General features: G+C 38.9%; 2 protein-coding genes across 5 annotated transcripts; one reads left to right on the forward strand and one right to left on the reverse strand.

The window, feature by feature from the left end:
• Positions 1 to 40,905: 40,905 nt before the first annotated feature.
• On the forward strand, positions 40,906 to 58,599 carry LOC132106701 (bromodomain-containing protein 7-like). Its single transcript, XM_059512626.1, has 17 exons — positions 40,906 to 41,067; positions 41,766 to 41,953; positions 42,041 to 42,164; positions 42,270 to 42,327; positions 43,003 to 43,147; positions 43,322 to 43,432; positions 43,606 to 43,790; positions 45,742 to 45,856; positions 46,003 to 46,078; positions 46,162 to 46,269; positions 49,510 to 49,645; positions 49,837 to 49,948; positions 50,107 to 50,163; positions 57,344 to 57,440; positions 57,732 to 57,875; positions 58,153 to 58,296; positions 58,457 to 58,599. Exons 1-17 carry the CDS (start codon positions 41,019 to 41,021, stop codon positions 58,492 to 58,494), a joined length of 1,887 nt encoding a protein of 628 aa, XP_059368609.1. The 5' UTR covers positions 40,906 to 41,018; the 3' UTR covers positions 58,495 to 58,599.
• Positions 58,600 to 60,497: 1,898 nt separating this feature from the next.
• LOC132106705 (adenylate cyclase type 2-like) lies at positions 60,498 to 108,414 on the reverse strand. 4 transcript variants are annotated; one of them, XM_059512641.1, is made up of 27 exons: positions 108,255 to 108,414; positions 86,280 to 86,806; positions 81,262 to 81,462; positions 80,058 to 80,240; positions 79,819 to 79,968; positions 78,522 to 78,679; positions 77,680 to 77,791; positions 76,911 to 77,038; positions 76,630 to 76,788; positions 76,389 to 76,521; positions 76,105 to 76,293; positions 75,185 to 75,225; positions 75,013 to 75,072; positions 74,415 to 74,495; positions 74,213 to 74,282; positions 73,983 to 74,080; positions 73,763 to 73,847; positions 73,226 to 73,363; positions 73,015 to 73,098; positions 72,593 to 72,771; positions 72,107 to 72,218; positions 71,850 to 72,008; positions 66,843 to 66,989; positions 66,127 to 66,231; positions 62,197 to 62,311; positions 61,165 to 61,289; positions 60,498 to 61,034 (listed from the first exon to the last, which is right to left on the reverse strand). In XM_059512641.1, the coding sequence occupies exons 2-27, from the start codon at positions 86,442 to 86,444 to the stop codon at positions 60,888 to 60,890; spliced, it is 3,324 nt and encodes a 1,107-aa protein (XP_059368624.1). In that variant the 5' UTR covers positions 86,445 to 86,806; positions 108,255 to 108,414; the 3' UTR covers positions 60,498 to 60,887. The 4 variants fall into 4 exon arrangements, with proteins under 4 accessions (XP_059368624.1, XP_059368635.1, XP_059368644.1 ...); XM_059512652.1 differs by lacking the exon at positions 108,255 to 108,414 and adding an exon at positions 107,525 to 107,721; XM_059512661.1 differs by lacking the exon at positions 75,013 to 75,072.
• Between the last annotated feature and the right edge of the window lie 2,484 nt (positions 108,415 to 110,898).

The raw sequence follows: 110,898 nt of genomic DNA on the forward strand, positions 1-110,898 counted from the left end.
TTTCTCTCTCCGTTTTCACAATGAGAAGCACTCTTCTTTCCCACATAAAACCTCTACTTCCTTACAGTTGTCTTTTGTTTTGCTCTAAAGCTGCTAAAAACAGTTATGAATAATCTAGTGTCATTAAAGGGCACTTTTACTGCAGCTTACCAGCCTCTGTTACACTGCTCTGGTAAAGTGCTTTAATCTGCCATGGTAGAGTAGTCTAAGTCTGAACAGGTGCATGGCGGACATACACACAAACCTCTATGCACACACACACAGAACTAAACACTCTATCTGTATGCACTTCAGAGAGGACAAAATGGACATAGTGAGACACGAGTGGCCATTGAATTTTGTGTTGCGTCAACATGGGGATGACATTTACAGTGCCTTCCAAAAGTCTCCCTCTCTCTTTCTTGAACTCTCTCTTTCAAGCTCTCTGTCTCTCTCTCTCTCTCTCTCTCTCTCTCTCTCTCCTGCAACATGCCTACAGGGTTCTGAGGACAATGGCGCTCTTCTACTTCAAGAAGCTTCAAAGGCTTAGCTACAGCAAGCAGGCATCTGTGACTTCCTCTGAAGTGCTTCGCTATAATATATTGTATCTAGATGTCCCCAAAGTGCCGCCCAGGCCTGCTGTCTGGACCAGAACCATACCGGGGTCTTTGCCCTTCTTCATAAAGTCTATAATCATTCCACTGCCATCATGATACATTTGAGATGACATAAGATATGAGGAACAATTGAGAAACTCAAAATGGTGAAAACAGAAATGGCATCTTTGTTAAGCCAACAAAGACTTCTTAGATGTGACTTTAGAGAGTCAGTGGGTACACAACAATGATGCAAAGGGAATACCAGATGAAAGCATTAGAGATGTAAATAACTCTTCTCTTAGGGAGAGAGAGAGAGAGAGAGAGAGAGAGAGAGAGAGAGAGAAACAGACAAAGAGAAAATGTGAATGTGAAGAGATGGAATGAGAGCTATAGAAACAGAAGGAATGTGAAATTAACCAAATCCATAAGCCTATATGAAATCTATGTGCACTGAACTGATGATTTCTACAGAACTGAATTGCCTGTCATTCACAAAGTTCTCCACCTCTTGCAAATTAGTTACTAAACATTGTTTAACTGGCTAGTTTCAGCATGTTCATATCTATTCTACAGATGGCCAACTAAAATAAACTCAGAAAAGCAAATGTCTGGGAATTTATTAGATTTTTTGATTAATTTTTAAACAGTTGCTATGCTAAGTCTATACCATATAGCATATTATTATGAATATAGAATAATAATAATAATAAAATCGGTAACACTTTCTATGAAGCCTGTATTTATAATACATTATAAGGGTATTCTTAAAGCATTATAATGACTGCATAATGCATTACAATAAAACATATAATATGTTGTATCATCTCATTAATATTCATAAGAACAGTTTTAATATTTACTTATTTGTGGTTATAGCTTTTAAGAGTATGATGATTTATAACACAGTGAACGCGTTGCATCCACTTTTACAATGGATTATATTTCTCATAGTTATAATGTATTTGTGGCAGGGGGGAGTGGTTTAGCGAAGTCTGCAGCGGGAGAGAGATAATCAGGAGACGAGCGGTAAGTGAGTGGTTTGGGCAAAAACTATCAACACCTGTTTCTTGTTTCAGTAATTGGCGCGGAGAGAGTATAAAACGCCAGGAGAGACAGAAGCAGTCGAGAGAGAGACGGATTGCTGACGTGAACCGGAAACGGAACCGGAATGAGTAAACCGGAAGTGTTGTGCGATCGTGTCTGTGTTGATGTCAGAGTAAAAGTCACCATTGGTGTTTGTAAAGTTTAAGTTTTATTTTGAGTTAATAAATTTGTCAGCAGTCCAGACGACCCCTTTGGCCTCTTCCTTTCCTCCCACGAACTTACTACACTGGTGCCGAAACCCGGGAAAGGAAGAAGGAGTGCCGCCTCTATGCAGAGTCCTTCCTCTATGCCATTTGTGGACCTTATTTCATCCCTCGCGGCCCTACATCAGGAGCAACACCAGGCCCTGCTGGACTTGAGAACGGATCAGGAGCGGCGATTCCACGCCATCCTTCAAGCCCAGCAGGAGGACCGCGAGAGGTTCCGGAGCTGGATCGACCGGGAGGTTCACGCCGAGGCCACGGGACCGCACGCACTTCCCACTCCCTTACCCCTCCTCAAGATGGGACTACAAGACGACCCAGAAGTATTCCTAGAACTGTTCGAGAAATCAGCGGAAGCGTGCGGCTGGCCCCACGACCAATGGCCAGTCCGTCTCATCCCCCTGCTCTCGGGCGAGTCCCAAGTGGCCGCACAATAGCTACCGTTGGCGAACCTCCTAGTCTTCGACAACCTAAAGAGGGCCATCATTCAGCGGGTCGGCCGGACACCAGAGCAGCACCACCAGCGCTTCCGTTCCCTGGACCTGGGGGAATCCGGTCGGCCCTTCGCAATGGCCCAGCAGCTCCGGGACTCCTGCCGCAAGTTGCTACTGGCCGAGGGGAGTGACGTGGAACACATCATCGACCTCGTGGTGCTGACCTCTGCTCTCTCCGCGCTAATTCTCCAAACCACTCCCTGCCACTGGGGCGGCGGGGAGGTCTGGGCTGGCTTGTTGGCGTTGTGGGGACCCGGAGCATTTCGTGGACAGGTGTCCAGTGATGGAGGTGGGGACGATGATCCGGGTCCCGGATGTCCCACAGGCCACCCCCGGTCAGGCTAGCGAGTACCAAATACCTGTGAGTATCAAGGGGGGTACATATCCGGCCTTGGTGGATTCAGGATGTAACCAAACCTCAATATATCAAAGCCTGATTCAACCGGGGGCATTGGATACAAGCCGTGTGGTTAAGGTGCGGTGCGTACACGGGGATGTGGTGGAGTATCCGGTAGTCCCAATTGTTATTCAATTACGGAGACAAAAGCATAGTGTGGAGGTGGCGGTTAGTCCCCACCTCCGGCATCCGATAATTTTGGGAACGAATTGGCCCGCGGATGAATCGCCTCATGACCCGTTTCTTTTGGCCGGGCATTCATGACAACGTGCGCAGGTGATGCGCGTCTTGTCCGGAATGTCAGTTGGTGAACCCACCGGCCGCCCCAAAAGCGCCTTTGCGCCCTCTTCCCTTAATGCAGGTCCCCTTCGAGAGAATTGGTATGGACCTCATCGGGCCATTAGAGCGATCTGCACGAGGACATCGCTTTGCATTAGTCATAGTTGACTATGCAACATGATATCCTGAAGCAGTGGCCCTCCGCAACATTTCCGCTAAGAGTGTTGCGGATCCCCTGTTTCGTCTTATCTCTCGGGTGGGGGTTCCAAAAGAAATCCTCACCGATCAGGGCACGGCGTTTATGTCACGTACGCTACGCGAACTGTACGGATTATTGGGCATTAAATCGATTCGAACTAGCGTCTATCACCCACAAACCGACAACCTGGTCGAACGGTTTAATCGCACACTTAAATCCATGATCCGTAAGTTCGTTCATTACACCGTTGTTACACTCTCCTGATTTTTCTCTCCCTTTTCTGTTGCAGACAGACGCGTCTGACAGGGGGCTGGGTGCAGTCCTGTCCCAGGAGATAGAGGGGGAGGAGGGGAGGAACGGCCGGTGCTGTACATTAGCCAGAAGCTCTCAAAGAGAGAGGCTAAGTACAGCACCATAGAGAAAGAGTTATTATCTCCTGGGATGGGAGTTCACCCTCTGTTCAGACCACGCTCCGCTGCAGTGGCTCCACCGCATGAAGGATACCAATGCGCGGATCATTCGTTGGTATCTGGCTCTTCAGCCTTTTAAGTTCAAGGTGATCCACAGGCCGGGTGTTCAGATGGCGGTGGCTGACTTCCTCCGGCTGCAGGCCGGATGGCTCCCCGGCCTGAGATGGGCGGTGGGGGTATGTGGCGGGGGGGCGTGGTTTAGCGAAGTCTGCAGCGGGAGAGAGAATCAGGAGACGAGCAGTAAGTGAGTGGTTATGGCAAAAACTATCAACACCTGTTTCTTGTTTTATGATGTATTATAATTGTTGTTATGATTATTCATGAGTTGATATAACATATTATAAGGTTTTTATAATGCATTATGCATTCATTATAATGCCTTAAGAATACCCTTATAATGCATTATAAATACGGGCTTCATAGAAAGTGTTACCATAAAATCTACTAACTATTAACAGCCATCTCAGGTGATCTGATCACAGGTGTTCAGTTACATAAACCATTCAAAATGCCAGAGGCATGTAAAAATTGACAAAAAAAATAAAACATGGTGGCTGCTAAGTGGTGTATTTTATAAGGAATTGGATCATTCGATTGAAATAGTCAGCAAACTTCCATGGGGGCAGCACAAAATGAATCATGGTTTATAAAATGTATATATCAATACTTTTAAGGTTTTAAAGAGAGGAGTGTTTGGAATGAAACAAAAAGGTTGAGACGCACTGATCTAGATGGTCATTTAGGATGGAATAATTAAGATGTCTCAATGTTTTGAAAAAGGCCTCTTAGGATCACGTGACACTGAAAACTGAAATAAGGTCTGATGAAAATTCAGCTTTGTCATCACACATATTAATTACATTTGGAAATATAACAAAATAGAAAAGTAATGTTAAATTGTAATAGCATTTACAAAAAAAAATTTTTTACTCTATTTTTGATTAAATAAATGCAGACTTGTTGAGCATAAGAGACATCTTTTATCGACCAGTTGTGGAATTATACTCACATTCAGCTTCTAAATCTAAAATATAAGATACAAAATCATGACGCTCGAGGATATAAAGCTAAATTGACAGGGTCAAAAATAGTATACATTTAATTAAGAAAATATACGTTTCATGACTGGAGAGACCTATTGATGATTGGTACATTTTCTTAATTCACCCACCAGTGGCAGGCTACTTTTATTGTCTGGATACATATAATAGATTAAATATAGATCAAATTTATTTTGCATTGTGTGGAATGCTCATCCTGAATCGCATAGTAATCTTATCGATCAGGAAAGCTGAAGGCTTTGAAATCAGGACACAAACAAACACAAGATGTGAGCGTGAAACCGAGCAGGAAGCAGAGCTCATTCTTTCTTTCTAAAAGAATCCCACGTCCTGTTCCTTCCTTCATCTTTTTCTCACTCTGTCTAGTTCTTCCATTTTTAAACATTGCTCATTTGAAAGGGAGATTCATCAAAGATGGAATTTCAGTCCAATTTGTCATCAAAAGAAGGTAAAGTCTCTCATTATGTGGGCTGTTCCCCTTCATTCCTATTAGAAGGGCTGAGAGAGAGAGAGAGAGATGTGTTAGTCATGGCCACTAATCTAGCAACCTTATGAGTGCAGGATTAAAAGATGAAAGAAGAGAGAAGAGTTAGTGTTATAGAGAATGTAAGCCGTTTGTGAGCTCTACAGACTTAGCCTTTAACTCTTTCAAAACATATTCAAACCTCTCACTGTCCCTTTCAGTGTCACCCAAATGAAGAATAAGTGAAAGCATCAACTAGATTTTTCCAGGAGAAGGTTGTTTCAGACAGCAGGGTGACAGCGATACTCTGCTTTTAACATGCATAAACATATTCATAAAACAAGTGGTATATGACATGCAATACTTCATCTAATTCTTTTGTAATAAAATCAACTTTACTGACCTTTGACCTTTCAGTGATCTTTTACCTTTCAGTGAAAACTGTCTCACCATAGAACTATTGTCGAAGAAACAAAAGAGTTCAATAGTGGCTTTACAAACTCTAAAGACATGGTATTTGGAGACTTCAGCTACACATAAATATGGATGTATTTGCATTATGTAACAAAATATCAAACAATGTGCCATTTATTTTAAATATAGAAATAGAATAGTACGTGGGGCTTTAAGACTCTTGGTGGGGGGTGGCCTGGGGAGAAAGTGCTAGAAGTTTTCCTTTTTTAATTTTATTTATTATTTTGGTTAAAAAAAAGCTGCAGCATCAGCTACAGGGGTGCTCACATAATAAAAACCACCAAGTGCCTCTTAGTGTTATTCTGGTCATTACTATAGCATATACCTTTCAGTAAGATAATTTCTGGTTTCAAAAAATTAGAAGAAAAACGACAACTATTGGGCATTTTTTGGTGGTCAAAAGTTAGTGAAACATATTCATAGGGAATTTGCTGAAAGCCATCCAAGATGTAAATTATTTCATTAGAACAGATTTGGAGAAATCTGGCATTCTATCACTTACTCAGCAATGAATCCTCTGCAGTGAATGGGTGCCATCAGAATGAGAGTCCAAACAGCTGATACAAACATCACAATAATCCACAAGTATTCCACACATATTAATTCCATCAATTAGCATTATCATGAAACCATCATTATAGATTATGGAAAGAAGTGAAACCGGCTTAATGATGGATTTGTTTCTTACAAACATGCAGCTTTTCATTTCACAAGACGTTAATTGATGTGATGGATTATTGTAGTTTTGCAAGGTTTTTATCAGCTGTTTAGACTCTCATTCCAGCGGCACCCATTCATTGCAGAGGATCCACTGCACTCTAAAAAATGTTGGGTTATTTAATCTACCCAACCGCTGGGTTATGAAATGCTTTACCCATTATGGGTTATTTATATGGAATTTGGGTTATTTTGTGCAACTCATGCGTTGGGTCAAAATCCATCAACCCAACTTATTTCAGTTGACCCAGCACATGGGTTGTTTGTGCTTCGAACCTCATCACATCATCACCAGAGTCCACACACCGAGAGCTCGACACTGCAGAGAACCTGAATGCTCATCCAGCGAGGAGAAGAAGTAATAAAAGGTATGTGTACACTACACGTCTAATTCACTTTGTCTGTGTTAAGTTACCTATTAAAGTAGTATATTGTCGAGGCAAGTTGGTTGGTTTGGCAAACATTGTAGCTAATGTTAGCCATTATCATGGAAGCACTGGTAGCCTACAGCTTATCCGTTTGGTCTGAATTATATTAATTAATTAACTTTAATTAAACAAGTTCATAATGCCCATGAGCATATATAGTCATGTTTATTGAATTCGCCAGGCTAATTTGAAAGCTAGTTTAAAGCTAACCAGGTGATTCGCCAGTTAACTAGTTTACTAGCCAACAGGCTGTCAGTTGCTTTGCCTTATTTTCTGGCTATAATGAGCGCTTGTTTTTTCCTGAAGCTTTTAATGTGAAGTGAAGGCATAACACCGTGTTTGACTGATTTAAATAGGTAAAAACAGTGAGATAATCTGATTTTGTGAAAGAGATAATTTTATTTTTATTCATGTGAATTGTGAATTGTAGAGATGCGGGGCTTGAAAGTAAATCAGCACAGGGTTAGTATAGTCTGCAGTGGTGAGAAACCAGGACTCTTATTTTGAAAACTAAAAGGAGGAGCTGTGTGCGCGCCTGCGCCCTTACATCTGCAGAGCATTTGGTGAGACGATACACGGATGTTTCCTCGTCAAATTTTCCTTTTATTTTGCAGGTATTATTGTTACAAAAACTTGATAATATGCACACGAGATCTGTAATGTATATGTTCATACCGCTGATATTTCACTGCGGTCAACCCAGCTGCCAAGTAGAAAAGCACGGTCAATCTAGCCGCCACGTTATCGGGATTGTGAATATGTTGATATGCAGACTGTCCGCCATTTTTTGAACGCTGTAACACGAGGTGATTGTGAAACGCGTTTAATTCTATTCAAATTGACTCCAGTTACAAAGTTATTGTGTTCATTATGAGTTTACTTCAAATTTGTGTTTGGTTTATTTAGTTATATATACGTATGAAGATCGGATGCACTTATTTTGCAGAACTGTCTTATCGGTCTAACCTTACTTGGCCTTCTGCGCGGGGTCTGTAACATCAAGAAATATACAATATCTTTTATGTGCACTGAAGGATATGCTGTGAGCAGCCACAAATATTCTTGTGCTGTAAGAACATAGACAATTTACATGTATGCAATTTGTTATGAATTATATAGAGAGAGGGAGGATTGTTTTCTCTATTTTGTGATGCTAAATAAAATTGCTGGTATCTTCACATCGTTTTACATTTCTGCTGCTGTAGTCTGCATTGCTTTTGCATGGTGACGTATGAATAGTTAATACAATAGTAATTGTATTTTTGCTTAAGCTCTTTTTGTGTTTGTTTCAGATCAATGGACAACTTTGTCATTAACACTTTGACAGACTGGCAGCTGACAGACCTTGTGACTTGTCTAAAGATTTAACATTAGAGGTAAGAAATTAGTTTTCCCATCTAGCGCATATCAAGTCTGCATTGCTACTCAAGCCCTTTTCAGACATGAATTCTTATGAAATATCATTTTTCAGCAGTACTTTAAAGTGGTACTTTGAATTATAGGAAATAAAGATGTATGAAATGCTTACCGTCAATATGGCCAATGCAAAGGTTTTAATTAATAACCCAAGTCCTGTGTCTTGAATTTTGATTTGGTTATTTTACGTTTACTCCACAAAATTCATTGCAATTATATTGTTGACTTGTTCTTTTAAAAAATGCTGTCACTGGGTAAAAATGTTCTGTATGTGCTATGCAACATACCAATGCACCTCTGTTGTTCAATGCCTGCAAGTGACCGCAGCACAACGTGTCCTTATGCAAGCTTTTGCATGAACATGCACATTGATAAAAGGTTGCACAGCAAATACAGAAAATAGTGCCTAGTTGAACGGACACAGCCTTTTATAGAAGAAAAAAGTCAGCAATACAACTGCAATGAGTGGTGTAAGGTTTTTTACATTTATTTGTTTTAGCCAACTCACTGGAAGTACTTGTTCTGGATAATAACCAAATTAAAACTTGAAATGAAAAAGAGACTCTGGTTATAAATTAATCCCTTCACATTGCCTATATTAACTATTTCATACTTTATGTCCTACAATCCAAAAAATCCATTTAAATCTAGTTTTCTAATCGAGATTTGACCTGTGTGTGTGTTTCTGATTAACAGTCCTACATCAGATATCAAAAAGGCACTGGCTTCGGGTTTGGTTCAGTCATTTACCTGTTTGAAAGACTCAAGCAGTGGCAACGTGAGTTTTTTTATTTTTTAATGTCATTGAGATTTATTTGGGTTGTCATGATCCTCAAACCGATTTAGTTTGATTTTTAAGGTTGCAATCCAATTCGATTTTCAATTGAAACTTTTCTTAGGGGGCTCTACCAGGCCCCCTTCTGTTTTTGCTAGATTTCCTATGTACTGTAGATCTCCTATTTCTGGTGAATCCTCACCAAAGAATACACACTAGGGTTTGTACATGTGAAAATTTTCCCGCAGGTCCTTTAAAAAGTTTTAAATAAATAATTGGGAATTTGAGGCCTTAAATTAGAAAAACTTCCATATTTCAGTTTCTGACAACTTTGTTCTTTTTTTTACAGAATGTACCATATCAGACGAACACAGTTTGCGTCACAGTTTAACGAATGGTTGAGAAACAATTCTCAGCCCCTCAGCCAGATAGAGACCTACAAAGGACCAAGTGGATTAGGGACAACGATTGGACCATCGATCAGATCCTCGAAGAGTTCCCTCGCTTAATGACCAAAGGCACGGTAGGTATAGGGAAATATGATCTTACTTATAAGGAAACATTGTTTATAATGTCTTATTAGTGTGCCACATTAAATTGGTTTTAAAAATGTGTTTTCCGTTTTATAGATTGCAAGGGACTTTCTTGTCCTACATGGGGATGCTGCATCAAAGTTGTCTGAAACTTGGCTACCCATTTATGCTGAGAAGATCCTGTACCTGTAAGACAGGAGGGGAAGCTGACATTGCCCCGGATGGATTAACACCAGGTAATATATTCTTGTCAGCAGATCTTGTAAATGCAGGGAATGCAATGGAAGATGCGGGGTATTTCTGCAATTCTATACGATGAGATGGCAGGTATTGTGAAATCACAGGTATGCTATTTCACATCGTATTGACACCTATGTCTTCCTACAGATGGTGTTGGGGAACTCACCCTGATGCAGTTGCCAGCCTTGCTTCTACCTACAATTTACAAAGTTGGCCGTGGCCACGGTGTGAAAGTAGTTGGCCTCACCATACAGGAATGCAGCTTGGCCTTCATCAACCATAAGCCTGTAAGTCCTCAAGCACATCTAAAGGGGAAACTTTATTCATTTTATCAACATATCTGAGCTCAAGACTGTGCACGCACACATGCAAATCCAGGTTTGTTTTACTATACTTTTGGGGACAGGCATCAAATATAGCCTGAAAATATTAGCTGTTCTACAAGCTTACAGCTCGTTGGTCACTACCAAAGCATCTTAGAACACCTCAGCAATGCTACAGGTTGATTACCTCTGTACCACACTGATGCAGTAATTTGTTCTAAAACGGGCACCAACAAAGTATTGAGTGCAGAAATTAACTTTTATCAGAAGGTTGACACTTTTGTATTTTAACCCATTTTGACCTGACTCCATGAGGTTGACTCTAAAGAAGTCTCCTAAATCTACAAAGCATTTGCGGCCCAACTATCTGACCACCTAACCCTGCTGCCTATCGGCCAGATAGGATAGTCAGATAAGTGGGCCGCACGCATTTTCTCAGCATGTTTGTAATGTTAGATCAATCAATTTATGACTTTTTAGGTCAATTGAGGTCTGTTAAATTGTTTTCTGTAATGTGAGCTATATGCTCTAAGACTTAGTCAAAAGGTTTGGAATATTGGTTATTTGCAATGAAATGTGAACTATTAGTTCAACTTTTTAAATTAGAAATGTTTCCAAGAAAGAAATAGAAATCTTTAGAAATCTTTTCCAAATTGTAAAGCTAACTAGACTTTATCATAAAACAGTAATTTCTCTAGTGAGGACCAGGAAAATGGTCCTCACAATGTCTGTTTCAATTCTACTATAGTAATGGATTGACATTTGGTCCTTACTCACTCGTACTCTCGCTCTCTTGTATTTTCTTTTTTAGCCTGGAATAAACATGGTGGAGTACCTCCATGAGGCCAAGGCATGCAAGCCATACCCCCACATCCTGACGCTGGGAAATGATCAGAGTGCATTTCAGGCCTTCATCTAAAATGGTTAAGTTTATTCAAACTAGAATTCTTGCTTGCAAGTAGAGCTAATGGTTCTTAAAAGCAGCAATTAGGAATTTGAATTTATTCACTATAGAGCTGCTGTTGGTCTGTTGAATGTTCAGGCAGTTCAATCGAAATTGTTGTTTTGCTCTGAATGTTTGAACTGAATCATTTCTACTATATTGTTGATATTAATGTAATAAATGGGTAAAACATTCCATTGCTTTGTTTTTGTATTTAATTGTTTATTGCATAATATGCATAAATCTAGCATGTATTCGGTTCTAGGTTTGTAGTTTCACAGTTTTATATGGGTAGTCTATTGCAGTTTATTTTCCTATTGTAATGTTAGAATTAATCTGGTTTATGGGTTAATTTTACCCATCTTAATATGTAGTTGAATCAACCCAGAATTGTAATTTGACCCAGAATTTGGGTACGCTACATAACAAATATGTAGTTAAATCAACCAATAATTGTATTTAATTTGACCCAACGTTTGGGTAGAATATTTAACAAATATGTAGTTAAATCAACCCATAATTGTATTTAATTTGACCCAACGTTTGGGTAGAATATTTAACCAATATGTAGTTAAATCAACCCATAATTGTATTTAATTTGACCCAACGTTTGGGTAGAATATTTAACCAATATGTAGTTAAATCAACCCATAATTGTATTTAATTTGACCCAACGTTTGGGTAGAATATTTAACTCATCTGTTGGGTTAAAAATGATCAACCCATCTTGCTGGGTCAAATTAACTACTGTTGGTCTGGTGCAATAGTGACCCAGTGGTTGGGTTATAGAACAACCCAACTTGGGTTATTTTTAACCCATCATTTAAGCAAGTAACATAATGCTGAATTTCACAAAATCTGTTCCAATGAAGAAACAAACTCATCTACATACTGGATGGTCTGAGGGCTAGCAAACTTTCAGCAAATGTACATTCTTGGTCGAACTATTCCTTTAATAATATGACAAATTATACCTGTGGCTAATCTAAATTTGAGTGGAACTGACTTCATATATATATATATATATATATATATATATCTGTGTGTGTGTCTGTGTAAAAACATGTAGGGGCCAGTTGATTAAAAGCAATTTTGTAAATAATAAGCATAAATTTACATCTGATGCATTAGTACTGTATGTGTTGTCTGCCCATATTCAGTTCTAATTGCTTGATATGGTCTTTGACTTTGAAAGTGACTGTGAATTGTTCAACACTAATTTTGTATAGATGCAGTTCAATTACACACTGAAGAAGAGAGAAGCATTGAGATCAGAGTAATCTGTGAGGTGTTAATTTCACAGTCATTATAGTAAGGTGCTCTACAGTATATACATTATAACTGTGAAAAATGATCAGAAAACAAAAAGTAAAGATAACCGGAGAAAATAAAAAAGCCTGCAAAAAACAATAGAACAAGAAAAGCAATGTCGGAGGAAGGAACATGCTTGTTATTTTTGCAATAAATAAATAAATTACAACTTTAAAGGTCCAGCTGACCTTAGCAGCAGAAGGATTATTTCCGTGGCAAAGTCAGCTCCAGAGGGATTGCTGTACCGCTCTGTGTTCTTGAATGTGGTGTGGGGGCTTCTCTAAACAATGCTGAAGCTTTGAAGTGCTTCAACCTTCATATTTGTTTTGTATTTAAACACAGCTCTGAAAAGTGAGAATTAGGGGGAAAGAGCGCTTGTGAGGTAGAGAGAGAGAGAGACTGTGGAATACGTGAACTATATTGAAATAATCCATCTCTTATGTTCAGAAACTGTCATCTTAAACTATTCACATGTTCATAATGGTAAATATATTTGGCTTGGTGTCTATGTTGGAGCATTTGAGCTCAACTCTGTCAACCTGAACATATAATTAGATAAATCATCTGCTATATCATAAAAAAGTCATAGAAATAAGTTGAAAGCATGATAAATGAAAACAGACATTCGTTTTCTGACTGATAAGCAGGGCCGTAGCTGGGGTCAGCGGGGCCCCGGTGCAGGCTGTACCAATGGGCCCTGTTTGAAATTGTATAATTTATATGTTCATTCAATTTATTTGTTTGTGCTAATTCCACAATGTTTAAGTTGTTTCATGTTTGTAGGTGTCCAGGTGCAGAAAACAAATAATTAAATATAAAATAGCAATGCATAGTCTTCACTGTAAAAATTTAATTAACAGTCAAACCAAAATGTATTCAGACACCTTCAACATTTCTTACATTATCACAGTTTATTTGCTCTAGTTTATAAAATGGTAATAAAATATGACAAGAACTCAGAGTTGAACTATCATCTTGATAATGTCAGATAACTTTGATAGAAAGATATGTAATGGATTACAATCAGCCAAAACTTCAGACAACTGTTAGTATGACAATATTTGCACAACTATCAATACTTTGTTGAACAATTACCAAGCAATGCTTAATTTTGTTCAGTCTGTTGTGTGAAAAGGTTGCATTAGCAATTAAAGAAGAAAAAACACATAAGCAAAACATGAGGTCAAAGTGTCTGAATAATTTTTGGTCCCATTTTTTTTCTATCAATTTCACTAGTAGTCCAATGTATGAAGATTTTTTGGGTATAATATGTCACAGCTCGCTTTATTTTGCTATACTATCTTACCTAAATTAATTATAGTGTCCTGCACCTACTATTAAAACTTAAAAAAATATATATTTTTTTTAATTTTCTTGGATTAACATTACAGCAGCCAGTAGCTAAATTAGGCGCGGTCACTTTAAGAAACGATGAAGCATCCAATATAATACACATCCAATATTTTTCTTAACGGTTTACTTTCACTTAAGACATAACCGACAGTTTTTTCAAGCATACTTTCCAAGACGGGTATTTTGACATGTTTTGTATGTTTTTGTCGGTACAAGAGCGAAAAGAGGCAAATTCTGTGTTAAAAAAGTGTTTTGAGACGCCTCTCTCTGCGTGAGCCCTGAACACCAGAACACCGTGGTGCTGAAATGTGCCTTTTCACATCCTTTTCGGTTTGTTTAAACTATGTTTTGTGTTTGTTCGTTCAGGTGCAGGAGGAAGTTTGAGGGCAACTTCGCAAAGGAGAGCTGGGTTGAGTGTCGCTGTGTCTGTGAGACGCGGCTCTGAGACTGTGAGATGCGTGCGCACCGAACACAGCGCGCAAGTTCAGAATGTTTAAATTGAAAAGTGGTCAGGCTTAAAAACACATGAAAATGATAAGCTTTCGTGACGACACGCAGCAGTGGCCTGCCAACTGTCCTGATCGTCTTTTTAGGCTGGCCTCAGCCAGACGGTTGAGATCGCCGGGACCCCTATAATCGTCACCACCTTTCACCCCACTTGCGACGGCCCGACTGATAAGAGTAGATTTCTTGTAAATAAATACAAAATATTTATTTTATTTTTTTCGCAAAAACTGTATATTACTGAAAGTTTACGTATAAAAATATGAGTATGAGGCAGACTTGCTGTGTCTGAAATTTCACTTAACAAAAAAGTATGTTCTGTGTGTCATGAATGTATTTAGTATATTTGTATAATATTCATATTCCTACATCTATCATGTTGTCACTGTAATGTGACTTAGTTCATTCACAACTTCATACAACTTTGAATACTATGAATTCAGACATTCTGTTCGTCTGTATAATGGTTTAAAATTAGGAATAAGCATTTAGGAAGCATGGATTACTTTCTTTAATAGCTCATAGCTATATAGTCTATCACTACATCGACCTTGCTCAAAAAATGAATGGGTCAGCAATCACATGAAAGGTGTGTAATTCACTCTAATGAGACCAAATGAAAACTCTCATGTGATTGATTTGGCTGTCTAGTTATTAATATTTAAATGTATAACTAGTCAGGTTACAAAGATATTGCTGGAGCGGAGCAGTCATCTTTGACTGTTGATGTGTGTTAATATGCTTACACATCCAAGTCCAAAGCATGTTACTTGCACAGTGCAGTCTGAACTTAAAGTCCTATACCAAAGCTTCAGATAAATGTTCACTTTGACTGTGGCATCTGCTAAAAGACTTGGTTCATGATTTAATTCTGGTGAGATCAGGTGAGGTAAAAAAGTGCAAAAAATTAAAAGTAACATTAAAATATAAAAGTGATAATTAAAAATAATTAAATAAATATTAAATATAAAATAAACACTCAAGGACCTAATGCATATTAAGAATATATACAGAAAACTTTGTAAATATTACGATCAAAGCAGTGACTGGTTGCAAGATAGTGTGCATCCCAAATGGTATGAGCTGCCTCAGATGCATGAGTGACCTCCTCTCATGTTCCATCGCAATCATCTCAATATCATTATACTTCCTTCATTCATTTTCCATCCATACCTCACCTCTGTCGTTGGGGTCCCGTGGGGTTGTGAGGGATTAAAACAAACAGGGCGCAGCACAGAAGTAGCCCTCTCCAGGAGAGCAGCCTGCAATCAAAGACTGCTGCACCCCTCTTCCAGATCCCTATCACAACAACACAACCAGCAGAAACAATTATTTATTCCCTTTGATGTGGGGTTTTGAAGTTATCCCTCCATCCTTTTTCAGCAACCCCCCCCCCCCCCCCCAATAAAACCCTCTCCCTCACTTGCTCTTTCTCTCATCCCCCCCCCCCCTCTTTCCCTCTGTGTCTGCTTTTTTAAACACTAAGGAAACGGTTATGCTAGTTTATTTCGGAGAGGGGATTTCTGTTTGAGTGTGCCGAAATCTGGGCTTTGTTTCCCGCAGTGTTGGATCTGTTAGGAAAGATAGACTCTCCTATTCATTCAGCACCAATTAGAGTGAACATGCCTCACTATCAGCTCCTCCGAGCCGTGATCAGAAGTGTGCAGCGTATCGGATCGGTTAACTCAAAGAAAGTGGAATAAAGACCTGTGAAAGTGTATAGCTGTGATATATGACTGTTTAGACAAAAACTAAATGGTTCAGGTGAATCAGACACATTTATTCTCTGTAGAATTCAGTTCTATAGAATACAGTGTGATCTGTGGCTCCAGTAGATCAGTTCAGTTGCCTGTAGGTCTCTTGGCCTTGACTGTGACATTTTGTCTTGAAGCTAATATAAATCTCAGCAAGTCCCTCAGTTAAATAAATAAAATGTTGTCAATAATTTACAATAGAAGTAAATGAGACTAGACTAAAATACTAAATGTTATACAAAGAGATTATCACTTATTGACCTTGTCTTTGTAAAGGTACATTTAATCTTTCAACTTCACTGTCATGATGATGTACTTGTCTCTTTCCCATTGTCTCCATAATGTCTGATAATGAAATCAAGTCTAAACAAAAGCCATTTGCTTCGTCTTTATTAGACTCCGGGTTCATAACAATTCTCCTCTTCTGATACCGTTGAAACCCACAGATACTGCATCAGTGACAACAACTTCACCGCTCAAATAATACCCATTGATGAGAGAATTTATGTAAATTCTTTAACAAAAATATGAACTTCATATTTTAGCACTGAGACTTTTCTTCCATTGTAAGTATCCCACTCTAACCCTGATTTTTACTTTTCAAACAAAAGTAAATTGAAAATGGTTGATTTAATTTCAAAATTTTCCTTTAAAATGGTTTGCAAAACTAACATTCAGCAATGATTATTTGAAAGCATTGTTTTCAGGCACATTCATGAGAACTGCCACTGGTCATTATCTCTCAAACTGTAGCCATACTGTTCACCTGTTAACACTTAACAACAATTTTCAATCCCAGAACAATTGGTAAATGGGGATGAAAGGCAGTTCAAAGTCGGTTCTGTTACAGAGCTTTTTAAGATCATGTGGTGAACATCCTCTTTACAAAGAAAATTTAAATCAGTGAACAAACAGCATGATTTTTTATTCTATTTCAACATTCAAGTGGCCATGTCTTTCACGGGAAGGTGAAGCAACATTGAATACTCAACAAAACTTAATTTTATTTTTTTACTCAATTTACTGAATGTATCACTTCTTAAATCATCAAGTCTACATCTGTAATAACAATAAAAGCAGTGAAATATTTAATAGCAACAAAAAAATAGCCTTTTTATTACTTTTACAACTCTCAGTCCAAAACATCTGCTTAAGCCATTAAAGTTCTCAGCCCTTCTCCAACAAAAGGCTTAAAAGCAAATCCCTTGAGACAGATACCATTAATCATGTTTTAATAGCTATTTGTTGGGCTTTGAACATTTCTAGTCATTTAATTAGTCTTGATGCAATTCTTCATTAACACTCATGCCCAACAGACTCTGTCTGTCTGGTGACTTGTCCTGGTAAACATAAGGCAGAACGTGATGTTGATCATCTTTCATTGGGGATCTGTTTCACAAATTCACTCCTTATTTAAGAAAATGACTTAACAGATCTAAAAAACTAATGACAACATCATCCCTGTTTAAGCGGCAACTGAATACTGTATATTTTATTTTTCCCCTGATCACCTGTGTCTAACGGTGGCTTTTCATAATGCCATAAACACATTAAAAAATCTGTTTTGTATCTTGCCTTCCATTCTCAAATTTTGGCAAGTTACTGAGCAGAGAACACATTTGATAATGCAATGTAATGGGGTTATGTAGCAGAAACTGATCTTTTGGCTGTAGGTTGTGTAGGTTTAACCACTACCCATGTCTGTGAGTCCGAAATAAATCATACAATATGAGGCTATCCATCATGAAATTATATTTCAGCTGGCACCAGCATTAGCCGCACTTCATAGGCAGCGATCCATTCCAAAAAAAAGTAAACTTGTTGGCATTGGAGTGAGACAGCCCTTAAAATATAGCCTAACCCCAGTGTTTCTGTGAGTCGTGTGATGTGCTGTGGATGCAGCGATGACATGAGCACTTCATCTGACAGGAAACAGACAGACTGCAGCCAACTGTTTTTCACGCCATGCATTTACAGCTGAGAAAAATTTTCCTCAACATGTGAAAACTCCCGCTTGCATTGATTTTGAGTCACTTTTTCAATTTAAGCATCATGGGAAATACAGGTTTGTGTAAAGTTGTCCTAATAATACTCAGTAATATAGGCTGTATATGATGGATTAATACAATTACATGCATTTAATGCATTTACAATGCATTTACATAGTCCCTTTGTTTCTGAATCTGTTATGATTCCTGAAGCCATGGAATATGACACTGCACGGGAAGTGAGAAAGACAGAAACCACAGATTCTATTATTCAATAAATAAATAATTGCAAAGCTCTTGTGCAACTGAATTCAAAAGCTAAAATATTAATTGCCTTGCTCAAATTGTCTTAGTATAATGGCAAACATTTTAAATGATTAAATCACTTGTTTAATTAGCAGTAGTGAGTCTCGGTTAATTGTTTATTTAACTTCAATATCAAATTTACTGGCTTCTATGGTAATATTTTACATCTGTTGCGTGTTATCAATAAAGTCTATTTTCTGTTTAATAGCAAATATTGGAGAGACGTGAAGGTCGCAGAACATTAAACATGAAGCCTTAGTTTCTGCGATTTCAATACAGCCTTGAAGGACAACACAGAGCTTGTAAAGCATTTAATTTCTGTTTTATAAGCAGCTTTGTTGTGCCTCTCAGCCTCCCTGCTTCAAATCTCTCTTTAATTAAACATCAACTAATTACACAACTCTGGAATGGCTGTTGTTGCTCCTCAGGAATGAGGGGAGTTCCAAGAGCGGCTTTTTCTTTAAGTGAATGTCAGCTGACACCCAGAGACTCACTGCTTTCTCTGAATTACAGCCAGTGACTGGCTAGTGGCCAGTAACACACAGATTTAGATCAACAGGAGTCGAGTGAATTCACCCAACTATAATTATGTTAGATGAATTTGCTGTAGAGAGTCAATCACTGTGTAATTAACATAAAAAACACACAGTCTGCAAACTAGTAAAGGCCTAAACACTTTTGGACTCCTTCATCTTCACTTCTAATTTAAAACTGAGGTAAAGTCAGGTGAGGTTAAAGGCTGTCTCATAGATTCAAGATTCAATGTAAGACCACTACAGAAGATCGGCAGAAGAAGGGACTGCATCAGATATCAAGAAAAGAAAGAAAGAAAGAGAGAAAGTAAACCTTTATTATTTTTATATCATTAAAGCTAAAACCATAAAACAGTTATTTACCACAGTTGTAAGAGAACATTAAGTTAGTGAGATGCACTTAAATTATATAAATGAATAAAACATATAAATAGAGAAAATAAATTACACTAACATTTAACTGCTGTGTTACAATCACTTGTCAGCTTTGCCTGCAAAATAAACATTGTATTATTTTTAAATGAATATTTTTTACAAAAACAAACTTTCCCATCTGTTCTTTTAAACTCTCCAATACATTTGGCCAATAGACTACACAGGCTGTATAGTTTTTCCCTTTCATTACGCCAATTCAGTCACAGTAAATAATTTTATATTATTTTCTTATTTTCTTAAATAATACCTAATTTCTAGTGTTAATTCACAGCATTCCACAAAGACTATTGCTAGATCTTAAATGTGTCATTTAATCTGTTCTCAGTTTAAAGGGGTCATATGATGTTGCTAAAAAAGGACATTATTTTGTGTATTTGGTGTGATGAAATGTGTTTATACAAAAAAAAAACATTATTTTCCACATAATGTACATTATTGTTTCTCCTCTATGCCCCGCCTGTCTGAAATGTATCATGTTTTACAAAGCTCATCGGTCTGAAAAACGAGGTGTACTTTGATTGGCCAGCTATCCAGTGCTCTGTGATTGGCTGAACGCCTCCACCGTGTGACGGAAATGTTAAATCCCTTGCCACACTGTGATGTGTGTTTTGGTCAGAACACCGGTGTGACAAAACAAAACAATAAAACCCATTATAAATGAGCCACTTGTTGCATCCAGTGGGGACATAATTACAGATTATAATGTCTTACACTGTGTTTTTACGCATTGTGTTGCATCACGCCATGTAAACATAAAACCATGTCTGCATTTTTGATCGGAGAAACGACAAACAATAAGCGCTAATTTACAGTCAGCAGTTCTCATTTCCAGTCCTCACGCCTCCCCACATCGTGATGTAGACATGTGGGGGCATGTTTACACGAGACGTTTTAGGATAGCATGGACGAGCCTTACATTTTATAAAGAATATCTCTTTGGGTTTAAAGGTCCCGTTTTTCATGCTTTTTTGAAGCTTTGATTGTGTTTACAGTGTGCAATATAACATGTGTTCATGTTTCACGTGTAAAAAAACACAGTATTTTCACCTATCTGTATACCGCTGTTTTCACTGTCATAAAAACGGGCTGATGACTTCCTTGTTCTATAAAGTCCCTCCTTCAGAAATACGTAACGAGTTCTGATTGGGCCAGCGGTTCCTGTGTTGTGATTCGATAGCAGCTTAGCGCGCGCTGCCCTCCTGAAAATGCGTTTGGACTAGTTTTGAGAAGCAAGTGGGCAGGAGCATGTGCTGGAGATGTACTTATAATCACAGGAGCGTTTTTACTGACGAGATGCGCATGAAAATCGCATTAGATTTTTTTGCACAGCCCTAACATCTAGTTAACAAAGCTAAAAAGCGTTGCCCTTTGTGTAATAAGTTACAGAAACTGTTAAACGCACCAACTTAAATAATAAAATACACTTACCGGTTGTGGACAATAAACAACGCCTTCTCCAGACAAAGAGAAAACTGCTCCATCTTTCAGGAATAATCTTTGTGCGAATCCGGCATTAAACTGATTCAGAAAGCTGTCCTCAGCAAAATGTGCTGCATATAGTTTTACGTGTGGATTATAATTTTCGGGAACCGAGTTAAACATAAATTGTAACCATTAATCTCCAAGTACAGCGTCCCTGGGAAGCCCAAACAAAGGTGATTGGACTCCGAGATGAAAATAACAGCGTTTCGACGACATGGCGACAAACGCAGCTCTTCCTCTTCTCCGTCGGAGCGCAACAAGGCCACGCCCCCTTTTTTGTGTATTAATGTGGGCGGAGGTTAGTCAAAAAACTGTTTTAGTGATGTCAGTACTGCAGGAAACAGAGGGATGTAGTCCAAACGGGTCATTTTTTGTAGGCGAATTCTGTTAAATAAAATATCTCGCTTGGCATTGAACTTTGAGCTTTAGAATTTTACAGATATTATTTATACTCTAACAACAACATTACACACTAACTAAAGTTTAAAACATGGGATCAAAAAGAACGGGACCTTTAAGACTTAAATCTTTGCAACTTTACAGATCTTTTTTATTCACCAAGAGCTTGTAACACTCCAAAGAGAAAGGAAAAATGTGCCTTTTTGGAGTTGTAAAGTCATAATCTGTTAAATTCTATATTTCAAATGTTCATAAGCATTAAAACTTTAAAAGATATATTACAGAGACTTTGTTTGATCAAGTTATATAGTTATATAGTAGTTATATATATAACTGCCATCATAAAGTTCAAATATAACTGCCATCTTAAATGAAAGCCATTTGTATGAGATGTGTAAGTTGCGGGAGACTCACCAGCAGCATGTCACTGTGGTCTACTGGTTTGTGTGTATTAATCATGGTCATCAATAGTGTCTGGAATGCTTTTTCCTGTATTCTAGTCTCTGACAGTCCTCTTGTCCTATGCCCAGGACAAGAAATATGCAGTTTAGTGATACCTAATGTGATACCTAGTTTAGTAATAACTTATTTTGATATGCAGTAACAATTTTAGAGATTCTCCAGGCACCTGGTGATATGTGGTGTTCTCTTATTTAAATAAGTAGGCCTACCTGTTCCCTTTTAAGGGAACTGGCTTTTAAAATGTAGCTACGTTCAAAACCCTTAAACCTTGAAAGTGGAAGAATTGAAGGTGTTTGACGGGCTGCTGTGGGTCCATTCATCTGTCAGATGCTCAGGGGAAATCAGCCCCCATGTACGCTTCCTGTAGAACGTGGTCTACTTGCTGTTAACAAGTCCCCTGACTCCAGTTGACAGGCAGCCACAAGGAAAGGTTTAGTAAAGTCAGACAAGTCTATGCTCTCCTGTAGTATTGCTCACTAATGTTCTATCTGAAGAGGAATCAGAGAGAATGGATAGTTGGTTTTACACTCATTAAATGTAATGCAACGATGAACTAAAAAGAGTGGTTTAAACTTTTATATATGTAAAAAAAAATAAGATTAGACATTTTTATAAACTTAAATTTGTATCTTAATGGATAAATAGGGCATATCATCCATTAACATCAACAACCACCAGATTACGGTTGTCACTTTTCAGACCCAACTCCATGACCCGACAAACACAAGTTTTTTTTTTATTTTGATAAAAAAAAACTGTTCTTTTTAGCCTTTTATTTATCAAAGGATGCTGAAAAAGTATCACAGCTTCCAAAAGAAGAACAAAAATATTAATTAAATTAAGCAGCACAACTGTTTCCAACATTGATAATTAATCAGCACATTACAGTGACTTCTGAAGGATCTTGTGACACCGATGACTGGAGTAATGGATGTTGAAAATTCAGCTGTACCCTCACTGGAATAAATTATATTTTAATGTAAAAAATAAAATAGAAACCTATTATTTTAAATTGTAATAATATTTCACAATATTACTGTTTTAAATAATTGCTGTTTTTTCTGTATTTTTTATCAAATCAATGCAGCCTTGATCAGCATGAGAGACTTAAAACACATTCATTAAAACCTATTAAAAATCTTACTGAACCCAAATATTTGAAGTTTTTGTGTAAATATAATTTCATTATAAATTGAGAATACATTCAAGCCAAAATATATTATTTGGTTTTTTTTTTTTTTTTTTTTGCATGAAAACATTCCTACACATATTTTAAACACATGTATGTACGTACGTACACGTACTTAGCAAATGAGACTTACATTATCCCTGAAAAAAAATCACTTTTATGTAACAACATCTTCCACCGCACACATATTAACACAAATTTAATCCTGGATACTTTGTTTATCTGCTAGTGAATTCTTGAAGAAACATCCTGTAAGACCATGAAATAATGAAAAAAAAACAATCCTACTGATTTTCATTTTACCTCTGTTTTCATCAGAATAGCCAGTGCTTGCTGTGAGAATGATCCCTTTATCTCAGTTTCATTAGTGTTTGTGTGTGTGTGTGTGTGTGTGTGTGTGTGTGTGTGTGTGTGTGTGTGTGTGTGTGTGTGCCGCTCTTGGCTGGGACGGCGTGTCTGTAAGACAGTTACTTCCTGGTGTCTGTGATGTTCAGGCAGATTACAGAGATGCTTTGAAGCTTTGGATCCTCATGTCTCTGGTGACAGAACGAACAGACCCCTGCCTTCTTCTGCCGTACACAGAACCGAGCGGAACATTGACGAAAGGTGCCATGCTGAACCTAAGCTTCTCATCTGCTTTATATGTTCCTTTAGTTCCTGTGAACAATAAAGCCACACCTATTAAATCTCAATCCAGGGGCTTTAGAAAGTGGGAAATTACATGCATAATTCTGGACGTCCAACAGAGCTTAAACGGAAATAATGGCTGGTCAGTAATCGGCCTTAACTGCAGCCATCTGGACTTTGGTGTAGACATTTATCAGAATCTTCCACATTGTAGCATGGTTTCTCAGCAAGAAACTTAAAAGAAAGTCAGAATGACAGAAGAGACTCTGTAGGCTGACTCAGACCTGGACTATAAGATGATATTTGATAATCAAGGGTTTGATCATCTGCCCCCTGGGAATTAAAGCGGCACTTTGAGCTATAAGAACTGTTAAATGTCAGTCTGAAAGGTGGTGATAACAGCTCAGGGATGAACAGATCTGTCCATAATGGTAAAAATTCATGAAGCAAGCCTTGTGTCTTATTTCACAGTTACTCCACTACTGGGGTAAGATAGCCTTGAGCCTTTCCCCGGGTAAACCTATCCCAACTGGCATCTGTTTTTGTTGAATATATATTAAATTCAATTAAATTCAAGTTTATTTGTATAGCGCCTTTTACAATACAAATCATTGCAAAGCAACTTTACAGAAAATTAAGTTTCTACAATATTTAGTAGTAGCTTATAAGTGGTGACTTTCAGTTTGTGTGCATATGACAGAAATCTTCAGAAAAATAAATACAAGATGTAGTCGACCAGATGATGAACACTATTAACAGCAATTATTATATGATGCAATCACACTTTTAGCAATATTTGTTAGCTCTGTATGTTGTTTCAGGGTTAGCATCATCTGAGGTCCTCTGAGTGTCAGCATTATCTCTTCTCATGTATTCTGGTTCCAGACTGGAGCTTGTGTAAATCCTAGTTTCCACGGGATGTACAGAGAAACAAATAAAGACATTATTAGCATAGCTGCTGTTCCAACAAAGTAAAACTAATTAGTTTAACCCAAGTTAAAGAATAATAACGTGCATTTGATCAGATACAACTGCAATCACAAATTATGAGATGCATTATTTTAATTCTTGGCGAAAGGGATGTGTTTTTAATCTAGATTTAAACAGAGAGTGTGTCTGAACCCCAAACATTATCAGGAAGGCTATTCCAGAGTTTGGGAGCCAAATGCGAAAAAGCTCTACCTCCTTTAGTGGACTTTGCTATCCTAGAAACTACCAAAAGTCCAGCGTTTTGTGACCTTAGGGAGCATGATGGATTGTAGCGTGGTAGAAGGCTAGTTAGGTACGCAGGAGCTAAACCATTTAGGGCCTTATAGGTAAGATATAATACTTTGTAACTGATACGGAACTGAATAGGTAGCCAGTGCAGAGACTGTAAAATTTGGATAATATGATCATATTTTCTTGACCTGGTAAGGACTCTAGCCGCTGCATCTTGGACTACCTGTAGCTTGTTTATTGAAGATACAGGACAACCACCTAGAAGTACATTACAGTAGTCCAGTCTAGAGTTCATGAATGAATGAACTAGATATCTGCATCAGAAACAGTTAACATGTTTTGTAGCTTGACAATGTTTCTAAGATTGAAGAATTATGTCTTTGTAACATGGGAAATATGGTTTTCAAAGTTGCTGTCTAATATAACACCCAGATTTTTGACTGTAGAGAAAGTAACATTATATCAGTGTAGTTGCAAACTGTAGTCTACGACATTCTGTGTACTGCTTTTTGGTCCAATAAGTAATATCTCTGTCTTATTCGAATTTAATAGGAGAAAATTATTGGTCATCCAATCTTATACATTTTTAACACACTCTGTTAGCTTAGAGAATTTAGAAGTTTCATCTGGTCTTGTTGAGATATATAGTTGAGTATCATCAGCATAACAGTGGAAACTAAACCTGTATTTTCTAAAAATATTACCAAGGGGCAACATGTATATTGAAAACAGAAGGGGACCTAGGACGGATCCTTGTGGCACTCCTTATTTTACTGGTGATAAATGAGATGACTCCCCATTTAAATAAACAAAATGGTAGCGATCGGATAGGTAGGATCTAAACCATCTTAGAGCCAGGCCTTGAATACCTAGGTTTGTATTCGATCTATGAGTAGGTCATGATTGATGGTGTCGAACGCAGCACTAAGATCAAGTAAAACTAGCAATGAGATGCAACCTTGATCTGATGCAAGAAGCAAGTAATTTGTCATTTTAACAAGTGCAGTTTCTGTGCTATGGTGAGGCCTGAAACCTGACTGAAATTCTTCATAAAGATCTTTTTTTTTTTGCAGGAAGGAGCTCAATTGAGCAGACACAATTTTTTCTAAAATTTTAGACATAAATGGAAGATTTGAAATGGGCCTATAATTTGCCAGTTCATTCGGATCTAGTTGTGGTTTCTTAATAAGAGGCTTAATAAAAGCCAGCTTGAATGGTTTTGGGACTTGACCTTAATAATATTGAGTTAATAATATTGAGAAGTGGTACTTCGGCTACAGGTAACAACTCTTTCAATAATTTAGTGAGTACAGGATCTAAAAAACTTGTTGTTAGTTTAGATGCAATGATAAGTTTATTTAGCTCTTTCTGTCCTATAGTTGTAAAGCACTACAGTTTATCTTTGGGTGCGATGGATGAAACTGAAGTATTAGACACTGTAGAATCTACATTTGTTAGTGTATTTCTGATGTTATCTATTTTATCAGTGAAGAAATTCATAAAGTCATTATTATTAAAGGTTGAAGGAATATTTGAATCGGGTGGCGTCTGGTAATTTGTTAATTTAGCCACTGTGCTAAATAAAAACCATGGATTGTTTTGGTTATTTTCAATGAATTTGTGGATATGCTCGGCCCTGACAGTTTTTAGGGCCTGTGGACATACTGTTTTTCCATGCAATTCTAAAAACTTCCAAGTTAGTTTTTCTCCATTTGCACTCAAGTCTACGAGTTTCTTTCTTGAGAAAGTGGGTATTACTGTTATACCAGTGATACTCCAAAAGAGTTTATTAGGTCAGTAAACACAAGTCCTAATGCATCATTTATATTATCAACGTGAATATTAAAATGTCCAACAATTAGCACTTTATCAACTGTAACCAAAATGTCTGAGAGGAAATCTGCTAATTCTTTTAGGAATTCTGTATACGGCCCTGGTGGTCTATACAGAGTAGCCAGAGCAAGAGACACAATAGATTTCTTTGCATATCTGACAGTGTAACATTAAGCAGAAGTATTTCGAATGAGTTAAACCTGTATCCTGTTTTCTTGGTAACATTAAGAATGTCACTATATATTGTTGCAACACCTCCCACATGACCAGTCTGATGTTGCTCATGCTTATAACAGTAGTTTGGTGGAGTGGACTCATTTAGACCAAAATAATCATTTGGTTTTAGCCAGGTTTCAGTCAAGCAGAGTACATCAAAATCTGTGATCATTTGATTTACAATAACTACTTTGGGTGTGAGTGATCTAATTTTTATGAGCCCAAACTTAAAAAAATGTTTTTGTTAATTTATTTAAAATTTTTCTGGTTTAATCACAAAAAGATTTTTTCTAGATTCTACATTAAATTTATATTTTGACCCCACTATTCGGAGAACAGACACAATCTTAATAGATTGCACAGCGTAAGTACTTCTATCATTTAAGTGGGTAGAACAAAAGTCATCATAGTAGTTATTTGAGATTTGGCTGACTAGTCATATGGAGCGAAGTGTCCTGAAGATGTTGTTTGGGAGGAGTTCCTCTCCAACTCTGTTGGGGTGCAGGCCATCAGCACAAAAAAAATATGACGTGTGGCATTACATACTCGGAATTTGTGCTCTGCATTTAACCCATCCAAGTGCACACACAGCAGTGAACACACAAACACACTGTGAACACACACCCAGAGCAGTGGGCAGCCATGTTTGCAGTAGCGCCCATGGAGCAGTTCAATACCTTGCTCAAGGGCACCTCATTAATGAGCTGTGTCCCAAATTGAAGAGTGCACACTTCGTAAGCTCATTTGGCTCATTTACAAATAAATTACATTACAAAAAATGAATAACATATCACAAAAATAAACTACAGAAATTGTTGTTTCATTGGCCATTTCCCACTGTTTTCTCTTCTTGAGAGAATGCTTAATAATTAATTTGTTAACCAAAAATAAAAAAATAAATAGACTCTGCATTCCCTGTCTTAAAATATTAAGACAGGGCTGCAATCTTAAAGGAGTTATATTACGTTGCTAAAAAAAATCTTGTGTATTTGGTGTAATGCAAGGTTAAAAAACACATTATTTTCCATATAATGTACATTATTGTTTATCCTCTGTGCCCCGCCTTTCTGAAACTGGTTGATTTTTACAAAGCTCATCATTCTAAAAAAGCGAGGTGTACTTTGATGGGCCAGCTGTCCCATGCATTGTGATTTGCTGAATGCCTAAAGCATGAGACGGAAATGTTACGCCCCTTAACACTGTTATGCCGTCTCCCAGCAGGACGAGACTCAATCCAGCTGCTCTGCTTGTGCACGTCCCATCATCGGTTCTCTTTTTGTAGTTTAGTCTATTTACTGTTAGGAGTAACTGAATAACTCGGGATATTGGTTTATTTCGCATCAGAGGGAGTGTAAGGCATGTTTATAAACCAAATGCCTTAAGTAATTTGTGGATTAGTCTGTACTGTAGATGCAAACTGTTTCAAATGATTCAGATTAAATAAAAAGATTCGTTCTTGATCTGGACATCACTAGACAAGACAAAACCAATAAAACCCATTACAAACATGGCATTTGTTGCATCCAGTGGGGACATAATTACTGATTATAATGACTTATACTGTCATTGCATATCGCGCTGCGTAAACATAAAACCATGTCTGCATTTGTGATTGGAGAAACAACAAACAACAAGCCAAATCTATGTACACTGCTCAAAACTCGCTTTTAAATCATCATTGGCAAATTATTTAAATACAAAAAATTTACTTACAGTCTGTAAGTTGGAATTGCCCAACTTTATAGAAACAGCCTTTGTGCCACAGACACATTATAAGCTACTGGTTCAGGAAACACTCCTCGTCCTCCATAAAATGTGCTGCACACATCTGAATAATTGGGTTGAAATGTTCTGGAACAGTGTTGTAAAAACAACTTAACCACTGATTTCTAGCCTTGTCCTCTTTTGGAAGGCCAAACTAAGTAGGTTCGCTTTCACAAGCAAGCACACAGCATCTCCACAACATGGCAGCGGTGGCAACAGCGAGAATGAGACTTTAGTCTTTGCAAAATTGCATACCTTCTTTATGCACCAAGAGCTTGTAACACTCCAAAGAGAAAGAAAAAATTGAAATCGCATCATATGACCCATTCAACATTAGAAAATATGACACAACAGAACATGCCTACAAAATAATTATGTTTGGTTAAATCATTTGTAGACATATCTTGCTAGACCGCACTACAACCCACAGCAAAGTGAAAGAATATTGCCTTACTGGTTGTCTTATTCTTTGTGGGCTTTGTGTAGAGTGACAGCTGTCTGCTCGTTGCTCCCTAAAACAATTGTAATATTAGAAGTTTTGTCTCAGACCATCTAACAAATGAAGCTGCGCAGTGGTAACATTTTTAGTTTAAGTTCACGTTTAAAAAAAATAACATCCTGGCTTTGTTACGCTAAGTATTTCAATAAATTGAAACATAATACTTAAATTTTAATGTGAATTCCTTGGGCAACCACAGAAATCTCACCCGCCATGTTCTTTGAATATAAATTCCATCATCATGTGCTTGCAACTGATTCTGAACAGGGGTCTATAGACATATGATATACACTCCATTTTCCTGCGAAACTGTAGGAACATTTGAATTCACTTTCATATTACATAGCCTTCTTTATGCCATTGGCCTTCAAATGAAATCTTCAAGGTGTGCACCCTTCACATATAAAGCTATAGTATTGAGTCAGTCATGGTATTGCACTGTACATTCACTCCCCCCACTTCCAATCCCTGCCGGTACCAAGACTCAAACCCACAACCTTTGGGTTACAAGGCTGACTCTCTTACCATTAGGCCACGGCTGCCCCATATAAGATCGGTAGACCAATCAAATAACAGAATTCCAATCAGCGAGATTCAGAGGTGGAAAGTAACGAATTACATTTACTCGCGTTACTGTAATTGAGTAGCTTTTTTGTGTACTAATACTTTTTAAAGTAATTTTTTAAATCTGTAATTTTACTTTTACTTAAGTATATTTTGTTTGAAGTATTGTACTTCGCTACATTATATTCTGAAGTTGAACTCGAAGGAAATGAAGTGATCCCCTGGCCATATGTATGCTCTATTATGCAGTGTAAGCTGTACTTTCCTAGGAAGACCAAACTAGCAGCTTATAAAATCTCGACAAGACATCAACCCTTCGCAAGAATGTAGAGGTAAGCTAAACAATTGCATCGTTGCATTGGTGGTTAAAATGAAGCTTTGACATTTTAGCAAGAGGTTTTGCACAAATTAGCCAAAAAGACCGTGGTGAGGAGTGTGCTATTTTTGTTTTAATGATGTGCGCGCGCATTTATAGTGCGTTCTTTCACTGTGTGATTCAGTCTCCTAAAATGCATTTAGAATGATCACAAAATTGAAGATATAGGGGCAGAAAATTCACATATTTATATAATTTCATATATTAAATCAAAATCACACAAAGAATGCCATCTTTTCCTCCAAAAATCATCATGAATATATACATACATATATATATATATAACAGTTCAGTAAACAAGTTAATTAAGATACTTGCGTTTTAGACACCATATTGCCTTTTTAGCTCTATTTCTACAACAGAAAATAATTTCAAACACAGCCACCAAAGCACAGTTTTGCGTCTCTGAGCAACGTGACAGTGTTTCGTTCCTGAATGAATCAACCGTTTAAATGATTCGGTTCAATCGCAATGACTCACTTATTAACAGTGACTTGCTGACACATACTGGCCATTTTAATTTCACATTTAAAGTATCTTTTGATTTTTTTAAATAATTAATTTCTTATCATTTCAAATGAGTATTCAACATTTTATGTCTTGTATATCAAAACATTATTCATGCATTTGTAACTGCAGGTTAAATGCATTCTTGTCCTGCACTAAACAGTGTAATACATCTAAATGCCACTTCCAATGAATCTTCTGCATTAAAAGATGAGTTTGTTGATACTGATTTGCCTGGTAACAGCCCAAATATTTTATTTATTATTCAGTTTATTATTCTAAATAACTGATTCCTTTAATTAAAAACAACTAGTTTGAGATTAATAGACCTATCACAGGGGTGTCAAACTCAGTTCCTGGAGGGCCGTAGCCCTGCAGAGTTTAGTTCTAACCCTGCTCCAGCACACATATCATGTAGTTTTCAAATAAACCTAAATGATTAGATTAGCTGGATCAGGTGTGTTTAATTAGGGTTATATCTAAACTGTGCAGGACTGTGGCCCTCCAGGAACTGAGGTTGAAACCCTTGGCCTGTACCATTTTGACTCCCTCCCACTGTTAAAATGTAACTAAGTAATTTTTACTCTGAGTAAAGTTTAAATGAGCTACTTTTTACTTTTACTTGAGTAGATTTTTAGACTGGTACTTTTACTTGTACTTAAGTAAAATTTCATTAATGTAATGGTACTTTTACTTGAGTAGAATATTTTTGTACTCTTTCCACCTCTGGCGAGATTCATATGAATACATTATCACTATTGATTCTATCGAATCAATCAAGCAAGCAAATCTTTATCATAATTTATTGTGCAGAATGAAATTATGTAAAAAAAAAAAAAAAATTAAAGATTACATTTACTCATCAAAACAAAATCAATAAGTTCAACTCAACAAAGCTAAATATTTAGTAATCCCCTATACCCTCTCCCTCTTTAAAACAGACAAAAGGAATTAAACCTTAACACTTTAGACGGAATAAATTTCACAAATATTGATGTTTAGGGGAAAAGTCACAATAAGAGAATAATTCATGAGATGTATTTACATCTGTGGTCAACCAGTTTTTTTCCTGAAAAAACATAAAAAAAATTGATTTTGTGGCATATTTTGTTCACACTAAGCAGACTTGCGTTATTATAAATTTTTATTAGCAATGGTTCAGTCAGTCAACCTCAGGCATATTTACATTTATTTTGGACTTTTAACCAAATGATTAATGTGTGCGAGGCACTATATTGCTTTTGTGCCATATTTTGATGCAAATAAGTACATATGTCTAGGCAGAGAGACTTGGATGTTGAAGGGAATCACGTGGTATGCAACTTTTCCCTTTGAGGGTACTGATTATTTGAGTTAAAAGAGATTTCAAAGAGAATGACAGTGAGCAGCCTTTATAGTAAGAGCTGCTGGGGTCACAGCTTGCCTTTTCTTCTAATCTGTCTTTTTCTGCTTTTCCGTTCTCTTTATTACTCTCTGTCCGTCTCTCCATTTCGCCCTCTACCTCTCTGCTGCTTTTTCCACTCTGCTGCCCTCGTTTTTATGATAAACACAGCGAGTCGCAGACTGAAGCACACCAGAGCGTCGTGTGTGTTAAAAATGTTTCCCAATGGCAGCATCACAGTTTGTGTGAACTTTTTAAATGTCTCTGAATCTGGTGGAAGACCATCGTGGCGCTTCTTGGCTTTGAACAGATATTCTCCTGTGAATTCTCCTCTCCAAAGGGCCTCTGCCTTCAGAGGTTCACAGAGAAGAAAGGCCTCGAGCGACAGATATCAGTACCCCCCACCCTCCTTTTCTTCATCACACACACACACACACACACACACACACACACACACACACACACACACACACACACAGATAGAGTGTGCCTCCCCCACAGTGTCTCTAATCAGAACAGGCTGTTAAAAAGCCCACTACTTCCATTAAATAGACCTTAAAAAACTGAATAATACATTAAATAAGCTTAAACATCAGATATAGCCTGCTACAAAAACAATAAGTAAGCCAAATGAAATAATCATTAGAGTAATTGGATCAAAGAGCAGTGGCATGTTATTGAGTTACTGGAAATGGATGATGCTGATGATGACAGTGTATCAGATCCAAGTTCCTTTTGATTTTAGCTTTCATCCTAAATGAAAAACTTCACTGGAATTTCAGAGTAAATGAGATGATGCTTGCAGTTATAGGCATTTATGATCTGTACTGATCTAACAATATACACCAATCTGCAAACTGTAACTTTAGTATAAATAGAGGGTGGGTAAATGACAGCATTTTCATTTTTGGGTGAACTCATATATGATTAGAAGTCATAAACTTTGTATTTGTTCTGTATGTTTAACGAAGAGCCATTTAGCAAGCACATACACCGAACAAAGTTATAAATGCAACACTTTTATTTTTGCCCCATTTTTCATGGGCTGAACTCAAAGATCTAAGACTTTTTCTATGTACAAAAAAGCCCTTTTTCTCTCAAATATTGATCACAAATCTGTCTAAATCTGTGTTAGTGAGCACTTCTCCTTTGCAGAGATAATCCATCCACCTCACAGGTGTGGCATATCAAGATGCTGGTTTAGACAGCATGAATAATGCACACGTGTGCCTTAGGCTGGACACAATAAAAGGCCACCCTAAAATGTGCAGTTTTATCACACAGCACAATGCCACAGATGGCACAAGTTTTGAGGGAGTGTGCAATTGGCATGCTGACTACAGGAATGTCCACCAGAGCTGTTGCCCATAAATTGAATGTTCATTTCTCTACCATAAGCCGTCTCAAAAAGTGTTTCAGAGAATTTGGCAGTACATCCAACCAGCCTCACAACCGCAGACCACGTGTAACAACACCAGCCCAGGACCTCCACATCCAGCATCTTCACCTTCAAGATCGTCTGAGACCAGCCACCCGGACAGCTGCTGCAACAATAGTTTGGCATAACCATAGAATTTCTGCAGAAACCGTCTCAGGGAAGCTCATCTGCATGCTCGTCGTCCTCATCGGGGTCTCCACCTGACCGCAGTTCGCCATCATAACCGACTTGAGCGGGCAAATGCTCACATTCGATGGCATCTAGTACTTTGGAGAGGTATTCTCTTCATGGATGAATCCCAGTTTTCACTGTACGGGGCAGATGGCAGACATCATCGTGTGGGTGAGCGGTTTGCTGATGTCAACGTTGTGGATCGAGTGGACAATGGTGGCTGTGGGGTTATGGTATGGGCAGGTGTATGTTATGGACAACAAACACAGGTGCATTTATTGATGGCATTTTGAATGCACAGAGATACCGTGATGAGATCCTGAGGCCCAATGTTGTGCCATGAACATCACCTCATGTTCAGCATGATAATGCACGGCCCCATGTTGCAAGGATCTGTACACAATTCCTGGAAGCTGAAAACATCTCAGTTCTTGCATGACCAGCATGCACTCACCGGACCTGTCACCCATTGAGCATGTTTGAGGTGCTCTGGATACGACAGCGTATAACCTGTATAAACAACCTGATCATCTCTATGTGAAGGAGATGGGTTTGCACTGCATGAGCCAAATGGTGGTCACACCAGATACTGCCCCCCCTTCCCCCCACCCAGTCCCCCAATACAGTAAAATTGCCCATTTTAGAGTGGCCTTTTATTTACACAGCTGTGCAATAATCATGCTGTCTAATCAGCATATTGATATGCCAAACCTGTGAGGTGGATGGATTATCTCGGCAAAGGAGAAGTGCTCACTAACACAGATTTAGACAGATTTGTGAACAATATTTGAGAGAAATAGGCCTTTTGTGTACATAGAAAAAGTCTTAGATCTTTGAGTTCAGCTCATTAAAAAATGGTGGCATTATCATCAGTATATCAGAACAACGTACACAGAACTCATTAAGATCCAGAAATGGAATACCCTACTGTTGGTTTCTACTGTGTCAGTGTGCCTCATGTGAAAATAAATGTGAAAATAAATTAGTCTGGGAGAGAGAGTACCCAAACCTTTACACTGGAAAATAGCAGGTGGTCTCCGTTCATCCCTAATGATTTTGCTGATTAAAACATTATGCAGATTGTATGAGACCAAATTTCAATTTAGCCCCTGCTGCAGCAAGAGTAAGATGTTACTCGTGTTGTTCCATTAGAATGGGACTTTTATGTGGTGCATGTGTGTTTTTTGATTGTATGTTCCTATGTGAATATCTCAGTCTTTTTATCCTGGCTGAATTAGGTCAAATCTGCCACGAGTTTTCAGTAAACCTAAATGGGTAGTTTACAGAAAATTTGAAATTTTCTCTCTTATGGAAGTGTGAATTTGATGAAAGTGAATGTGGGCTGAGGCTGTCAAGCTCTGAAAAAGCACCTTAAAAGTTGTCCATATGAGTTGTGTGTTATCTCTTCTGAAGTCAAATTATTGCATTGTGTGAAGAACAGAGTGATGTTCAAGTCATTCTTCACTGAAAATTTTCACTGTATCCCACTCTAGCTCTCAAATAAATTACTGCAGCAGCACGGCATCAAACATCAGACCAGTGGCTCTTAACCTGTTTGATTGCAAAGAAATCTTTTTGATTCCATTGTCTACAATATTGAAAAGGGTGTTTGTTATTCCCTGAATCACAATTTCTGGAGAAGGGGAGAAGATTAGTCAAAGGAAAGAGTGATTTAAATTTTAGTGTTATTGTTTGGCTTCAGAAGACATAGCACATGTGTCTTGAAAAGGCTTTCCTATAGCTCCAACAATACAACATGGCACTAACAATACCAAAGTCATGGGTTCGATTTCCAGTAAATGCATTAACTCATGATACCAAATGTGTCAAACTGAACTCCCCTTCACTTTCATTTAATGGAAAAATATGCCTTTTTTTTCTTCAAAGAGAGAAAAAAAGTCATACTGATTTAAGTAAATGATTAAATGTATTAAAAAATGTATTAAAAAATAAGGGTTAGGGTATTCAAACCTTCTGTATCTCATTACTATAATGTAATGTAACATCATGGCTACTATAGATAATACAAATAGAATATACTATATTGTTACAGTAATATAATTTGAAGTAATCAATAGTTATTAGAAATACAACAGAAAAGATTTGCGGAAGAATACTATTCTTTAGTGGAATTTAGTGGAAATATGAAGGCATTTGACGTGGATACAAGTGCATTACAATAAATTAATACTGTATTAACATTATCCACTACGACAGCCTGATGAAGGAGAGGAAATACATTTTTTTGTTCACAGCTTAGGTACGGAATGTAGCGTTGTTGTAATGAAACTTTCTGAAAGTTTAATCCACTATCATTTGATTGGGAACGAGTTAAAGACAGCTTCTTTTTCTGGAGCAAAATCCCATGTTTGGGAGCCAAGTTAAACTAAAGACTTCACAGAGCAGCGTTCTAAGATTTCATGTCAGCAGAGACAGATAATGCACCATGGGTGCGCCTGATGAAGGAGTCTGTCTCTACCAGAGACAGTACCAGACACAGACAATTACCGTCCTAAGCAGAACCAGGACCCTAAAGCTTTAACCTGCCATGCTAAAACAAATCGCTATAAATCTAAAGCCAAGCCCCAGTTACCTCAGGCTGGACTTCCAAGACTTCAAAGAACACCTGACCAAGAATCCTAGACATCCATCTGAAGCAAATCAAGATTTTATTCCATTCACTTATGAAACATGTCCAACATACAAAATTAGTTCTAGTGTCATCCCCGATCACAAATAAATAAATAAATAAAAACTATTATCATATATATAAAGCAAATACTGAACCATACAAATATATTTAAGCAAGTCAAATAAGTCACAGAACCAGCTGAGTAAACAGTACAAATGGGTTTCACAGTTTAGGGATTTTTGAGAGATGATTGTGTATATTCTAGTGCATGAGTGTAAATGATACATAATTGTGCCGTGTCATCCTTCAGGGTGCCTTTCATGTCCAGAGCTGAGTGAAAATCAAGACCTGCCCTGTATTAGATATTAATGGTAAAATGAATCACCAGAACAAATGTGATGATTGTCCCCAAGTGTTTGTGGCCGCTTTGATGAGAAATGCATCCAATGGACTGTTTTCAAAAGACACTGAATGGCATTGTCTTGTTGAAGTAAATGAAACTGACTCATAGTGCTCTTTTGCTTTTGGATCCAGCTCTTCAGAGTATAGCCAATATAGTGGTCAGATTCCATTAGATTTTAAGCCATAAATGTATCATAAGAGAGCAGGGCTCCATGGTATCACTGCACTGCCTGCATTATAATTAAAAGAATGAATACCATTTTTGTTTTTATATAACAAACTGTATTCGAGAGGATGACTTCATCATTGGATGTTGTGGGAGAAAATTTTATTTTACTATTTTGTTTAATGTTTTTGTCATTTTATTATTTTGTAATTCTATCCATATTTAGGTTTCATATTTAGAGTTTTATTATTAACTAATTATGGTACTTCAACTTATTTTATTTCAACTGGCGAGGCAACATTTCTAATTTTCATTTAAGTTTTTGTAGGTTTCATTTTCTTTTACATTAAATATTTATATTTTATTTGAACTTTATTTCAATTTATTTAACTTGCTGTTAATAAAAACTATTTTTTATAGTTTTATATTAAAATAACAACACTGGTCGGAGAGAGTCATTTCGTCACACTGATATTTAAGTCTTTTGTTTTGCACAGTTACACAATGCACACTTTATAAGATGAGCGAATAACATCAGTGTCATGGCTTAAAAAAATAGGTCTGATTAGAATGACAGGATTTATTTCTAACATTGATTGCTGTAGTATTCCTTACAGTAATAGTTATTCAAAAGATTCAAAGCAAGCATAGAACCAGTGTGAAACATTGATAGCTTCGCTCAGGTTTAAGGCCTGTTGCAAACAGATACAGTATAGCTTAGATATGGCCATTAAGGCTGTGTGGCTTTACTGTATATGAGCAATAAGAGCAAAGGCAACAGTACATGGGACGGGCTGAGATGAGTTAAATCACATCACAGACTGCCTGAAGAACAGCCTGAGGGACTTCGCGTGTAGAGATAATAACAGCTTTTGAAAAGCCTAAGCCATACCAGAGAAGGACAAATTGAGGGTCATGGGTCATTTTATACAAAAAATGCAGATCTGAATCAAGTAAGTGTTTAATTTGTCAGCTAAAAGTTGATGGCTTTATTAATCAAAATTATGTAATTAATAACTCACCCTCATGTCGTTCCAAACCCGTAAGACATCCGTTCAATCTTAGTTTTTGCTATTTTTGGACCAAAATTTATTTTCGATGCTTCAAAAAATTCTAACTGACCCTCTGATGTCACATGGACTACTTTGATGATGTTTTTCTTACCTTTCTGGACATGGACAGTATACCGTACACACAGCTTCAATGGAGGGACTGAGAGCTCTCGGACTAAATCTAAAATATCTTAAACTGTGTTCCGAAGATGAACTGAGGTCTTACGGGTTTGAAACAACATGAGGTTGAGTTATTAATGACATAATTTTGATTATTGGGTGAACTTACCCTTTAAGTAAACTAAAAATCATATGACATCATTGTAATCCTGATAAATACTTTGCACTGTTTAGATGAATTATGTCTAAACTATATCATATACTTCCACTTAACAAAGACCATGGTAGGTATTTGTTGTTGTCCTTGATGGATTTATGTTTACTTTCTTATCACTATAAACGTAATTCAAGCTTCAACACCCAGTACTGGCTTTAGAAATTGAAACGATGTACACATTAAATGAAAGCCTGTATAATATAAGTGGAAATGAGTAGTGCAGTGTAGTTCATGTACAGTTTCCACATTATCTGTATGTGATTAATATGGGGGAAAAGGAGTAAGATTTATTTATGAGTCCTAAGGTTTTGGTATTGGGACTTTCCAGAAATCCATGCATAATCTGAAACATAAAAGACATGACTAACAAACAGGATTAGGCCATAGTTCAGTTAGGACATTTAAGTATCTTTTTTAAACGTGGCTTAGAAAAAAACATTACGGGTGTGCATCTTGAGACAAATCAATAGTACTAACATATTTTAAGATATGTGAGTGTAAGTTTTACTGTTAAAACAGAACATAAAGGCATTTTAGTCTGGGACTTAAGCCTCGTCTGTGAAACCAGTGAATTGTCAACACCAGGGGCCATATTCACAAAACATTTAAGGCTAAAAGTAGCTCATAACTTTAATTGGAAATTTAGGAGAAAATCTGAAAAATAATGGGCTTGTCAGTACTAAATATAACACTCCTTCATTTACATACTTAAATCTGTGAAACGTTAGGAGAAGTGAAGATGACGCCCAAGTCACTAAGATCCAGTCACAAACTATCCTGAAATGACTGTTGAAACATTTTAGAAACGTTTGGTGATAATGAGTTTTTTAAAAGGTGTCGTCTTAATCGTCTTAGTGTTTTTGCGACTTTCAAAAAAAAAGAGAAAAAAAAGAAAATAAATAATTGAGAGAGACTGATAACAGTAGTCAGAAGAGAGAAAGATGTCAAATTTACCATCCCTCCCATAGACAATGCATTAAAAATACCCTCGCAGTAGCTTTAACTGTTTTTTGTAATTTGATGCAAAGGTGATCTATACAAAGAATAGTGCTAGTAATGTACATACATTTAAAAAAATAAATACAAATATGAAAAACTTTCGAGGATTTATGATGCTGATGACCATTAAACGTGTCATCACAGTCTTGTGAAAAGGGTCTATTTAGAAGAACTCTTAGTGGTAAGAAAAGTTTTTGTGAATACCGGCCCTGGGCTGCGTTCAGCCCCGACAAAACTGTGCAAAACGCTTTTTAAATGGAAACGGTGGTGCATTCTTTTTGTTCATTTTGAAGAATTTTCGTAGCCTGATGAAACCGGTATAAATACATCCCAATCGGGATTTGTGGAAACTGTGGTTCCTAATTATTGTGATCCAACTTTTGCCTCGCATTTCAGGATAAAAAGACAGACATTTCAGGTGAAGGATAATGCACTTCTTACCTCCGAGACTTGTGTTATGCTCTATGCCCTCATTATTTTATTATATGTATTAGGCTTATCATTATCACTGTTGTTGTGCTGCTATTGTAATATTTACCATTATAAAATCAGAGGAGTACAGAAAAGTTTATGAAAGTGTCACTCCACAATACAATAGCAAATTATATAAATATGTGTAGTATTTTTGTTACATTATTAATCAGTGTCTAGCACGCCTTCCTAAGGAAAGGATATGAGCCAGAAGACAATGCAATTACTAAATGATATTTAGACAGACTTAAAGAAGTTCCAGATCTATAGGGGAGCGCGGGGCACAAAGTAACACTTTTTGACTTTCATAGTTTGTGTACATCCACATGGGGTTCAGAATATATATATATATATATATATATATATATATATATATATATATATATATATATATATATATATATATATATATATATATATATATATATCCACAGTAATTTTACACTTGTCTAGTATGTTACTTTGTTTCATAATTAGAGTGTATACGTTTTTCTTTATCTACCCTCAAATAAATGTAAGTGAAATGTGACAACATGCCCCGTTGGTGGGGTACAATGTAACATCTGAGGGGCACGTTGTAATATGACTATATGACAGGTTAAAATGTTATCTGATCGAATGAAAAAAATATGCATGGCAAACTAAAATATTATTTATTAATAAAATACCCCCCCCCCCCCCCCCCAAATAAGAAAATGGCGTTTTTTGAGAATTAAAAATTATCTGATACATTTACACATTGCAATCGATGTTTGGAGGACCAACATAAATTAGAAAAAAATGCTTTACATGTCTTGAAATAATAATTTCTAAACATTAAATTGACTAAACATTGACTGTGAGTCTTTATTCACCTGTTTCTAGTTGTTTCTCATTAAATTCATTAAAGTAAATAGTGTAAATTACATCGCTAATGTCACAGAATAGCACATTGTAACGCAGTGTTAAAACGTCATCTGCGCAAGTGGAATTTAAAACTGGTTCTTCTGCTAGTTATGAAAGCATTAAAAAACGATCTGAACTGATGAATAACAGATTGGATACTTTTGTTTTGTATTTTTGCACACAATTTATTCTATATAATATTGATATGGTAACTAATAAATATTGTAAATTTTGTTATACTAGCATGTGTGGAAATATTCAAGTCTATGGTTTCAACCAGAGCCGTTAAATGTGTTTTTCAACGGCTCTGGTTTCAACTAACCCCACTTTACTTTGTGCCCCGCGCTCCCCTAACGTTACTTGTGCTCTTATTATTTTTGTTATTTTGCTTTTTATGTAAATGAACTTGTCCAAACAATATATTTGCTCTTGTGTACTTATTTTGATGTTAATTACATTGTGCGCGACCTGTCTAATACCGCGTGGTGTGTGTGCGTGTGTTAGTGTCATGGCACATTAACTGTAATTCACCCGCCGAGCATCAGGCGCCGCTGTTTGAATCCTGCGGCTTCACGAGAGTCGCTCTGAGGACTTTACCGACACAAAACAAAGAGCGGACTGGTCAAGCACTGAGCTGACTGAACCATCAGCTTTACTTTAAATTATGGGCAAAAAGCACAAGAAACACAAATCGGAGAAGCACACATACAACGGTAGGTCACTCACGATTTATTCCCTATGTAGGAGAATATTTCACTATAGACTGAAATCCTGCGTTAAGTTACGTCATGAACTCAGTTGAGCTATGAAGCAGCACTCAGACTCTAATGCTGTCAGATATTACATGTGCACAACGTGATGTCAATACAGAAAATGTTCTGGTTTATATAGAATAATAGGCTTAAGTTATGTGTTTTCTCATTCGCTTGCTAGCAGCTGTTTTGCTCCGGAAAACTAGCAGCTGTTCATCAAAACATCCATAATTTCCGCAAATTGCTTAAATCTAAATGCAGATTAAAGTGCATTGGGCATCACCAGTTGTAATAAACGATATTAATAAAAAAAGTCATTTTGACTTCTGTTTGTAATTCGCTTTGGATAAAAGCGTCTGCTAAACGCCTAAATGTAAATGTTCTGTGGGTTTATAAGAGAGGATATTTCAGACTCTGACACATGCAGTAGTGTATGAGAAGAATGGATCTTCTCAAATGAGGGAACTAATTGTTAGGTCTAAAAACGATGACAAAAATAATATATTAATGTTCTCCTAGTTTGAAAAGCAAGACAAATAGAAACGGGATATAAGTTACTATGTGTACAAACCAGATCCAGTGTATAGCCATGGTAATGAATGGGACGGTATTTCAATATTATATTATATTTGTGTCCTAAATTGTGTCTGGCCTTTCAGAGCGTCCACTGAAGCTGGTGTTGAAAGTGGCTGGGAATGAAGTCACCACGGGCAGCCCTAGCCTCCAGAGTGTTTACAACGACTCCGTAGATTACGACAAACACAAAGACAAGAAAAAGAAGAAGAAAAAGAAGGATGAGAAGGACAGAGCCAGTCCTCCAGTGTCACCAGTTGACAAAAAGAAAAAGGTGGGATATCAATACGGTGTTTTTGTGCTTTACTTTTGATGTTTACTTGCCAGCTACATCCTAATCAATGTTATGTGTGTCTTACAGATGACCAAAAAAAGGAAGGGCCCAGACTCTGTGGATCCAGACTGGGATAAGCAGAGCAGAACTCCTGCTCGCTCCAGTGTGTCCCAGGACAAGCCCCTCACTCCATCACTTGCCAAAATGGAAGGTAGAGCTGCGCACCCTTTCATGGTTTAGAACTGATCTGTTTTAATGATGTTGTTTTGAGGGATTGAGTGCTGATTATTTGTCGTTTATGGCTTTTGTAACTCAGAAAAAGAGCAGACGCCTCTACAGGAAGCTCTGAGTCAGCTCATCCGACAACTCCAGAGGTACGATTAAACATTGCTGACCTGTGGACAGTTTGTGTTTAGACAGATTGTGGATTTATACATAACTACTGTGCACTTACAATCAATGGTTTTAGGGTTGGTCATTTTTAGTATTTTTGAAATGAGTCTCTTTGATCAAAAACTGAGTAAAAACAGCAATATTGTGAAATAATATTACATTGTAAAGTAACTCACAAGATCCTTCAGAAATCATTCTAATATACTGATTTGGTGCTCAATAAACATTTATTATTATTATCAATGTGGAAAAATTTTGTGCTCCCTTTTTTGCGGAGAAAATTATATAAATTTTATTGAGGATTCTTTGGTGAACAGAAATTTTATAGCTCATAGCTTTACAACTATAAATCATTTGTACCATTACTTTTTGATCAATTTATTGCATCCTTGGTGAAAAGAAGCATTCATTTCTTAAAAAAAAAAACTTAAAAAAAAAAAAACTTTCCTAAACTTTTGAATGTTAGTGTATAATTTTGAAACCGTTCTCTTGCACAATTTACACAACACCTCTGATTCTGGATCAATTGTTTTTATATGTGCATCTTATTGGACCTGTGTTGTGGGGTCATATTCCTTTAGTGTATGTATGATCATAATCCTGTCTATAATTTCTGTGAATGAAAGCCGAACGCTGCTGTTTGCTGTGTATTTCAGGAAGGACCCAAGTGCATTCTTCTCATTTCCTGTGACTGACCTGATCGCTCCAGGATACTCTCTCATTATAAAGAGACCCATGGACTTCAGCACTATGAAGGAGAAAGTGAAGAAGGAGCAATACCAGTCACTTGAGGAGCTCAAGGTAATATAATCATCACAACTGTTAACAGGACACGGACAGTAGCTGAATGATTGAATATGCCAGCTGCCTTAATTTGCCTTAGAACATTTGAATATTGATGAAGGTAATTTAGACGAAAATACAGCTTGTTTATTTTGACAAATGGATGACACTGCTGTACTGTTCTCCCAACAGCTGGATTTCAAACTGATGTGTGAGAATGCTATGATCTACAACAAACCAGAGTCGATTTATTACAAAGCCGCAAAGAAACTCCTTCACTCTGGCATGAAGATCTTGAGCAAGGTGAGTTGGAAAAAACCTGAACTTGTATTTCATTTAGAAAGTGTCTGTAGGTATGGTTTGTGAAACTAAACTTGTTTTAACACCAGAGGGCAGTGGTGTGCTGTGTGTGATATGACGTAGGTTATACCCATTCAGATCCATCAACTGGAAGATGACTATGTGTGTGCTCTTAGGAGAGACTGGAGAGTTTAAAACAGAGCATAGAGTTTATGGCTGGCCTGCAGACGTCCAGCAGTCATTCAGCAGAGGACGGAGAGGATGAGGGCGGGACGCCAGACCCTGCCAAAGAGAACTCCTCTGTTATGGACACAAGTGACAACTCCCAATCACCCCGTGTAGGCAGCAAAGATACACCAAGGTATGAATCATATGTGTCCGTTTTTTACTTATTATCTAGGACTAGTTTGTCTAGAACAGGGGTGACCAAACATGTTTATGGAGGGCCTCTAAGGCCCTGTCCACATGAATGCGGTTATTTTTAAAACCACAGCTTTTTCTACGCTGCTTGGCCGTTCGTCCATACGCAAATGCAGTGCCGGGTCACTGAAACCGAACATTTTTGAAAACTCCTGCCATGGTGAGGATTTTCAGAAACTCCGGTTGCAGTGTTTATCGCCACCTGTTGGTTTGGCATGCACTTGACACTCCATCATAGTGTGCATTTGTGTTTTCATGTGGACGGAGATTTATTTAAAAACGGAAGAAGGAAAAACTCTGTTTATTAAAAATACCTGCGTATGTGTGAACATGGCCTAACCTGCAGAGTTTAACTCCAAGTCTAATTGAACACACCTGCACCAGCTGAACAAGAGCTTCAGACTCACTAGAAACTTCCAGGCAGATGTGTGTTGGAGCTAAACCCTGTCAAATAAATTGCTAATTATTTTTTTTTATTCAATGTTCTTGGTGTGAATCACTTATCAAAGGTAATTTGAGTTGAGGGTTTAGAAATTTGTATTTTTTTCTGAGGAAGATTTCCTTAAATAATTAAATCATTAAAATATTAATCACAGGCAGGATATAAAACACTTGCCAATTGCCTAATGGGAATAAAATTGGCTTTTGTCAGTTGTTACTTGTGTAACTTCAACATAATACACTATTTTAAGACAGAAATTCTGTTGATCTAAGTGACGTGAGCAAAATGTAAAAACATCTGTCTCAACGTGTGTCTTACGACACCGTTTACTTCAGAGGAAAATGTAGACATTCTCAAGAAAACATTCAAGAGTACATTCTCTTTTTCTCCTGAACTCAATGTGGAAACACATTTCTGAAACAGTCCCTGCGTTAGGACACTGAAACAAATGTTTTATATTTTGATGTGTGCAGTGGAGACTGGATCAGAATCTGATGCTGCAAGAAACTATGATCTGTCCCGTTTGTCACAACTAAAGAAAAACAAATCATCATATTAGAACGATTTCTTAAGGATCATGTGACACTGAAGACTGGAGTAATAGCTGCTGAAAATTCAGCTCTTTCACAGGAATAAACTATTGAAGACATTATAATAATTCATTTTAATCATTTAAATGCTGCAGTGGTGAAAAATAGAAAGTTCTTTCAAAAAAAAAAAAAAATTCAGTCCCTAATCATAGATATTAATTGTCCGCCATTAAAGTGAGTTGATTCCAGTCATTATTTATCCTGGTAGCCTATCATATCTGCCTGGAAAAAGGAGCGTGACTGTACATAAAAGAGTGATCCAGTCAGTAAAATGATTCAAATTAATAATCGAATGGTTCCTTTCACCATTTGTTGAGGTGTTCTAACTGTGCAGCAATTCACAATAGCTTTGTAGCTGCATTCAGGGCTTCTGCTGCTGTACTCGAGCCAGTGAGACATTGCAGGATGTTGCCGGGGTGTTCATGGGCTTTCTTGTTTTACTCTCTGTTTTTGTTGCTTGCCTAATGCCTAAGTAAATCAGCTTGGCTGTTGCTGTGACCAAGAGTCTTGGAATTCTTAAACATGTTGTTACTTGTAGGCCATCTGTAGCGCACGAGCTACACACTCTTTAAACACACACACTTTGTCGCTTTTCAAGGAGGATGTATCCTCTTCCTGCACACTACTCCACTGGGTCAGGTAGCGGCTGGAGAACAGGCCCTTAAGGACCACACATTGACCTATTATCACATTATTTTATCATTTATCCAATCACTGCTCTGAATTTAGAGTTTATTAGGCCTGGAATCATTTCAGAAATTATGTGGCTCATATGTGGGGGATTTAATCACTTTGAAGGGGGTACTACTGATGACACGAATATATCCAGAATTGCATCATAGTTTGCAATGTTTGTGTAGAAGGGACAGTAAGGATGATGCTCAGAAGAGCCAAGCGGAGAAGGACCTGGAGGAGATCAAGAAGATCGTTGAGGAGTCTGGAGGGAAACTCTCAAACAGAAGCCTGCAGTGTAAGGTAAGTGTACAAGACCAGATAGGATGAATTGTGTTCTTGTACATCCCTCAAATGTGAGATCGTTCACTGAGGATGTCAGATAACAGTTGATGAAAGGACACTTTTCTTTGGGCTTCTTTTTTTTTTCATTTTATTTTTATGAGCAGCTGGAGTTTGAGAGAAGGAAGACTGATGGTTCAACTACTCTGGGCATTCTGAACCCCGCTGACTTGAGCGCTGGAGGTTTGTGACGATGGGAGTTGAAGAAAACAAGCAAATGTATGTTGTACAGTACATGTGTACAGTTCATCATGTTTCCATGTTAGACCCAGGATACTGCCCAGTTAAATTGGGCATGATGGGAGGTAGACTGCAGACTGGAATCAACACCCTTCAGGGTTTCAAAGAGGACAAGAGAAACATGGTCACTCCAGGTATAGCGTGTGTGTGTATGTGTATGTATGTATATATATATGTGTATGTATGTATATATATATATATATATATATATATATATATATATTAACTCTCCATTCGTTTTCCAACCAGTTGAATCTCACTTCTGTGTATCAGTCTCAACCGTTCTATTAAAACCAGTACTCATATTCGTTTTCCTGGAAAAGAAACCTCATGCAAAAACTGTCTCTCTCTTCTGTGGCCTTACAGTCATTCATGTGGACAAGATCATGGGAAGGGTGCGATACTATCTCTGTTTGAATACCCAGTGTTCAACTGCCAGAGGAATGTAATATTATCTAATTGTTCCAAGGAAAATAGAAATGGGATAGGTCAAAATCACTGCTGAATCATCGGACTTTAGTTTCTACTCATCTGTATCTTTTATCTGTCAGTTTCAAGTTCGTTTTATTTATATAGCACATTTAAAAGCAGCAAGCACAGCTGAGAAAAGTGCTGAACAAACAAAGACATAGAACACATGATTCATGTCATAAACTCAGAATAAATTAAAAGTTTTAAATAAGTTAAGCCAAAGTTTTGAACTTAATTCTCAGATGCACAGGTTACCAATGCAGTGATTTCAAAATTGGAGTAACGTGATATTTATATATACATATTTATTATACATATTATATTATTATATTTACATATTTATGTTGTCCTTTGACAAATTTACTAGGGGTGTTTTGTACTAATTGGAGACGAGCGATGGAGGATTTAGAAATGCCAAGATAAAGAGAGTTTCAGTAGTCCAAGGGAGATGTAATGCGTGCATGGATCGCAATCTCCAAAGTTTTCACAGAGAGAAAAGATTTCATTTTGGAGTGAAGGTGTAGCTGAAAAAAAAAACACATTTATTTGTTTATCAGATTTAAGACTCTGATCCCAGAAGACACCTAGGTTCTTAACACAGGAAGAAGTAAAAGGAGCAATGAAGTCCAGGTCGATACTTCTGCTCCCTGAATTTTCACTAGGGCCAAAGACTATAACCTCAGTTTTTGATTCATCCAGTCATGCAAAAAGAGATTCCAGAGCAGCATGTTTATTTCATTTCAAAGATAGATAAATTTGGGTATCATAGATGAAGATGAAGAAGTGCTGCAAGACAGTTCTGGTGGGGAGAGTATGCTCTTATGTGTGTTTACCATGGCATACTGACAATGGCACTGTGCAGAAGATGGATGAGGTATAAAGAAAGAGAAGGTGAAACAGCGCGCACAGGAAAGCGATTGCAGGCTTTCGCAAGTGTCAGCTAACTGCGTGATTGCCCGCAAACAACCCTCCCCCCTAATCTCGCTCAACGTGATATGTGTGAGATTGCTCAAATCCCCTCTCCTTCATCCTTTCGCTGAACTTGCATTTTTAATGCGTCTTCTCCAGACTGTTAACTCAAAAGGTGCAGTGCTTTCCGCAGAGTCGGATCGAGGTCGGGTCATATTCACACCTTTAACGAACCATACCAGAATTTGTTTGGATCTGAACTGAGACCACCTTTCCAGCTGGGTCCTGGTTCGGTTGTTTGATATGCGCCAGAGTGCGATTGCTGTATTCACACCTGCCAAAAACATCCGCACCAAAGGGGGAAACAAACCAGAGTTAATTTCAGTCAAACAAAAAAAGACAGGTGTGAATACACCTTTATTTATAAAATTTTTGGTTCGAATGGCAGCCATGGTTTGTTGGTCCTTGGTACTTGTAATCTTTTTGTTTGTTTATCCTGTCTTAAGCAATATTTTTTCGATCAGCTTTACTAGGAACGAACTACTGGACATCAGAAATAGCACACCAAATAACTTTCTGCCATCATTTGAGCAATCAGATGTTTTTCTGGACATTTTAGTCAGAGGATCTGCGTTCCTATACAAGCTCTCCAGGCGACGCAAGGGAGGGAAGCGTTCAATTCAGACAATGCGGATTTAGGACAGCGCTGCAGAGCATTCATCCGGCGGATCTCTGCTCCCTAGCAAATAAATCAGAGGAACTACTACTCCTTAACTCCTGAACTTAGCCGAGGAAAAGGCATAAAAAATAATACAGGCTTATGATCTGAGAGCAAAGTATCAAGAACCTGAGTATCAGTAAAAGAAAAACTGTAAGAAAGAACCAAGTCCAAAGTATGTCCGTGAGTATGTGTAGGATCTTTTAACCCACAGAATCATACTGAATGAATCAATAATACTGAGAAACTCCATTTCCAGAGGTTTAGACTGACAGTACACATGTATATTAAAATCATCTAGCAGAAGAATATTGTTGTATTTTGTCATACAATCACCCATAAAAGCATTATCCTTTTTTTATCAGCTGTCAGTGGTTTCTTATTTTTCATATTTTTACTCTGATTATTAGACTTCTGTGTGCCAATTTTTTCAGACCATGCTACTGATACGAATAATACCTCAAAACATTAAGTAATAGGCAGACAAATATCACAGCCTTTCATTTAAGGAGTAAGAACATTTAGATTTGAGGTGGGTTTCATTTTTGGGGGACTAGTCAAAAACTGCACTGCTCTGGTAACCTCTCATCCTGCTGAGTTTTCCATTTTTCATCCTTTCACATTCTCAAAATGTAAAACTCTTGTTGTTTGAAAAAAAAATATGATAAAAAACGAAGGTTTGAGTCTTTTTAAAGAATTGTACAATGCAGCTTCAGAAGTGGAGTGGGCAGAGCATTAGCTTGACACTACTTTACTACTTCTTTTATAGTTCTTAAAGCGGGAACTGGGATTTTGAGACCAGGAAATTTAATTTAGAAAAATCTTAAAAAGCCATTTTTTTTAAATGAATATAATTCATGCCAAGCTCTAAATTATTTTATCAGGTAGAAATATTTTTTTTTAATCTTTATTCCTTATCCAGTACATTGTGAACAGTTATGAAGAAGAGTGGGAACCCTGAAGAACATTCCACTCCTAAAACGTTTGAACTTATGCATTTCAGTTTCATAATTTTAATTAGAATTATTTTAACTAAGAGTGCCCATAAAATTAAAACACATTTTAGAAACAAAACTAGGGCTAAGGAGCCTCGTGTGGACTTTAGGGGGACTTGAAGTCAATAGTTTTAGACTGTGTTCAGTCCTTCCTCTCAGTCTTAACTGCTTGCTTTGGAAGTTACTTGACAGAAATGTTCTTAAAAATATAACTGCTATTTCAGTCTGAAGCTCATTGGATCTGTAAAAATCTCCTCATGCCCCTCTCTCTCTCATTGCAGTTGCTTATATGAATTATGGCCCATTCAGCTCATATGCACCTACATATGACTCCAGTTTTGCCAATATCAGCAAAGAGGACTCTGATCTCATTTACTCCTTCTATGGAGAGGACAACAGTCAACCAGAATCTGAAAGGTGCGTGCATAGAATCAGACATATGATGAAATAAATCCATTGATCAGTTTTAGATGACTAAGTGGTTTTTGCACTAAGCCACACGCATTTGTGCGGCCATGTGAACCTCTCAATCAATAAAGCCCTGATTCACACCCTTCCACTGTTCCCCTTGGGTTCCACAAATGTAATCTGGATGTGTTTCTGTGTAGCATTGCAGATTACCTGGCTAAATCCAAGGAACACATGAGCAGGTTGGCAGATAATGTCTTGGATGCTTTGACCAGTGGAGAGCACTCAAGACAACTGAAAGAGACCGAAACCGTAAGAAACCTCGCTACACTCATTCATCAAATACCAATAAATCCATGGCAAAATAAATGCATGATGATATACCACTAAAATGATATACTGTATAATATCCATTTTGAATTTCTTTTCAACTGGGCAGCTTACTCTTTGATTGTTTTTGTTCTTCTCAGAATAGTCTAACCATGGAGGAGCCTGCGGAGAAAGTAGACACAACTGATGATGCTGAGGTAAAATGCTCTTATGTCCTCAGAAAATAACATTTCAAATGCCTATAAGTGCATACTAGTGTGTATAGCTCACTTGAGTGGAAGCGAAGACAAAAACCTGCTATTTAAAGGCAGCGTAAGGACTGCAAGCTCTCTGCTCTGCAGCAGCTGTGTCAACAACACCAACCACACTAATGGAAAGAGTATTTGCCCAGACACACACAAATACCGCCTCCCCTTACCCTTGGAGTTTTTGACTTCCTCCTTCACTCACAATAATCTGTGTGAGGGTGCTGATGACATAGAGGGAAAGGTAAGCACGAGTAGTCTATGAACATACATTAGTCTTTGTGTAGAAAGCCGTCTTTGACTGTGGTTCTGCTAACATGCTTGGTCAGGGTGCTGCTACTGTTCAACACTGTGTTTAGCAGTCCAGATTTCAGATATAGCATAGGTTATAACTATGTATCATCCACTAGCGAAGTCCGTTGGGTTGAAGGAGAACAACAAGCATTTTATAGAGTGATTCTCAACCAGATGTACTTGTATCTAAGCTGGTTCCTTGGGGTACCTGGAAGGATGTTTGTGCTTTGGAAAAGCTGAAAGAGAATATCTATGAAAATAATAAAGTCAGTACAATTACAATAACCAATAACTCACAATAATATAAGCACCTTCCATGCACTTGATGGACTTCTTTGTCCAACAGTAAACCGTACTCGGTTACTAAACGTAACCTCGGTTCTCTCTAGAAGAGCGAACGAGTACTGCGTCTTAGCTTAAGACGCTACGGGAAAAGTCTCTTTTCACGAAATACTGAAGCAAAAAATTATCCTTAATTTTGTGTTTTTGTAAAGCGCATTTGCAGCAGTACACAGCCATAGGCGAGACGGCTCGTTCACTCATTGGCTTGTTCTGCGGCAACTGCACAGCCTATCGAACGCAGGTTGATGCAACTTCTTGCCACTTCCCGCCGAAACGGGTGTGGCCCAACCTATAAAAGGAGCTCAAAGGCTGACTCCCCTGATTTATTTCATCGCCGAAGCGAACCAGAGTGAATCGTATGCGAGGCAGAGAACGCAGTACTCGTTCGCTCTTCTAGAGAGAACCGAGGTTACGTTTAGTAACCGAGTACGTTCTCTTACGAGAGCTCTCTCGTACTGCGTCTTAGCTTAAGACGCTACGGGAACCCAATGTAAAACGCCGTGTGCGCAGGGATCACACCAATAAACCTGAAGCAACGCCCAGGATTTACAGTGCACAGTCACCTGAGGGACTCACAGAGAGTCCAGGACAGAAAGGGGGAAAGCTCTCCGTCCCATATCTAGCAGCATCCATAGATGCGGCAATACGACATCACACAGCCGAGGCAAGGCCTGACCAATGTGGCAATGCGGGTCTTACGCAATACTATCCATATAACAGTCGGCAGCGCATAGCGCTCGTGAACTCAGAATTCCCCTCAGGGCCCTGATTCGACTATACCGACAGCAGCCTTGCTTGCAAGGCGGGAACCTCCAGGTTATAGAACCTGATAAATGTAGACGGCGAGGCCCAACCTGCCGCCATACATATTTCCTGCAAGGAGATCCCAGTAGACCACGACCATGACGAGGCGACGCCTCTTGTGGAGTGTGCTCTGACGCCCAACGGGCACTGAAGGCCCCTGGAAGCGTAAGCTAACGCTATGGCGTCAACTATCCATCTGGATAGAGTCTATCTTGAAACAGCCATTCCCTTGGAACGTCCACCGAACGAGACAAACAGCTGCTCCATCTGCCGAAAGGCAACAGAGCGAGACACATAAGCTCTTAAAACCCTGACAGGGCAAAGAAGACTCGAGTCTCTATCCTCTCCTGACACCGGCAGGGCAGACAGGGCAATAACCTGAGCCCGAAATGGTGTGTTGAGGGATTTCGGCACATAACCGTGCCTAGGTTTGAGTATGACCCTTGAGTCATTGGGCCCAAACTCCAAGCACGACTGGCTCACCGAGAGTGCGTGCAAATCACCCACACGCTTCACCGAAGCGAGAGCCAACAAGAATACTGTCTTGAACGACAGATGCTGAAGGCTAACCGATTGGATAGGCTCAAAAGGGGGACCCTTCAAGGCCTCCAAAACCGCCGCGAGGTCCCACATAGGGACTGACGGAGGTCTGGGAGGATTCAGCCTCCTAGCTCCTCTGAGGAACCGGATGACTAAATCATTCCTTCCTATTAACTGACCGAGCGCCGTTTCAGAAAACGCCGCGATGGCCGCCACATAAACTTTGAGCGTGGATGGGGCTCCACCCTTATCCAACAGCTCCTGTAGGAAGGAGAGGACCTCCGTCACCTCACAACTAAGGGGTGAATAACCTCGAGCTGTGCACCAGCTGGAGAACACCGACCACTTCGAGGCATACAGACGTCGTGTCGACGGAGCTCTAGCCTGAGTGATGGTATTTAGCACTCCCACTGCGAGATCAGCGGGTAACCGTTGAGCGCCCACACATGGAGGGACCACAACTCCGGTTGAGGGTGCCAAATCGAGCCCCTGGCCTGCGAGAGGAGGTCCCTCCTCAATGGTACCGGCCACGGGGCGATATCTGCTAACTTCATCAAATCTGGGAACCATGGTTGGTTCATCCAAAGAGGTGCTACAAGCAGTATTGAACATCTCGTTTCTCTCACCCGTTCCATCACCTGCGGAAGGAGGGAGACGGGAGGGAAAGCATAAAGCGGGCAGCACGGCCATTCCCGTGACAGCGCGCTTTCGTTCTTGGAAAAGAACGCAGGGCAGTGAGCGTTTTCGTGGGACGCGAAGAGGTCCACCTCCGCCCTGCCAAATCTCTCCCACAACAGCCGGACTGTTTGCGGGTGTAGAGACCATTCGCCCGTAGGAACATTGCCTCTGGACAGCCTGTCTGGACCCAGATTCTGTAGCCCAGGCACATGCACTGCCCTCAGCGAACGCACGTTGCGCTGAGCCCAAACCAGGAGGCGTTCCGCTAGCCTGTACAGGTTTCAGGACCCGAGGCCGCCCATTTATGTAGGACACCACAGACATGTTGTCCGAACGGACTAAGACGTGGTGATCCTTGATTTGGGGACAAAAGCGCATCAGCGCGTTCTCCACTGCCAGCATTTCTAGACAGTTGATATGATGGAGCTTTTCCCGTTCTGACCATAGGCCAAAGGACGGTCTGCCCTCGAGCAGCGCTCCCCATCCCGAAGTGGAGGCGTCCGTCGACACCATCTTCACATTCGGGGAAGTCCCCAGGCTTACACCTGATCGGTACCAGCCGTTCGCTGTCCAAGGTGCCAGAGCTGTGACACAGCTCTGATTGACCTTGAGATGCCGCCGGCCAGACGCCCACACTTTGCGCGGCACCCGCGTCTTCAGCCAGAACTGCAGGGGGCGCATGCGGAGCAGGCCCAGCTGCAGAGCCGGAGATGCTGAGGCCATGAGGCCCAGCATCTTCTGACAGTGTTTGAGCGACACGGTCGCGCCGCAGCGGAAAGAACTCGCTGTGCGCTGAATGCCCATCACGCGCTGTGGTGACAGCCGTGCCGTCATGGAACACGAGTTCAGAACTATACCCAGAAACAGAATCCTCTGACTGGGGTTCAGCGAACTCTTCGCCCAATTGACACTGAGGCCGAGCTTCTCGATGTGATCGAGTAAAACGGCCCTGTGGTCCACGAGCTCCGCTCGTGATCGGGCCAGAACCAGCCAGTCATCCAAATAATCCAGCACTCGCATGCCTCTGAGTCTGAGAGGAGCGAGAGCTGCATCCATGCACCTCGTAAACTTACGAGGAGCCACGGAGGACTGTAAACTGGTATGCCTGGCCCTCGAAGGCGAATCTCAAATATCGCCTGTGGTTTGACGCTATCTGTATTTGAAAATACGCGTCCCTCAGATCTATTGACATGAACCAGTCCCCTCTGCGAATCTGCGCGAGGAGTTTCCTGGTCGTAAGCATTTTGAAACTGCGTTTCATCAATGCCTTGTTCAGCTGTCTTAGATCCAGTATGGGCCTGAGACCCCCGTCTCTCTTGGGCACCAGAAAGTATCTGCTGTACAGCCCCCCCTCGCTTTGAGCTTGAGACACAGGCTCTACAGCCCCTTTGCTCAACAGTTTTGATATTTCGGCCCGAAGTATGTGTGCTACTTCTGTTTTGACCGTAGTTTCGACGCGCGCTGAAAAGCGCGGAGGGCGTCGAAATAAACTGTAGCGAGTAGCCTCTCTTTATAATGCCTAGCACCCAATCCGAAACCCCTGGAAGCGCTGACCATGCATCTGCATGAATGGCTAAGGGCTGGATGCGAAGTGCGCTCTGGGCAACGACTGGGCAACGGCGGCGCTCGGGTGTGCTGCGCATTTGAGGCGGGGACCGCGCTGATCACAGCGGGCAGATCGCTCCTCCTCGACCCCGTCCCGGCGCTTAACCGAATGGGGGAAGGCTGAGCAGGCCCCGTGGGACTCGATATGTCTGCGAGTAACTGTGGGCTGCATATGTGCACATTAACCACTTTCAACTCGCTGTCTGCCTGTGCAGAGCGTACGTGCACGGGCCTCGTTTTTACAGAAGCCACGTGCCGTATGTGACATAGTGTATGTGGGCACTGGGGAGTGGGCACGTTTACTATGCGGCGCGCTCGACCGATCTGTGTCGATCTTATGTGTGCGAGCCCTGTGTGCAGGGCTGTGCTTACATGTGGAGATGGGCACTAAGGAGTGGGCATCGTCACTGCATTTATAGCACCATCGGCCGTGGCCGGATGAGCGTGCACGGGTTTTGTTTTTACAGAAACCACATGACGCGTGTGACATAGTAATTGTGGGCACTGAGGGATGGGCACGCTTACTATGCAGTGTGCGCGATCGACTTGAGTCACTTTTATGTGCGCAGGCCCTGTGTGTAGTGATTGTGGGCACTGAGGAGTGGGCACGTCTACTATGCTTTTATGGGCGCGAGCCCTGTGTGAAGGGCTGTGCTTATATGTGGAGATGGGCACTGAGCAGTGGGCATCGTCACTACATTTACAGCACCATCGGCCGTGGCCGGGACACCAGAAATTACACCTTTTTCGGGAAATATCTGGGTAGCCGTGATAACGGTCTTTGTGTGCAGGCAAGCGGGCAACCGTACAGGCTTGCGCATTGCAAAATACGCTGAAACAGTCACAATCTCTGGAACTGAAACAGCGGCGCGCTTAGGTGAGAGCCCGGCCACAGCGGAACTCGTACACCGGCGCTTCGATGAAGCAGCCATCGTGTGTAGTGCAGACGCAGCGTCATGCAGCATGCATAGATGGCTTCCCTAGGATGGCTTCGGGGCTCCCGGCCTCACCGTAATCCTCTGCCGCGGTCCCCGTGGCGCGGGGCGACGGCCGGTAGAGCGAGAAGCGAGAGCGGCTTGGGTGAGAGCTCGGCCACAGCGGAACTCGTACACCTGCGCTTCGATGAAGCAGCCATCGCGAGTAGTGCAGCCGCAGCGTCACACAGCAGGCTTTAGATGGCAACACCGCTTTTGCCGCCGTCCAGCAGAGGGCAGACAAAGGTGCGTCGCTATCGCCTGTTCCACCGGCGGAAGTGACTGGTAGTTCCTGTTTTTTTTTTTTTTTAGCATCATCAGTGTGGAGAATGCTAGTGAGACAGACGAACGAGTTCGTGCTGAATATGGAGCGTTCCAAGCCTTCGCCACCTCTTCGTGAAGCTCAGGAAGAAATGAGGCGGGCTTTGAGAAGTACGCTCATCCGAAAGGGAAATACCATCCAGCCGGGAACGAGAGGGGGGGCGCTGGTGCAAACTACTCGCGGCCGAGACTTGTCGCGGCCAACGCGAGCATTCGCCCCGGCTCCTTCTCGATGTCAGCTCATCTGCTGGGCTTCTGAGCAGAAGGCGCGAGATCCTCGGAGCTCGCCCAGCCCTCACTGCCCGAAGCTAGCAGAGAGCGCGTTTCCTCTTCCCCCGACGCGGCCCTGAGATCGACTTCCTCGGACGACGCGCCGGCAAACAGCGGGCGCTGCCCACCGGGAAGCGATGCAGGGGGGGCCGGTGAAGCAGGGCGAACCGGCGAGCTCGGTTGAGCTGAAGACGGTTCCGGAATCCGCTGGAAGTGATGCTTTTACGGCGCCTCAGCGCAGCGGAGAATGCAGGCTCAGAGAAAAAGGCCAGGCGAGTCCTCAGAGTCACCATGGCAACAGCTCGCAGTGGGGGCATCTGCCGTCAGCGAGCGCTGCATGATCTTCACCCAGGCAGGAGACACAGATGACGTACCGGTCTCCCTCGCTGAGTGGGGCTCTGACGAGCCTTAGGAAAGCATCTTAAAAAAGACGCGAGCTCTTTTACGAGTGTGTGTCGCAGGGCGAACACACACACACATAAAGAACAGCCGGATATAACAGAATTGAAAGGATATAGGCGCCGGATAGCGCAGCAGGAACGGTAGTGGAAGGCGGCGATGCCAGCAGCTTCAGAATGGCTCGTCCTGCTGATGTGCTTTCTCAGACGGCGCTTGCTTCCTCCGTGATCCAGCGATGCGTGAGCTTCGCTGAAGAGATGAAAAATCAGGTGAGTCAGCCTTTTCGAGCTCCTTTTATAGGTTGGGCCACACCCGTTTCGGCGGGAAGTGGCAAGAAGGGCGCGAAGCGCCCTTATTGGTCTGATGTTGCATCAACCTGCGCTCGATAGGCTGTGCAGTTGCCGCAGAACAAGCCAATGAGCGAACGAGCCGTCTCGCCTATGGCTGTGTACTGCTGCAAATGCGCTTTACAAAAATACAAAATTAAGGATAATTTTTTGCTTCAGTATTTCGTGAAAAGAGACTTTTCCCGTAGCGTCTTAAGCTAAGACGCAGTACGAGAGAGCTCTCGTAAGAGAACTACAGATATACTACCCTTCAAAAGTTTAGGGTGATTTTTTTTTTCTCCTAAGAAATTGGAACATTGGTCATAAAAGCCACTAATAGCATTTCTAATGTTATAAAAGATTTCTATTTCAAATAAATGCTGTTCTTTTGAGCTTTCTATAAAATGCATTATGGTTTCCACAAAACTATTAATCTGCTCTTTTCAGCATTGAGAATAAAAGGACATGTTTCTTAAGCATAAAATCAGCATATTAGTCAGTGGCATGATTTGACTTGAGGTGTTTACACTGAAGTCTTCTCACAAGTGTTTTGGACACATTTCTGTTTTGGCCATGCAGGTTGTTGTGTCAGAGCCCAGCAGCGCTGATAGTGTGATGGCTCTTGGTGCTTTGGGTTTAAATCCTGACCTGCTTCCTGAGAGCTTTGACTCAGAAGGTAAAAAAAAAATCCCATTATTTATATGTTTAGTTTAAAATATGGATCATAAATCTCTCTTAGTCATTTTACATATGATCAAACCCTATGGAAATCAAGGCCCCACGTGTTTTTTTTTCTGAAGTTTATTAATGAACCGTTTTCTAGAGACACATCTTTCATGTCTGTTATGCTGAATGAATTCATAATGATCCTCCTCCCTCAGCTGTTGAATGGAAAGCATCACATCAAAAACACATGTGAGTCCTTTTCCACCTATTAAACAGACTGATTAATCTCTTCCTCCATTAGAAGCAGAGCATTTCCAGCAGAAGCTGGATGAGACGACAGTGTTGCTGAAGGAGCTGCAGAGGGTTCAGAAAGAGAGACTGAGCGCTAAACAGCCGCCAAACATCATCTGCCTACTGGCTCCTACTGCTAAAGAGCTGCAGCTTGGTACACACACACACACACACACACACACACACACACACACACACAAAAAACACCGGTTTACTGCTCTCACTCTTCCAGATACTAGAGATACTAGATCTTCCAAACACTGGAAGAGATGTTTTTTTTCCTGCCTCATGAGCTTTTAATTTTTTCTTACTCAAGATGTTTTAGTCAGTATTGTTGTACATTAACGGACCTGTGGGTTTCAGCAGCTTTCAAAAGCAGATATATTTTGTACAGTTTAGATTACTTCTAACCCCCACCTTCCTTCTTGCAGCGGAGAAAGTTACGGGTAACCTGACCCAGCTGACCAGTCAGGTGACTCCTGGTGACGTGTGCAGTGTGTACGGTATCAGAAAGGCCATGGGGATCTCGCTACCTAACCACACTGCACAGGATTCGTTCATACGTCTGACCACAGGTAACATTAAGCACATGAAATATTTAACACCTTCAGCTTACTGTTTCACAAGTTTTGTTTGCGAAATAACTTTAAATGGCAGTGCATATAAAACTTTAAAAAACGTATCTTCTCATGAATTGACAGTATAATGAGTGTAAATGTGTTTTGTGTGTTTCAGTGGGAGATATAACTGAACCCATGGAGGGAGTGTGTTGAGATCCTCCATCACTGCAGTCGATCAGTTCTGCTTTTCCCATGTCATCCCAAATGGTGCTGTTTCTAATTGACTTGTTTCATTAAATAAACATCTTTTTTTTTTAAGCATTTTGTGTTTCCATTCTTAAGTTTAAGAAAATTAATATTAGAAAGTAATACAGAAATAAAACGTTCGTTTAAAGGAATAGTTCAATCAAAACTGAAAATTTACTCATCCTTATGTTTCGGCACACAAATAAAGATATTTTCTCATCGTTTTCGTCTTTAGTCCACACAGCCAAAACGTTAATACGTTCGAAAAAAGATGCTGTTAAATTTAAGAATCTATGAATCGAGCGGTCCACTCAAGTCTTCTGAAGAGCACATTTAATTTAGGATTTTAATCACATCGAAGCACATACATAAAGCTTTTCAGGTAGTAAATGGAAGCTGAAATATGCTTGTGACATGTCAGAACAAACCTCATTGGGTCTCGTGCATCAAAAATGTTTCGTTTCCATATACCATATCTGATGTGCTCTATGTATGTGTGTTTATCAATGTTTATACTTTGTTGAAGATGGGTGTTGGACTTCTGGCTTTGTTATGAGGGTGAGTAAATGACAGTCAGAGAGTAGCATTTGTAAAGGTCTGAATAAAATACTAAACGGTTGAAAAATTCTAGATTTAACATGAGAACAGTTTGCAGCGCTTTGTGCTATCTGCTAGATTCACAAATCCCATCATGCTTTGGAATAATTATGTGTAAACCTTGCAGCACTGGGAAATGATGATTCATGTTTCATAATGACCTGTTGAGATTTGCTACCATTTTAAGGCAACAAGTTATAAATCTGTGCTAAATGAACTTGCTATTTGAACAATACAGTCTCATTCTACAGAAGGTCCAGTGTGAGTGAGTGAAGTGACATTCGGCCAAGTATGGTGACCCATACTCAGAATTTGTGCTCTGCATTTAACCCATCCAAAGTGCACACACACAGAGCAGTGAACACACACACACACACACTGTGAGCACACACCCGGAGCAGTGGGCAGCCATTTATGCTGCGGCGCCCGGGGAGCAGTTGGGGGTTCGATGCCTTGCTCAAGGGCACCTAAGTCGTGGTATTGAGGGTGGTGAGAGAACTGTACATGCACTCCCCCCACCCACAATTCCTGCCGGCCCGGGACTCGAACCCACAACCCTTCGATTGGGAGCCCGATTCTCTAACCACCAGGCCACGACTTCCCCCTAGTGTGTGTGACCTCTGACATACAGGACATACAGTTTCTCTCATCAATTTGGCAAAATTCTAGACAGGAAGCATATAAAGTGTGTGATTTATTCTGTAACTGCATACAAAACAGAGAGACGGCAGGTGTTCAACTATGTGAATTCAGTCACTGTCACACACACTAGAGATGCATAGGTTTTTCAGTCTGAATTGAACATTTATATCTATGGCTATGGCATTTATACCTATTCATCAGGCACAAATAAGATGCATGAATACATCCAGTATCAAATTTACAACTTCAGATGGCAGAAGCCACAGAGCCATTTGGTCAACATCTAAGATGGATACATTTAAGAAGTACAAGTGATGAAAGAAAGCAAGTGATGAAAGTACACTTTGACTTGACGTTAACTGAATTTCAGTCATTGACATGTTTTTCCCAGCATATGTAAACATTCCTAGTTTTCATCTGTAGCATATTATGAAGCTAAGAAAGGCTCATCTCCAACATCCACAATCTCAACTCAAAGGCAATAGCAAATCAACACTTTTTGTTGATATTTGGCAGTTCTTTTTAAAATGAAAACAAACCAAATAAAAAACATCCCCAGCAGTGTATATTCAAGCAACAATAGGCATCCACCATTTTGTTGGTCCAAATGTTGACAGAATGGTTTCTAATAAGATACATGCTATTTTAAATGACTGAACACATTCTAGATATTTAAACGTCTGCTCATCTGTCACGATGGGTTTGTGTGGGTCACGTGTTCCCTCTGTGTGAGTCCGGCCGACCAGCTCAGTCATCCCAAATTAGTCTATATCCAACAGGATCAAGGCCACTATGACAGCAGCACACAGAAAGTCTGAGAGCAGTATTTTCCTTCACTGAACTCAGTTACCCGCTGGATCGCAAAGTTCAGCTTGTGTTTGTGTGAGATGCGTGAATTTATGTAGCTTTATCTCTGAAAGTTTCAGATCTCCAAACGCTACCAAAACAGTTCTTCAGACATGCTCTAAGGAAAGAAATCCAGTAGCAACAAAACATTCTTAAATAAAGGAAAAAAAAAAAAACAGATCACATATAGCCCCGGAGTCTGTGTGTGTGTGTGTGTGTGTGTGTGTGTGTGTGTGTGTGTGTGTATGAGGCTGGCAGCGGCAGAGGCTTCAATCTCAGCTCAGACCGATGCCCTGCTGTTTGCTGGAATCTGTGCACACAAAGAAGGTTTTGAGCTCTCCTTTGCCCTTCACATTGATCAGGCCACGACACTCACATGAATAGCCCAGCTTCTGCAGGACATCTGATGTCTCCTCTGTCACCTGCAGCACAAAACTTGTCATTTGTTTTTTTAAATGACTTGGCTACTTTGAAAAACCAAAACTGAGAAGAGAAACATCATCATAGTGGATTTAGAGAGCTGAAGTACTATACGAGAGATTCAGTGCATACCTGTATTTTACCCAGCTCTCCAGTGCTTTCCATCCGGCTGGCCACATTCACAGTGTTTCCCCAGATATCATACTGCGGTTTCCTGGCTCCAATCACCCCAGCAATCACCGGGCCATGGTTTATACCTGCACAAACAATCATACACAGATCATTAAACAAACTCTGCAAATATGACATATACATGATTTCTGCATACATACACACACACACATATATATATATATATATGTATATATGTATGTATGTGTGGTCTTAGGCCATTAATATTTTCACAAAAAAAGAGTAAAAAAAGAGTATAAGTAGGAAACATCTGTTTACATTTCCAAACAGTGACAACAGCCAGTGTATAAGCACTAATCATTTTTGGAAGATGAATGCACAATATTCATTTCTATTTGCACGTCATGAATGACCCAAGCTCAGGGCACATGCACAGATGTCTTGCGTTTTCTGCAATCCGTGCTGCTCTGAAAACACCAGATCATGAGCTTCTTGAATGTAAAACAACACAGTGCCGCGACTCACTCTAAAAGAGACAGCGGCAGTGCATATATTTATTTCAAAGAAATCACAGCCTTCACAACTTAAAAGCTTTCAGATGATGTATAAATCTCAAGACTGGTTGACACTTAAGGACACTTAAGACTGGTTGTGTTGTCCAGGGTAACAAATTTATATATATATATATATATAAAACAGATCTCTGCCACAGATGGGCAATATGTACTCAGACTCTTTAATGGAGCATTTATGAAGCATTTCACGCCAGTTCCTAAGTGCATCTGTTACCCTGAGCTGCTGAATATCTCTCTTATGAGCTGCCTCTGTTTTCAGTGAGATTTTCAGCTACATTTTTAACCCTTAATGCAGAAGTAGAAGTTGCAAAGTTTAAAAAGAAATATCTATGCAATACCTGGAGGTAAAATGTTTTTCATCCTGAGTCTGAATAAATGCAAGTATTAATTCTGACTCCAAGTAATAACTGAGTAATTAACAACAGTGTAGAATTGAGGTTTCTGTAATCATACTTACCGACACGAAGCTTGAACGAGTTGAAGGAGTGTCTGTTGATGCCGTCCAGCTTGCCGATCAGAGCGATGGCGAACTCCACCATGTTTCCTATCTGAGCATTCTGCCTCTCACGGTCCTGAGGGCACACACAACAGAGCTCAGTCAACCAGGGACACGTACATTATATAGCTTGAAGGACACTTTTGGAAAATGCTGGAATAAAATGAACTGCAAAGAAGAAACTTCTCTTTTAGTTGGTTTTTATATGTGCTGCCTCCTATTTTTATCAGCTTATTCATCAAGTGCTCCTCAGTCACAAGTGCTGGTCAGCCGTTTCATTTTTCATAACAATACAGTTAAGGTGAATTGAAATCTTAAAGCACAAATGTGTTATTAAAATTCATCAATTATTTCAGCATGTTCACTTCTCAGGAATGTTCACTTCTCGAGCAAATCTCATATGTAAATGATATTCAAGAAAAGAAATTCACTATAATTTCTGTTAAGTCAAGGACATGGGATTGTAAAAGTATCTAAAGTATTCAGATCGACATTTCTTACCCATTTTCCTTGATGGGAAAATGCTAAAGCAACACTGCTCAAAAACAGTTGCCCCGTGTATCATCAGCCTTAGCTTGATATCAGAAATGTATCAGTCCATGTTGTGTTAAATTGTCGTAGATCTTTTTCTATCAATCTTTTGAAATTCGCTGTCACTTAAGATTTAACATTTAATTTTCACATTTTGAGGTTTAAATATGCTGCAAATGGCTTGGTGCGATGCGGTGCGTATCCTGATGCTATACGTTTATTAATACAGAACTAACTTAATTAATCTTTTGATTAGAATTAGTAAGTAATCATACTTATCAACCACTTAACTGTTATTTACAAAAATGTTTAACACCCTGTCTGCACTCAGAAAATGAGGTGTGTAAAACATACTTTAAGTTTCAGTGTAATAGAAATAGATATTTTCTTCCATTTTGTGATTATTGGGGGGTAAAATGAAGGACAGGGACTAGGTTCTATCCATCGTTGTAAATTATGATGGAGGCAGATCTGAATGTGAGCTTGCAGGGGCAGGGTTTAAGTTGAATAAATGATAAATGATTTCCAGCATGCTTCACATGAGCATCAATGAATATTTACAATAAGATCAATAACATGCATTTAGAAAATTGAGGTGAAGTTTCATTTGAAACATTACATTTAATGTGTGAATTGATCAATTCAATTGAGCAATTCAGCTCAATTTCCGTTTTAGTCATCCTGACGCTAAGCCTCAGGATATGCAAATGCCGCCATGACTGACTGGCTTTCAATTAAGTAGCTACCAAATGTCAAAAGTATGATGGCAAAAGCTGACAATTTAAAGGGGTCATATGATGCGATTTCTATATTTCCATTTCTTTCACGAGTTCACACTTACAAATAATTAGCTGAGGTATGATATGCATATTTGGCGTGCTGTCCGGGGAAGGGCTCCGAGCTTGGGAATGGCCCGAACCTAGAGTACCCCCCCTTCCCCGTCTATTTATAAAGTGAACTCAAAGTGAGGAGATGGGGTGGAGGAGGGATGCTGATAAACCGTCAACGGATAGAGGTAAGTCAGCGATATTTATACTATGGGATTGATTACTTGATTATGGTCCACCTGTGTTGATTAGGCTAAGTATCTGACGCGCTCCTCCCGAATCTTGTTAATAAAACATCATTTCACGAGTTCACGCTTACATATAATTAGCTAAGGTATGGTATGCATGTTTGGTGTGCTGTCCGGGTCTCCAGAGCGGATAAATTTGGAATGCTGTTTTCACGTTGTAGTATGGACTGTGGAAACGGAGGCTTTTGGAAACGATGAAGCAGGTTTAGTCTTGTAAGACGTTGTACCGAAAGACATGATTATAGCAGTAACGTTAACCCCTTACCAGTCACCCCACATTTTTGGCATGGAGACAGAAATTACATACCCAAAATAAAAATGTTTCTGCTCATGATTCTTTCTGACTAGATACGTGATCAACATTTTACCACGAGCTGACACTTCGACGTTTACCGTTCAGGAATCGGAATCGGAATCGTTTTCCTGACATAAATTACTAAATAACTGTCACTGAAACGATGTTTTATCGAAACATTGGTCAAATATCGAAGCTAGAGTCTTTAGACTTTCAATTGATGCATGGTTTGTCCAGATCAAGTAAGAGAGTGATGTTTAACGTGCTGTGAAAGTGAAACGATAATAAAATGGGGCTGTTGACGATGCTTGCAAGTAAATGGGTTAATAGCAGATATGTGCTATTCGCTTCCAAGTGGTTTCTAAAGATATTTACTTGCCTGTTTTTCGTATTACGGTCCTAAAAAGGCAACAGAAATTTTACTCACACTTGCTGTCCTGTGTCAGAACATGAGGGCAGTTGCGTTTTAGATGAATTTTGAGTGATCACGCCAGTGAATGGTGAAATAGTCTTGGACATTTCAGTGTGGATGAAGACTCTGGAAATAATGCCTTGGCTTCCGACGGAACTACGTTTGTGTCTGTCTTCCAAATCTATGCGTACTCCACACTCCAGATCAGCAGGTGGTGGTAATGCACCTTTACGCTGGTTTGCCAAAATCGCCATAAAACACTAGTAAAAGAAGAAGAAGACGTAACTGCGTCATGACGTCATTTAACAAATTTTAGCCGCGAACCTGCTTTTAGCGTCTTCGCCTGAAAATGTATTGGTTTACGTCACGCGGTCTTCGCCGCTAGAGGAAGCGGCCTCAAACTTAGCCTCGGCCGGAAAAGCCGCGGTGAAAGGCTGAGCCGCGGCGGGAAGTGAGAGAGGCTTGCTGCGGTGAGAACTGGGGTGCAGCCCAGGCTGGTTGAATGCCTGCTGCTGCAATCCAGCGCTCGAGGAGAGCTCGGTCTTGGGCGGCACGATCGTAGTGTCGAGCGAGGCGAGCTCGGAGCTTGCACGGCCTATTGGCCACGACGTGTGGCTTGGCGAGGAGAGCAGCTGTCCCTATGACGCTTAATGGTGCTCAACGGCCGTGTTTGGCTGGGTAGGAATGATCGCGGGTCCGGCAAAAGCAGCAGATCTGATAAATCCCCAGTATAGCTCTCTTCGTTGGTAGGAAAATTGGGTCTGTGATAAGGTGACAGACGAAGCGAACCAGCATGCTGATAAACCGTCAACGGATAGAGGTAAGTCAGCGATATTGATTACTTGATTATGGTCCACCTGTGTTGATTAGGCTAAGTATCTGACGCGCTCCTCCATCTTGTTAATAAAACATCATTTAGTGTTATGTAGCTATTTTTGCATGTATACAATCTGCAAAGACACAAAGCTCAAAGTCTCCCACAAAAGGATTTTATGTCACGATATGGAAACATTTGCGAAATGCCATCCAAATGTTCATGCATGACCAAGAAAGAAGGCAGTAGTGTTGATGCAGCCATGTCAGGGAGACACAGCGTGTTTCTGTGCAAAAGCAAAAGCACTTTATTTGCTCTTCGGCAGTAGATGCAATGAGGAATGATTGGTTAAGATTTATTCACAACAGAACAGCACAATGTAAATGTTCGAATTTGTGCAACACATTTAATGGACAACAGTTTTGTGAACCTAGGAGAGTATGAGTATTTGAAAAATAATGTGTTTTTTGAACATTAAAACATGTCAACATATTCTGTTACACCAAATACACAAAATAATGATTACACCAAATACAGAAAATAATGATACTAAAATAGTATCATATGACCCCTTTAACACAAAATGAAATGGTTTCTAAACCTACAATTAGCATGAGAGAGCATCCTCCTACACTTTTTTCTTAAATATAATATACACAAGACATCCGAGAGGTAAAGACTTTAAGAATGCATTTATTGAGTCTTATGTCTTTGAATTCCCTTTGCTCTAGATGTTTGTGTAGGGGTATGGGGTAGTGCAGTACCTGGCTGCTCTGTTCTGGAGGTCCACTCAGTCCCGCAGCAGACATGTACGTGCTGCCGATGGTTTTAATCTTCTCCACACCACTGAACTTGGGCTTAGACAGCAACTGCAGGTAAAGAGAGGAGGGAAGGGCCAAGTGGATATCAGTGTTTCAGAGCAGCAGAAATCCATGCCATGATATTATCTCACATTAAATGACAGAGAGAGAATGAGAGGATAATAAGAACGGAAAGAAATAGAGGAACAGCAGCCATACCACAGTGAAACTCAGCACTATCAATATGTGAAGCCTGTATTTAGATCCCTCTGGGTGAAGCAAATTGCTGCCAGAACTGTTGGCCTAAACACTTGTGTGGTCAGTCAACACAGGGCTTTGTTGTGATGGTGATCACCAACAAGTCCTGGCCCTTTCCTTGCAGATTCCTCAATCCAAATGCAGCTCACATAAGTAAGCAGTTGAAGTGATATGACTGTCCATTTACACAACGGCTGCCTCGTTTCATCAAATTACCAAAGTGATAGCTGAGGTGAAGTCCTTAGAACTGAAAGCATTTTGGATGTTGGCAGAGCACTATTCATATTCAATGATTGATCCATCCATTCATTCATTCATTCATTCATTCAGGGAATGACAGGAGAAGAGTGGAAGAGTGGAATAAGGAAATCAGAGAAAAGCAGCACAAATGCATATGCTTTGAGACATGACATCACTCTGACCTCATCAAAGTCGGCGATGATCTCATTGAGGAGCCTCAAACACTCCAGTCCTTCTTTATTTATGTCACACTCAGTGTAGAACTCTTTGAAGTCTGGCACTGAGGCAAACATCACGCATACACAGTCATATGACTTATAGTACAGGTCCTGAAGAAGAGGATCAGAAACACACATGCAGCAAGAGCTCAATTCTTCTGTCTCGCAATCATTCACATGGTACAACAGACAAAAAACAACAACAAAATATGTTTTATGACAGGACATTCACAGACTAATGTAAATATACATGCAAAGGTATGAGGCATGATTGGTTCATGACATATGATGTTGGGTGTTTTGAGTAACAGAAAGAACATTTTCTCTAAATGCACTCAAAAATCAGAGAGGCACATGCCTAAATGTAATGAGAAATAGATTTATTCAGGAAGGACATTAAATTGATCAAAGGTGACAGTGAAGACTTAAAATGGTCCAAAAGAAAAAAAAAGAAAGATGTTCTTTTGAACGTTCTATTCAACGATTTGAATTGGGCACCAAATCTGCATATAAGAATGATTTCTGAAGGATTCTGTGACACTGAAGACTTCTTCCAAAAACATTGAAAAAAAAATCTTACAGACCAAAAGGGACCAGAAGTGTGTTAAATTAACATAAAATTATTTCTGGACAGTGAGAAAAAGGAAATAAGACAAAACCATTACACTTTTAGAATGCTGCAATAATACGCTAACAGTTCTTGTCATAAAGACAAGAAACCATTGTAAATAAAAATACTCATAAGTCACAATAATTATTTCAGGTCTATTTTCAGACCTAAGTTCTTAATTATGGTATGGTATAGGATAGACTGTGGTAGAAAATGATTGAGAGGTTACTATAAGATACAGAGTGGAATGCTCTGTATAGTGCACATTGTAATCTCACTCTAACTCACTCTCTCCATCTAGCCTATCTTCTGTGGTTTCATCCTCGCTTTCTGCACTCTCTCAGTTTTCAGCTCTGGACACGAACAGCGCTACGGACACTCTTTGCTCCACTTTAACATCTTGCTTGGACAACTTTTGCCCACTGTTGTCTAGACCAGCACGCACTGCCCCATCTTCCCACTGGCTGTCCGAGGTTCTCCGTGAACATCGCTCTAAACTCAGGGCTGCAGAGAGGAAATGGCAGAAATCAAGAAACTCTACCGACCTCTGTGTGTAACAGTTTCTCCTCTCTTCCTTCTCTGCAAATGTCTTCACGGCTAAAACATCCTACTACCACAACAAAATTAACAGCTGTTGTGACGCTCGGACACTCTTCAAGACTTTCTCTTCTCTTTTTAATCTTCCTCCACCACCTCCTTCATCGACTCTTACAGCGGACAACTTTGCAGTTTTCTTCACAAATAAGACAAGAACCATCAGTGACCAATTCTCCACACCGCAGACTGAGGACAACTTCACAATGACCGACGCACACTCTTTCTCCTCCTTCTCCCCACTCTCAGAGATGGACTAGGGGTGTGCACGGATAGTCGAAAATTCGAATATTCGTTCTGCTCTAATTATTCGATAAATAAAAATGATATTCGAATTTCGCAAAAAAAAAAAGTTCACAATAAAACCTAATTTGGTCACTTTCTTGTGATTCTCCACGGCATATTTGAAGGTGTATGCAAGCAAAAAATAATTAATGAATGAATAAGGGGCCATTCACATATCGCGCCTAATAACGCGTGGAAAAGGCTATGCGCGCCGCTTTCTCCTTCTTTCCAAAGCGCTCGGGCAGAAGCTCTCCTGAGGCTAAGCAACAATGACGCGCTCTCTCCATGAAGACGCGGAAATTTCAGCAAAGGATAAATGGATTTGCAGCACAAAAAAAATCGCTTTCAGTAGCTCTGCTACTAAATTTATTTCAAAATGGCAATCCATATACAGCTATGATCAGCAGTTCCTTCATCTTGGCTGAGCTTTCAATGTTGTTACGGGAAAGGATGAAGCTGAATGTTTAGTTCTTGTCACATGACCTGCGGTGTGCTTGCGGCATTCTGAAAGTTGAGATGTTTTTAACTCGATGCAGTGCGGACGCGCCTGGAAAAAACGGGACCGCGTCGCATCGCGTGCGCATCGCGACCGCGTCGCTTCCATTATGAGCGCGCATACCGCGCGCCTACATTGGAAATAACGAACTTGAGCGCGCAAAAGACGCGATATGTGAACGCCCCCTAAGAACTGCGGTCTTCTACTTCAAATATGCCGTGGAGAATCACAGAAAGTGACCGAATTCAAGAACATTATTGTTGCGGCATCTCTCAAGCAACGAATAAACACCGCTAACTTAGAGAATGCAGTGAAAACTCCTCTACTCGCGTCTGCCCTAGACCCTCGGCACAAACATCTCAGGTTTCTCGATGAAAACATGAGAGAAGTAAGAAAAAAAAAAACTTTGAACATTATCAGAACATTTTCCTTGATGCGAGTGGTGCGGATGCAGCCGCTACGATGAAGAAGATGCAATGCCCACTCGTCGGAAAAGGCTGAGCCAGTTCTCCAGCGATGATTACAGAGAGTCCAGCCGAGACGAGTGGGAACAGTTCTTGCTGGAGCCATGTATTCCTCCAGATGAGGATCCCATTCAGTGGTGAAACCAAAACACGAAGCGCTTCACAAAACTTATTCGCTCAGTACACCGTTATTTGTGAGTCCCGCCAACGTCTGTGTCGTCAGAGCGTGTTTTCTCCGCGGTCGGCCTTATTCTTAACAGACTAAGGAGCCGACTTTCCCCCGATCATGTTTACATGCCCGTGTTTCTTAACAAGAACATTTGAAACAATAGAAAAAAAAGCAAAAAAGATTTGCTGACAGTTTAAGAGTTAAGTGTACGCTACATTCTGTACAATAGCCTAATTGCTGCAGGCTGCTTTACGTTTTTTCTTTGTTCACTTTTTTTTTTTGCTTTTAATCTGTACTTTTGTTTGTTTGCACGCATTGTTAAAGGTTTTCAGCTACAAAACACGATGTGTAATGTTCAAGCTTATTGTGTGTAAGCTTGTTCAAAATGACGAAAACAAATGTTGCTGAAAAATAACGTCTGACTCATTAAACTTAATTTAAATAAACTAATATTCGAATATTCGTTTTTTGTGAGCTCAAATATTCGAATGTGATATTTGTGGAAAATGCCCATCCCTAAGATGGACGTTTCCAAACTTCTCCTGTCCAATCATCCTACTACTTGTCTACTTGATCCGATCCCCACTCACCTCCTTCAAGCGATCTCTTCTTCAGTCATACCTTCGCTTACTCACGTTATCAACTCCTCTCTTCACTCTGGAACATTTCCCTCAGTATTCAAGCAGGCTTGGGTAAGCCCACTGCTCAAGAAACCATCTCTAAATCCAGCGCTTCTTGAAAACTACAGACCAGTATCCCTTCTTCCATTCATTGCAAAGACACTTGAGCGAGCTGTGTTCAACCAGCTTTCTATGTTCCTTGTACAGAACAACCTCCTGGACTGCAACCAATCTGGCTTCAAAAGTGGCCACTCAACTGAGACTGCCCTGCTCTCGGTTACTGAAGCCCTGCGACTAGCAAGAGCAGCTTCAAAATTGTCAGTACTCATCTTACTGGACCTGTCTGCTGCTTTTGACACGGTTAATCACCAGATTCTCCTGTCCACCCTCAGAAAGATGGGCATCTCTGGAACCGCACTCCTGTGGGTTAAGTCCTACCTCTCTGACAGATCCTTCAGTGTGTCTTGGAGGGGTGATGTTTCTAAGTCACAACACCTTGCTACTGGGGTTCCTGAAGGCTCAGTACTTGGACCACTTCTCTTCTCCATCTACATGATGTCATTAGGATCTGTCATTCAGAAGCATGGCTTTTCTTATCACTGCTACGCTGATGACATCCAACTCTACTTCTCATTCCAACCAGATGACCCGACGGTAGCTGCACACATTTCAGCCTGTCTGAGTGACATTTCTAGCTGGATGAATGACCATCACCTTCAGCTTAACCTTACGAAGACAGAACTCCTGGTGATTCCAGCTAACCCATTGCTTCATCACAACTTCTCTATACAGCTGGATTCGTCAACCATTACTCCTTCGAGGACAGCCAGAAACCTAGGAGTTGTGATGGATCATCAGTTAAGCTTCACAGACCACATTAGTACAACGACCCGGTCCTGCAGATTTGCCTTATACAACATTAGGAAGATTAAGACCCTTCCTGTCATAGCAAGCCACCCAATGGACCTTTTCCTGGACTGTGCCCGGCTGGTGGAATGACCTTCCAATCTCAATTCGTATGAGTCTTTACTCATTTTCAAGAAACATCTAAAGACTCATTTTTTTCACCAGCACTTAACCAACTAATACTAGCACTTTTCCTTCTTTTCATTTATTAAAAAAAATAAATAAATAAATAAAAAAACCTGGCTATGCATTCTGTACTAGACTAACTGAGACTTGTCATGGCACTTGTATACTGTTGTTGTTCTCTTGTTGACCTGACTGCTTCTATTGTTCTCATTTGTAAGTCACTTTGGATAAAAGCGTCTGCTAAATGATTAAATGTAAATGATCTTAGAGTATGATATTGGAATGGTATGGTGGAGTATCGCATGATATTATCTTGTGTGGTATATGGAAGTGTTTCCCAACCTTTTTTATCTTAAGTTCTGCCACAGCCCAATCTATAAGGCTCTTACAAACATTCATCTTTCACACATTATTTTGTTTCCTTAAAAAGATCTGCAAAACCATTCAATTATTCAACATTAGTAATTTTGAATTGAATTAACATTTTTTTTCTGTTTTAAATATTCAACAAAGCTAAGTCAAAATCTTTCCAAGTGCCCTTTGGAACCGGCTTCGGAACCCCTGATTGGGAATCACTGGTATATGTCTGGTTTTGTATGTGAGACATGAGGGGGTGATATACAGGCTCATCCCACCCATTCGAAGCCGGTTCCTACCTTGTATTTCCTGTTTAGTAAAGAGATAGTGGACAGCAGCCCCACCTCATTCTTTTGGTTCTCGCCCACGAAGAGAGCGGCCACGTGCGCAGGGAGAACATTCTCCAAAAGAAGACGGTTCAGGTTTTCGCACAGCTCAACTTCTTCCCTATCGGCCATGTTCTTGTTCTTCAACAGGAAGTCCTGACGACAGCAGTACTCATTCTGAGAGGAAGAGCGAGAGAGGACAGAGCAAGGATGGGCGTAACTCTCTGCCCTGCCAGTATGGCGTGTTTGAGTTGTGTGTGGTATGAGTTGTGTACCTGGCGGGATATGAGCAGCATGGTAAAGAGGAAGAGTGTGATGTAGATGCAGCTCATGAGTTGTGGGTCCTTCATAAGTCCATCTTTGAACCGCATCGATCCGCTCTCCTCACTACAAAAGACAAACACTGGACATGATTATACTAGAGATGCTCCAATGGTAAAATACTGGCCAATACTGATAATTATTGCCATGTTAGGACTGACAAATTGCCAGTATTAAAAGTTTATTTTATCTAAATAAATGTAAAATAAAACACTATTAATCAATTGTTTTAAAAGTCCTGTATGAATTTTTTTTTTAAAATGTGCTGAAGATCGCCATCAGTGTTATTTAGCAATGTTAACAGTGTTATTAACTTTGAGTGTGAAAAGATGCGAAAGCTAATATAAATGGAGGGGAAGGGAAAATGGGGGATATAAGCATCTACAATTTAATAAAAAATGATTTGACATTTAAATGCATGTGTGTTTGTTAGAGTGTACCAGCTGTGGTTGGAGCGGAGCAGGTAGCCGTAGCTAATGAAGAGATTTTCCTGAGAGTAGAAGATGATGATGTAGGAAATGCTAGAGACGATGAGGAGGAAGGCCATTTTCAGCTCCAAACTCACCCTCAAAAACACGCCACAGGCGATCAATGCCAATATACAATTATATACTGAGTACTGGAAAGACAAAATCATACAAAAACAAACAAACAAATATTTGTACAGTAACATCCTCATTCACAAAAATTATACAAAAATAATAATAATAATAATGCAAATTATTTGTTAGGGTTACAATCTGGATTTAGAGTATTCATGATAAGCTACATCTAAAATCAACAGAAGTTTAGAGAATGTCTCCATGTAGCTATCCGAGTAATAGTGTGTGTGTGTGTGTGTGTGTGTGTGCTTGCTACTCACAGGCAAATATCGAAGGTCAGTTTCAAAAGATGGATCAGGAACGGTGCTGTTATTTTCACATAAATTCCCTGAGGTTTTAAAATACTGTGGAGTGAAAAAGTTAGATGAGCAACAATGTTTAGAAGTGGACCTACTTTTGTAGTGCTTAAAAAAACAAACAAAAAAACAAACATACACCAACAATACTGTCTAATTATTAAAAAAGCATTACAAAGTTGAACATGGCGATGATGACTATGACTGCAGTGGCCACGGTTGCCAATGGGAGGCGCAGAAAAGGTTTCTTAACCACTGTTTCTGAAAGCGCCGAGAGCCACGTACATGACTTTAACTTCTCCGGAAACATCCTCTGAGAAATAAAAAGGGAAAAAAAGGAAAAAAAACAGCTGTTTAAAAAAGACAGAACTGGATTTGATGGAAGTAACGGAAGTCAGAATGTGTTGGAAGATGCTACGGTGTATTTATATGGGGCAGAGAGGAGACTGGGAGGAACACTGTATGCATGGGCGACTCACGTGTCATGGTGTGTTTATGTTTATGTTTGTTACACTGTAGCAAAATGTCAGTCTGTTTTTAGTTATTTCACATTCACACATAAGTGGACACAGCATATGACAATCTCCATGCTGCAGCATTTTTAAAACCATGGGGTAGACCTTTACTGTGCTAGACACACAAACATAACTCAGAACCCATCAGACCAAGTGCATGTCTGTGCTAAGGCAAAGGAAGGCAGTGGCAGTCTAACCTGTATATGACTTGCAAAACAGATGCACAGAATCAAAAGCAGAACACACGCCAACACCGCAAATGCCAGCCCCAGCTTTTTACGCCTTAGAGAGAGAGAGAGAGAGACAAAGAAAGAGTCATACTCTGTCAGGGCAAATGGTTGTAACATATGAAGACACGTTCAGCACCAAAGTGTTAAATTGAGTCTGTGTTGTTTAGCTTGTATTCATGACACTTACTGATTTGTAACAAGCATTTGGATGATGAAGATGCATAAAAAGATGACAGTGGCACAACCAATGTAGTATTTAAAGCTTGGCATCTCTATAGTCCTGTACTGAGAGAACCACACACAGATATTTTAATACTTATTTATTTGTGTTATTTGTTATTTTCAAAAAATACACAGTCTATGAAACCGAAATGAAGTTTTAGGACATTTAAGTTAAGCCCATAGTGAAATAGCTACCTGCTTTTCCAGATCTCTTTTAGTAAACCACAGTGTGAGGCCAGAGTTTTCTTCAGACTTCATCCACTGCCTGCACACACACACACACACACACACACAAAACCCTCTTCACTCGTTTTCATGCATATACTAACTGTACAACTTTAACCAGACTGGACTTAATTCAGTCCAAAAAGATTTTATGTGCTTGTTCAAGACTAACTTGCTGGAGCTCAAATCATTGATGGTGGTGGTCATCTTGTCGTAAAGATCTTCATCAAATTTAGTCTTCTGTGATTTATTCCTACAAAAACAGCATACACAGATCATAGAGACAGTAACACACTTTGCAACCATGAAGTAACACACACACACACACACACACACACACACACACACACACACACACACACACACACACACACACAATGCACGTCTATATGTGCATGAGCACTGTTGGACAGGAAAAATGTTCATAGCTGTTGTCATGCTGTTATTGAGTTATATTTGACTGCAGACAGTTCAGGGGAAGCTCAGGTGAATATGTGTGAAGTCTGTGAAGATTGCAAGTGTCCCCTTGCAATATGCCTCAACACAGCTCAGGAAAGAAAATTATGTTTCCTTTCTCTCTCTCTTTGCAAGCAGAAAACACACACACTTTTCTAAGCCCAAAGTGCACTATAATCTGGAAACACACCACAGGTGTACTGCGGGAGTGCAGCTATGGTCTTGCTAACCGTATGACTAGTTAGCAGTGGCTCACTGAGCGTTTGCATTGTTAGTGTTGATACTACAGGCCCCATAGAGCTGGCTCCACTCACTTATATGTGCTCAAGGGAGGGACAGGTAAAGAGAAGGACTCCTCAAGAGACTCATCAAAGCTGTCAGAGAGCAACAGTGAGAAAGATAACTTCAACATCGCTGCTTCATTCAGCAAGACCGGGCAATAGACACACACAAAACAGACACACAGATGACACAAACACAACTCACCTCTCTGCAATTTTGTTATGTACTGATCTAAGAGGGATGTCCTAAAGAGAGAGACAAACTTAGAGAGTTGCTTTCATCATCAACACATGATCTGCATACAAATATTAATTTTTGACCAAAAAACACCTTGAGTAGTCCAAATAATTATGTGTTCTGGCTCCATTTGATAATTTTTTTTATAAATTAAAACTGGCATTTTGCACTGTTCAATCCATCACACAAAAGTCATTTATGGTTTGATGAGACTTGCAAAAAAAAAAAAATGAAGTATGGAAAAGATTCTCCTTTTATGTTCAACAAAAATAACAGCACACAGGTTTGGAACATCATAACTTCGAGTAAATATAATAATGAAGATATTAACCCTATGACAGCATTATTTAAACACTGTCACCACTTTAGAAGCATTGGTACTCTATCTACTGTATGTCTGTCAAAGACCTGATGAATAAATTACGGTACTTCAAATGCAAAAAAAACAAAAGCACACAAAGGTTGTTATGATGAAACAATATAATGGTTGAATATAATGGTATTCTTTCTGCTGATGCAAACATATGTTGGCGGCATGTAATTAGTAATAAATGGGCAAAATAACTATAAAACGAAAGAAAATCCCTTTACAAAATATATCAACTGTCATTTTGTTCAACAATTTTTCTCATTTTAAAACTTCACCGTTTAATTTTTAACGAGATCTTGCATTTTTTCACTGTATGCAACCCGTTTTACTTTTTAATGTTGGTAATTTGCCTAAAAGGAGCATTATCACACACAGTTTGACGGTCAAAATAGATGGCATCATCGAGGCTTATCAGCACAGTGATTTGATTGGCTATTATTTGGGCTGTCTGTCATTTGTCTGTCATGAGGTCAATTCTCATTGTTGAGCATTCACTCCTTTAACATGTGTTTCTGACCTTGCAGCGACCCTTCCCATTGACCATAGCATCTGTGCTGAATTCCTCTCGGCTCTGCAGATGGGCAAAAGGTTTAACAGCCCCCCATGACTCCAGGAAGCGTGTCATACGCACAGATGCTCGCATCTTCAAACCATCACTCACACGAGGCTTAGTGACACTGGGAGCCATCAGTGATGAGTCTTTTGACTAAACATGAACACCACATCAACATGTTGAGATTCACACACACTTACATATATGTGAAAGGCACACACTACTAATATATGTTTTAAAGTTCCTACCCTCGGGTCTATGACCAGGAATGTCTTGACGTTAAGCTCTTTAAGGTAGGAGTCTCTCAGATGACCATTCCCCTCCTCCACCTCATAGGCTTTGTTCAAGTGCTTCAGAGTTGCCTCTGTGATGTGAACGCGGCTAATGGAGGAAACACAAATGTAGCATCTTATGGAGAAGACATGACATTAATGATACTGTATGCAGCTTAAAAAGTTCTTGTTTGATAAGCGATTTTATTGTTCATACCCTGGTAATCCACCTGACTCCATATGATTGGCTAAGGTGACATCATGTGACCACACATCAAACTGCCATTTCTGTAAGCCAATCACACCACAGAGGACATTTCCTGAGTGCACACCTACACGCATGTTTATATCCACACCTGTCGCCTCACGCACCTGCCTGCAAATGATGATTAGAAAAATATTCAGTTATCTGCCACATACACACACAAGGAACATTGGCCAGTGCTAGGAAAAACACAATAAGGAGAAATGCTGTGCTAATAATGATTACAGACTTACATGATGGCTTCACACATGTCCAGGCCCATTTTAACACAGTTTTTGGCATGATTTGGCAGGGAAACAGGGAGGCCAGACACACAGTAATAACAGTCACCAAGAATTTTTATCCGCATACACTCATTCTCCTACAGGGGAACACACACAAGCAGATACTAGTCATCTTCAGGGACATCTAATATGTTAAATTCAGAGCACAAGTATCTAATTTACTAAATCATCAATGGTTTTTTTGTTTAGGAGCCAAACTGACTGATAATAAGATTGGATTTAATACATTTAATAACATAATAATAATTAAATTACATCCAGTGCCATTGAAAAAGTTCGGGGTCAGTTTAAAATAGCTTTATTCAGCAAGGATACACTGAACTGATCCAAAGTTAGAGTGAAGACCATTATAACTTTACAAAAGAATTCTATTTGAAATAAATGCTCTTATTTTTAGATGCTCATGTTTCCACAAACATAAGCAGCACATTGAGCAGCACAACTGTTTTCATCATTGATAATAAAATGTTTCTTGAGCACCATACGGCATATTATTTCTGAAGGGTCATGTGACACTGAAGACTGGAATAATGGCTGTTGAAAATTCAGCTTTGCCATCATATGAATAAATCATATTTTAAAACATATTAATGGAAATAAGTTCTTTTAAATTGTAATATTATTTGTCACTATTACTTTTTTTTTTACAGTATTTTTTGTGCATAAGAGCATAATTATATTGTATTATAAACATTTAGTCCTATATAGTTATACTTACTTTTGCAATCTGGTCAAATTTCCCAAAAAGTTCATTCAGCATGATCACAAGCTCCTTAGGAGAACAGTCACTGGCCAGACGGGTGAAACCCACTATATCAGCATACAGGATGCTAGCAGAAAGCAGACAAAAAGAGACACTCTGGAACTGTAATTCTGGAACTGAAACAAAGGGGAAAAACATGCTTGCTAGTTTGAAGAGGAGGCATTTAGAAGTTGATATGATTGTGCTGAGTATTTTTTAATGAGGAGAACAGAAGCAGCTCAGTGTCAGCTGCCTGAACGCCCAGAAAAGTATAAAAACTTCATAAACACGGCTCATGGAAATTAACCTTGAAGACCAAGCTGTTCTCACTGCGGACTACAGGACCAAACACACACACATACACACAATCCATGTCATCACACTCCTAATGAACCAGTTCAAAAAGAGAGCAGACCCCATGAATTTCGGCAGGTGACCAGCTACCTCTATTGTTTGCTCACATACACAGGTGAGTGAATCTGTGTTCTATCTGAGCATCTGTAATGAGAGACAAACAAGCCGTCTATCTAAATATAAACAGCTGCCTGAGAACCAAGCATTGTGGGCATGGGACAAAGAATAATAATAGATGCGCCCCATCCCCCATATTCACTCTTGGGGTTGATGGGAAACTAATCAAATGAGTGGCCTCATGATGAGCACTCTGAGAATCAGGGCTAACAGACTGACCATTAATTCCCTGTCATGACCTGATTAATGAGGAAGGGCCAAATTAGAGCATGGAAACGTGGAACAACACACAAACAACTAGATATGAATGAGGGTGTATATGTGTGTGTGAGCACATAATGTGTTACCTGACGTTCTCATGTCTCTTCACGTAAAGACTGTGGAAGTTGTTGTCACAAACCATACGCTGCTGTTCCTCTTTATCTTTACACTTACAGCGCTCCATTATGGCCAACTTCATCTTCATGGATATGTACACAGGAAGCACTGACTGTAAGAGGTTTTCCTACAGCACATTGAACACATACACACATTAAGATAATACCCGTGAAATCATACATCCAGTTTGCTGTTAAAGTCTGTCTTGGAAATTAAACATATTCTTTTCTTTAAATTAAATACAATTTTTGTCTAATCTTGGGTGTCCTATTCTTTATCAGTTTCAAGTGTTGTTTGACTGTAACATCTTAAGTGTCAACAGAGATCTGGGGATCTGGAGTAAGAGAGGGTAATGGGAAACAGATCATACGGTTTCATTCAGAAGAAGGTCATTTCACTGTGTCTTGTAAGGATACTATTGTCCCGTGTGTATAAATGTTTGTTTTAAGGATTCACCATTGTTTCTGAGATTTATTATTCTGAACATATGCCGTCAGGGAGGTTAACAGCCAGTCATTAAACTGCTTCTCACTGTTTTCCTTACAAGATGTCACTTCCTTGACAACACTCATAACAAACCAAGAAACAAAAACAAGCTTAAAAAGGATACAAGTAGTTAAGCCTATTTCAGTAGAAACCTCCTTGATTCACTTTTCAATGTCTAATTTAACGGTAATCGTACAATATGCATGGTGCAAATTTTAATTAGTGCATAGTGCATATTTTACATGAGTAGCGATTTTTATAACCACGTGAATCCTGTATGTTCAGCTCACTTATGCGCTTTTAATATTTTTGCAATAATTAGTTCATCCAAAAGGTGACAACACTGGCCCTGGACATTGTTTCACAGTTGAAAAAGAAACATGAGACAGAAAAACCAACATGACAACAACTATACGTTAACGAACCACTCTATTTTAAATAAGTATAAAGAAATCAGTCATGACTTCTGGAGAGAAATAGCGCAGACACTGAACGAACTTTCTAGTGCTACTGTATCTATTTCTAGTCTGTTCTAGTCTAGTTCTGTATGTGCTGTCTGTGACCAACTGTGTTCGTGTACACTCTCAAATGGAGGATACTTTAAAAAACCCATGTTTGTACAATAACAAATTTGAAGTCACAAAAATTCTATAAAATTTGATACTCTTGCATTACAGACATAAGCATGTATATTTACACAGAGCATTATTTGCATTTGTTTCTCCTATATGTTTGCTTTGGCTGTGTCTGTGATTTGCTGGAGTGAAGCTGTATGAGCACCTGCTGTCTCTTCTCAGTCTCCAGTATCATGCGAATGCGAAGGCAGCGAAGAGTATCCTGAAATGTCTGCCTCAGAGCTTTCTCCATCAGAACTTTATGAAATGCACCAACCACATTTCCACAAAGAAACACCATAGCATTTGACAGCAACTAAAGAGAGAGAGGGAAACTGACTTTTAACATTGAGATGTTACATCCTTTTCAGCATCTTTTCATATAGGTTTGCTGAAGCTGTAAACCTGCTTTTCTTTCAACCAATCAGGAACAGGATTTTTTTGAGTTTTGAGGTGTAACTTAACCACTGTGACCGAAAGAACAATGATGTGAGAAAGAGAGGAGATGATACTCAGGGCTACAGCATAGCTCATCTGGAATGGCAGCATTGTGTAGACTATAATGATGATGAAGAGAAAGAAGGGCACCTGGAGAGAATAAGATGAAGGGTGCAACATTAACATTTATTAAGACTGACCAGTATCAATTACCAGTTACTGCCAATATTGAATGTTTCAATGCATGACAGAGAACACATAAGAATGCTCCTTTTTTAAAGGGCACCTATTATGCCCCTTTTTGCAACAAGTAATATAATTCTCATATGTCCCCAGAATGTGTCTGTGAAGTTTCAGCTTCAAATAGCCCACATATCTTTTATAATATCATTTTGAAAATGTCAATTTTAATTGGAAGCAGAAACACTGTTTTAATGCATGTATCTTTAAATGCAAATGAGATGCTGCTCCCCGCCCACTTTTCCAGAAAAGGGCTGTGCATTTACAGTTCACACCTTAGATATTCTGCCAAAACAAAACATCTGTTTAGTTTTGATTATCATGTATATCGTGCTGAAATCATGTGTTTTAAAGTCACATCAGTGTAAACTAATTTCTCTTTCTAATAAAACTAATGTCTAATTGCATTTTAACTTTCAAATACACAAGGTTATGTCAAAAACACACATGTTACATAAACACAGTCGGTTATGTCTGTCAAGGTAAACAGCTGGGAAAGTAATTTCAAAGTAAGATCTGTGACAGCAGCATAATATGCAGTACCTACTGCTGTCTGTGCTGTTAATATGACCCAAACAATAAAATAAAAACAGAAAATCACTTTGGACCCAATAGCTTTAATAAGATGACATTTCTTACTTGAATGCTGTTTTTAAATGCTCTAGCTTGATGATAAACATGGTAAACATGACATTACATTGTACAGATTCTGCGAACAGCTTGTTCTGAGACACTGCTTATGATTTATGGGGATTGAAAAAATGGAGTGGGTGGATTTTTATCTTTATAGTATGGTTGTGTTCACACACTGACAACACACATTTATGTCCAAACAACATTTAAAAATGAATTTTGCATAATAGGTGCCCTTCAAAAACTACTCTTGTCATGTGAAATCTAAAATAAAATATTGAAGCTAGGTGTGTGTTACCTGGTCCCATGGTTGTATATTTTGTACTGGGCTGAAAATAAAGGTGAAGCCCATTGTGAGGTGTGTGGCCCACACGGCGAGGCCAAGTAAAGTTCTCCAACTCTGAGAGAGGGTCTCTGTACAAACTAATATAAACACGGCCAGGAACAAGCACAACGCTCCTCCCACAACTCCCACAAATACACCATGGACATTTGCATCCTGAAAGACACACACACACACACACACACATGGAGAGAGCAAGGTGTTAGGGGCAAACATACATATCATATAAGCCAGCTCATTCAAGGGGTACGGAAAAAGCAGTATGTGTGTGTGTGGAAGCGGGTGTACGTGAAGCTTTGAAAAAATAAAGAGCACTGTTCAAAAGAAATTTGTTAATGCTTTATCTAGAAAAACTTTGTGAATGTGTGTGCGTTTACGTGTTTGCATTTGCAGTCTATCTTGGAAACATTAGTTTTGTACATTAGTTTAATGGAGCCATTAAAGGGATAGTTCACCCAAAAATGAAAATGTGATTTTATCTGCTTACCCCCAGGGCATCCGAGATGTAGGTGACTTTGTTTCTTCAGTAGAACACAAACTGAGATTTTTAACTCAAACTGTGGCAGTCGGTCAGTCTTATAATGAAGGTAAATGGGAATCATGGCTAAAACATACAATACAAAAAAAAAAAAAAAAAAAAAAAAAAATTAAACCCTGTGGCTCGTGATGATACATTGATGTGTAAAATGATCGGTCTGTGCAAGAAACTGAACAGTGTTTATATTGTTTATATGTTAGAACTCTCCTGAGCACATTTTCAGCAGCAGGTGCATGAGGCTTCTTCTTCTTTTTTTTCTTCTTCTTTACATACGTATAAGTGCATTACTGCTCAGGACACTTCTAACAGTTTGGACATTGAGTGAATCAGAGGTAAAAGACTATATAAATACTGTTCAATTTCTTAAACAGACTGATCGTTTTGTGTCTTTACACATGCTCTAGCTTGATGATAAACATGGTAAACATGACAGAATCTGTGAACAGATTGTTCTGAGACACTGCTTATTATTTATGGGGATAAAAAAAGGTAATATTTAGGCAATAATTCAATTATAAGTCTCTGATTAAATATCATGTTAAAATTATATGTTAAAAATATCAGTTTGTGTTCTACTGAAGAAACAAAGTCAACTACATCTTGGATGCCCTGGGGGTAAGCAGATAAACATCACATTTTCATTTTTGGGTGAACTATCTCTTTAAGGGAATATTGCTTCCCACATAATTTTTCCCCCTAAAGGCAGAAAACCTCAAACATAAAAACACAGAAGCCAAAAATCCTTAAAAAGCTCTAGAGATCACTTCATGCCATCTGTCACAAAGCTAACACTATTGTAGTTTAAAACCAGACATCATCTGAGTGAGCTTTTTTTCTCCAAGATTTACTTTTTGGTATTTTTGCCTTTATTATGATAGGACAGTGTGATGACAGGAAGCAAAGTGGAAGAGGGATGGGGAACAGGATCAGGAATGGTTCGCAAGCTAAGACTCAAACTCAGTACACCCAAAGCACAACAGCACTATATGTCGGCGTGCTGCCAATGAGGCTATTGGCACCCATCTGAGTAAGCATTAGGGGTTGCACCGACTAATCGACTAGTCGACTATAGAGTCCTGCACGGGTTCGGGTACCCGATGGGTGACCCGCAAATTTGGCTGAAACGGGTGAAAAATATCCAACTGTGTCCGATACGGGTGTGGGTCGGATCAGACACAGGGGAAACACGGGTCTAAACACGGGTTCAAAACAGTCACGTGCAAACGTAAAAATAGGCCTACGTTCCACTTTAAAAAAATCACAACCGCGCGAATGACTGCATGAGTCATTAGTTAACAGACGTAAAAGATCAGCCAGCTGTTTTTTTTCCTTTGTTTTTGTTTTCCGTTTATATATATGTATATATATATATATATATTAGGGCACCCCTGCCTTCGTCTTCAGGCAGGAAATGCTGGTCCGCTACCCTCGGATTACAAACTACGGAGGGGGCCTTCCGCCAAAGAAATTTATAATAATGCTTGCTGAGTTGTCAATAACATTTTATCTCCCGAGTCTTTCTGGTAGAAGTATAGATATTGTTGTCGTGAAGACAAGATCCTGGTCTGTCGGCGGCCTTCCTCGATGTCACTTACAGAAGCAGCAGCGCGCCAGTGCCGCGTCAGGCACGATTCTGGTGTGTAAAGACACAGAAAACATGAAGCAGCCATCATGCAACTGACACGCAGCAGAAACGCACGCTCACGCCACGCAGCCAGTGTGTCACCGGCCTTAGAATCAGCTGCAGGGCGGGATTTGCTCTGAACGCGGAGACTTCCGCCACTTAATATGTTCGTTTGGAAACACGAAAATGTACCTATGTTCCCCACACAAAATATTGCATTCGGTCATTCGGTACACACGTGCACCGTACCGAAAGCCCTGTACCGAAACGGTCCAGTATGAATACACGTACCGTTACACCCCTAATATATATATATTAGAGGTGGGCATAGATTAATTTTTTTAATCTAGATTAATCTCACTGTGATCTTGAAATTAATCTAGATTAATCTAGATTAATCTAGATTAAAATGGCTCATTCGAATTCTGCCGACGGCATTCAGAATATGTGTGTTACCCAAATAAAGTTGACAAATAGTAAGTCTTTGAGACAACCTTACGCCTGTTTCTTACTGACAAATGGGCAAAACCTAGGATAGTGGCAAATGTTAAAAATGTAAAATAACAACTCATTAGTATTTGGGGTGAAAGTAATTTCAACAATTCTTTTAATATGTCATAAATTGATTTTTTTAGTAAATATGCCTGACAAGATTGTTACACTGAATGACATTTTACTGGGTGTCTTCTGTAAATCAGGGGAAAATGTATGATATTTATTTTTTGCTCAGAAAAACAAATAAATGTATACTCCGAAAGGTCCAAAAGACATGTGTAATTATAATACTGGATGCTCGAAATTGAACGGGAGAATGCATATTTCTAAACAGCTTATTGTACAGTTAATCGCTGTTCTAATCTAATGCTGTAACGCACACACACACATACAGCTCGTACGTCAAGCGCAGATAGCTTACGCACAGAATCATTCAGCGCAGAAATGTACTGTCAACCCTGTTCTGTGATTTCTCAATAAAATAGCTTAGAAGCTGAAAAGTTTAAGCATATATTTGTTAATAACTAAATCCCACAGCATCACTACTACTAGAGAGACGCTTCCATGTAGAAACAATTCACACACACAATCGCTCTCACTAATGCATTCATATAAATGTAATCTTTAATGATCTACTTTATCTGTATCTGATTTAGAATGAGCTGAAACCTTTGAGAAATAAAACAACCCAAAGGCAAAAGAACTGATAAAAATGAGCTGTTATAGGAGCCATGTACGCAGTGCTGTCATATGCCATAGCTGTGCACAAGGTGTTTTTCCACAGCTCCAGACTTATTTGTTTATTAATGACGTCATCAGCGACTAGTCGACTTCGACTCGACTTTCATCACATAAAAGTCGACTTTAAAAAATCAGTAGTCGTTCAACCCCTAGTAAGCATTAATAGTTGCAACACAAAGTGGCAACAAGGGAAATATATACCTAAAAAAGTCTGACGGGCATATATATATATATATATATATATATATATATATATATATACAAATGTTATTTCTGGTCCTCGGATTTGATTAAGGGTGGGGATTTAGTGAGTATTTTGGCAGGTTGTATCAATATACCAGTACATGACAACAACTGCCTGTCTTTATGAGTGAGTCATTTGAATCATCTACTCAACCGATACATTAAAACACACCAATTCACTCAGGAATGAAACAAGTGACTTATGAGTGCGTCATCGAATCATCTTCTAAAACACTACAGTGTGTTTGCTCGGAGAGGTGCCATGGTTTATTGTGCTGTGGTTTCATTCGGAACTACTTGTTTGGTGGAGAATTCTATTAAAGTACTATATTAAAGGGTTCATATGATGCGATTTCAATGTTTCCTTTCTCTTTGGATGGAAGCATCATATGACCCCTTTAACTAGATTTTGATCAAATTAAATGACACTATCAGACAAAAAGTTCCTACCTAAGTGGGAAAATCACAGCACTAGTTCGACCCCACCACTCCAATGTGCATCCATTCATGTTCACCCAGTTAAGTCAACCACTCCGAATTACCACTGAGCTACAACCTTCAAACATATCAGAAATACATACCTCAGTCCACAGGCACACACAAGAAACACACACACGCCTACACACTCCCATCATCCTATGGGCTTTTTGAAAGTTCAAAGAAATAGTAAAACACAACACACACACATTCATGCCCACACACAGAGAGCCACACTGGTTGTAATTCTGTTCTTCCCACAGCCGGTTGGTGTTGAGAGAGAAGGTTACAGAACTTCATACAGATGGTATAGTACTTAACTGCTAAAGAGACATGGAAGGAGCGTTCACGGCTCTCTTCACATCCAACTGACTCCAGAGAACATTTATGTGCGAGTTTATGTGAGAATGTAACAGAGGAACCAAGGAGAGATAGTGAGAGAGATTATTATACAATGTGCTACATATTCCCAAAGGAAAAAAAAAACATTCTGATGGACCTGGCTTGAACTGCCAATTATCACATTTAAGAAACTCAATTTCCTGACACCGATAATGCCAGTTCACATCAGAATTGTAATCATCGACTTCAAATTACGCAACTGCAGAGGATCAGCACCTTAGTAACTGCAGGACTATTTAAGAGAGACAGCTTCAATCTTTAGAAACCATCTGAACAGCAAAGACAAAACAGATCCGGCACTTGTAAAAAATCGACTTTTTCTGTGACAGTTAATGTATTTCCTAATTTTAAGTGACTTGCGTGGGTTGATGTTTGACCTCTGATTGGGGGCGTGTGTAAGCATGCATATTGTATGAGTGCATTTGCATGAATGGCATCTCAGTGGCATCTCACCAGTTTCAGGCTGAAGAAGAGCACTAGCAGTGTGACACAGGTGAGCATGCTAAGTCCCAGCAGCAGAACAAATGGCTGGTATTGGCTAATGCCAGAAAATTTCCTGTACAGTGCTTTCTGTCTCATCTGCTGCTCGTTCAGCAAGTACTTCCTGCTTGGTGGCATTCTGACCACAGCAGTGTGACAACTGAATAGTACTGGCCAATCAGAGCAGAGCAATCAGATGCTACAGAAATTCACCACCTCCCATCCAACAGAGTGCGGCTACGCTGAAATCCCCATAGAAACCACGTGAGAGTGTGTGGGAGGTCATTCCAGGGAAGAAAACTTCTGCTCTCCCCTCCAGGGCACCGTTCTGTGCATGTCCTCCGTGATCCTTCTTTGTTCTGTATTCACTCTTTCAGCACTTTTTGCCTCACTCTGGTGATTCCTGGTCCTGTTAGAGAAGGCTTCAGGATACCCCAGCGTGTGTACGTTGGATGAAAGGGAATGCAATGAAATTAGATTCTTCCGCAGTCCAAGAATTCCTGTCACACACACAAAAAATAGAGAGAGTAATTTATTAGATGTGCTAAAATGAATATAATAATATGACACCTCCTATAGTCAATCTGACCCACTCAATAGCATTAAAAACTCAAATTAGGAGCTTTTGTTTAGAAACTAATTCGGTTTGTTTCAAAAGCTGATGAATCATGTAAGTTTTACGAGTATATTTTCAGGTCAACTCCTTAGATCTTTATAAGCACTGCTCTGTTCAGTCATTCCCACACTGGAAGCTCTCTGTGTCTGTAAAAAGGCTTTTGAGTAGAGTTCAACATTTGTGTGGATTCAGTCCTCTCTTCATTACAGAGCCTAATACTGATGGCTGCTGTCCATGGCATCCTCAGCCAAACCTCAGCTACAACTCACACTGAGTCGAGCAGAGTTCTCCAAAGAGAAAGCTGAGTGAACACTGGACACAGAGTATCATGCGGAACACACAGAGACCTCGGTGCAGCGAGTGGTTAATGGTCTCACTGTGCTTGATGTGGTCACACTGCAAACATGCAGACTATACAGGAAAGGACAACAGTTAAAAATGTAGGGTCATTAAGATTTTTAAAGAAATTAATTCTTCTATTCAGCTAGGATGCATTCAATTTAAGCAGAAGTTACAGTAAAGACCTTTATAGTGTTACAAAAGCTTTCTATTTCAAATGAATGCTGTTATTTTGAACTTTCTATTCATCAAAGAATCCAGGTAAAGATGCATTCTGCCCTATTTTCAACATTGTAACAATCAGAAAGGTTTCTTGAGCTTCAGATCAGCATAAAAAAGTAATGGCTGCTGAAAATTCAGCTGTTTGTAATATTACTCCACAATAAAACTGTTTTATCAGATTTGGTGAACATAAAAAACTACATCTAATCTCTTTTTTCAACTAGGTGATTAGTTCATTATAATCATCATGACCCATCCATGATCTAAATGCATTAGTGCATCCCATGCATCCTCATCCTCGGGTGGAGGAAACGGTCCACAGAGGAAAAATAAATAAGCTTCGTCCAAAGGTCATGATTTCTCAACGGAGGTTATTAATCTTTGAGGAGCGCAACCAGATGATCATAGAAGCGTAAGCAACGGCTTCACATCTGAATGCACACACACCATGAAACACACCTATGAGTAACCATCCAGAGTGTTTCAAGTGATACTAAACTTGGCTATGCTGACGCATTGCTGAAAACATGACTCAAACTCAAAAGCAAATATTATAATACAATATCTTTGTGTTCTCATTTCCTGTTAATTCATTGGATTACCATATAAGTATTCAAAGATCCTCTAATACTATTGCAAAAGCTAAAAAAAGTGAAGGACTGTAAACTACAGCAGAGAGAAAGAACAAACTCCAAAACTCCATTGAAGTGCCCCTGAAAAGAAGCACAAAAACAGGACAGAGAGAGAGAGAGAGAGAGAGAGAGAGACGGAGAGTGATAGAGAACTGGGATGTTCCGAGATTTTCTCTTTGTTTAGGGTCATTAAAGACTGAAAGACAGCACCATGTCACTCTCTCACTCTCCCAAACCAATGCACCCAAGCCAACAAGTGGCCTTTATATTCCCAAACTAAAGTTACCATGGCGAAGGAACAATCCAACAGTGCAATAACAGAAGGAAAGAAAGAGAAAAGGGAGGGAGAGAGAGAAGGAATGAGAGTGAATAGTCTCCATGTGGAAACCGACAGGTCAAATCCTCCTGACTGCTGTTGTATTTCCTGGAAGTGCATGGCACAAGAGTGGTAAAGCTCTGAATCTTCACAATGATCTGACACTTAACATGACACAAGCACAGCACTATAATCAGGCCGCCTCCTCAGAGTCAAACTCTATGTAGCTGCACATGAACAGCACAGCAGTCTGCAGCTCCACACTATCAATAAAGGAATTTATTTCTCAAGGGAACAGTAAAATCACCTACTAGAGCTGTGAATCTTTGGGTAGGCAGCGATTCAAATCGATTCACGATTCATAGGTTTTCAATTCGATTCATAGGTTTTCAATTCGATTCAAGAACGATTTTTGCAAATTTAGAATGATTCAATTCGATTCGATTCACAATGAAATTTGATTCGATTCGATTATAACGATTCAATTCTACACTCTTTAAGTGCATTCACAGGATTATTTAAATGCTTCCCCTAAATTATTTAAATGCTTAGTCAGGGGGCAAATTACACCAGCATTTATGGCCATAGGTTAGAGAGAAAAAAACCAAAAAAAAATAAATTAGCCTTCGACTGCACAGGTAAAGGCGTCAGTAAGATGCAGAGAGCCACTGAAAACTACAGAAAAGTAAAACTACTTCACTTTAGTATTACTGGCCACAAGTCCTGAGGAGAGATCAGACATCAACTACTTCAGAGACGAACGGAGCACGAGTGCAATCCAGTGACAGTCACAGGTGGTAATAGTGGAGCGCGTGAAGGATAGATGGAGGCACGAACACTGTTCAAGGTCTCCATTCATTTGTGCGTGTAGTAATTTAATGTGTATATATTTTGAAAGCACTGAATCGCTATAGAAATTGTGATCCATTCGATTCTTAGCGCATCTACTCTGCTTTTCTTCTCCCTTTTGTTGTCCATTACATAACATTGACCTGCACCATCTAATGAATTTTTAAAAATGCTGAATTATTGGCTAATCTTTAGGGTTGCAATATTGTGATATGTTTTAATGCATTCATCTGTAAAGTAAATGAAAACACAGAGAGCAAAGACTAGGCATGTGATTATCTTCCGGTAGGGTGTGTGCACTAATGACATCATACGCATAAGATAAGCAAGCAAGCAAGACAAGGTCCCTGTTTAGATTTCCATTCGATTTCCATTGATTCTGGAAAATACAAAGTCATTTAAATAAAATAAATGTTCACTTTGAATAACTGGAGTGATGTTTACCCAGTAAGAGAAAGACACAGACTGGTCACATGTCATATGTTCAAGCATGTTCAGTATAATCAAGAATATAGGGATCCTTAAAATATGCTCAACTGATGAGTGCACAAATGTGTCTAAATTAATTTATACACGTACATATATGTTTCCTGAAATATTGTTACAAAATATTTGCTTTCTATTTGAAGATATTTTACTCCTGTGAAGCCAAAGCTGAATTTTGTACATATATCCATGTGTATAAAAAGAAGAGTAATCATAGAATGCTGACTATATCACTCTTATTATAGTAATCAACAAAGCTACACAGCACTAGTACAATCTGAACAGTCTAGTTTTGTTGTGAGGAATCGTACACTATGTCGATTGCAACAGACTGATTAAATGTTTACTGCATATTATTTATACTTCATAGATAATTATCTGCCATGTTTACACATGATAAATGTTTTAGCAGCTGGGTTGATTAGATTAGTCAGATGCTATCCGAGGCTAGTTTGGCTAATCACTGCTGTTTGCAGTGCACACAGGAAGCAGAGAATGTCAAAGGCACATGCCCAACTTTGGCATTGTAAATGAATTTTGTTTTAATCTGTTGTTGAAATTCCTCATCCTACACTATGAAAGTCCAGTCTTCTGAAACAAAGAGGGGCTGAGCGGTATAACAACTTTGTAAGGTACATTCATTGATATATTTTCAAATAGCTAAACATTAGGGTTGTAACAGTACACAAACATGATGGCTCTGTATGTACCTTATATACAGTGGCTTATATACAATGGCTGTCATAACATGTTTCCTAACATATTTATTTAAACACATTAAATAATTGAGACATCATTGTAAAGTAAAGTGAAATATCGTGAGTATATATTCTAATATTCTGTGAAATGCTCTTCTCTGCACTTCATTTCTCTGTAGCAAACTAGCGCGCTGTGGACACTGATGCCTTGCCTGAGGTAAACGAATTACAAAGTATTTATTGACGTGTTTCCATGGTTGAAACACTGACTGAGAGATTACATGAGGCACGAGATGTTCATTCATATTTATTTTGTGTTAAAACTAGTAAATAGGAAGGGATGATCGCGCTGCCGTTTGAACTGAAGCGTTTATACAGTGATCTGTCACGCCACATCAAGTGTCAACGGCATTTCTATTGTTTCAATTACATGGAAAAAAAACTGAAATGATTTGAAAGATTAGACTTTGTTTCTTATCAAAGTAACAATGTATAAATGTGGAAGTTTCCAATGAAGTTACATTCATGCAGCGGTTAAACCAACACTGTGTTTGTTTGGTACCCATGTGTACTGAACCGAAATACCCGTACCGAATACATGTACCATTACAACCCTAGTGAACATTGATATATTATGATGCTGCAAACATATCTAAAAAAAAAATAAAATAATGGATAACAGTAAGTGAGCTTCTGCATGAGCAATGCAAGATCCAAGCTGCTCTAAACATGAGACTGGGCCATGACGCTCAAAACTAACGCCAAAATTCTTCCTGCCTTGCAGGTCTGATCTGCAATCAAAGTGAATTTCTGCTGTGGGTTATATAAGAGTCAGTTAAGTTATTCAATTCAATGGTCTACACACTTTTTCCACCCTGCAATGTGAATGTTTAAACAGTGTGTTCAATAAAGACATGAAAACGTATCAATGTTTATGTTATTTGTTTCAGCAGACTGTGTTTGTCTATAACATCACAAAAGCCAAGCAATATTCATCTTATGACAGTCCTAACTCACATAAATGCACTGGTCTGACACATAAACATTATAAAAACATAAACTGTCTGTGAAACTGCAGGTTCCTTTATTACTGTTTACACAATAACAAATGTGTGTCACATGAACCACACAATGAGCAGCTGGGGCCTCCATCATTTATGGTGACTATTTTTTATCAAGAGATCAACTCTGCCTCATCTGTCTTTGCATACTCTCTCTCTGATGAATCACAGATGCGGTCTAGTTAATGGCTAAATGCACACAGAAACGGTCTCTTTGAAGGAAACATATTCTAGCATCACTATCATAAAGAGACATAACTGTTATCCTTTGGAAACACAGACAATAGCAACCCTGCTGTGTGAGGGAAAGGTCAAGCTACAAAAGAATCCTGGTAGTGTTGCTCTGGGTGGAGATGTACTGTGTTTGAATATGACTGCACCCTTCCTTTCACCTACACTATGATGAAGTCGCCACAATACTGGCAAATATTAGATCTCCTCTTATTTATAGGTGTAGTTTAACCAAGAAGATATTTTCAAAAATATAGAATGGAATAGAATGGAAGACAGAATTTTTATTTGGGGTAATTAACTCTTTCTAATTCTGGACCTCAGCAAACCTCCAATAGATCATTTTCTCATAAACAGAAATCTTGTCTTAGTGCATAGAAAAGCAAATTAGTCCCAGCTTGTTTTAGACTTGAATTTGTACCTAACCCATGTCCAGTGCTACGGCCTACAAATCTGTACAAGTCTCAATAAACGTATTAATTTCAATGATTCATTCTCCTGACTGCATTTGCTGGTAGCACACAATGATTAAATGTTTGATTTTGCAGTAGGTGACACATAGTCGATTTCAGCATATTGCCTTATCAGGATGGAGTGTTATAACACTCATATTACGTGTTGCGGATCTGTTCACACCATCACATTTCATCCCATGAGGTAAATTAGTTTTGCAATACAGACACAGTAGAGCAGCCATAAACACTATAACCGTAGAAACATATGAAACTGAACATAAAAGGGAAACATACTGTAACAATTATAATGACCTCATGTGGCTCCACCCTAAACAGCCTCCTCAAGCAGATCTTTTCATTCTGCTATAGCAGCGGTTCTCAGTTCCAGTCCTCACACCCCCAGCTCTGTATGTTGCATGTCTCTCTTTGTTACACCTGATTCAGATAATCAGCTCATTAGAAGTGAGCTCCGTTCATTAACTTCGTTCCCTACACAGTGTTCATTGCTCCCTACTTCACTTCCGAACATTAATTTAACGATTTGCGCTGCACATGTGTGACATGATCATATACCTCTATGAATAAATAGATTTAAATTCACGTCTTGCACACTTCAATGCACTTCAAATGGAACATATATGTTTGCTTCGATCAGGAATCATGGCGGGATATCCAGTCATGTCCACTTCGCAGGGCACTTACATTCGAATACAAACATCTGAAGCATAAGAGAAACATACAAAACTGGACTGGAATTGAGAACCGCTGTGTTATAGGGTTCACACAAACAATTTTCCCTGTTTCTACAATAATGTTATCAGAAAAAAAGATACAAATCTTTCACTGGGGTGGTATCTTAAGGTACAAAAACTAAAAGGAACATCTTTGTTACTTAAACATATAAAGGTAATGGTTTTTCATACTGCACATTATAATGTAGTAATGCCTAAATTTACTTGTAGCATTTAAAATGATTGAGTTTAAGCATTTACATTTTTATTTACATAATGCGTACAGCATTTTAATATTGGCCATTTATCAGTTATCAGGCATAAGGGTAAAATATTTACTGGCTTATTAATATCAGCCAGAATTGTAATATCGGTGCATCACTTTTGGAAAATTTGGAAATATTTCCCAGCGAGCTGTTTGTGACGTCATAGCTCAGGATAGTCACCAGTGAAGGGCTCAGGACTGTCCTTTCAGATCCTTGCATCTTTGTGCTAACATCAACCAATCAAAAAAATAAAAGTTAAAAATTTTAAAATTCTTAATCAAAGGAGCAAAAATCAAGCCCCTTCATTCTAAGGTCATACTGTCGTAATTATCCTAAATACAAGTTTTCCAGGTGGATATTGCAAATGAATGGCATCTTAAGTCATATTCATGAGTGGGGAATAATACACAATATATGTATATAATATACAAGTTGCCCATTTGTGGAAGGGTGTGTGTCAGTGTGAAATATGGTGGAAACACTGATCTAAAATATAGTTCATATCATATCATCTATAATCTTTACAGCGATCAGAGAGCGGAAAGCAAGTCTGTAGCGGACGTGAAGTTTGCTTCACATTTAGTTGTGACACCATGTATAAATAGGTGATAGAAATACTAATTTATTATAATTTTAAATTTAGCTGTATTTATTTGGGTTTGCTGTTCAGAATATAATTCTTTTCTTTTGTTTGCGTCTTAGACTCTGAATGCATGACATGTTGTAATAATGAACACTCAACGAATGCCTGAAGGAATATGTTTCCCAGGTGCACTTGAAAGGTGCCATTATGACTGATGGCTGAAAGTATCTGCACACCCAACCAGATCAGACTAGTAAATTACAAATAAACATTCACACTCTCTGCAGAATATCATTAGCTGGGGCGATGTGATGTGTAGTTGATGTGTAGTATTGCACAGGAGGGCATTATTATCCTCCATCTCAGGTTAGAGTCAGGACACCCAACCATTCCACACCTCCAATATCTGATTACTGCTCATGTAATTATATGTAATGTTACTACCGGCAATCTGGTCTTTCTCTTTCATTAGGAGTCACCATCAGGACTAAATGGCTGACTCATCCGACTGTCTGTCTTTCTGCATGTGCACTGATTTTCATTTCTGCCTCCTGAAAATCCCCAGCTAGTTTCTCAAGGTCTAAGCCTAATGTTTTTCTATGTTAACAGGGTTCCGAATACTAGGGATATGCAAAAATATATATTCTCTTTCAAAATCAATGACTAGACATTTAATATAATTTAGTTGGATTAAAATACATTATTTCTAGAACGCAAAGTAACAGAGTCAATTTCAGGGGTCTCAATACTCATTTTATCATTTTAATTATAAAGACTCAGCTCAAGTTGGACTCTTTTAACTTAACACACTTTAAAAAACAATGTGAGGCACAACAGAATGCCAAAGACATCCATATTGGTGTATATGTAGCGGTGTGCTGCCCTCCTGTTTTTCTTCCAGTCAATGAAAGCAGGTGTGTGTCAGAAAGTGGTGCCCCGGTGTTACATTACACTGTTTCAACTAAATGTGCGTGTGCGTGCGGAATCAACATTGTTTTTGCAGGTGTGTGTGTCTGTTTGGAGCTATGCAGGAACATTCATGCAGAAAGTATGTCTGTGTGTTTCCCTGCACGATATCAGGATTCACTCCCTTTTTTTGTGATGGATAGATACTGGAACACACACAAAAGTCAGATTGTAACCAGGAATATGTAGTTTATACTGCATCAGTTTAGCCAGTGAGTGTGTGTGTGTGTGTGTGTGTGTGTGTGTGTGTGTGTGTGTGTGTGAAGGAAGCTGAAAACGTGATTATTAGCTTAATGGAAATGGCAATCTTGTACATTAATCACTTCTTTAACACCCTTTTTCTGGTCACTCTCTAATTCCCACACACAAATTAAAATGAAAATTTCTTCCCTTAAAGTAGAAGGAAGAACCTTTCACAAGAATTGCTTTAAAACTGCAGAGAAGCGACAGCATGACATCATCTCCAAGCTCACGTTACAAAAAACTCACTGAACATGTTCAGATCATACACTTTTGCAAAGAAACACACTTCATCATTTAAACCTCAAGCTACACACATGCGCGGTAGGCGATGATGTGAAAGACGCCGTGTTAACATAGAGCTGATTTTTGTATTGTTGTGGTGATAAAGGCAGTCGGAGTGAGTGGGCACTAGAATAATACGTCGATGAAATACAAAGCACACACAAATGCAGAAGACAGAATCCACCATTTTCTGAGCAGAGAAACTCTCATCAAGGACAACCTTAGAAGTCCACTCAATCTAACCACACACCAACCAATTTCCTTAGCAACCGTGACTCATTTCCCTAACTACAGGGCTGAAGGCAGTGCAGTACAGGCAGCAGAGCAGTGAGGTACATCGCTTCAAACAACAATGAACCTTTTCTGAGGGATTTCAATGGAGGAGGACTGTCGTTTCTCCAGCTCTGCAATTCACATGTCACAGTACAGAGATAAGTGTGTCTCGGAGGGGTCATGTGACAAAAGAGCGGAGAGCACAAACACACAGACTCTATTCTGACCTTCAGGTGCATTCAGACATAAACAGGCTCCTCACCATTTAAGAAATGTTATTCTAGAGAGAAAAACCATCAACAGGATCAACACGCTAAACAGAGAAGGATGATTTAAAGGGATAAATCACCAAAATTAAAAAATGGACCTTAGTCCATATTGACTTTTATATAGATTAAAACAAGGCTGTGAGAGAGTCTTTACAAAGGTACATACTGTATAAAGGTACTGGATCAAATAACTGTTTTATGGAGTTTTTGTCAAATTAAAGTTTTTGGCAAGATTTTTCGTCAGCCAAACAATCAGTATGTTGTTAAACAACAGTGCATTCCATTTCTACCCTCACAGCCTCGTTTTCATTCCTGACAAACAGTAAATATGGCACCGACCTGAATAAAGTCAATTTGTTGGAGCCATTTAGCATGTATTTCATTTTACACAACCTCATTTTGTTACCAAAAGTAACAAATTTTCTTTCTTCTGTGGAGCTCAAGAGAAGATATTTAAAGAACGTTTTAACAATTCTGCCCATACAATGCAAGTCAAAGGGGTCCAAAACAAGAAGTGAATAAATTATCACAGGATTTTCATTTTTAAATGCATTGTGGACAACAGGAAAGGTTTTTTTTCAATGTCTCTTCATAATCCGCACCATTCAGGAGCATGCAACAACTGCCGTTTAACACGGGCTGAAGACGAACAAAACCGATACAAAAAGCAATGCGTGACACACCCTCTAAACAACGCTTTACATCAGCAACTGAAATACCTCTTTAACAGCAAATGATCTTTTTAGGACAAAGAAACAAGAGCGTCAAAAGGGTCAAGAGCAGGAGAACTTCCACACAGTGCACACTGCACAGGGATAACGTCCACACCTCTGAGTCTCAGGATGAGAGCGCATGTGAAGGAGAGACGGTGAAAAACTGAGAAGACAAGACTAGACAAAACATTACATCAGTGCCACGAGCAAACACACACTGCGAAAGAATGTTCTGAATGATTGTGACACACAGACACTAATCCTCCACTATATACTATAATCATAATATTTTTGACATCATGGTCTACTGTTTGTTTATATGCAAGCCTTTGTGCCTATGGGAGAAAAAGAGGGTTTTTGGGGGGGTTGTGTGTGAGAGGGGATGGGCAGAGGATATGCAACAATTAAACAGACTGGGAACAAAATGAGAAAATAAGAGGGATTATAGGAAAGACACCATAACAAAGACAACAGATATGTTTTTTTCTATCAGCTCAAGTGTGCTTCATATGAGAGGATCAGATGGTAAGACGTGGCAAATGAAATCACCTCTTCATCTCTAACAGGCCAAAGATCTGACATGACCTTGTATGATCTCAAAACCTGATGAACACTTTGAAGTATTTAGCTTCATATTAAAGTCTCTTACATGGTATATCATGACCTCAGATTTTCAAGACGATAGTAGTACATAAATGCCATATACCTTTTATGTAGTAAACTGCTTCAGAGAATTTCAAGCTCCTAAAAAAAAAAAAGGACACTAGCAAGGGACATTACCCCAGAGAAAATATACTAGTATGCAACATGTTTTGCATACTCTTTTCTAGAGAAGGTTTACCACAACATGAATTCTACAATAACACTTCTGTTATGGTAAATCTAGCGCAGCACTCTTGTTTGGAGTACAGATTAACAAATGGGAGATCAGTACATGATCTAGCCCTTTCTCTTCTGTCGTCTTACTGGAATCCAGTCCTCTTTCTTCGTCAGACATTTCTGAAGGTTAAAACACAGACCCTCCCTGGATCAGGACGTCACTCCAAACTGGATGAAAGAGCCTCTGCTCAGAGAAGCGACCAAGAGGCCTACAGCAACTCTGAAGCAGCTGCGGGAATTTATGACAAAGAGTGGTCATTGTGTGCACGTGACAACAATATCACAAATTCTCTACAGATGTGGCTTGTATATGAGAGGGTTGCAAGGAAATAGCCCCTCCTCAAGAAAGGCCTCAATATTTGGCCTCAACACAAAACTATATATCTGTATAATCCAATACAGCTCACCATCCAAATAACAGCGTTCCTCCAGTAAAGCATGGAGGTGGTAATGTCCTGTTATGAGGGTGTTTCTTTGAAGCAGGGACTGGAGAACTTGCCAGGGTAAAAGGAAAAATGGATGGAGCAAAATATCATTAACTTTTTGAGGAAAATCTGCTGCCATCTGCCAGAAAGTTGTCAATGGGAAGAAGGTTTACCTTCCACACAGAGATAAATCCCAACAGACTAAAGTCTGTAATTAAAGCAAAAGGTGGTTCAACAAAATACTGACGCAGGGGGGTGATCCTTTTTCCAACTCAGTGATTCTGTTTTTTGTGTGTGTTTTTTCTGACATGTTGGTGTTTTATCTTTCACTTGGATGTTATAAGTTGCACTGAGTAAATACAGCTGGATAAAACAAAAATGGTGTCTGTCTTCCTTTCAGACTGCAAAGCAACAAAATGTGATTATTTTAAAGTGGGGTGATTCTTATCTATACCCACTGTAGGCTATATGAAATGTCATAGTCAGATATGACTGAAGCCAATGTGCAAAATGAAAGAAAGTTGCTGTTCAACACACAATCATCTTCATTAAACTAAAAGTAGTGAGACTAACTTGTCTTTCCAGTGCTAGAGCTACTCTCTCTCTTATTCTAGTCTTTGATCTTGAAATTAGCTGATGATAAATAAAATTCAGCACATATCTGTTGCTTTTGTTCATGTGAATTCACATAGGAATTTAAGATCGGATTTATATCCATTTTGCAGAGACACATACATGTGGACAAAGTAAAAACTGAACAATTTTAACAAATAAGATTCGATCAAAGAAAAAGTGACCAAGTGTAAACAAGCACTTACAGTAGTTTCTGAAAGCATCTCCACAAATTTAAATATCAAACAGCACAATTGTTTTGAACACTGATAATAATAAATATTTCTTAAGCACTATATCAGCATATTAGAATGATTTCTGAAGGATCATGTGACACTGAAAAAAACATTTTAAAATATATTCAAATAGTAAACAATTATTATAAATTGTAAAAAAAAAAAATCTATAAGTTACATTACTGTTGTATCGTATTACTGTTTTTTTTTAAACAAATTAATACAGCTTTTTTTATTAAGTCTTTATTAAGTCTTTTAAAAAATCTGTAACACTTTACAATATGGTTCATTAGTTAATATGAACTAAGCATAAACACTTCTACAGCATTCATTAATCTCACTTAATGTTAATTTCAACATTTATTAATGCATTATTAAAATCAAAAGATGTGCTCGTTAATATTAGTTAATACACATTGAATTAACATGAACTTACAATGAACGACAGTATTTTCATTGTAATAAATGCTTTGTTCATTGTTTGATCATGTTAGATAATACATAAAAAACATTAACGAATGGATCCTTATTGTAAAGTGTTTCCAAAAAATCATACCGGCCACAACCTTTTGAACATATGTGTACTAAGCTATCATGACATCTAAAACAAACCCTAAAAGGAATATAATTTTTTTTTTATATTAAAAACAATATATATGTTTTATATAGCCAATAACTCAATATATATAAACACACACACACACACACACACAGGAAACCCTATCAATCACCTGATGACACTGAAGTGTTTTAAATTTGACTCCTGCTGAGCTGAATGCCTTTTCAAGAGATGGCTGCTAACTCTTCAACTCCTACACACATTTTGAGCACACAAGCGTGAGATCTTGTTTTAACACAGAGCTGTTAAGCAACTTAAATAGACCAAATCTATTTTGAGATCATTCAGCACATGCTTCACTGCCCACAAAGCTCGAACAGCAACACACTGCACTGAGGGGGAGCAGGTTTGATCTTCTGAGTGACTATCGGTAACCTTTTGTGGCAGATTTGATCAAATTACATGAACTGTTTTTCTTAAGATTTAATACGACAGATGTCTATGATGCAGTCACTAAACCTCAATCGACTGGCCTGGCTCCCTCTACCTCTCTAAATGCTCTGTGTTTGTCATGTGTGGGTCAGTCAAACAGCACGGCAGACCACAGCACTTGAAACTGAACTATAATAATGATCTGCCATATCAAATACCTCACTAAAGCCTCTAAAGAGCAGCTTGGCACCACTCCGTCTGTTATTGGGTTGATTATTACATTACTGGACAGATTGATTTTGAGTTATTGGCCATATAAATTAAAAACATGAATGAGAAGAAGGGATTCAACAGTCATCAACTCATAATGTACAAAGCATCTTCATATGAGGGACTGTAGTTCTGTCCAGCACTGAACCTCTTGTAGGGCAAGAGAATATTTAGCATTTTCCTTATATTATTTCTGAACATATATGATGTGTTTAAGACAAGTATGTACAATATTTGCCTCCATATTTAATCTTTTCTACAAAGATATTTAACAAGCGAATTTGTTGTACTTTTACCCAATGTTGTCCACTTCATGTGTGGTGCACTTGGAATAGAACTTTATTTATCCGCTGGAACGCCACTCTCTCGTGAACACGTGTACGACAGAGTCAGAGAGTCAGAGTCAGAGTAGCTTTATTGTCCTTCCAGCTCTATACAGTTAGTATACAGTGAAACGAGACAGCATTTCTCCAGGACCAGGGTGCTACATAGACAAAAAAACACAGAACACAGGACTGCAAAGAACTAAACTCGGCATAATTAATCTATATTTATAAAATAAGCTAAGTAAAGGTTAAATATATACTAAGAAGACTATTTGAAAATAGAACTGTAAACGTTTAACACACACTATGCAGGAGTCAGGACTACATAAAGTACATGTGTGCATACTGACTGTTAGCGGACGCTAGAGATTACGGTTTATAAAGTTTTAAAATATAGATATTTTTCTTACAAAAATGCATCAATTCACTTCAGGAGGCCTTTTTTAACCACCTGGAGCCATGTGGAGCACTTTTTATTAATGGATGGATGCACTTTATTGGACTTCTATTGGATTATTGAATCTTAACCCCCATTCACTGCCATTCTAAAGCTTGGAAGAGCCAAGACATTTTTAACATAACTCAGATTGTATTCGTCTGAAAGAAGAAAGTCATATACACCTAGGATTGCTTGAGGATGAGTAAATCATGGGGTAATTTTCTTTTTTGGGTGAACTATCCTTGTAAATCATGATATAGTTACATTTTCAAATGAAATAAGGAATTTTTTATTTTTGTTTGCCATATGACTTGTTAGGAAACATGTTAGGAAAAGAAAATTGTCTTAATGCAACAGTAAACCTTTAAGTCAAAAATGGAATCATTCATTATTTAATATTATTTTTAACAATTTAGTCATTTAAAAAATAAGAAAAAAAAAAAAGCAAAAGTAAGCTGAGGAAGTCACTCCGTGAAAGTGCACCATGGATGGTTAACTCCATACAGTTTTTTTCGATTGCTAAACGACATTGAGCACAACTGGACCTACATGTGCAAAACTCTAACTACAGTCTACACTAGCAACAGTCACCTGAGCTAAACAGTTCACATCACCTGCAAAACTCATTCCAAGCAACACAACTCTTAACACATGGCTCAAAACAGGCTACACACAACCCTCACTGAGATAACACACACTGTCACTCAGAACACACTGAGAGGAAAAACACTAGCATCAAACACCAATACAGAAAATACTCACTTTTCATCTTTACAGTTTGATCTATTTCAGTGACTTCATACAAAGTCATATTTTCTTCAAAGAAAAGAGGGACATTCTTTCACATGATCTATTTACATTTTTAGAACATAACAATTCTTTAAGGTAAATGAAAATTAGCAGTTTGCTTCAATAGTCTGTAGTAATTTACCGAATAACAGTAATGAGAAGGTAGAAAAAAAGGTAGAAACTAAAAGTACATACTGTAATTCGAACAAATAATTGCCAGGGCTAATCCTGAAATTGCAATCAGCAGTGTTTGAAAGGCACAAGGCTGAAATCTATTCTGTTTTGAATGTGTGCTTCACAGTTTTGACAGCAGTGTGTTAGCATTTGAACAAAGTGCTGTAAATCCACAGTGTTGTGCAGGTTGTGGTTAAAGTTGTGGAATAAGTGTGTAGAGTTCAAAGGTCAGAGGGGGTCCATCCATGTGCTTCTCAAATTAAAGAGAAGTAATCTAGCAGTTCTCTATTGTCTTGGGGAGCGACTGTGTGTGTCGTTTAAAATAAGAAACAATACGTTTACCTCAGAATAACCATTTGGCATCCACAAGCTCATTAGTCAGCTAGGAAAAAATAAATAAAGAGTATTTTGCTACAACCCGAATTCCGGAAAAGTTGGGACGTTTTTTACATTTTAATAAAATGAAAACTAAAGGAATTTCAAATCACATGAGCCAATATTTTATTCACAATAGAACATAGATAACGTAGCAAATGTTTAAACTGAGAAATTTTACACTTTTATCCACTTAATTAGCTCATTTAAAATTTAATGCCTGCTACAGGTCTCAAAAAAGTTGGCACGGGGGCAACAAATGGCTAAAAAAGCAAGCAGTTTTGAAAAGATTCAGCTGGGAGAACATCTAGTGATTAATTAAGTTAATTGATATCAGGTCTGTAACATGATTAGCTATAAAAGCTTTGTCTTAGAGAAGCAGAGTCTCTCAGAAGTAAAGATGGGCAGAGGCTCTCCAATCTGTGAAAGACTGCGTAAAAAAATTGTGGAAAACTTTAAAAACAATGTTCCTCAACGTCAAATTGCAAAGGCTTTGCAAATCTCATCATCTACAGTGCATAAGATCATCAAAAGATTCAGAGAAACTGGAGAAATCTCTGTGCGTAAGGGACAAGGCCGGAGACCTTTATTGGATGCCCGTGGTCTTCGGGCTCTCAGACGACACTGCATCACTCATCGGCATGATTGTGTCAATGACATTACTAAATGGGCCCAGGAATACTTTCAGAAACCACTGTCGGTAAACACAATCCACCGTGCCATCAGCAGATGCCAACTAAAGCTCTATCATGCAAAAAGGAAGCCATATGTGAACATGGTCCAGAAGCGCCGTCGTGTCCTGTGGGCCAAGGCTCATTTAAAATGGACTATTTCAAAGTGGAATAGTGTTTTATGGTCATACGAGTCCAAATTTGACATTCTTGTTGGAAATCACGGACGCCGTGTCCTCCGGGCTAAAGAGGAGGAAGACCTTCCAGCATGTTATCAGCGTTCAGTTCAAAAGCCAACATCTCTGATGGTATGGGGGTGCATAAGTGCATACGGTATGGGCAGCTTGCATGTTTTGGAAGGCTCTGTGAATGCTGAAAGGTATATAAAGGTTTTAGAGCAACATATGCTTCCCTCCAAACAACGTCTATTTCAGGGAAGGCCTTGTTTATTTCAGCAGGACAATGCAAAACCACATACTGCAGCTATAACAACAGCATTGCTTCGTCGTAGAAGAGTCCGGGTGCTAACCTGGCCTGCCTGCAGTCCAGATCTTTCACCTATAGAGAACATTTGGCGCATCATTAAACGAAAAATACGTCAAAGACGACCACGAACTCTTCAGCAGCTGGAAATCTATATAAGGCAAGAATGGGACCAAATTCCAACAGCAAAACTCCAGCAACTCATAGCCTCAATGCCCAGACGTCTTCAAACTGTTTTGAAAAGAAAAGGAGATGCTACACCATGGTAAACATGCCCCGTCCCAACTATTATGAGACCTGTAGCAGAAATCAAAATTGAAATGAGCTCATTTTGTGCATAAAATTGTAAACTTTCTCAGTTTAAACATTTGCTATGTTATCTATGTTCTATTGTGAATAAAATATTGGCTCATGTGATTTGAAAGTCTTTTAGTTTTCATTTTATTAAAATTTAAAAAACGTCCCAACTTTTCCGGAATTCGGGTTGTACATAAATGCGCTATTTTGCATATTAATATTTTTACTTAACCTGTTGTCTACCTGATAAGAAAGAAATCAGTCTTGAGAAAAATGATTTTCACAGAAATAAACTAATTTAGGTTTATTCGGTGGCCCATTACCATCACAAACAAAACTAATTCACTGCGTCCTCAGTGGGTCTGATATCGGGAGAAAATGAAGACTCTTATGTTCTTCTACATCCAACTATAAAACACCTGCACTGCTTATGAGACATTGCTGCTACAGCTGCTCGAGTGCAGAGAAAATGACAAACAGTGTACAACTGGTGGTGGAAATATGCTAATACGAGACAGTCCATCAGTGACTGTGGGCGGGGCTTGAGCAATATGACGTCATATTGCTCGGAAAATCAAAATGGCTTGATAACTGAGACTCTTTAGGTTTTATGGGAGTTAAAAAAAAGAAAAGTGAATGCATTTTTATCATGTAGGCAGGTTGTGTCCACACACTGCTAAGGCACATTTATAAGCAAACACCATGTAAAAGTGAATTTTGCATCTGATGTCACTTTTAATCATTAAATCAATAGCTCAATCAATCAACTTTTTTTTTTTCTTTTAAATATGACGGAAAGAGTTTACTACTTCAAATTGCTATTAGACAATACTATACCAGAAGGTTCCATAGTACTAAGATTTCAGAGGAAATAGGCAGTCAGTGAGCACAGAGTCTTTTATGCAGTTAAAAAGTTCTTATTGTAGATTAAAAATTATCATTCAATAATCAATTAAATTGAATGGCAACATTCTAAGACAGTGTAAGGTCCAATTTGGAAAAGCTCACTAATGTTTACACATACATTTGAACTCATGCGTGTAAACATTACCAATAGTCTGACCATAATGCATCAGCATTATGTTCTCAGTGCACTCAATAAACTCTCTGTTCAACACTGCACAGATGCCCAGAACAAACAACTCCTGCAGAAAACCCAACACAACAATGCACCTTTGGGTGGTGTACCAATCTATTTGCTTCATGTACATGCTACATGCAGCATTGTGTACTGTATATACATTTAAGGCTCAAAGCGTGCATTTTTCAAAAGTGACTAGAAAGAAGTCCAAAAACTCAATTTGACAGACATTAGAAATGCTGACAGAACATCACACATATGAAACACTTGAGTTTACAGTTTTAGTTCTAAGAATGCCAATATGAATTAACAACCAAAACCAAATAAATAAACAATCCCTTTTTCTTGTTCCAATGTAAAAAATATTATTTTTAAATACTGGTAAACGGTTGACAACATTAATGTTCCCTTCCAGTAGCTGACTGCTCACGAGACCAAAGATCAAAAGAGCTATGAAAAAGATTTTTGTCATAGAAAATGTTCAGAATCACTTCCTGCTGACTCAATCCTTTCATCGCCCTCAAACCTTTTTGAGTGGAAGAGTTCATCTTTACAGTGCTGACTATGGCAGCCAAGCCACAATGACTGTGCTATGGTAAGATCAGATGTGTGACCTATTAAACATCATTCAATGTCAAGATACAACATGTTTAGTTGACAACATTATCTGTTTCTGAATAAATGAAGCAATGATTGATTTAATGTCAATATTATATAACCCCTACTTTCATACGAACCACTTACTATGTTTAAAGTAGACAGTGAAATCCTGCAGCCAGACCATAAAAATGCCACTTCTGCTTTAAACTTACCAAAATGAAAGACAGAGCTAAACTGCAGCTCTGACATGACAGCAAAACCTTTATTTATGCAGTCCTTTTAACAATTTTATATGAACTGTAACAGTGACAACTTGGAAACTACTGAAAACACTAATATTTAATAACATTTATACTTAGATATTATATTATTTTTTATATTTATTTGCAACAATTAACAGAAAATTAGAGAGTGTTAGTTAAAGTTATTAGTTAAAGTGTCTTCTTTAGTCATGGCTTTTTTAAGGGTTCCCATATGACCATGACTTTTCCAGTTATTCATGCTTATGGTTTTCTTCTTCTTATTATTATTTATTTATTTTTAACAATCTTAAAGGGTTAGTTCACCCAGATAGCAAAATTATGTAATTAATAACTTACCCTGATGTTGTTTCAAATGCGTAAGACCTCCGTTTATCTTTAAAACACAGTTTAAGATATTTTAGATTTAGTCCGAGAGCTCTCAGTCCCTCCATTGAAGCTGTGTGTACTGTATACTGTCCATGTCCAGAAAGGTAAGAAAAACATCATCAAAGTAGTCCATGTGACATCAGAGGGTCAGTTAGAAATTTTTGAAGCATCGAAAATACATTTTGGTCCAAAAATAGCAAAAACAACGACTTTATTCAGCATTGTCTTCTCTTCCGTGTCTGTTGTGTGAGAGAGTTCAAAACAAAGCAGCTGGATATCTGGTTCCCGAACGAATCATTCAGTTTTTAATGTGGCTGACACTCCCTCTGAGTTCAAACAAACCAATATCCCGGAGTAATGCATGCACTCAAACAGTACACTGACTGAACTGATGTGAAGAGAGAACTGAAGATGAACACTGAGCCGAGCCAGATAACGAACAAAAGACTGACTCGTTCACGAGTCAAGAACCGGTTGCATCGGTTTTCGGATCACCAGTAGTTCTTTCGGACAGTTCGATTCAATAAACCGGTTGAAGAAAACGGTTAACCGGTTCTTTTGCGCTCGACCTAAAGGCCTCATTTGCGATGATTGCCCTTGATTCAAGCCTTCGGTTTACCCGCGCTCATAACACTAGCACAGAATCAGTTCAGAATCAATCACCAAAAGAATCAGTTCGGTTCAGACGCTCTGTGTGTCGGTTTGCTTCACGCTGAATCACACATGCGCAGTATCATCAGCTCCTTGATTCTTCTTAACTGGCTCGGCTCGGTTCATCTTCAGTTCTCTCTTCACAGCAGTTCAGTCAGTGTACTGTTTGAGCCTCATTAAAAAAGTTAACAGCTTAAGTCATTTGTGGATTAATGCGTATTGGAGACGCGAACCGTTTAAAACGATTCAGTTCGATTTGGTGAACTGAATGATTCGTTCGCGAACCGGATATCCAGCTGCTTTGTTTTGAACTCTCTCACAACAGACACGGAAGAGAAGACAATGCTGAATAAAGTCGTAGTTTTTGCTATTTTTGGACCAAAATGTATTTTCGGTGCTTCAAAAAATTCTAACTGACCCTCTGATGTCACATGGACTACTTTGATGATGTTTTTCTTACCTTTCTGGACATGGACAGTATACAGTACACACAGCTTCAATGGAGGGACTGAGAGCTCTCGGACTAAATCTAAAATATCTTAAACTGTGTTCCAAAGATAAAAGGAGGTCTTACGGGTTTGAAACACCATGAGGGTAAGTTATTAATGACATAATTTTGCTATCTGGGTGAACTATCCCTTTAAAGATCGCTGGCGTAGCTCTCCACAAATGTACAAAAGTCTCTAAACAAACAAATAAAGATATTTGCGCTCTTGGAGGATTCGTTTTCTAAATGCAATTGCAGAGCATAAGCAGAAACATTTTTATTCACTACAATAAGTTTAGAATTTCCTGATATGTCCATGTCTTCCACGCCCAGGGGAAACCTGCTTCTTACATACTGTACTCTTGAAATCAAATAAACCAATATTACAAAAAAAAAAGCACCCCATTGTCCAGCAGACATCCGCCAAACATTTGTAACTAGTAAGCATTTCTTGGAAGACAGAGTAACTTTAAGTTCAACATCACCATGAGAAAAACACAGCAGCAACGGTAAAGAGCCAAAATACACAGATCCAGACGTGTCTGCAATGAGCTTCTACAGGTCTCTCTCACCTCTGCAGTCCTGGTAAAATGCTCCACGGAACTTAATGAAATCTACTCCTTTTTTTATCCACTTGAGTTGAATTGATTGCCTTGAGGGCATCTGTTTTACCCCATCCTTCTCTCACTTTCAGATGGTGAGCCCAATGGTTTTGTTTGCTCAGAGTACACTGCATATGATAAGCCTCAGTACACTTAGATAACATATTCATTTCCTGTACAGAGACCACTGTCAAGAAGAAAACCAGTTACTTCCACTATCTAGCAGACACTGCTTAAAGATTCCCGCGTCAGTTGTATTTGAAACAAACAATTATCAGGCTAACTGTACACCATATTATCTGTGTTCATAAAGATTTGGGACCCAAATGACACCTCAGTAACGCTGCTAACCATACATGCATCACCAGTTTCGCAGGACAGGGCTAATGAAGATGAGCTATATAAGACTTCAAACAAACGAGACAAATATAATGAACAATGCTTCCATATATCTATCCATAATACAATAATGAGCAGATTTTAAGTCAGGAATGTTAACTATCTCTCTCTCTCTTTGAGCCGAAGTGATGCGCTACAGGCACGAAAGAGATGAACCCAGACAAAAGAAAAAAAAACACACATTTAACCGAAAATGTGGATAACTTAATTAATATAACTATATAAAAGAATAAGAAAAAAAATAAAAACAGAGAACATATCTGTTCGTAATAAATATGCTGTAGTGAGAAACTTCACTCACCTGACTGCTGTCGTCGCACGTTGAACTGCTGTTTACTGCCGAACCCACAGCGGTAAGATACATTCGGTTTTGGCCCTCAGTTCCGTGTTTGACTCATACTGTGTGTGTAAATTCTTCTCTAACTGTTTCTCTCTCAGAGGCTCTAGTTCAAGCGGCAAACTGTGCACGCGCTAAGGAAACTATACCGTGTCTACTTTGAGCGCGCCTCCCCGCGTGCAGAAAAATCATGAGTTGGGATGTTTCTAGTGTTTCTGGAGGGTCTTAACTATGAGAATTGACGAATGCATGTACTTCTACTTTAAAATAGATTTTCCTTTTTTTTTTTTCTTTTCTACTGGCCATGTCCAAACAATGTAAGTGTCCATTTTTGGTGATGAATGTACTGAACATCACACACACATAAAAGCATGGTTAGTCTTCTGAATGTAAATTGTACATATAACACAGCTACACTGCTGATTTTAAAGTGCATTTTATTATTGTAGAATACAGATCTTCCTTATGATTGAATCCAAAATTTAGCTTTATTCCCTTTTCATTCTCACAAAAATATACAAAACATAGCGATGTCTTAATAGTAGCTAATAATATGAGTGACAGCCTCAAAAACAAATTTTCTTTTGTCCCAAAATAATGATCAACCATGAAATATTATATAAAAAATAATAAAATATAGAAATGTTTATGCATATCAATATTTGCTTATTTTTGGGATTACCAGTTTTTACCATACTAATGAGAAATCAATAGAAACATTGTGAAAGCTGCAGTTCTGTGCTTTGTGCATATCAGTGAACCAGCTAGAATAGCCTACACTTCACAAGTAAGAAATATTTAAAAAGTATAATTAAACGGTATCTATGCCCAATGTTTATTATTATTTGGTGACTGATTTTGGAAAGTGTGATACGACTGCTCAAGCAGCAACAATTGTTCCCACTGCCATATTATCTTAATATATATATATATATATATATATATATATATATATATATATATATATATATATATAGGCATGCCAAAGAGAATAGAGATGAGGATAAGGTAAATGTCTGAGTCTGTCTGGGCAGAGTCATCTCCCAGAGTCAAAGCACCATTAGAGGTGGGATTTGAACACATTTAAGATGATCAACACTCTCGGTGTCATTTAACCTGGTGCACTTGCAAATTTGTGACAAATCAGATGTTCTGTAGTGCACAAAATGCAATTTCCTGAACCAAAACAAAGCTACGAAGTCAAGCAAAAAAAATGAGTATTATTGTCGAAATTGAGACATTTAGTCTTTACCAAAGTGTGACTGGGTCTTGGATAGAGAACATAATATCAGGTTTAATTATGGAGTTCATTTGCTTGGCTCAGTTACTGGCATGTTAAATGTCCTATACCAAGACATTAAACAATATCACAAATTGTCCAAACAACATTTAGTACACTTAACAGTATGAGTACAAAATGTATAACAACTAAAACAAATAAAAGTGTTGAATAGAAATTTTATAGAACAGTATATTGTACAGCTTGGTGTTTTATAGCTGTGCTGTAATGTTTATTGCATGGATGATCATAAATACATGTGGACTATACCTGTCTAGAGCACTGGCTGTGGCACTAATGATCCTCCGACTGTTCTATCTCTGCATCTCTCACTCTATTTCAGTGGCATCCATCTGGTTTTAAGACAGATTACTGGCTTCGATACTCCATTTTAGCATCAAATATACTCAATACAGGTGGAGTAACTTATATTATCTCATCAAAAGCCATCATCTCTCAAACTTACACCAGAGACCTGTGAAAAATAGTAGGCAAATCTTACAAAAAAAATAAATAAAAAAAATTCGCGGGGGAATTATTGCATATGAAATAACCTTAGGTTACACCACCACCTTCTGGTTATCTGAAGAATCGCAATAATATTAATTTAAAGAGAACAGGCATTCTTTATATAATACATCAAGATCCAGTGAAATGGAAAAAATAAAAATAAAATAAGAAAATTAATCAAAACTAAAAATCGCACTTAATTCACCTCATCTCCCTTTAAGTAGACCAGCCACAAATTAAAATGTGATACCATCTTTTCTATATCTCTGTTAAAATGTACTTTCAGAAATAAACTTGGTCACTCAGTTGTTAAAAGAAAAAGGGTAGTTGACATTCAGAAAAAAATGTGTAACACACAACATGACGAGCAACAATCATGTTTTGCCACTCAGCCATAAGACAGAACAGAAAACATGTCTGGACTCTGCGGTCAGCATATAGAAATCCACTGTCTTTGATAAAAATAAATACATTAACAAATACAACTTATTTTGTGATGGGCAGATCACCTGAAAACCACAGTGGTAGTGTTCTTCAAATTTCCAGATCAACTTCACTCCACTCGCTGACAGACCACTCACACACATTCATACAGTGTGTGCATGGAGTTGTGTGTGTTTTTGGATGTGCAGTCAACTACTAACACTTCTCTTACACTGCCCAACCACATCATTACACAAACCACAGAACAGCAGAAGAGGCTGATGAGAAGTGTTGGCAATCGAACCCAAACTCACACAAAGCTGCGAGGAGCTGTTTTACAGTTAATGTGTGTACTATCTACCATCTAGAGCATGGAAAAATACTATGAAATGATTA

The sequence above is a fragment of the Carassius carassius genome, chromosome 2, assembly GCF_963082965.1.
Source record: "Carassius carassius chromosome 2, fCarCar2.1, whole genome shotgun sequence".
Lineage (NCBI taxonomy): Eukaryota > Metazoa > Chordata > Actinopteri > Cypriniformes > Cyprinidae > Carassius > Carassius carassius.

Coding starts and splice junctions, on each gene's coding strand:
- LOC132106701 (XM_059512626.1), top strand. CDS start 41,019: ATGGGCAAAAAGCACAAGAAACACAAATCGGAGAAGCACACATACAAC. Junction 41,954..42,040: donor CAGTTGACAAAAAGAAAAAG/GTGGGATATCAA, acceptor TGTGTCTTACAG/ATGACCAAAAAAAGGAAGGG. Junction 58,297..58,456: donor GTTCATACGTCTGACCACAG/GTAACATTAAGC, acceptor TGTGTGTTTCAG/TGGGAGATATAACTGAACCC.
- LOC132106705 (XM_059512641.1), bottom strand. CDS start 86,444: ATGCCACCAAGCAGGAAGTACTTGCTGAACGAGCAGCAGATGAGACAG. Junction 79,969..80,057: donor ATTGGTTGAAAGAAAAGCAG/GTTTACAGCTTC, acceptor CTCTCTCTTTAG/TTGCTGTCAAATGCTATGGT. Junction 76,294..76,388: donor TCCTGGTCATAGACCCGAGG/GTAGGAACTTTA, acceptor GTTCATGTTTAG/TCAAAAGACTCATCACTGAT.